Genomic DNA, 128,425 nt, shown 5'->3' with positions numbered 1-128,425 from the left:
AGATGATTCTTTGGAACTTTGTTTATAGTCTTAAACTGCCCTAACTTTAGGCATTTGGTGTGTCTAAAAGCTGTTAAACTGCTTGCAGGTACACACATGTAGATAATGTAGCTACACCTTCCAAAAAGGACATTGGTGTGGATTGCAGTATGTATTGTGTAAAACCCCCTCCTCGTTCCACGTTTTGCGTGTGCAAACAAATGGGAAGTTAATGCTTTAGGAAGCGGATCATCCGGTGAATCATTGTTACGACCGAAGAGAGCAGCGTTACCTTGAGGGTACAGTTTGTAAAAAGCAGACATGTGCTGTGCTTTTACTGGTGCTCTTATATCTGCACACACTCAGCTAGAGACAGGGTATTTACCACTGAAACAAGATTCATTCTGTCAAGCAGATTGTTATTTAGCTCAAAGGACAGCACACCACCCTGTGGGCGTCCCAGAGGACCCCATTGCAGTGCAGGCACTGATGGGGATGACACTCCTGCCCTGAAGAAGGAAGAACAGCCCCAGCCTCAGGTCAGGACTCAGGGTTGAAGTCTCAGCACACCATCTCCAATCTGCAGCTCCTCTCCTCAGAGGCAGGGGTGAAGAGACAGAATCAAGAACTGAACAACGGACAGGAAAGCAGTGTGGCCAGCAAACAGGCAATGGAAAACCACTGCTGGTTTTAACTTCAAAATGTAGCTTCCTAAAGCACATGGTTAGGCATGGGAACATGAGCATCACAGCATAGTAACAACTCAGTACACTGCAGTCATCTTCTATTTCTTGTCTAGGCTTCTTACACAATCACCAGATGCTGACTGGTCAGGCTTTGCTTAATTTCCACATCTGCAAAATCAACTCAAAACAAGAAGGAGAATTTGAGGTTTAATACAGAAATGAAACTGTCTTGCAAGGAGAGGCTGATGAAGGTGACGTATGGTGGAAGAGCCCTAGGTGGCTGTATCATGCATCAGCATGTCTGCAATAGGAAGGAGCATTCAATGGGTGGGGAACATTGTTAATTCCCTGCTCCATGCAGCCCTCTTAAGTGTCAGCCAGCACTGTTATCACCAACATGAGTAAAGCCAGCCTCTGCACTGAAGAGCAGAGCTCTGTAATGCGCTTCCAAGTTGGTCAGAGCCTCAGAGGCCTGGGATGTGCGCCCTGGCTTTTTGAGTGAAAAACTTGTCGCCAGAAAGGCTTGAGGTTTCCTGCTGAGCTACTGGCAGGCATGAAGCAGGCTAATTGCAAAGCAATGAGCAGCTGTTACTGCATGAAAAGAACTGTCACTGAAACTATCAATGCATTTAGAATAAGGTTTATCCATCCAATACGTACTCTGAAACCAGAGAAAGCTAATCTTATTCACTGGCCAGGAATCTTCAACTCATAGTTCCTGCCTCAAACTATTCATTTTGGCAGGGTGTCTCTTTGAAGAGATGCTAAATCCTATTTAGGGCTTTCAAGTGACAGGGAGTTCATAGCATCGGCAGAGAAAGGCAAAATGCTTTGGCCTTACTTTATATAAGGAATTTTATGAACATACTTTGACAAGGATTTAATGAGACAGGCAGAATAGGGGCAAGAAGTGGACCCACAGAAAGTAAATCAGCCGACAGACCAAGTTAAAAGTCTGGTCTCTGTTCAGGTGCCAGGGAGCGAGGAATGAAGAATAGAACTCAGAAGCTGTAACCACATAGCACTTGTCAGAAATCCCCCTGGGTAAGAAGCCAGTTTGCCCTAGGAGCAAGCTGCTTTGTCATTCAGCATATGCACAAGCAGAGCACAGTGGCAGAACCTGAAGCCTCAGAAGCACTTCCCTTCAATTCATTTACCTTTGGGCAGCCTACAAAACTCTGCCTGCAAGGTATCCTACCAGTTTCATACATACCAGTGATCATGGCACATCAGCTTTGCTCAGGTCACCAGGAAAATTACTATCCTTGGATCCCAACTGCAGTAACACGTGCAGACACTACACCTCTACGTGCACCCACTTTACTCATTTCCTACTCATTTCTGCATGGATGACTGTAATAGAAGAAGAGGTTCTTAAGGTCCTCCTCCACTGTGAGAAGAATGCAATGTTACTACCTGTATAGAGAACTTAAAAGTTGTTAGTGGTGAAGCAGAAAGCTTTTTTGGCATAGCACAGGGAAATTGTAATTTGCCAGGAATGCTAGAGGACTTTCTGCTTCTTCAGTACTTGCATACTATGTATGTACATAGTATGTACATACAGTATGTATATGTATGTATATGTATATGTACAGTATGTACATACAGTATGTATAAAATACAGCTCAGTGTATTTTAGGGTAAGAATATTAGGAATTATACCATTTTGTTCATGCCTTACAAAATTAAGCTGCAACTTGGAATGATGTTTTCAATGTTCTGTAGTTTCAAGATTTTTCAGTAATTAAAGGATTTTGGTGTGTGCCAACTAGCAAAAGGAAGAGCACAAAGAGAGTGCATCCAATGAGAAGGAGAAATCTGCCACTTTGCTGTTTTTCAGGTGTAATGAGATACAGAAAATATTCCAAGCATAAATGCATTCAGAAAGGAAACAAAACCAGATTGTTACACATTGTGGTGGCCACTTACATAAAATTAGTTCAGTTTTATAGTGTAAATTTAGACTTTATATGCTTGTTAAAATACAAAAGATGTGAAATGGCTTTTTAGGTAAAGGTCTATTTTGCTTGAGCCTAATAATTAGACATTAGTCAAAAACGAGGTTCTGGGAGGGAGGGGAAATGTCTGTGCAAGTGCATGCACACATTCTGAAAACTGCAGCTCAGATCCCAACTGGACCTCTTTTACAGCTAATGATTTGACTGCTGCAATGTTTGCTGGAATGCTTTCCTGTGAAAAAGGTATTCTGGTAAAGGGCAGCACCATGCAAAGGCATGATCAGACCATCCTTGCCTCGCAGTCTGGGTGGCTGCAGGCCATGATAAACGCATGACTTTCTCTTATTTTGTAAGTATACACCAGCACCCGGATTATGGACCACTTCTCCCCAGATCCTCCTAGGTAGCTAAAGGCTTTCAGAAGCTATGGCCTTTGGACATCTTCCAAAAGCCGGTGTATCCAGGAATCATGCCAGGACCAGCTGCCACAGCACAGTGTAGCCCAGCTGTAGACTGACAAAAAGCAACGGGGAATCCCTTATGGCATATATCAAACATAGCAGTATTCATTACTGCTATAGTTGGAGGATCACCTTCAAGTTTGTGAAGGTGTGGGAAGGCACTCAGAGCAACTGTAATAGCAAAGAGCAAAGAGAGCACTGAATGATCTGCCAGTGCATGGCAAGAACAACCTGCAACTACAGACCTCCTAGATGGGGCTGATAAGAGACTGTTGGTGCATGTGAGGACAGACAAGCATGTGTCATTGGCTTTTCTAGAATATCACATTAGTCATAATGCTAAATGCTGGTATCTTGTACTATATCTCTTTATTAGTGGTCTGTAATTCACAGACACACACACACACACAAAAAAAAAGAAAAAAGCTATGCAGTTGAGTAGTCAAATTTGGCTGATTTTTATCAAATTAAATGTTTACTTGACTTGAAAGAAAGCATTTCACAGCATTTGAATATTTTAGTATTAAAGAAATCCCCAAGGCTGGTATTTCTAGGTAAAACAGCTCAAAACCCCAAACACTTCACCTTTATTTTGAGAATGATAGTTTAACTGGTTGCTTAGTAGTTTTTTCACTCCAGTGTTGAAGTGGATTAAAATCTGCACTGTCTATTAAGGAAACACACCAACTAGACCTTTCTCAGTGGGCTAATTTTTGCTACCAAAGTACAGAAGAGTAGCATTACACGGCTTTGCTCTGAACTCTCCAAGTGATGCATTTGCATGCTCATTGCTGATCATTTTTAGCACCATACCATGTAATGCCAATTATAAGTGTAATTCTTTCTGACCTTGCAGCAACTGTGTGCAGTATCGCTTTTCACTCCTAAATCCGGATTTTATTCTAGAGTGTTTTGGGTTTCTTGATCCCAGCTAAGACCCTTACCTTGCAAACAACTGACACAGACGTTTGACCCTGGTGACACTAAGGAAACATGGTGCTAGCAGAAGAGACAGCAGCTTCTCTCAGCATGTTTACACATTTCTGACACTCAGGTAACCAGCCAGCAGCAAGGAGTCTGCTGCTGCCTTGAGACAGGAAGTCTTACTGGAGTTAATGAGTAAGTGACGGAAGGCAGGAAAACTGCATGTCCCAGAGTTACAAGATAAGGACAATTAAAGAAGTTCTACAAGAATGTGAAGGCTAGCAGGATTAAGCTGCATCCTGAGAGGGAGCCCGGTTCTCCATCCTTACAAGAAGCCTCAAGCTGGCCGCGATGATTCTCGGAGACGGTTGTTATCGCATACCTGTCTTATTCCTCTGTCAGATGCTGCCCCTAGTGGCATGGAAAACTGAAGCGGTTCAGCATTTCAACTCCCGCAGTTAAATCTGGTAGATTAAAACCGGTTTCTACCGTAATGCATAAAGATAAAAAACATGGTGGCATTGTCTTTCTGCACTGCTGACTTTCTCAGGATGCTGATGTTAGAAAATCAGAGTAGCTTCTGACACATGGGTAAGTTTCAAGTAATAAGAAACAGACAGTTTGAGATTTGTCAACCCAGTAGTAGGCTTCTTCAGAATTGCCGGATTGCCATATTTTATTTTTTGTCAGTGAACTTCTTCTGGAGAGAGAGATATTCATTCATAGATGGCAAATCTGTGCAGGGTAACATAAGTATGCTTTGAGGATACCTGCTTACTAGCCTGGCCCAAACTCGATGTTTCCCAAAACCAAAGCACATAGCTCACAACATGTATTAAAGTCAGCTTAATATAACTGTCAATGTCCCTAATGAAGTGGCACAAATCTCTTGTGGTTGGCAATACACCACATCTTACTAACACTTTATAATTATGAGTAGGGTGATATGCCCCCTCTACTCCTCTCTTCTCTGCTTATCCTTCTGTTCCTATCCCAGTAATGAATGCTGTTGGTATGAAGGTTTCTGGGCACAATTTGAGCTGATAGCAGTAGAGGAAATGGTCACAACAGTGATGCCCTCTGAGCTGACCACAGAAAGCCTCTTAGAAAAAAAACTTGTGCAGGACTTGTCTGCCTGTGGATTCTGTGGAAGACAGAAACACACACACAACCCCCTGACCTTTTGCTTGAAAGTTAAGAGCTTCTAAAAGTAAATAAATAGAAGATTTTCTGAATAAATTGCTTGCAAATAGAAAAAACAAAACAAAACAAAACCTTAAAATTGAACACACACTGGATGAGGCTAGTTCAGTGGCATCAAAACTAAGATTTTATTCCAGCTGTGCTTGGGGAAGCTTGAGAATGAGAAATTGGCATTACACAATGAACACAGTTTTGCCAAGTGGAGCTCTCAAGCTAGCAAGAACAGGGCTGCTTCTGCACCTTTCCTGGTAGTGGTGGTGGAACCAGGGGGAACACAGGAGGAGCAAATCTAATTCTCAGCAGGTCTTTGGGAAGATTAGTATTGACAGAAGGTTCTCTTAGGCAGTGTCGTATTTCGGAACCAAAAAGAGACTGCAGCCGAGCATATCTTTTCCCCAGCCTCTCACAGTACCAAGTTATCAGCAAGGTGTATGTCAAAACACAGCCTGCCAAGTATATTTAAAGCACTCAGTTTAGTTCTCTGAGAAGTTTCTCTATCTTAACCTGACAAGCTACCTCCTAACCTATTCCTGTTTTATCCTGTGATTTTATTACAGCCTTGTAGAGAGAATACCTTACCTCAGAGACACAGTTGACATAGTTGAGTATGAAATGCAAGGTGGAGCGGAGGAATTCAAAGAAAAGAAGGCCTAGCTACAGCCTCTTTTGTAACCATCTCTCCCTTCTCCCAGCGAAGCAAATGAGTATTGAAAGGGCATAGGTGAAACCTGCTCTGTAAAGGAATCATTGCATAGCAGCAGATGTAGCATTAACAGTCATGCACCAGAAGAAACAGCTCAGTAGGAGTTAAGCAAGCAGTGTATACACAGTACATCAGTAAACCAACTGCAAAGCAACAGCTGTATGCTACAACTCAATCTGGCTCTGAGCCTTCTGAAACTGCAGAGATGACGCAGTGTTGGCAGCAGTCAAGAAGCAGGGGACAAGATGAGGCTGTGACAGTTAGCTGGCCTTGTTCTCCATGCCACCACAAGTAATCCTAGTGTCTGTGAGAAAATGAAATGTTTTAGACAGAGTGCCTTCCCTTCTTGCACTGTTGCCACAATAAATGTAGCAAAACTCACTGTGTACTTCTCCTTCTGTATTTTTTATACACTGTGGCAACAAGGTAGAAGAAGAAAACAAATGTTTATTTGTATAAACACTCTCAGTACAATGCATAGAAGTTGCTCAAATTCCATTAAGTCTCCAGGTAAGAGACATGGAGTTTGCAAAGACGAGTACTAACATTACAGAAAGAAAGAGCAGTGACTCATGATAAAAAGTTGGTAAGGGCAGAACTACTGTCTTAACTGAAGAGAGAAGGTGTTCAGATTATGTTCCAGTCTGTGCAACAGTACAACTTAGACTTTTGCACAAGCACATGCAAGAAGGCTCAACACAAACCAGCCTTGACTGCTGGGATTCTGAACAGAAGCTGAGTAGATTGCAGCAGCTGTACATTCAGTAAATTGATGTGATAAAAGAGAGATTGTCAGTGCTGAAGCATAATTAGCATGATAAAGCTTACAAGGTAACCAAGTCACAAATTAAACAGTATTTAGATGATCCAAATACTCCTTCCAGAGTTCTGACCTGCCTTCACTTATAAATGATAGATTTTTTCCACATTATGAAAAATATATGGGCTGGCAGACAGTCATAGGTACATCAAAGATCCAGCTGAAAAGTGTGTTACTTGTAGTTTTCCTCCATAGGGTATGCATCTGTACGTGACAGCATGTAATTCAGCATAAAGGTTCTGCAGAAATTAGGCTGTGTAAATCTGTAGCCATCAAGCAGTTTTGACAGCACAAGTCAAAGCAACAAGACATCAAAACCAGAGAAAGGAATCATCTTGCTTTGTTTGAAACCACTTTTATTAAAAATGCAGGGTTAATTAAATCACTGTTTCATCAAGGAAATATTAAATTCACATTTTACATATTGAAATATTACAAAATAACCATCCAATGGCTACTATAGCTTGCTTTCAATGACTGGGACTTGGCCCATTTTCACTTATTTTCATCCACCATCCACAGCAATCAAAAAATCAGCTTTTTTGGTAATCCTGAAAAATATAAATCACATTGTTACCAAAGTAAAGGAGTACAGCCCCCTCCTCAAGATTCTGGTATTCATTTGATACCATTCCTGAGATGCACCTACTCTGAGCTCCTTAATACTGTTTGCCGCAGCAGTAGTACATGACAACTTTTCCCAATGAATCTATGATAGGATGCTAGAATCCAAGCTCACTTGAATCAGTATGTATACTTCAAATGAGTCCCAAATTCTGTAATTGTGTTAACTGCATTTGAGATACGTGTAAGTATTTCTCTTTGTTGGTTTAAAAAGCTAGCCAGTTAGTTGTACTTTAAAAACTAAAAAAGGCAAGCTATTCTAAGGCTTAACCCTGCCCCACCACACATACATTCAATGATTTTTCTTAGGTGCTGTCATTACCCAGCAATAAGCTGTTGGCAGGAAGTAATAACCCTCTTAGTGTCTGCCTCATCGTTTAATCACATCTTTGTTTAGTATCATCTGTAAGGATGATGAGGGCAGTACTTTTTTGATTCTATTCCACATCTTGTCCCGTCACTTCTTCATATGCTACTTCTTTGTAATGTAGGTAAAATAAAGCATAGCTGCCTTCTGGGATGGATATCAACCTTATTATGAAAGAACCCAATAGTTCTTACCTGCCCTATAGGTGGAGGTCTCCTCTAAAATACACTAACACTGGATCACACCCATGAACTTCAAACGAATGCCCAGACAACACAAATTCTTAACTTTAGATACAATGTTGGGTTTTTTTCCACAAACCAATATAGAATGGCTCTGAAATTAGACAGGTTCCTTATATCACATTAACTAAGGAAAAAGTTTAGTGCTGTATTTTTGTATCTGTTTTGTGAACCTACAAATCTGTAAAAATGCAGATTAATAGGACTACAAACTGGTGTCCTGGGGAAGCAGTGCTGCTTTTGATTACATGTTTGCCAGAGTGGAGAAGATGGACAATGATGTCATCGTAGTATCAGAGTCTCCACATACTTCACTGATAAGAAATAAGTGGTAGCAATACCTAAAAATACTGCATCTGTAATACTTTTTCCAGGCAGTCATCCATCTAATGATAGTTTCATCCTGACAATAAACACACTTTCTTGAGAAGTACAGCTGCCACACATTTCAGTTGAGTGAACACACCCCACAAGCTACAGAGGCTTGTTCTTGTGGAAAAGCAGCTCTTACACTAATGGCATATATCTCTTTCTCTCATGGCAGCCAGCCCCTGCTATCAACGTTTTATAAGAGGGTATCCATCAATAATCAGTTCACTGTGCTAAGTTCCAGAGTGCTACCTCAAGAGGGCTAAGGGAAAGAGAATGCACTGGGCAGGACGCAAGCACAGGCCAGCCTAAGAATTTTAGGGAATGCAACTTATTTCTTTGAAATGACCTTTGTACATTTCCACTCTTAATAAGAATAAAAATGTGCTGTACTTTGAATTGTATTTAAACAAAGACTGTAGGATATTCTTCCAAAGCAATATTCAGATTTTAGCTTTAGATGATAACACCATGTAAGGATGTCGTATGAAATCCAGGGTAGATTTGCTAGCTCTAACACTGGCTTTCTCCTTTAACATTTGTTGGCAGCAGATGATTTACCTTTGAGATCCTCTGATTCTTAGCTAAGGCAGTTACAGAATATAATGGAAAATTCACAAAACAAACCCCATTAGGTTTCCATTTCCATTATATCCCTTTTTATACTGATACTCAAATGTCTCAAAAAGTAATGCTGACTTCCTAAATGCCTTTGTTACAGCCAATCTCAAAACTCCTGGCATTTAACACACAAGTTTGATTTCCTCTTGCTAAAGATGAGACTTTTGGAAAGACATTAAAGCCATTAGTGTTCGAGCTTGATACAGCTCTAGAAACTGCCCACTATCAAATGCAAGACTTCAAATGGTGAAGTCACAGAATTCAAGGCAGCATTTCTTCCTCGTTCCTGTCCTTTAGGTAACAAGCATATTTTAGGGCTTGTACTCCAAAACACTGATCACAGACCTCCACATGGTCCTCGCAAAAGGACCTAAAAAGCTTAATTTAAATACTGATGCTATGGTAACTTGACGAATTCCAACATGTTGGTTGAACCATGGTACTAGGGTCAACCAGAGTCAACTGGTTAAATTTTTCTTTGAGATTAGAATCTTAAGATAGTGAAGTAATGCATTTTCTCTTTAATTTGACACAGACTGTGAAACAATAAGCGCCTGAAAAGTAAGTTAGACTCTAATAATGTAGCTGTCTCTCTGAATTTGAGAGGAAATACACTTTCATGGAAGCATCTCCACTCTAAAAATGTATCACTCTGGTATTAAAACAATCTCATACCAGCAATAGCAAGAAGCTAATGCTAACCTGACAGCTGCTATCTATCATAATCTAGCTGTTAAGATGACCAGCTCCCAGTTTAAGAACTAATATTTGTCATTCTGCTAAGAATTCTAGGCAATTCTAGGTAATTTCCCAGCAAATACAGGTCTTAAGTGCTCAGAGCTTTTCTTGCCGTGAATATATGAAGCACATCCTACTGTTAGGGGAAGACTGGAGGCTCCATATAGATGTTAGGGAATAGCCTTGCCTTTCAAAAGAGTCACTGAAATGTGCTTAATTTCCTTACCCAGAGCAGTCTTAACAGTTTACTTGCTTCTCCACTTCTAAGAAAGTGCAGAAATGTCTTCTGAATCCAATTTACATTCTGCCATTTGCTAGAATAACATGCTTTGTTTCTCTCTCACACTCTCTTTTTTTTTTTTTTTTTTTCCCTCTTTGTTTTAAGTGATGTAAAGTTATTTCCACCTCAGTAAGATGTCTCAGGAAAAAAAAAAAAAAAAAAAAAATCACTGGGGTGGCAAACCATAATAGCCTGTGTTTTAATGGGCAGTACCAAACCCCATGACAGAAATTAACAGGATTGGGTATTTCTCCTAACAAATAGATTCCTAAGCATCATAAGAGAGACTTGTTTTTCATACTAGCTCTGTTAGAACACAGAACTAAGTCATTCTCACCCTAAAGCATTTATCCTAAATCATAAATCATTAAAGGGCTTCAGCCGGTGTTGGTGCCCATGGGTGTACTGCATTCAGAATTTTTGTTCTGAAACACCACAGGTATCGCATTTTCCCTGAGCATGTAGCAAGGTTACCTTGATCTACTCCATCTGTTCTTTTTCTTTTTAAATTTGAAAGTGCATTCTGTTGCTCCTTCGCAACTTCTCCAGGACAGTTGGGTCTTGGCAACTGACCTCCGGGCGTTGGTCCTGGTCGGTTACTGAAATACTTTTGTTTCAATGCCTTAATGATAATGGAAGAAAAATAACAAAGTAGTTAAAGTGTCAACACACCATCTACAAAGAGGTTACAATGAAGTAAAGCACTTGCAATTGGGATTTCAAAACTACTTGGATACTTTTATAGTAGAAGGTCACCTTGGGGCAAAACAAGATTTCGTGATCTCAATGACTACCCACCACACTTTGATTTGTAAGTCAAAAATAATTACTTTTGACTAGTGCTCAGACATCTTAACAGAACTTGAGACAGCACTGCAGGTGGTTTTCTACAAACAGAAAGTTTCTAGCTCTGAAGAGCTTACATTCTGAATAGACAGATGAGACAAGAGAATAAAAAAGTAGTAATAAAGAAAGATTAGAATATATCCAAAGTCTTGATCTGACCCAGGACCTGGACACCAGTTGTTCTGCTAGCTTTTAAGATAGGTCTTTCCCCAAACTTGAACTGTGCTATTTCTCATTGTAAATTCTGAGAAAAATTAATTTGAATTAGATCATAAGATAAACACAAGTGAGCAGGGTTAATTTTATGTACTGGAATTACAAACCCTATTTTAGAATTTTGAAATTCCAGAGCTTCCATAAATGGTGGTTAAGGAAAAGAGGCTAAACTCTCTCTTAGTTCATCATTACTTTTGCTAATGTCCACTACATGGCATTCAATGCCAGCTATAAATTAAGCTAATACAGTAAGTGCAGGTTGTTTCCTGCCTTAAACTGTGGTGGTCAATAAAAATACTAGACTAGAAAAATAATGTATATTTAATATTCAAGTTACTATCCTACTATACGACCTGTAAAATTACTTCATATGTACGAACTAGTACAGAGATGTCCCAAAACTAACTAGTTGGAAATTTATAGTGAAAGTTCCTAAAGATGGTGACCAAAAAAACCTGAATGTGTTCTGAAAAAGTCTTCTCGTAAAAAGATACATGCACTAAATTCCTGGATTTGGATCTGCCTTGCTTAAAAAGCAATGAGGGAATCCTGCCCTTCAGGGGCCAACTCTTTCTCGCATGCTTCCCTAACAGTACAAAGTGATGGAATATGGTTTTGGAACTGCCAACTACTGTATCTTCCTCATAGCAGAATGTAATATTCTGAACTAGAACATTCTGCAAGGTTTTCATTCAAAATCCTTCATTTCTTCCCATCAAGGAGTAGTGAAATTAAGATCAGTTTCAGATTATAGTTCTGGTTTAAATCACCACAAAATTTCATGTTAAAAAAGAATCCAAAAAAAGTTTAAATGAAATTGACAAAGAGACTGGATGAAGTAAGGATGAAAACCTTTCAAACCCAGGGAACAAGACATGCTATGTTAACACTAAAGTTTCAAGCTTTAGGTGGCTGAATTTTGAATGTCAGATATTAAGAATGTCTGAATGCCATGATTCATACAAATTTTAGTTGTCTACCTTTGCTATATATTGGGACAGGGATGGTCAGTCAGCATTATTCAGGTCTGTCAGTTGTTTCTATGGAAATATGTTTCCAGTATTTCATAGACAAAGCTATATGACATTACATTTCAAAACTGGCTTACTAGCTTCAAAGTACATTTATATCCAATATTAATGGTAAATTAACAAACATTAGGATATAATGCAAATGTACTATACCTGAGTAGCTGTAAGCCTTGTGCAAGGATTAAATGTAAATAAGCCTTGCAGAAGATCAAGCAAATCATCACCAGCTGCACTGAAGATATGGTGAAGGGGCATTCCAGGAAAAGACTTAAATGTGACATAATCTGGAAGACTTGTCATCCCCTAGAAAGGTGTATAAAATAGAACCTATGTTGAAATTTCAAGCACAGAGAACTCCTGTCTTTCATCAGAAACAAACTATCTTTCAAAACACCTTGCTAATTCTTGGTCAATGAAATAAAATTAAGAACAGTAGCTCCTGTAGACTTCTGTTAAAAAAAAAAAAAAAAAAAGGTAACTGTTACAATTGTTTCACACATTCCCTTTCTAAGTGCTTTCCTTTCCCTGCTTTAGTGGTGACCAGTTCAAAAGGAAAGCTGCAGACAAATTATGTAAAACTTTTTTTTTTTTTTTTTTTGTGAACTGACATGGTAGAAAAGACAAGATTCACAAAAGAGCAGTCGCATTTTCTTCAAGTTAATAATACACTGTCCTCCTCCTCCAAGTTAGCTGATCATCAAAAGCATTTTGAAAAGCACAATCCAAACTTTTTATCTGGGGAGTGTGGAGAGAGAAAGAAAATAGGCCAAGCAGGTAGCAGCAGATGAATTGCATGCTTTTTTATCCTGTAGGTATGAAATAAATCCCACTGTATTCAAATTCTATCATAAAAAATTCTTGTAGCAGACAATTATCCAAACATAACATTTTAATATTTTAAATATTTTAAATCTCTAGTCACCACACTTCATTAAGCTTCCCCAAGCAAAATACAATATGAACACTGAATTGCAAAATGTGCTCAATTACAATCCTCGCAATAAAGCTTTCAGTTCTTGAGAGGCATGGGTTTGCAAATTAATTTGGGAATGCATCATCTCTGTCATGCTAGTATCTCCTGTTCTCTCCTTTTCCCACCTATATCTTAACTCTTCCTGTTCAACGCAAGCAGAACTGTCACTGCAAAAATCTTCATGCCTTTCATTTAGAATCCCAATGCAATAACAGAATTGTGTTGGGCTACAAATGCCTTACACAGTATTTCTCCATACGGCTATAGCTCCATCTGGTTATTGCTTACTACAGCATTCAAGCACCATTTATGCAAAGGAAAAGTGGCATAGAGAAGGAGCAGAGCTGGGATAGGATGACTTTTTGAAGTCCAGAGGGTGCTTCCACAACTCAATTACAAAAAAAAGATGGTCTGATCAGGGAGCTCTGGAGCTTCTGTGCCCATTGGCTGGTCCAAGCTGCCCATCTGAAGAAGCCATGCCCTGCTTCCTTTCAGTCTGCCTAATAACCATGATTAGGTTAGGTCATTGTGTGCCCTGACACTATGTTTGACCAGGTATTACTGAATTTATTGTCATCTCAGAGATAGCTGTACTACTAATTTGTGTTTGTTACAGTACCATTACTCTAAGATAAACTGTTTTCCCTAAAGCTGTTCGTCTGGTGTTTCTTACTATACCCCAAATCTCTAACTTATCTAGGCCAAACTAAGACTCTAAAAATTGTTCCTACTTCTGAAAGCAATTAAAGGCTTTCAGGTTAAAGCAGACTAATTAACCTAGCATCTCAAAAACATAAAGCAGCAACAATAATTTCACACCAATATCCATGGGAAACTGTGGATAAATACAGAAAGGTAACCAAGAAGTTCCATTACTGTTGCTTAATGCTAAAAGCACTGCTATACTGACCAAATATTTATCAAGAGAGATAATAAATCTCAGCTGCTTATCCTCCTCTGTGAAATCAGGCAGCTGCGTTCCAAAAATCTACTTGAGTATTCTCGTACACTCCTTAATTTTGAAACCTAAACCAGAGAGTTATCAAGTGAAACTAATGTCAGCCTGATAAACAAAAGAACTTACAGGCCACAGGTCTTCTGTTGGAGTGCCTAGTGTTTCAAATATCTTTGTTAGCTGGTCAAGATCAGAGTCTCCAGGTAAAAAGGGAACCTAGAAGAAGGCAACAACATTTGATCGAATTAACTTCTGAATTTCGGTTCTAGAGAAAAAATGTGAGCTACGCCTCATAATTGCAGGGCAAAACATCTTTGCGTATCAGCTGCCCACAAAGATACACAGTATTTGAGGGTTTCTAATGATGTCCAAATAGATTCTGAAGGTTTCTTGCAAGCCAGGTTTGATAGCACTGACTTGATAGCAGAAAGCTAACTGTAAATTAAACCACCAGCATGTTTATGTAAAATAACAAAATAAACAGGAAAGGTTTTACATTTCATTTGCCAGTTTAAAGTTGATTGGTCACAGCGATCTTTCCATAATCTGCTCCCTGAAGTAAGGTTTCATATATAACCAATACATTTAAAGTGAATTGTAGCTAGATTACACAAGCAGCAGTAAGGCTGATGGAATGAAGAAGAGGAGTGACCCGCTAGGACAGAAGCTGCCTAATCAGTGTCATACCTCATTTAAACTAAGCAGAAGACAGACAAGAAGTTACTTGCCCAGTTCAACTTGAAGCTTGCATATCAGGTACCCAATGCCAAGGAAAAAGCGACTTCATAGCCGAAGCAAAATTATGAGCAATTATAGGCAGCAATGAACAGAGACTTCCAATGACTGTGATGCTTATGGAACCTTAGTCTATTCTAAACCTTCACTTTTCTTACTGCTACCAAGTTTTTGGAAGCTTTTTTCTCCCTCCTTTTCTTTGTTTCCAAAATCGCCTAACTGCCTTTGCCTGCTGCTGCTAGCAGGAGAGAGGAAGCCCCCACACAAAGTTGTAATGCACTGAAGAGCAAATCCATAATGCTTACATTTTAAGACTTACCCTAAGAAGCAGTTCAGCTAAAATACAACCAACAGCCCACATATCAACACCAACACCATACATTCTAGCACCAAACAATAGTTCTGGGGCTCGGTACCACCTGAAAATAAAACACATTTTGGAGAAAACTCACAAAAGGGTTTTTGTATATTTTGCAGACCTGCTTTTTAAAGCATATCTTAAATAAGCATGCCATAAACATTAATAAATATTTTAATCGTGTCAAGCTTTTGCCTTGTACAAGGTAATGCGAATAGCTACAAAAAGAAGATTCTGAGTGTCAAGAGTAACAAAAAGTAACAGCTGTCTTGCTCTGAAAGCCAGGCTGACAGGCAGATACATTATTTCCACATGTTTCAAAAGAGTATCACACACACCAGAACAACCCCACGATGCATGCTCCAGCAGCTCTTACAGAGACTTTGCCAAACAATGCTTTCTTATGCTTCTTTGGGAGGCTCTTGCCACTACAGCCACATCACATGAGCTGGATGTCAAACTTTCAAGATGTTGATTTGGCATGGCACATTTCAAGAGACACTACAAGACAGCTACACAGTCACTATGTAATTAAAAAATAGTGTCTTACCTTGTTACTACCTGGTGTGTATAAACTCTGTTCGGGCTTCCAAAAGATTTTGCCAAGCCAAAATCAGCCAATTTTAAAACCCCATTTTCATCTAATAACAAATTATTTGGTTTAAGATCCTGTCAGTACAGAAAGCAAAGAATGACTTTTATCAGTGTTGATAAAAACCTGGCATATAATGAACCTCCTGGGAGGTGTGCTATCACAGTATTCTAATATACAGGCTTCTGATTCTATTGTAAGTCTACATTATAAAGAAAAAAACCCCTAAAAACCCACCCACCAACCCTGGAAATCAAGTGTTTTATCATACACAAAAAACATAGTGAAACACACTGTCCTGGGTTCAGCAGTAGCAGTGATATTTTTCCTTCTTAGTAGCTGGTGCAGTGCTGTGTTTCTGACTTTCAGCCTGGGAACAACACTGGTAACACCAATGTTTTTAGTTGTTGCTAAGTAATGTTTACTCTAAGGACTTCCTGGGTCTCACGCTCTGCCACGGAGGAGGGGAAGTCAGGAGGAAGCAGAGACAGGACACCTGACCCAAACTAGCTGAAGAGGTATTCCATACCACAGCACATCATACCCAGTATATAAAGTGGGGGCGGTTACCCAGAAGGGCTAGATCACGGCAAGCAGCTGTGTGGTTCTGAGTTACCAGCTGGGCTTAAACCAGGACACACACCCATTTGAATATTATCATATCTAAGCTGCAGAATTGTCAGAATTTTTTTGAAAAAACAAGACAAACCACAACAGAACAATGCCTCCTAATAGGTTTCAGCTTTGCTGAAGTAACAGCAGTTCTATCTTAACTGCGTAGTTGCCAAATGTATAATAGAAAGACCTTGCAAGTATTTCAATTAACTGTAGAAATCATGGAAGTGATCCAATTTAATACAGTAATAGTGTCCTGCGGGTTGACCTCTGGCCAGCAAAAATGCACCCACACAGCCATTTGATCATCCCATTCTGATTTCTTCCCTCGCCTCCTCCCCAGCAGGACAGGCGAGAGAACATGAGCAGCAAAAGTGAGAAAACTCTGGGAGCAATATTGTGGCAGTTTAACAGGTAAAGGAGAGGGGAAAAAAACCAACAAGGCAAGCAAGCAGCGCAACAGAAATTATTCACCACCTTCCACAGAAGACAGTACCCAGGCAGTCTATAAACAACAGTCACCATGGAAGACTCAGCACCCCCTTCTTCCTCTAGCTCAGTCTTTATTGCTGAGCACAGTGTTGCATGGCATGCAGTATCCCTCTGCCCAGCTTGAGTCAGCCATCCCAGCTCTGTTCCCTCCCCAGTTTTTGCCGAACCCCAGCCTCCTTGCTGAAAAGCAATGAAGCCCTGACAGCATCAAGCACTGTTCAGCTATAAACAGTGTGTTACCAGAACTGTTCCAAGCACAAATGAAAAAAAAAAAACACCGAACACCACACACTGCACATCTTACAGGCTGTTTTGATAGTTAAGTCCATCCCAGCCAGATCCAATTCAGTGCTCACCCAAGTCACATTTAACTTGAGGCACTTCTATATAAATATCTAAATAACCATATCAATCAGTCTTACACTTCTGGTACTGTTACCATCTCTCCAGCTAGCATGCAAACCTAGGGACTAACAGCATCCAAACTTCAAAACTATCTTACTTAGACTTCAGACTCAAATTCCATCAAATGTGACTTCTGTTACAACATCCAGGCTATCAATTTATTACATGCTTACCCTGTGTAGAATCCAGTGCTGATGTAAATATTCTAATCCTTGAAGGGTCATCAGCATATATGCCTTGATATGAGACTGTGTCAACACAATACTAGTATCCTTTATAATAACCTGTAAAGTGTTAGATTGACAGTAAGGCTTACCATGCAAGATTAACTTACTTCCATTCTTCCAGATCAAAAGTTATTTCATCCTTTAAGACCAAATTTAAATTGGCAATCACATACTTTCTACCATTCTCACCTTTTTTTTTTTCCAGGAAAATGTCTATTCTGGAGATCAGAAATTGAAATGGGGAGTCCAGACATCCCACATGAACTTTGCATAACAGGCAAATGAGAAAATGGGGGGGAAACACAAGTATATTATTTTATCTCAGTTCCAGTTTGATACCCAGGCTTTACAAGACAAAGATGTATACACAAAAATTATAAATGTGTTAGTGAAGTTGAAATGATGTTCCCACTTCCTTGTTTCTTTATGCAACCTATGTATCTGGTCTTTGCGAATGCAATGGTTTTCTATTTTCAAGAAGATAGGAAGAATGACCACTTTACTGTATTTTAACAAATTGCTTAAGTTTTCTACATTCCTCGCTTTTTTAACATGAAAATTCTATGTAAACATCCTGTTTGCAAGTATTTTCTATATTACACCCCAATGTGCTTCTTAATATCACAGTCCAGTTCAGTAAAGGCATTTCCTAAGTTTTAAGTTGTTTGAGACTTATAAAAATAGCTAAGACTACACAAATTTTCATGTATGCAGCACATGTCCAATCACAACAGGCTACAGTCCAAAATGGTGGCCTGGGTGATACTACAATACAGTTAAATGCTCCACATACCATTATGTAGTACAGAAGTATTTTATTCCTCTTTGTTCACTATTACCTTCTTCAGCTCTAAATGCTGCATAGCTACTAAGTCAACAGAATGAATCCTCTAAAAAGTCTACTCATTAACTTCTATTAGCAAAAACCTGATCTAACCTTTTCAGTCTTGCATTCGTCTGGCTTTCAGCTAGCCTGTCAATGTTTTCTTTTAACATTTTAAATGCAATCTCTAGTTCTTAACAGCATGTGTAATAATCCTGCTTAACAACTACAATAATTTCAGTCCAGAGTACGTATAATGTGTGCATATACAGATCTGACATGAACTGCTAACTAGGACAGTTTTCCAAAACAAAAAATCTTGCCCCATACTATCTCATATAAAGACTTCCACAAAACCAAACTGACTTAAGGCCTTGGAGAATGAAGATACTGACTTGAAAGTACTTAGCATCATTACATTTTTAAGAATGGATCAGGTGCATGTGACTTTAGCACCAGCTCATCACTTGGTACACTTTAGTATCACACTTCTTTGACCATGTTTGATGATATTATGCTTAGCACTTGCACTCTGAGAGCATGATCTATGGATTGAGGTATGAGAAAACTAACATAGTAAACAATCTGTTTCCTGAAGATCATGCTGACAAACATTTAAAAGTAAACACATTATCAGCTGAGAACTCACAAAAATTGTGAAATTGTTCAAACTACTTTTAAGACACAATATTAACCAACTGGCAATGTAAGCCACCTTTCTCATATGGGCAAATGTAATCTTGTTAAAACAGTATTAAAAAAGAAAAAAAAAAAACATTTGAAGATATGGAAATAAAAGTCATTAAAAATCTTACCTCTAGATCCGTTTCCATGAAATCAAATACCAAACTAATATTGGACTTGTGTCCAAATGCATCTTGAAGCTGTAAAACCAAATACATTATGATGAAGCTACTCTTGTACTTCCAGTTTTCTAAATTTCTGCACCATTGTAGTCTGCATGTGGATTTTCAGCTTGCTGAACTGGTTTACATTTTTCAACTTGCAATACAAAAATTCCTACTCAGTTTAGCTTCTTAATTCAGTCTCACATTATTAAAAAAAAAAAAAAAAAATTTTTCACTGTGTCAGCTACAACAGGTAATCTAACCTTGTCCTCTCCCCAAACGTTGCTGTTCTACAAAACTCCCATCCTTTCGAGAGACCAGACTCAGTTTTCCTATGGATTCAGCTCTGTGTATCTGCTTCCCATAAGCATGCAGTACTTAGAAATTTTAAAGTATCTTTAGCTCCAGCTATCTGTAGCTGGAAGTCAACTGAAATGCAACTGAAAAGGTACAGATTTTCCTCTTCCAACAGAGGTTTTAGATACCAGCACAAAAACCTAATAAGCCACATGAATCCCACTTTACCACTGCTTACGAAAGCCTGCTTTAGTCTGTCACCAGTTCCATATGAAGCAAACAATCAGCTAAATTCAGCACTGTACTCACCTGCAAGTCTATCAAGACAGATGCAACATCAGGTAATCTAAATTTCCACAATTCACCATTAATATTCACACAGCCTCAGGCTAAAAAGTAATAGGATTTCAAAGCAAACTACTTTGTCCTTGTTACTGAAACAGTTGGGTCTTGGTTTTGGTGTGTTTGTGGTTTTTTTGTTTGTTTTTTTTTTTTTTTTTGGTGTGTGTGGTTTTTTTTTTTGTTTTGTTTTGGTTTGGTTTGTTTTTTTTGTCATAACACTTGGTTTATTGCCCATTTTGGCCTAGAAAAAAATAGCTCAAATAAAATTAAGTATCACATCCATGACCCAACTAATTCTAAATTTCAGTCTGAGTCTGTATTAAAAGTATTTGAGGACTGATTCTAGAAGTAGCATTCATTTTACTTACACCAATAATATTTGGATGACTTAGCTCCTGTAACAATTTTATCTCCCTGAGGGCTGTTCTGTTGATTCCTACATCGAAGAAAAAAAAAAAAGGAATTAAAACCCCCGAAGATGACAGACAGAACAGAATTTAAAACTTTGGATTAGCTCCAAAGAAATTTCCCATTCTGTTAATCATGGACAATTTAGTACTGCAACATAACTTTCACACCACTCAACAATTTGTTAAACAACAAATATTGCCAAAGGTGAGATTTCTGCAGAATACAAGTGAATGTACACTTTCTTCAACAGCAAATAAATTCTACACCACAGTAACCTGATTTAGATTGTGAAGCAACATGTCCCCCCTTTGGCAAAGAGGGAAGTTCTAGCAAAAGCCTGGGTGTTGGGGGGGAGGGAACTGAAAATCAAAACTCTCTGGCAGCCTGCTCAGCTGTGATGACTCTCGGATCAGTGCTCAGTTTCCGTTAAAAATTCTCCCTTTAGAACAGAATTGGAGAATTCAGTACAAAGATTCTTCACTGGGAAGCTGGTAACCTGATGCAGGATACATAAAGAATGACAGCCTACACACATACAAGATTCTACTGCGCCACACAGGCTGTAAAAGAAGACCAGGATTAGTGGGTTTTCACTTGCTATATCTATGTCTAAAGGCATGTGGCTAGTTAGAGCACACGATCAAAGGAACACTACTCTATAGACCCAATATCTCAACAGAAAACAAACCCACATAGAGACAAAGAGTTATAAGATTGTTGTTTTTATCAACTTTTGTCTCACCAAAATCACAAAAATAGAGCAAAGGAAACACCTGAAAACAGAGATAAATACTCTTACCCATCTTGAAATATTTAAGAGACATGCATCAGTACAAAAAGGTATTCTAAACTCAGTGCTGTAAAGATTACTATTCTATGCTATATATTCCTGTTTGTGTTCGTCTTAAACTGAGAAAGCAAAGTGGTTATATACTCATATTTAGACATCTACCATGCATGCAGACAGCTCTGCTGCTTTTTCTGTCCCAGCAGTTTGGGAATCAAACCCCTACTAAGCCTTACATAACAGCTGAGCTCATTTTCCTCAGCCAAGTTGAGGTGTAACAAATTAAAAGGTACCAATTTACAACAACAAAGCGAATAAAGTAGCAAGAATTTGGTTTATTACTCACCATCTTTAGCTTCTGATCTATGTCCCAGTTTAATCTGAAAAGAAAGGTTTTAAATTATATAAGGTTCAGCCATCTGTCCCAAAGTTAGGGGGCACATTCTTCTGCACTGCTCTTCTAAGACACAATGAGTTTCAGTACCATGAAGCACTTTACCAGCTAGGGTTGGTTTTGGTTTGGTTTTTTTCCCTTTAAAAATAAATGTCTCTACAGTATTACTTTTTAAAAAAGCTTAAGAATAGACATGATGATGCTGAAAGCAGACATAATGCAAACTGGCTGTACAAAATGCCTTGTAGCCACAAAGCTTTATTATACTACTAACATGCTTCTTGTTGGGGAAAAATGAGAGTGAAGTAACTGACAGTTGTCTTACAATGATTGTAGTAAAATCAGCATACTCTGTAAACAGGAGCTGGCTTAAAGTCCTATCTCAGTCATCTACTATCCTGAAATTTTCAAGTCCAGAACCCTACCATTGATATTTCCAGATTATAAAAGTTAAGAAAACATTCTGATAGAAACAAGAATGCTTTACGTAACATGCTGCCATACAGGTAAAGTATTATAATGCTAAAAGGGATTAGTGTATCAAACAAAATTACCTACTATTGATACTGTTTGGCTTCCTCAGTAAAGCAGGCTCTTTAACTAACCAAAGCACTGTAATGTGCATTTTTTCATCCCTTACAAAGCACTAGAGCTAATCACCTGGTTTTAATACAAAAAATTCTTGCAATCTCTGAGAATCATAGAATAGTTAGGGTTGGAAAGGACCTTAAGATCATGAAGCTCCAACCCCCTTGACATCTTCAGATGGTATGGACAGAAATTGAAACAAGATGTTAATATTTTCCATTGAAACTGTTAAATCGTGTAAATGTCAAACTGCTTATTTCAACTGGTTGTTCGCATGTCTAATCTACTGTAAGCAAGGCCCACAAAATGTAACCACATTGCTAGAATAGGATGTAACCATACTGTAAAATGAACTCTTTGTCCATAGGAAACAACTGCAACAAACGCTGAAACTAGTCCAAGGAGCTTATGTAATCAGAACAGAAACCGTGCATGCTTAAGCTAAAAGGTAACTAAAGGATAAGTGATGAAGAAGGAAAGACCGCCCGAGGAAGTAAACGACCACCACGAAGGACTAAAGTTCCAGTAATAAGTCAATAGATGGCAGCAGAGACCGCGAAATAACGAACTTCATGCACACGTAACTAGTGCTTGGAAGGGGGGGGGGGGGACACGCTAACTAATTCTCGAAAAGTTTATGAATATGTATTAAATAAGAAAATATAAACTATGTAGTGACAGCTATTACTCGGGAGCAGTTATGGAGGAGAATCTCCAGTGCTACCGCAGCGCCACTAATATAGAACACCTGCTTAACAGTATCTTGTGCTGTTGAGTCACTTTGTTTCAAAACACTTTATGACAACATACATTTTCAACATTTATATTCAAGCAGCTATATTAAATGATCACTTTTGTCAAGAAAAAAAAAACAAACAAAAAACCAAAAACACAACAACCCAAAAACCTACCATAAACTTAATCAGGGGTAACATTTCTGCACTGAGACAGGAGGCGGCACGATTGTGGAGGTGTGGAGCAAACTCACACACTGGTAGGGACTAACAAAGCCTGAAGTTTGGAAATGTGTGTGGTTTGTTGTTTTGGGAATTTTTTTGTTGTTGGTTTGGTTAGTTATTGTTGGTTTTATTTTTAGAAATCCAATAAATAACCGAAATTTCAAGTTGCAAACCAGGTTACCTTTCAGAAACACAAGACACAGATGTTGAAGACAGGTTAACTACATCATTTGAACAAAACCTCTAGGAACAAGAATACATATTCTCCCGTTATCAATCAAATCAGTAAAAAAATTTAAAATGGATCATTAGGCAAACCAAAAGCAACTGGACGCTTGATCACCGTCATGGTTTAAGCCCAGCCGGTAACCTATAACCATGCAGCTGCTCGCTCACTCCCTCCTTTTCTTTCTCCTCCCACTCGTGGAGGGATGGGGAGAAGAATAGAATGAATGTAAATCCAATGGGCTGAGATAAGAACAGTTCGGTAACTAAGGTATAACACAAAACCACTACTGCTACCACCAATAATAATAATGATAAGGGAAATAACAAGGGGAGAGAATATAAAACTGAAAGGAGAAAGAAAAAAAGAAAGCAATAAACACAAGTCATGCACAACACAACTGCTCACCAGCCGCTGCCGGATACCCATCCCAACCCCAGCAGCAATCTGGGCCTTCCAGGTGACTCCTCCCAGTTTATATACTGGGCATAACCTGCTGTCGTATGGAATACCACTTTGGCTAATTTGGGTCAGGTCTTCTGTCTCTGCTTCCTGCCGGTTTCTTGTGCCCCTCCTCACTGGCAGAGCATGAGCCTGAAAAGTACCTATCAGAATAAGCATTACCTGGCAACAACTAAAACATTGGTGCGTTACCAGCGTTGTTCTCAGACTGAAGTCGAAAATACATCAGCTACTAAGGATAAAAATAACTGTTATAACTGAGCCCAGCACAATCGCACAAGGGCAGAATACTCCGACACTCACCTTTTTAATAGCCACGATTCGGTCGGTGTTCTTGTCCTTCGCCTTATAGACGGTAGCAAACTGAGAGGAGAGAGACACCAGCGTCACAGCCGGGTACGCGAGCCGGCAGCCGTGCGGCCTCCGCTGCAGAGCTGCTGGCGTCTTCCCTCAGGAGGCGATCACGGAACTCTGCTGCGGCTAGCTGTTAGGAGACAACCTGCCTCTCCAGCCGCCTTGTCTTCCCTCCATCCCCACCTCCGTCCTACACCCGCGGCACCCTCAGCCTCACAGCGGGGCCGCCCCGTGAGGAAGGCGAGCCGCGGCTAGGCCTGCCTGCAGCTGACGAAGCCCGCTCGGCCGCGCCGCACCGCCCCGCACAGGCCGCCCACCTGCCCTTCTCCTAGGAAGTTCAACTTCTCGTAGCGCTTGGCGCGCGCACGCACATCCATGACGACGGCGGCTGCACCGTACGGGCCTTTAACTCTGGCCGTTTCCGGCCCGCCAGACCCGCCCGTCCCGGTGACGGCCTCCTTAAGCCCCGCCCCCGCGAGGCGCGCAGGCAGCGGCTGCGCACAGCGCTGCCGGAAGTGGCCTCCAGCTGCTGCCGGCCCCGCTTCCCCCACGGGAGCGGTGGAGGCCCGTATGGCACGCGAAGACAAACGAGTAACTAGCGGTGTGCTGCGCATCCGTTAACAGCGACCGAGCACAGACAGCGTCCTCTGGAGGGGCCAGCAGCCCCCGCTGTGCCGGAGCACCCCGGTTTCACTGTGCTCCCAACCCCGGGCCTGATGCTGGGTCACTGCCGAGACTCAGAACACTGCAGTGTTCCCTCCCTGCCCTCAGAATCGTTCCTGATGAGACGTCACAATCTTTTGATGTAGCAAAATAGAATGCCCTAGTTATACGGTCAAGTGTGAAAATGGCTAACTAGGAAACATTTTAATGGTGTGGACATCAAGTATACTCAATACTAGTTAGCCATCAACAGAAAAACCTCAAGCACAGATTAGTATCATGTATTGTGTCAATCTTCTCACCTGCCATATGAGAGTTTATTAAAGCTATTGGTATACAATCACTTTTAATCTTAAAGGAAATGTCTTTATTGTGAATACAACACTTCACTCTCCAACAATGGCTGGTGAACTATCTTCCATACTTATTCTGGACCTCCGCGCTGTAAAAGAAAAGCAAGAGTTAAATATATTTCACTAAAAGAATGGGAAATGGAGGTAAAATCTTTTACACTGTTACAGCCTAACACACAGTGTTCTAGTTTTAACTTCTGATGTACACATTGATTTTTAATCTATATAAGAACATGTGCAGAGTGTCAAATACCTGCATCTACTGCTAACAGCTCATTTTTTCTCAGGGGAGGATACAAAAAGATCAGCACATGCAACCTACAATTACAGCTGCTTCCACTTCTCTGAAGAAACCTGTCTTTGACTCGCTTTAGAAAGGTCTGGTGATCACAGCAGTAATAAATGTAACTTTTAAAATTCTTTTCCAAAGTAAAATCATTCCAAAGTAAGACCAAAGCCAAAGTCAGCCATTACAATCTTTATCAGAAATCAGAAAGGTATTCCATTCATATTTTCAAAAAAAAAATTATTTTATGATCTATCTCACTGTTAGAAAATTTATGCTAGAGGTCAAGGAGTGTACTACTATGGGAAGCAACTAATTTCTAATTATCATACTCTACCCACAAACACATGGGAAAATTGATTTAATCTACTAACATGGTTACACTGAGGGTGCCTTTATCATTTAACAAAGCTATGGCAACCTGCTTCTCACATCAAACTCACAACCATCTCACAATTTTTTCATATTTTGTGCATTCTCCCTTTTTAAGCATCAGTGTTTGCAGCAGGAAACTGTTACACAGAGGGTTTTCTTGCCTTTCATGTACGATACCTTATTTGCAAATATTGCAGAAAACATCCATATCAAGTTTAATGAAATGCTTCCACTACTAGAAATATAAGAGTTAACTTACTAACAAATAACTTATAAAACATAGTTTGAGAAGTATTCTGGACTTAAAGCCTTCACTGGCTTAAGCATGGACTCCGGTCCTCCCATTCAGCACATTCAAATTACACACAAAACAGCTGCCACAAAAAAGCTGCAGTGAGGGTGATTAATGCAGGCTGTGACTATCACCAGGTATTGGCATGTCTGGTTTATGTCTGTATTCCTCTACTCAGCAATACACAAGCTACTAATTGGTGAAAGTTGGGTACCTTCAGCACTAAGAATTTGCAGGTTGGGTATTGTGCATCAAAGCCATAAAAGCTCAGAGCACACACATAGAAAGAATTACGAGGTAGTAAAATACCTGAAACTTTGAGAAAGGTGTAGAAGGAACCTAAATGCTACATACGTACAGACAACACACACTAATAAATGAAACTTACTTGAATATAGCCAATCTCTTCATCTGTCATAAGTTTCCTTCTGTATTTCTGAGGTAAGGTTCTTACTAATTCATAAGTGTCTGGTGTACCTTGTACTCTACTAACAGACGGCGGCGCTCTGCCTCCTAGGTACTCCTGTGCTTTTGCAGCATGAACAGACGGCACGCTTGCTGGTGAGGATTCCTGTACTGAAACCCAGATTGCAAAATCATTTACAGAAATGTAACAATGCTGTAAAATTAATTAATGGGCAGCAAATAAAAATTACCAGTTATTAACAGTTACCTTCATTATAAAAAATACTTAAAAGATTTAGACATTCTACTTCTCATAGAATGTTTTTATTTTTGTTATATGTATCAAGAGCATAGTGAAAAAATTCTGACAGTAGGACAAAGCATATTCAAGTGGCAGAAATACTGATTCAGGAATAGAAGATAAATCAGCATATATCCTAACAGGCTTTTTCACTGGGAAGCTGTACTTAGAAAAAAAACCATAAAGTGTGTGGAGGCAATTAGGTAGAAAGATAACCAAGACAAATAACTAAGATCCACTGAGATGATGCCTTTTGTCTACTGCGACTGTAAAGTCAGATGACTGAAAAAAAGGTAGAGTTGTGAGCTTTATCTTTCTGTAAAAATGATGAAGCTCACAACTACAACATACCACAACATGCAATGCAGTGTTGTACCCATTTCTACCATTATAAAATGGCATCCTATCAAATTTTGTTACTGATGTGAAGAATGACCACCAAATACTAGGAATCAACAATCAGTGTTAATGAATGCAGAGACCAAGGAGTACATAAAGCACTGCACAGGTGAGGGCAAGGAGCTAGGCTTAGGGAATTCACATTAAAGAAGTTGTCTTGATTTTGAGGATAGGGGAAGAGATGATAAAAGGGCAGCACTGTCTAAGTTAGCACCAGAAACCTTAGGTCTCTCCCACCATGGTTGATTGTAACACAGAAATACGCAATTACCCCACCTGGCAGGATGGAGTCTCACAGCAGTATGCTTACTTCATAAACACCCAGAGCACTATACGTAAGGTTAAAACACCTGATAAAGTAGAAAGCTTCCATGGGAAGTCCCTTTCAGTACTCCTGAAAAATGAGCCAGACAAATGCAACATCTAAACAGCTGGGAGGGTGGGACTATATAACTATATGCAGCATCAAGACTAGGTGAGACAGAGAATGCAAGGAGTTAAAATACCACAGTGCTGCCTGCCTCAATCCCTCTTGTCTCTAACAAGGCCAGTGAGGACACAAAAAAGGAGACAGTTTTAGCCATAGTGGGCTTGAGTCAATGGCAGGATTGGGGCATCAAACACCTGCGGCTACGTGATTGAACCATTACTGGTTTAAAATAAAGCTAAAAAAATAGTCACTCCTGAGAGGCATATTCAGAAGTTCTCTGTCAGAGGACTGTATCTAAAAGTCCCAAGTTGATCAAGCTGGTTGAGGAACAATGGAAGGTCCCAAAAAGCATGGCGGATGAGAGCCCATCAGAAGGAGCATACTTTGAACAGGGGCAAAGTATTTCTGTTTCAAGAAATAACACACCTTATATAAGAAAAAATAACAAGAAACAGTTTCTCCAAATTTGTTCCACACACCACAAAAATGTCTAGAGATTTGCCAAGGATTTTCCTCTATTGTATGTTTCAGTCTGAAGTGCAGTTGGAGTACATGCATTAGCCAACTAAAAACATCAGAGGACAAGTCTCAAAAGTACCAGACTTAACACTGCTGTTGCTTTATCTCAGACACAGTCACTGCTACATCTTCCCCTTCTCTGTTTGAGGCCACCATGTTGCAGGAGTAACACAGTAACAATTTGGTTAGCCTTTCAAGCACCCAGGCCCTAAAAGTTCAATCTCTATCTGCAAAGCTTTGTTTGGCTAAGTAGAAGCAACAACCTGGTACACTGAAATGCAGTTACTGCTACAGCATTCAAGCAAAATGAGGTAGGCTGCAATTTACCAATGAGATGACAGAATCTGGTTAAGGTAGAAAAGTCTAACAAAAGATATAGCCACAAAAATCTTCTCATGCAGACATAAACAGGAGGTAAGCAACACATTTTCAAGCCTCTTGAGACAGCAGTTCATTGGCATGAGAGGTGGTGTATTTGTCTGAACTGTGCACAACATACAGAATTCTGACAAACTTATTGCAGAAAACAGTTCCTGGAGAGTTTTGATGTGCACTGTAAGTATTTTGGAATGTTAATGAATAAACTAAAGCTAAGTCACAAATGTGATAATGCTGTGGCAAGTATTGTGGTGTGGTACCATTTATACAGAAGGGAGAATATTGAAACAGAGCTCCTTCAGATGTCTCCTACTTTAGTTTCAAATGCTTTGCTGACTCAAAAGGAGTATTAAACCAAATTATCGCTCATGTAACTTTGATGTTTAAATGTAACAGTATCTGGAATCCTGTAAGTATCAACATAGATGTAGGTATAAAAAATAATGTCAAAGATTGCAATTAATTTTTTTTTCTCAGCATTAATTAGTAGCACAAGGAAATACTTTTTAAAATGTACAGCTATAATCACAGTTTTAAATACTGCAGACAGCACACACTCCAACTAGAAAAGATGAGGAAAATGCAACATAATTTCTGCAAATACAAACTGACTTGGCATAATAATTTCAGGCAAATATTAGTATTTGGAAAAATGGGATTCTTCCTGAATCTGCCTTGACCAAGAAATAAAGTCATGCATGTATTATGTGTATTCCCACATATAGTCTGAAGAGTCAAAGAGCTACCTTCAACTAAAACAACCATGTTTCAGAAACTGCTTAAAATCAGTTGACTTGCATTGCTGAAACAGAAAAATTGTGTGCCAATTCTCAAATAAAACAGTTAATTGGAAAAAAAAAATGTGGTGCAGATTGGATCTACAGTTGAAATACTTACTTTTAGGTCTGGGACCACTCAATCTGTCAGGGAACTTAATTAACGGAGTATGTGGCTTTACTACCTAGAACAAGGCAAGGTAGGGGAGAAACAACAAGAGTAAAATATATTTCTAGACACTCATTACCTTCACAGTAGTAAAATGGAACATACAATGTATTAAACAACCACTTCTACCCTGCTGCTTTCTGCACCACCACTGATACACTTACTACCTATTTAAATTCTGTATTTACAGTGTCAATTTTAAAGAGAAGTGTCAATTTTAAAGATATTCTTCCACCCTAATATTCAGAGCAGGAACAAGCATTCTCTTTTCTCACTGCAGTCTTTATGTGTGTGTGCGAAAACTGCTACCGCAGCTGCACAAATTCGAACTTTTAGCACATGGACTTACTAGCTGTGATCTGCCTGTATGTTTGTTCAGCTGGCTGGACGAAACGGACTACCTCCATTAAAAAAAAAAAAACCCTACAAATTATAAAGCTTGTAGCCGAAGCCACACTGCTTATTCTTAAAATATGTCTTCTCAAGAACACTCCACGTCTCACCTTCACCTTGAAGAAGGATGGCTTAGAAAGGAGCTGCCGGCTAGTCCCCTCCCCTCCCACACACCGCACCAGACGGTGCTGGCTGCTCCACAGCACCCTTCGGTAACACAACCCAGCACCAACAACCAGCGGACCCTGCCGTGCGTCTCTCCCCCCGCCCCAAGGACACCAGCCTCCCTGAGACTCCTCAGGCGCCGGCAGCCCCAGGCCTCAGGGCAACACACGAAACGAGGCCCGCCTCAGAGCGGAGACGGGCTCCTGGCCCCAACCACTCCTTCCGCGGGCCCCGTTAGTGAGCGCTGTTACCTGAACGACCCTGGCAGCGGCCGCCATCTTACTGCCCATGACGACCCCGCCGCCACCGCGCCCCGTCGCCAGCGTCTGAGGAGCAGCGCCGGGCCCCGCCCACAGCCATCGAGGCTCCGCCCACAGCGGGCCTGCGCCCGGCCGTAGGCCTGCGCTGAAGCATGAAGCAAAAGTTATTTCACACCATTGCCAAAAGCAGCGTGTTATCCTTATTGGATGAGAACACGTTCCGCCCCTTCTCCGAAAACGTAAAAAAAAACCGTACAAAGTTACAAGCGACCGTCTTTTAACATTACATGCTATGGTGTGCTCAGTTTGTCAAGCATAAAACAAAGATGCAGTTTATTTAGTGAAAAAGTCAATTTAAAATAGCACTTAGCACGGACTCATCTCTTTGCCTAGTGTTGGCATATTTTGCTATGTGGAATGATAGGCAGGGATTGCCTCCAACGCTGGAAGCTGGGCTGTAAATAAGCAGCACATTGCAGAGTTAAAAGTGGTTGCTATGAGTAGAAAAAGTTCATTGTAGAATTGAGCATACATAAAGATTTGCACGCATACATTAACGCTTTAATAACAGAAAAAAAAAAAAGGAAAATAAACCCCAAACATCTGACTTCATCTTCCAGTTTGGACTTTACACAGGGCTTGAGTTAAGCTGAATTTTACATAAGACCTTGAAATGTATCAATTCTTCTTCTTTTTAACTTGGGAGAGTATAGCTATAAATGGTCTCTTCAGATAGCTTCATCAGCCATGGTTCCTGTTCAAACATTCACTCTATACCAGGAACTAAATTTCACTTCAAAGAGCTGTGTGACTACATTCTCAGTCTCTTCAGTGAACAGACATCTCCGGAAAGGTTAAATTGTGTTTTCATAATGCGTATTAATTTATCAAATTTAACAGATTATGTACAGTATATGAAAAAATAGGAGACCACCTCTCCCAACTCAGACTTCTTTTTCAAGCTGTAGAACAACTGCCCTTAAAGATGGATCTTCTGCCCAGTTAACTCTGCTTCCAATTATGATGCACTGTGAAGAAAGGAAGATCGGATTAAAAAAAAAAAAAGCCATGAAAAATTATTATTCCCAATAAATTCTCCCAAAATCTGTCTGGTTTTTAATTTTTAATTTGGAAGCCCTTTAAATTCACAACAGTATTTGAAGTGGGTGGGATGGGGCAAAGAGCAAAAGTAATTTAGATCCTATTGCGAATGCATAGGTAAAAAAACAAGTGGTGCTTTGAACTCCCCAGAGGTCCTTGCACACTATCCCTATTTTAAACATAGGAATTTAGAGGATTTGTTTTTTAACACATAAAGTTTGCCTCAAAAATAAGATACCACAGTTGACATTGTTGCCCTGCCATTCTGGACTGAAAAAGAGAATTATTAAAGTTAACAAATTTGCTCTACTTATGGCTCGGAAGATCTCAGGAATACAAAACCAGGAGATCTAATCTAAACCCCACTAAAGTGTTTAATTTCTTGTTCTCAATTTGAGATGCAACCTTGTTATCAACGCAAGCTAGTAGTAGACGGCATGCAACACAAAACTATGCGATTCACTTTTCTTTGAAATTCTTCTGATCATCCAAATTCACAGCTTGATTACATCCTGTCTTTACCTGAAGCCCCCCAGTATGTCCTCTCTCTTCCCCATTTTAAATTTTTTAAATAAACTTTGTGCATGCTTAACTGGGATTTCATAACCTGTTTGCAGATAAACTCAAGAGCACCGCAGTTACAATTTACTGTGTAAATTCAGTGTGCCTCCCATCTTTGTACCTAGGTCACTAATCCGTGTGGCTAGGCAAAGGAAGCCAGGACAAGTCACATGGTGAGAGGCAGAGTTCCTGACTGCAGCACAGCACATGTGACCTTTAGTGAAGTGCCTCTCTGAGCACAGGATGCTCCAGGAGGCCCCTCCATCTTATACCAAACCATGAGCTTTTCTTCCTCACTTTGTGTGTCTTCACACTCCAGATGACCTGCCAGCCAGCTACATGGATTCAGGCTAGTCTGCAGCATCTGATACCAAGAGGGTAACCAAAAGACACCACAGAAAGCCACTGGAGATGGGCCATGGGTGCAGGCCAAGGCTTTCACAGGGCTGCAGTGGGCAACAGAGAAAGCACATGTGGTCAGAACACAGAGTGCGGAGCAGCAGCCTGGCTCAGTCGTATCATGGGATTAAGACCTACTTATTTTTCCTAACCATGAGATAGGGGAACTGATTTGGGGGGGGTGTAGGGGTGACTTTTGACTTTCAGTATAACGAAACACAGCCACTGCTTTAACAGACATTCTTTGAGAAAATGCATTGTTTTCATACCTTTAAGGGAATAAAAGAGTAAGACTGACAGACTGTCTTGAAACTCCGTAAATAATTATTCAAAAAAAAAAAAAAATCTGTGACAATTTCATGCTTGCAACCTTTAAAGCAATAAAGTTTTCCTTTCATACACCAGTTTTTCCGTTACTATTGTTAAAGTCATTAGGGAACAGAATGTTCCCCAAAGTTACGTTTACTGGACACTATATTATTGTAATATAATGCAAAACTGCACCCTGGCTTCTAAAAGCTGAAACACCTTACCTGCAATATATTCTGAATTACTGAAGTTATCTTTCTTTCTTTCTGGTAGGCAGTATGCATCTCCTCGAGCATCTTCACCTCCCCAGTTGTTTGTTTCTCCTTTAGTTTTTTCATCATGTCATGGATTTCCGTTAGTTTCTGTCTTCCAACTTTTTTTAGTACTTTTTCCATTATGAGGAAAATGAAGTGTTAAAGAGTAGTAAGGTGATCAGAAACTAAAGATCTGCTTTTTATCTCACAAGACATCTAAGGCACTCCCACTGCAATACCCTTAACTTCACACTCCATCCCTTCCCCCCAGTATATATCAAGATATTCCTTTCACACAAGAGGCAACATGTTCTGTGGGTACCTGGCATCAAAGTACATCGATTGTTTCCCTGGCTGCTAGCAAAACAGAAAGTACTTTGTACACTGTCTCTTATTTTCATCAGATGCGGACCGTAATTCGAGTATCTGTTTTACGTCTCATTTCCAGCTGCCACAATTTTCATAGTCAGAGATGTTTAAGATCCTTCCCCCTTTTTCAGATTTGACTGAAACCAAATTCCAAAGTTGTACAAGAGGTATGTGTATCACATCAGTGAATATTACTAGTGTTCTATAGGAAGCCAGGCTAAAAAATAGACTGAATAAAGCTATTTAGAGGCAGTTCATACATTGAAAGAATGGAGACACAGCATTCCTCCCCTTATTTCTGAAGATATTAGGCGTGTTCACTTTTTCTAAAAAGACAGATACTTCCTTACATTAATTTCATTACTGTCAACATACACACCACTTTGTATGCATGAAGCACAGTAACTGTTAAAACTGCTGGCAAACCTGGTCATATGACAGTAGGTACACTCAAGAGAACATATTCTGAAGACTGACTGCATCTAAATTTGACCCACTTTAACAAGCCTACTGAATACCAACATATGTTCAAAGGTTCTTTGCAAGTAAATCCCATCTCCTATTCTGCAAACACTTCATAAAGGTGCAATCTGCCAAAAAAAGGTACTTTAGATGTTGATTTAAATTACTAAATGATGTGTAATTTTCTGGCGAGCTTACACTAATAATAAAACACCACCACATTCTTTGAGAATCTTTTTGTGTCTCCCATTCTAATGGTCAGTCTCATGCTCAAGTAGACAACACAGCAGCTCATTTTTACAGTACTTCCTGCTCTTTTCAGAAGTTTTATAACCGTGTTGAGAGTTTGGCAGTTACTTCAGATGTAAATTAGTATTTCTACAAGAACCTTAAAACATGAACTGTACATTCAAACATAAACCAAAGTCAGTATAGCTAACATGCTTACAAAGTCTTTGCTTTTGAATGTCAGCCACTTTCTGTTCCTTTTCACGTGCTTGCTGAAAAAAAAAAAAAAGAAAAAAAAAAAGTATTTCTTAGACTCCTGGCTCCAAAATATTTTGAAAAATGCTAACTCCAATCATAAAAGCAGTTAAGGGCAGCTCTAGAAACAGACTGTCTTACATACTCACTTTAAGTAGTAATTTCAGTAATTTTAACACCAGTAGGCACTGCACCTTTTGGGCCACACATTTAGCTTCAAAACACTTGTGAAATCTTAATACTTTCAAACTGCATTTGTGCCCATCATGTTGACCTGAACAACTGCAATAGAAGCTATGACTGCCACTTACCTGCTGATATGCAGCTATTGCCTGGCTGAGCCTTACTATGTCTTGTACAGTTTCCAGCATCAGTCTAAGGAAGGAACACAGTTGCATACATTAAGAGTACTTATGAGTCAACAGCATAAATGTTTTAATCAAGGTTATTTGGATTAAACAAAAAAATCCCCAATCCCCTCCCTTCTCCCTCCCCAAACTGCATTTTTTTTTGTTTTGTTTTTAACAGTCATTATACTAAGTATTTTTGTAGGAGCCAAATAGCCTCCTTATTTTCCCTCAGTTTCAGTTAAGTCTGTCTAACATTTCAAATCACAGAACCTGAAAGGCATCACAGAAGCCTAACCACTTGAGAATGGCTAATTGAAGCTCCTGAATTCTGGCATGGGGCAAGGACATCATGACAATGCAATGTTTGCAGCTGTATTTCTAACAGAAGTTAAATTTCTTATATTACGCTTCAGATGTGTGCACCTGTTAATATTGGGCAGGAAATTAAAAGCTGATTCTAAACTTGTTCAAAACTTTCTGTCCTTTTTCAAGGACACACAACAAATTAATGAAAGCAGGAAAGCAGCGCCAACGCCCTGTTATAAGCCTGTAATATGTGCTCAGCTATTATAAATGCAGGTAACTCATGTATTAAAGGCAAAAAACTCTTAACCACAAACAATTCTCACTAGTGAATAAAAAATCATGATCTCTGTAATCAAAGATTGGTTAGTTCAAATGTAAATCCACCCTGGGTATAAGAGTTCTGATCATGCAGATTCCAGCCAGAAGGTGGACAGTATATCATTCAGTCAGAACTAGAAGAAAGAAGCTTGCTTTTTAAAAGAGGTACAATGCAGTAATGTAGAAATGTGTCAGAGAAAACTGTGTAAAGACCATTCCTTTCCAGCCATCCTTTTCCTAAGAACACCTTACTGTGAGTCATTATCATTTTGCTTCATTTTGTCTCTCAGGGCAGCCATAACCTGTATCCTGCATAGCATGGGGAAAAAACAAAGCTGATGAGAACTTACATGAAACTGGGAGAAACAGATTGAGACAAGTAACAGAAAATATATTTCTTAGGTTTCATTTACAGCTATTTTAATATTGGAATTATACACATAAAATTCTCAGTGCCTTTTAAATATCATGCTTCTTAAATAAGGGGGCTTAATCCTCAAGACAAAAAAGGTTAATCAATGATTATTTGTGAGTGGCAACTCCCTTCTCTCTTGCAAACACACCAAAAACCCATTAATCCCAGAATCTGTGGAAGGTAAGCTGGGCAAAGGTGGGAATTCAAATGAACAGCCATGCAACACAGGAGATATGTAACATTTATCCTATCAACTACCTTTTCATAAGCATTTGTAAAATGCAGCCAAGAAATATGTTTACCAATTCATACAGTTAGAGACTTCCAGTTTTGCAGAAACCTTTGAGTTTACACATTTCAACTTGATTCCTACTTCCTCTCTTCTCCCCCCAGTATCTCCAATTGCATTCCTACTGGTTCAATGTTATTAAAATCACTCATGTTTGTACCACACCCTATATCACTTTGAAATCCTATTTTAATCAGAATTATGTATACGTGCATATGTACGCGCAAACAGAAAACCTCCAAATGAACAGGAAGAAAATTCTACCTTTGCAAGGCTAATGTCTTGCTCCAGAAAGAGGCTTTTTCATTCTCAATGTCTTTTTTATAATCTTCTATGACACTGAAGAAAAAAAAAAAAACAAACACAACAAACAAGCCAAAACTAAACACACACGCAAAAAAAAAAAAAAAACCAAGAAAACAGAACCCTAAACACTGTGAAGATATAAAAAAAAAAAAATTTAAAAGCAGTGTCACAACTTTAACTTGCTCTCTAAATGTCTAAAGATTTTTTCCTGTAAACCACAAATTATTAAGGCTAGGAGTATTTTAGCATGCTCAATTTATATTAGTGAACTCTAGCCATCTGCAAAGAGCACTGCAAATTTAGAAGCCACATCAGATACAAAACTACATCAGTAGACTGAGCAAAATATTTCTTCCCCATACTTTCCCATTATTTCCTTTATTTTCACCAGACTTCTGGAAAGTAATGATGGTTAATCCAGAGATTTACTATACAGCAGTAGCTAGGGAGAACCTCCAAACTCAGTTCTTAGCCCTTCTCTTCATTTAAGATACATCAAAAGTTTGAAGTTATCCAATGACATACATCTGCACAGAGTCTTCCTTGCCAGTGTGATGAGAGTCAGCTGCTTTACCTGCAAAGAAAGAATGTCATTACCAAAAAAAAAAGGCACAACAGAGACTTTTAAATGCAATCTACAGAGCATAAAACAGCCTGATAACTATATTAACAAAGTATTTCTTAATTTTCCCTCCTCACCTTATCATCTCTTCCACTATTAGTGAGCTGTATGGCATAAATTACTAGGCTTTACTATATTTCCATTTAGCACTTTTTAAACATGCCAAAGCTGGCTGGCAGCACTGCTCTGTTTGTGCAGCCTGGCTTGTTCGGTGGAAGAAGATATAGTGGAACAAGAAAAAACGCCTTGAATCAGTATTGCTGCCAAGCATTTAGGCACACTTAAATAATCATCGCCTGTCTGAGTGTCAGAGGAGCCGAAAGTGGAAAACGAAGGGGAGAAAGAGCAGTGGCCAATAACCGGACGGCAGCTTTATAAAGCATTCAAACATGTCTCCAACAGCTGTCTAGAAAATGAAGTCAGATATTCGGCCAAGAAAAAACATTTCATTGTTATAACGAACACTTTTGATAACTTCAAAACATTTATGTCTATTACAACGTTACGTTCAGGGAAGGCAGAGGGGGTTGCTGGAGGGAGCCAGCGCAGGGATAAGCTCACCGGCGTCAGCTACAGCGCTGCACTCCAAGAACTGCTGCTTTATCTGGTCCTTCAGGCTGCAGCAGAAGGACAACGGTCAGGCCCCGCGCCGCGGCCCCGAGCAGCAGGCGCCAAAGGGGCCCCGCAGCAGCACCCGGCCCCCAGCACTGACCGAAGCAAATAGAGCACGTCCACCGCGTCTATGGCCTGCTCCCTCTCCTCCAGCTGCTGGTGCTGCTGCTGCTTCTCCGCCACCGCCACCTCCCCCGCCGCCATGGCTGCCCTGCATAAACGGCCCGCGCTCTGTTCAAGACGCGCGGGACAGGAGCACCCAGCAACCCGCGCGCGGCGGCGGGGGGGGCGGGCCGCGGGAGACAGCGTGCTGCCCCACCCCCACCCCCGCGGCTGCTTCGGTGAAACTGGAGCGCGGTAGCGGAGCCTCACACAAATGGGACGGGAGGCAGGCGAAGGCCAGGTAATAGCCTCGGGCCCGTTTTCTCCTTCAGGAAGCTACACACAGTTAACGTAAGTATACTACAGTAAATAAATACTGCGATAACAGAGCTACGCTGCCACTCCACTATTGCAGACGCCACATCAGACATGCGCCTCTGCAGCCGCGGCAGGGCTCACGCACCCCAACGCTGTTCACAGCCTCCTCCACAATGCTTCAGCTGTAAGCGCCAATTACCTGTACAACTACAAAACACACTGAAGAAAATAAAACGCTTTATTAAACATCCCAAAGTATAAACAAAATACATAATAAACAAGGGTTTATAAAAACAATGTTGGCACTGACTTTGCACAGGAGTTAAAGCTTTTTATTTACAGACCAGGCTAGATCCCAGATGACAGGTGAGTTCAGCTGTTCAATGGTGCTTATCTTGGTGGTTTTAGAGCTAGCATATTTTCTCTTGATTGCCTGCAGAGGTAAGTTTGATTCAGTTTACCCTGTTCATAAACTTAACTATTCCAGCTTTCCCAAGCCTTTGATGGTCAAGCCAAACCCATCCTGGCACACACATGCAGTTCATGGCTGGCTCACACCACTTTGGCAAGAGCTTCAGCTGAAGTCTGATAGCAGTAGCACAGCTAAGCCAACCTCAAAGCACCACATATTCCCCACACATACTCCTCACCTGCACCACACATACTTCCCACCTGCACCATGAGATGCTTACCTTCTTCTTGGTGGTAATCTTATTCACAAGAACTACATTCTTTGCTACGTGCTGCATAACTGGGAGGAGGTCATTCTCAGTGTAAGATGTGCAGTGTTGTAGAGTTTGTGTCTGAAAGGAAGTGAAATCATTAGACAATCTTACCAGAACAACCCAAGTACTCTGGCTTATTCATCTTCTCTTGGGCAGTTGTGGTCTCCTGCCTGCCACAGGACAGTTAACAATTACTGCCCCTTTTTAATAGGCCACTGAGAGAGAAGCAAATGCTGAAATACCACAAGGAAGCAGAAGGTGGGTACTTGGCTTTTTAAGCTGGTGCAGAGGCACAGCAGATCCCAAACTAGGTGGTCTGACAAGCATAACTTACCCACTTGCATCCCTTGAGAAGTTTCAGAGACAAACAGGAAGCAGCCGCTGCAGTCTTTGATGGAGGGAAATGAACCATATCATAGTCCACAATGGACAACTCCATCAGGTATTTGGCCATAACACGCTGTCTTGTGTTTACCTACAGAAAGAGAGTTGAATATTGGCTATCTCCGAGGCAAGAGCATCCTGTCAAGCCTTTGTTTAATCAAGCAGGAAGAAATACTTCCTTAGCAAGCATTTTGAGAGCTAGAGGCTTGAGGCTCAACTGGCTTAATGGCAGAGCAGTTCTGAGCTGTATTAGGCTGCTCAGTCTAAGACCACTCCTTTCAATAGCACTTACCTGCAGTACCAGGCAGATTTTTTAACTCTGATTTTGTGTGGGTTAGGCTCATGTGACTGAAAGCACACAAGACCTGTTTCTACATGGGAGACAGGCCTTAACCAGCTTAGCTGCTAAACTTTTGTAGTACTCAAGTTCTGAACCTTTCAAACAACCTGCCACAGTTGAGAATGGCATTTTCCAGATGATGCTTATATCAACATGTGTTCTCAGCTCTACCTTTGCAACCTCTAAAGCCATATTTAGGAATTGTGAAGCTAGGGGATGACTCAGACGAAAGTCCAGGGCTTGCAGGATCTGAAACTCCATCTGGATCATTTGGCTGGTTGTATAATTGTCATCGGTTACATAAATAAGGTCTGCAGCGCACAAGGGATACAGCTCTTCGTATTTGCTGGCAATGAACATAGCTGTGACACCAACCAGCTGCAGCTTCTTCTTAGAAACAGCATTGTCCTGTAGGAAGAAGCAGTAGAGATTTATATGAATCATAGGCCTGAGCTCAGAACACAGCTTTTCAGTGTAGCCTGTGTAAGATTTGTTCAATGGCAGGATGTTCATACTTGCATATACAGAGTAACTGTACATCATCTCTTGCAGTCATCTGCAGGGGTATTGGAAGGCTTTGAGATCAAATCGGGTAGAAGAGTAAGCAGTTTTGATACATCAAATCCCTTTTCATAGCTGAAGGGGTTATGTGGTGCATACAATTCAACAAAGGCCCTTTATTGGTCAGTCGTATTTTGTTAAGGGTTACATGTCTGTGATGGTATTACAGATCAGTGCTGTCTGTGCTGTGCTTTTGCTTAGGGAAGAAGGAATTTCCTGACACATGGCAGAGACACTCACCTGCAGGAAGCAATCTATGATGGCAACTGACATGTACAAGGTGTCCTGCAGGAGTTTGAACTTCACCTGTACTTGCACAAGCCAGTCTATTAGTACAGAACACATTTTCCCATTGATTTCTTGCCCAGTCAGGTATTGGGGTCTGATAGGTTGATTTTCCTGTGTGGAAGGAACAGGGTTAATAAATCTCGTCACTTAGCTACAGCATTGCAATGTCTAGCCTCTGCAGCATCTTATGGCTTATCAGAGCCCAGTATAGGCACAACCTACAGGTATAGGCTACAGGGCACAAGGTTTCCTTGTTTACTAGAGATGGGCTAGAAAGAGCATGGTATTAGTACTACTAGATGATTCATCTAACAACCAGTATCTGTTTATGTAATCAGCTCAGTTTAATCTTACGTTTTAAATTGGGGGATCCCTTACTAGTGCCTCAGGAAAATTCATGGGTGAAAGTGAATACCAGCTCCAAACCACACCTATGACAGGTTCAGTGTGTCAGGAGATGCCCCCTGAGCTCTGACCTACTCCTACCTACCTCAAGATCTCTCAGATACTGACAGATGTCCTTTGCATAGTTGTGGGAATACTCTAGGTCGTTATCTTCAGCAACTACATTTTCCACATGAAGCAAGTCATGAGAACAAGCCTGACACATCACATCATCTGATGGTGCACATGCAGGTATTTCCATAGGGATTTGGGAATGAGACTCCAGCTGCAATGAAATTCGGTATCAGCCCGGGCAGGACCTCCCTCCTCAGCCTAGTGCAGGCCAAGAGAAGGAAGGCTCCTGTGGGGTGAGCTGCACCCAGCAAGACACTGAGCTGCTCACGACCTCTATCCGAGGGCACGACTGAGGGCCCCTGCTCAGCACGGCGGCACTGCACGCCCAGGCGGAGCAGAGGGCGCACGGCCCCGGGCCGTACCTGTTGCGGCTGGGGTTCTGGCTTTGGCTCCGGGGCTGGCGGCGGCACCCCCTCCGTGGGAGCGGTTCTCACTTTCCTCCTGGCAACTTTGTTCGCCTTGGAGGTAGAGCGCACGGGTCTGCCGCCCGGCTCCCGCCCGCAGCCTCCATCCATCGCCGGATTTCTGGTAGCACCCTGTGCCTTTGGCTTGGTGACGAGGTTGCCGATGTCCATCAGCGCCGTGCGGGAACTCAGCCTCATAGCGTAGCTGGCCACTGCGGATCTCCTGAGGACCGGCAGCCTGCTGACTCTGCCTGGCTGCTGGGTGTGCTGCGGGAAGAGAGGGTCCTGGGCGGTCAGCGGCACCGGGCAGCGACCCTCCAGCGGGAACGGGGGAGCTGTCCGCTTGCCTCTACCCCGAAACCGGTGTGTCCGGAGAGGAGCCGCGGGAGGGCTGCAGGGGTACACGAGCACACGCCCGCGAAGCAGGAGGGCTACAGACGCGATCCCGGGGAGCAGTGAGACTGCTCCTGAGACCTGAAGGGGAGTCCGGGGGGATCGGGGGAGTGCCCAAGGAGAAGCGTGCGCCCCACACCTCCACCCTCCCCGCTCAGAGGGAACTAGGGCGCGCAGAAGAGCTCAGGAGGGCTGCCTCGCTGCGCCGCACCTGTCCGCGAGCCCGCAGAGCTCCGGGGCGCTGGGAGGGGAAGGCGGCAGCAAGACAGGGAGGATCGCCACCCTCGCATGAGAGCGAGCAGGCAGCCAGGCACCCAACCGCGTGCCGCCGGGCCCGTCCTGGCCTTACCCGAGAAACGATCTGCGACATGGTAGGGCAGTGAGGGGGGAGCGGAGCACGGGCACACCGCTGGCCGCAACGTAAACCGAAGTTTAGGGCTCCCCACAACCGCTGCCTATTTATAGAACCCGTCCGCCGTCGCTCATGGGCCGGCCTCTGCCTCCTATTGGCTGCCGGCGGTCCCGCCTCAGCGCGTTCTTGTGGTGACCGCCGCCGGCCACTGGCGTCCAGCGTGTTACGGCCTGGGCAAACGGGGGCGTCCTTGTGCCGAGGTTGGGCCCTCGACGTTCAGGGGTGCAGCGGTGAGGGCCTGCAGGCGACTCGGAACTGTGTGTCGGTGTCCTGCCGCGGGCCGGCTCCGGCACTGGCCGGGGGCGAGCCAGAGCGTGGCATTCATACCGGCGGGTTCTTGCCGTGCTGTGTATGTCCCGCCTCGTGTTTTAACCAGAAAAGCCAAAGTGCACTGCATAAACCGGTATTGAAAACTACATTTATTCTTCCCTCATTACATCTACATAGATCACTTACTGCCAGTTTGTTGTAAATCTTTGTTTCGTCTTTGAAAGTGTTCTGGTGCCACTGTCTGCACACAAACAAGTGACTACCTGGAACGCTCCCCCACCACAGCATTTATTAACATGTACATCAGTTGGCCCATACCTGTGATTTGAAAACCTGCCCTTACAGCACAGCTCCAATACATCTCATGGGGTGAAAGCCTAAACCCTTTTTTGGAGGTTTACTGCCAGATACAGGCTCTTTTAAACCAAATTTAAGATAGACAACGTTTGTTGCTGTTGTCCTTCCGTCAGGATAGCAGGAAAACCGCTGTGCATGTGTGGGACTCACACAGGAAGGCCTATCAAATGCAAGTGAAGATGCAGGTTTTTGCTTGCGTGTGAAGTATCCAGGCATGAGCTGATCTTCACTGCTGTGATCATCCAACGAGGTCCCAGCCACCTTCGTTTGTGGTCCTGTTGCTAGCAGCTGAAGTGCGCAATCAGCATTTTCTCAGAGAAGTTGTGTCAAGCATTAAGGCTTTTCAGTGATGTTACACTAACTTGATTTGAAAAAGGAAGAATATGAAAAAGGTAGGAAGAACCCACCTACCTGTCCCCACAGAGCTACTGCTGGGTTTGTCGAAATGCTGCCAGCTCCAGCCCAGCCATGGCAAACACCAGTGGCACATGTAATAGTAACTGAAGCTTTTTGCTCGAGAATGGTTTTCAAAGCAAAGGGATCACCCTGCTTACAGGCTGAGTGTAATTGCAGCACTGTTATTCAAGTGACCTGGGCCTTCTGGAGGAGGTGATGTGAGAAAACCACTGCCAAAGGCAAGAACTGGAAGAAAACAGGATTGACTTTTTGGCACTCTGCTGGTTCTGCAGCACAACCCTGAGAAATGAGGGACTGTGATCTGTGCAGTCAACGTTCATCACTCCATGCAAAAGCAATGCAACTTCCAGAAAAATTCTGAGCACAGTTTTTCAAGTCAGTCCTGTACTGTGTTTAACACAGCAGACAGTGTTTAACACAGCACCGGAGGAAGAGAATGGAATGTAACTTGTTTGTGTAAGAGTCACAGGAGAAACTACACTGTCTGTGTAAACAAGAGCAGCCGAATTGCTCAAGGACATTCTGAACTGTGCTGCTGGTGGGTCTGATCATGTAATTCCTACATCAGTCTACCCTTCAATTCCACTAACATGAAGTCTGGCCTTTATAATGATACTCAGGTGCTGATCAGTATATCAGTAATATAAATTAATACCAGAACAAGAAAGCAGTATGACAAAGTAAGGCTGCTGTGACACACGGGTGAAAGATGTACTCATTCTCACTAACCACTGAACTGACTTGCTGAATTCCATAGAAAATATTTAAGGGCTTCAGACAAGAAGGAGACACAGGAAGGCTGTAAACAGATGTAAGGGGAACTACCTCTGAAGACACGTTATTACCCTGTTGACAGGTTTTCACTAAAGACATAGTTTTGTTTTCTTCACAGTATGAAGACCCCAACACACATTATTTTTTCTTAAACACACTCTTTCTCTTTTGAGGCAAGAAGTCTGAATTTACAGTTTGTTTCTGCAACCTGTCAAGCCCCAGACTACTGTTACAGTTCACCATTCCAAACCTGGACTGCTTCCTTTGGTAATACTTGAAGGTACACCTGGCTACAAGACACCTGCCGCTCTGCTATGGTATTATAAAAAAATCAAGTCAACAACACAGTAATGTATGTTGAAGAGGTGAAGTTCAGGTGAGTGCTAGGATGGTCACTGATTAATTACTTTAAGCTTTGAACTGTTGCATTTGCAGTTTTTCAGAGAAAAAGTACAAAAAAATTGTTTTACAGTGGTTTTTTTTTTTTTTTGATTCTGAATCTTCTCAGGAAACACAAAAGTGTCTGCAACTTTCTCTCCTCCCAATTTCTCACTGTTAACCTGTGGATTTCTCTCCTTAAAACACATAATTTGATATAAATTTTCAATTGTAACATCTATTTGCTCACTAAAATTAAAGTTTAGAAATCAGATCTGTTTGCCAAAATGTAACGTAAAAACTGTGTATTTATATTATCTAACAAAGACGGCAAAACACATGACTTTACTCCCCATAAAAAAACATGCTGTTTTTCACCCAGAGTCTTCAAGCTATGTCTGCATTCTAATATAAATTATTTCTGTTTTCCACTACTAATATGAAATGATATTTTTGATGTTCCATACTTAAGACAACGTATGGAATATATCCCTGCTCATCCACAAGTTGCAAGACTTCTCTTTAATAAACACTAAGTACAGTATTTAAGATCTGCATAATTTTCACATATACAGCAAATATTCAAGTCCATCTAGTTTCCTTTATAAAAGCATCTTGATGTAATTTTAATAAAGACAGTATCCTTAAAAATCTCAAATATATAGTACATTTGTTCCTGTACATGTATGTGCAAGATTTCCTGGCAGAAATACGAATATGGAATCCTATGCCTTCCCCATTTACACCTCCTTTGGCAAACACAACTTTGTATCACATGATGTAAGTACCATCTTTGAAGTATTTCATGGATTCTAGTTGCTGAGTCATTGCAAGGACATCCTGAAACCCCGTACTGAGTCCAGACATGTGCTGAAAATAAGCTTCCTTCTCCACTTGGACAGTTAGGTTGTTTACACCAGCATCTTTCAGAATTGCTGTAACCTGAACAGAACAGTACGGTTAACATTAGTATTACACTTTATATGCATCTCCCAGTAACTTGCAGCACTGTGGCTCTGAAGTACTGTAGATTAAAAAAATATCATCATAAAGAATTCAGTTTTCTGGGAAGAGAAGACTAGCTCCAGAGGGTATGGCTCTTCAACTTCTGCATATCGGGTAGTTCTCAGGGTCTTGCATAGGAAGTAAGTATCCTTTTAAGCAAAAGAGAAACCCAAGGCAGACAGATACTAGTAAGCTAGTTACAAACACATGACTAGCACCCAGCTATCCCTACTGCTCACTGCCTGTTTTGCAGCATGAAATTCACCTCACCTACTTTTCTCAGAGCAGATATAGTATCACTTTCAACAGTGAGGAAAAGAAAAAAAATCAAACCACCTTTTCAAATAGCTCTTCATGCAATTCCAAGCTAGCAGGCAAAGGGACTACAGCACTAGAGACCAGCTCTGAGACATTAATAGCTGCAAAAATAATCACAAGCAGCAGCTTCAAACTTCAGTTTACAACTGAAATTAAAACGTCAGTGTCTAAAAGCCTTGCACTCACCTGCTGTACAATTCTCTGTTCCATCACATCCGATATTACTTGCACATGTATTGTACCTGCCACAACACTTGCAGAGTGACACCAAAAATGAGGATCTCTGTATGATATGACTCCCTCTATTTTTTGAATCTGCAAAGAAATTACATTAGCAGCATTTAATTTAAGAACACATTTTAAACTTGTGTATGTACATGGATATTGGTGACAAATACTTCACAGGGAAACAAAGCTGTACAGCAAAGCAGCTTTCCAGCTAAGATATATTCAGAAATATGCAGCACTGAAAAGTCACCTTGCTACTACTGTCAAAGACTAGAAGCTAAAAGAAAAACTAAATGAAAACCCCAGAAAAGTGCAATATTAAACAGGATGAGAAAAAAAAAAAACAACCCCAAATAAACCTACAATTTAGTGTACAGATCCCAGCCGCATCAATGGACAGACTAAAGAGAAAACTGGCTGGGTATTTACCTATTTCTAGGGCATTTGTTACCTCACTATCCGGGATAAGCAGCTATTTAGTTATCATAGCTGGACCTAAGTCAAAGATACAATATTTTCCCACAACTTGTCACTTTTTAAAAATTGATTTTTGTACTTGGTCTGTCTGGGATGAACTTTTTTTCACAACAGCCAGTAAGATGCCATGCTTTGCGTTCTGGTAGCAGATCAGTGTTTGTCTATAGCTGAACAGTGCTTGGGTGCTATCAGAGCTTTCTTGCTTTTCAGCAAGGAGGCTGGCTGGGTGGGCAAGAACTGGGGAGGGGACAGAGCTTGGATGGCTGACACAAGGGGATACTGCAGAGGGATACTGCATGCCAGGCAACACTGCTCAGCAATAAAGACTGGGCTAGAGGAAGAAGGGGGTGTTAGGGCTTCCATGGCGGCTGTTGTTTATAGACTGCCTGGGTACTGTCTGCTGTGCAACCTGGTGCACTGCTTTACCCACACCCCCCCTTCACCTATTTCACACTGAGTTTAAATTGCTCCCCAATTTTTCTTGCTTTGACTCTTCTTGTTTTCTCCTGTTCCACTGGCAGTAGTGGTGGTAAAGAAAGAGCAAGCAAGCGACTGTGTGTATGGATGCCTGGCTACTGGCTGGGGTCAACCTACAGCAAGCATATTGTTTTCCTGTGATGTATTTTTTTAAATGCTTTTCCTATTATATTTTAATGAACTGCTCTTTGATTGTTTTCAGTAAGTATTTTACTTTTCCTCAGTCTCCCAGAATTGCTGTTTTCCCTCATCATAAAGTGAAAGCCCACTCTGCACCTCAGTTTTCTTTCACTACACAAGCCTCTCATAGACAATTTCCATTTATTCTTTCTTGCCCTGCAAGATCATGGAGCAGATGCTCCTGGAAGTGTTCTCATGCAGACAAGTACACATGTCCTCCTCTACTAATTAAGAGGCAATTGCAGGCTCAAGATACAATTCTGTAGCCTGAACTGTACGCATCAAATTTAAAAAGACTGCAGTTTTTTGGGAATTGCTATGTTACTTTCTCAGTACTAAGCACCTTTCCCGCACTGTTACCATACTTATCTGAAATCACAGTACTACACATAAAAGCAAAAAACTAGTTCAAGCTCTTTTAGTTGCAAAATAACTTTTATCAGTAGAGCTCCCAAACCTGTCATATCTCTGTAGAACAGACTTAAACCAACTTGAGATATGAAGTTGTCTAAGACAGCAAAGGCTGTCGTCCTGAACTGCTCAAGTTTACCGAGTATTAAAACCAGCTACAGCTTTTGCATCTGAAAACATTTAGAATTGTAGTTCTGACCTTTTCTAAAGCAGCATGCAGATCTTTCTCCTGATCTGGAGGTATCCTCAACAAAAGCACTTGACACGCATCTTTCAATAGAGGGATAACACTAAGAAAAATCAATGTAGCAATAAAAAGAGAGCAGAGTGGATCAGCTATGAGCCATCCAAATTGCTGAATAAATATCGTGGATACGATAACACCAATACTGCCAAGAGTATCTGCTAACACATGCAGAAACACACCTGAAAACAAAATAAACTGATTAAGTTGAACAGTTCTGTTTAAAAGGTACCTATATGCTCAATAAAGGAAACACAGTATGGCTTAATAAAGATAATAAACACCCCTCAGGCAACTATTAGAAGCAACTATCTTCCCAGCCTGGTGCAAAACCACCCCAAAGCATTTATCTTTTCTATATTTAATTAGAAATCAACAACAATATTTCTAATATTTAATTGGATATCCACGATATTCAGTTAGAAATCAATATTTCAATTAGAAAAAAAACCCCCAACACTCATTTTTACTCGCCAGTGCAATGATCTAAGCAGGCATTTGCAGATTCAACTGAATGTAAATAATCTTGAAATTGTTAGTGTGATTTACATACATAGCATAATCATTTAACTCTATATACAGAAGGACTCATTGATTCTCAGAAGAGGATAAAAATATCACTGTAAATACACTGGCCTGCTAATGTGGTCAGATATTAATGTATCATTTGGGTTTTGTATGCCAATTCTGCTCCAGTTTTGTAAGAAGATTGTCTATCTGTTACTGCTAGGAACTTTATACAGTACACTGCTTTAATGGTGGGTGACACTCAATGGGCATAGGAAAGTAATCTCTAACCATTTGTAAGGTCAGTGCTAGTTAAGCATCAGGATTTTAAAGAATAATGAAATAGCTAAGAGTATGGGCAGACTTCACAAAAAAGCCAGACAACAGAATAGCCAATTTGAATTTGGATGTAAAATAACCAATGGAATATGAGACTATTCACTAAAATGCTTATGCTCTGACAAGCTTACACAAAAAAAAGCATTCTTTTCTAGTTTTTTATAAGCCAGGCAGTTGGTAAATAACTACTTTCTAACTACCAGGGCAAAAATTCCAAGAAGCAGCTCTGCTGTAGTTTTATATATATATTACCCTTCTTGGTTAGCTTCTGATTTTAGAGTTGAAAAAGACAGTTTCATCTTTACCACTTTATCTTTCAAGTCACAGACAGAAACATATTATAGATTGCTGGTATGCATTTGTTCTTTCACTGCTTATCCCTTATCCAAGTGTTTTTACAACCAGAGGTCACATGCTACTTAGAAGAACGGTAATATCTTTATAGATAGAGACCTTGTACTTTATTTTTCAAACAGAACTTAGGAACAAGGACTTCAAGCTTATTCAATAATATTGACAATGACCGTTATTGATACTAGCAAACACTGCAGATTAATGCTTTCTATTGATCCCCAGGTATTACCCTCATCTCAGAAAGCCATGCAAAGAAACATTTCAAGTTATGCTCCTTCAGCTTGAACTCATTAATGAATCAACATTTTGAGAAATTCATGTATACCACACTAAATGGCTGTCAGATCATTTCTGGAGAGAGATTTTAGGAATGATGCATAGCAATGGGTCTCATTCTCAAAATAGTCAAAAGTCTGCTGGAAATCACATATACCATTTACGGTCCAACAATCTGTACTTGCCTCTCATGTTAGTGTTCATGCCTCCTCCAGAAGACCCGTGGGAATGTCCATGACTGTGCCCATGGTCACTGTGTGAATGGCCGTGCCCATGGCTGTGGCTGTGCCCATGGTGAGAATGGCTGTGATCGTGTGAGTGACAGCCTCCCCGAGAAGGCCCATGGGAGTGTGCGTGGCTAAAGGCACAGATACCAACAAGGTTTACGATCAGCCCTCCAACAGAGACTGGCTGTGAGAGGGAGAAAAGTTATTAACTTCACTGCCTCTTCCCAGGTATTCAAGTTTGCTTTCTAGAACATGGTAATCATGAGTCACTGTACACCTAATTAAGGAAAATTGTGAAAGCATTAACATAAGCAGAAGGATTATTCTAATATGGATTCCTCATCATATTCCCTCCAGTATACAAGCTGGTTTCAAAGGAGTTTTCTTCCCCTCTCAAGAAGATCCAGTTCTTCCTAACCCTCTCAAAAACCCCACTCAATAACCATCACCAGAAGGCAAAACCTAATATCCACAAATCAGGGCAAGATAGCAAATTTAGTTTTAAGAAGGGGTGATTGATTTTATTTACTTTCAAGAAGAGATAAAGTGGTTTAAATACAAGCTTTGCTTTGCTTTCACTGGCAAAAAAGAAAAAAAATTGTATATTATATCTAGGACACACACACCCATCTGAAATTGTACTTAGCTGACGAGTAAACCAATGATTGCTTTACTGGCTGAGTTGTACATTTTATCTCTCTATTTTTCTACTCATCCCTTGAAAAGCTAGCAAAAGAGTAACACCAGCTAGCAAAGGAGTTAAGCAAGTTCTGATTGGGAATCATTAGGCCTCTCCTCGGCTATGCACGCCTGTGCTTTTGTGGAGGGGGTAACCTCTCTCATTCCCAAGAAAAAAAATCAGTAGTTAAAATGGAGCAAGCATTAAATATTAAAAAGAAAGAAAAATCAAGCCTTGATTCCAGCATTGCACATTTCTTATTGTGTCTACATAAATACATAGTTACGAAAGACAGCAGGACAGCACAAATCCTTGTGTGTGTGGGTGGAGACAAAACAAGAGAAGCTGGAAATGTGATAAAGGAATGCTTGGATTTGCAGACTCAATTAAAAAAAAAATGAAGAAAATAAGCGATTACATTGGTAAGAAACACATGGAAGTTTGAGAATTTAAGTGGGGAGCCCCTGAAGAGGCTGTTGAAGGAGACACAGATGTAGTTAAATTAACTACACACAGCTTCATGATTGTTTATGCCACACTAACACACTCAGCATAACGTTATGAATCCTGTCTGATTTTTCAGCTTTCTCAGAGACTAACACAAAATCTTTTCCATAATAATTAGCATTGGTATATGTAACAGCAGAATCAAATTTAGTCTTGTACAGCTTATTTCTTTGGTATATTTCATTGTAGAAAGACTACCATCTAAAAGGATTAGCACTGTAACATCTTAGGAAAAAAATCAATTTAGCTGTCATAATTGAATTACATTCACCCCTCTGTAGTTTTGTATTTTAAAACTAGATGTAGTTTGGATTTTAAAATTAGAATATGCCAAAAAGCCAAGGCACACTTTAGATCTCGAGTATGTAATTTTAGTCTGCCTTTTTTTAATTTCTAAATTAAGATGAACACAAACAAACCACTAACTGCCAAAAAAACATTCACTGTGAATGATGAAACTTACAGTTAGCATATTTGTATCTATGTCTGGAGGATCTACCAGTCTGGCCACTGATTCCATGAAGACAAAGAAAGCAATTACCATCAGAAACAGTCCATTAATAAAACCAGAGAGAATTTCTACACGTCCATATCTGAAAACAAACACACGTACTTTTGAGAATGAAGAATGGTTACTCTTAACAAATTTAAAAATTATAATATGTAAAGTTAAATACATTTAATACAGCATTAAAATGGCTTTGATTTTTTTCCCTGAAAGACACAGGGTCAGGTGTCCTGTCTCTGCTCCCTCACAGCTTCTCATGCCCCTCCTCACTGGCGAAGCATGAGGCTGAAAAGTCCTTGATTGGACTAAGCGCTCCTGAGCAACAACTAAAACATTGGTGTGTTATCAGCATTGTTCTCAGGCTAAAGTTGAAAATACAGCACTGCAGTAGCTACTAGGAAGGAGAAAAATAACTGTTACAGCTGAACCCAGGACAGTATATAAAGTATATAAACCTGCCCATTCAAGACTTGAAACTGCTAAACTGCTATGCAATTTAACCATACAGATTTTGATTATGTCAGCAAAATTGAAATCCTCATATGAACGTTGACTTTCAACATGTATTTCTGTGTGGCACACATACATACATGGAGCAAGTCAACTTCTAAATAATATTAACAGTGATAAAGTTTTATTTGTAGAGACAAATGAAGATGATATTTCAGACACACTTTCACAGAGGTAAGGGATGAACAGCATGAACACAAATGGAAGAGAAGAAACACAGCAAAACACCGACAGACACATGCACCATTAAAACATTTGAAAGATTCTCTATAGCAGGGCGTTTTGAAAATGAGCAAGTAGTATAATTTTCAGATAGTCCTTAAAAACCTAATATACATACCCATAGGAAAATATGCGAGTTGCTTTCCATCTTGTCATCAGAGCTGCAAAAAGCCCCATCACTAATGCAGAACAATCAAAAAGCATGTGAAATCCATCAGAAATAAGACCAAGGCTATTGGTCCATACACCATAAAAAAGCTCCACAAAAGTGAAAGCCTGAAATGAAAAAAAAAAAAGGCAAAAAAACCCCCTTTATTTTTGCCTTGAATATTAACTTGTAGCTTGATGTCTTGGTAGCTAGCAGGAAACTCTTTTCATAGGACACTCCACAGTTTTGAAGGGTATTGTTCGAAGTATTTCTAGAACATTTTCTCCTCCTCCAACAAAATATAAGTGATACATTCCAAGTCTATGAAGAGACATTTCTGAACCTACCCTCTCAAAAGCCTTAGACTTAAGGAAACAACCCTCTGCAGGAGTAAATTAAGTTTTCATTTAGAATTTTAAACTAGCATTGTGCACACAAAATTTTAAGCATTTTGTCATTCAACAGTGTAACAACTCTGGTCTATACATCTGTTCTGTAACAATTTTCTTGACAATTAGTTGACTGCTTAATCTTATGAATTAGTTTTGAGAAGGGTACACAAGCAAACATTTTTAATACATAAATTTTCCCTATATGGTTTACTATTATTAACTGGTATGCCTATAAACTTTCCAATCTTTCATATTCCATAATAGAATTCCTTTAAGTTATCATGAGTACTTCCTCCTGTTTTCCTGGATAATTGCCAAGGGGAAAAGAGAGATCTTTGCAAATGAGGTCCTATCAATTTTGCTTACTGAATCATTTTTTCCTACTTGAGAGAGAACCTAGAAATGAAACCAGCCTCCTCCAAAATGACACTGATTAATCCCACACTTCTTACTTTATTGTCCCCATCCTTGAAGACCCTATCAGTTTCAGCTTATCTGCTGGTAACATTGAGATACTTCAATCTTAAATGTACCATTGTACAAGTATTTACTTACTGGTATAAGAGTTACACAGAGAACCAGACCCACAGTGTGACAACAAATCAAAATGACCTTCCACTTACTTTATCGTAAGAATTTGTTTTAACATTTCATCTGATAAAACAATGCTATCAAGGGTCACTTTAAAGACAATAATGGGAACCTTTTAAAGAGTAACTCTTCTTACTGTACTATGCATGTACTACTGTGATTCGGTTTGAAAATAAGAAAACAAAACCCCATGAACTTACCAGGTTTAGGCACAAGAAATAGAAGATCTGCCTAGAGTCATACTCCTCAAGGATTTGTTTCAGTGACTCCTTAATAAACCGAGGTAATGACTGCGAGCTCTGCTGTAATGCATCACCCATGAAGTTATAGAGAGGAGTGCCTTCAGGGGAATAGCCAATAAGGGTACCCTTTTGCCCTTTCCTGGAGGGGGAGGACAGGATATTGGCAGCTGCAAGGAAAGTATTGAAGTTTTTGTTGCTGTTTCTAAGCTTCACAGCTACTTTATAACGTGTTTTACCAGCAATCAAAGCTTACAGGAAATATGAAGGCAGCAAAGTGATTGTCAACTTCATCTTGAGGTTTATCATTAGATTTCATTGCTATGTAAGATTAGATCATTACTTCCTCAACAGAACAGGCCTATTACCTCTTCATCCAAAGGACTTTTGCACACATCCCTTTTCTGACTGGCTCCCCAGTCACACGAAAAACAGATTTATTAAAAGATAAATAAGAATACGTACATAAAATGAAGAAGACAGCACTCACTACCACCCCTCCAGAGAGAACATGCTCTGTGCTTTCATGGTGTGGTGGCTTGTTCATAGCTCGAAGCTGGTCTGTTATTGGATGTGTCCAAAAGTTGCCGAAAAGCAGTGCACTAATGAAAGTAAGAAAGGATCCATATCGAGCACATGTGGAAGCTTCCATCTTGACAGAGCATATGGATTCCACATAGAAATCCAGGATCACAACAAAAAAGATGACTGTTACGAAAGGCATGATGACAGAAGACCAAGACTCTACTTTACTCTGCAACAAAAAATACATTTCAAACAGGGTTGCTCGCCATTACATGTGGTTATATGTACATTAACTAGCATTAAATATAGTTCACTTTCATTACAAATGTTTTCAGCAATCCATCACAACATAAATACTTTTATACTTTCAATTTTATCATATAAACCCAGAATTCCAGATATAGAGAGACACATATAACTAATATGCACCACAGTACTTTATTTTAAATACTTTCATGTCCTCACAAGCAATGCTACATGCAACACCATGTTTGCAAGTATACTCTCCCCTAAGCATGCAGGCATAGCAAATATGTATTTAAATTACAACAATCTACTCCTCAGGAATAAGAAAGCCCTGTATTTATACAGTCATAAATACTTGTGCAATGATAGTATATGAATCCAGGATATAGTATCTGAGCTAGAAAGATGAAATAAAGTTATCACACAAAAAAGGAAATTAAGATATCACACAGATATACATCAAAATACAGAGGGAAAATTTCAAACAGAGCTTACTACAAAAATAAAGACGGCAACTTTGGTAATTTTAAAGCTATTTTAAAAGAAAGATGTAAACTGCACTTCACAAGAAGCATTATAAAAAATGATTGATTTTAGTACTTGCTATCTTACCTCTGTTGTCAGAGAGAGGACAATGACCCAAGGGGACAAAAGAAGGACGGAAACAAGATGAGACAAAGCTTGAAGACGCTTGGCTCCGCCTACATCTACAGACAGTTTTCTGGAAGCCATGTGAAAACCAGCCTTACAGCACAATGCCAGTACCAGAAGCAGTACTCCTCCCTGGAAACACAGAGGGATCCTGTCAGCATTTCTTAAGAGCCAAATACCTAACTCCAAAGTGACTGAAAAAAGATTAATATGCTCTCTTTTAATTTATCAATAGAATCCACAGGCAGGCTATTTACTGTAATTGTTACTCTAGTTAAAAACAGTAGCACAGCACATGGGGTTATACTTCAGCTGTACATAGGATATATACCATTATAGTATATAGGATATATACTATTCACAACAGCCTGGTATGACTTGAAGTTTAAAACTCTCAATAATGCTAACCCGTATACAACAGTGATTTGGTGTGAAGAGCACATGAGGAAAAAGAAAAATCACATGAAACGTGGCTTTCCATCTTCCATTATTAAAAAAGCGTTGGAAGCATACATAAACCCCAGAAGTGCCATGTCACCTTAGTCTCTAAGCTTCTCTTAACCTTTTTATCCACTTACCTTTAATTGCACCATACCACATTTCTTCACAATATTTCCTTTCAAAATTGTTCTATAAATGAATCACAAGATATACAGCATCTCATCTCCCTTAGGTCACAGTTACTTTACACACAGTTAACCAGTTTCTCGTAACATTTGATTTATTTTTACATAAATACTTTCTCAGCTGCTCCATATATATTTTTTTCCCCTGCTTTTGTCCTCAGTGCAGCCACTTTATCAACAAGACTAAGCTAGGGTTTGGCTTGTGGTACTGAAGCTGCTCAGAGTCAATCAGGATGTAAAAATTACAGTGCTAGTTCAGTTCCAACGTGGAGTGGGGATGATGAACATTTTGGTTTTGATTTAGGTTTGGATTAGCTCTGAGTTGGTGAAACTGTTACCTACAAAAATTAGATATTAGCCAATAAAATACAAGTTATTTACCTTGTGATCTGCAACACCCAGGAAAGCAATTATTGTATACAGAACATGGGTAAGAGCACTGTCATGATGCCCCTCAGCTAAACAAAAGAAAGTTAAGGCAGGATTTCATTTGATAATTTTTTTTTTCCTTTAATCCAAAGAACAGGTAAAGGCAGTAGAAGACCACAGAAAGCAGAAGTAAGCAAACTGAGCTTTAGGGTTTGTCAGATCCTTAAAATTTAGAAAATATTAAAATATTTCCACAGAAAATAACTAGTTAAAAATATGTGTTTGTGTGTGTGTACATTTTAAAACATAAGACCATAGTCGCTGCTGAATACTGCACAGCAGTATCATGGTACAGGATTTAAGTTAATTTTGGCAACCAGACTTCGAAAAATATACTCAACAGCATTAAAAATTAGATCAATTTTCATAAAAATCACTAAAACAGTGATGTATGTAAAGTTTCATCTTTCCAGTTTCTAAATATTTAAACTTTAAAAAAAAAAAAAAAGAGTAATTGACAAGTACAATGCATCAAATATTAAAATCATAGTAACTTTTGGGAAAACTAGAGGGCACTTTAACAATTAATTTACTTACTGAAAACTCAATTGATTAATCGATATTATCCCTGAATATACTATTTGCATGTTTAATTCCATGTTTTCATCCTTTCTTGACTAAGTTTACTGTCACTTTGTTTTTACTGCCCATTGTTAGATGTACCACTTTTTGCCAGTATGCTTTACCATGTTGAGATGACCTGTTGAAAACCTACTTCAGAAGTACTTCCAATTTACTCAGTGGCTTTGAAAGCATGTTAGCCAGCTTCCATTTTTCAGCTTAATGTCCATTATTGTTGGAGCTACTGCAGGCTACTTCACATCACTTTTCAGCCCAGCAGAAGAACTGAGATTACCACATTTGCAAAAGCACAGCCAATCTTTCAGATACTCTCTGTGATACCTGAGAACTCCTGGCAGACAGGAAAAGTCTGGAGACTGGAAAAAGGGAAACACTGCATTCATTTATAAGAAGGGTAGAAAGAAAGACCATGGGAACTACCAACCTGTCAGCCTCACCTCTGTGTCTGGGAAGACCACAAAACAGATCCTCCTAGAAGCTGTGCTAATGCACATGGAGGACAGGAAGGCGATTCAAGACAGCCAGCATGGCTTCATCAAGGGCAAGTCCTGCCTGACCAACTCAGTCGCCTTCTGTGACAGAGTGACTACAAAAGTGGAGAAGGGAAGAGCTAGAGATCTCATCTATGTGGACTTCTGTGAGGCCTTTGACCAGGTCCCCCCACAACATCCTTCTCCCTAAATCTGAGAGATGGATTTGATGGATTGACTTCAGTGGATAATGAACTGGCTGGATGGCTGCATCCAGAGAGTAGTGGCCAATATCTCAAAGGTCTGGATGGAGATCAGCGGAAAGTGGCGTCCCCCAGGGGTCTGTATTGGGACCAGTACTGTTTAATCTCTTCATCAATGACACAGACAGCAGGATTAAGTGCACTTTCAGCAAATCTGCAAATAACATTGAGCTGAATGGTGCAGTCCACATGCCTGAGGGACAGGATGCCATCCAGAAGGACCAAGACAGGCTTGAGAAGAGAACCCATGTGAACCTCAGGAGGTTTAACAAGGCTAAGTGCAAGGTCCTGCACCTTGGCCAGGGCAACCCCTGGTATCAGTATAGGCTGAGGGATGAAGGGATTGACAGCAGTCCTACGGAGAGGGACTTGAGGGTACTGAAGGATGAAAAGCTGAACATGAGCTGGCAGTGTGCAATTCCAGCCCAGAAAGCCAACAATGACATGGGCTGCATTAAAAGAAGTGTGACCAGCAGGTTGAGGGAGGTGATCCTGCCCCACTCCTCTGCTCTCATGAGACTCCAGTTGGAGTATTGTGTCCAGCTCTGGAGTCCTCAGTAGAGGAAGGACATGGATCTGCTGGAGTAAGTCCAGAGGAGGGACACAAAAATGATGAGAGGGATGGAGTACCTCTCCATGGGAAGGCTTGAGAGGGTTCAGTATTTTTAGCCTGGAGAAGAGAAGGCTCTGGAGAGGCTTTTCCATAATGAAAGAGGGCTTCTAGGAAAGATGGGGACAGACTTTTTAGCAGGGCCTTTTGCAGTAAAACAAGGAGTAATGGCTTTAAGCTAGAAAAGGGGAGATTCAGACTATATAGAAGGTGGTAAATGACCCATCCCTGGAAACATTCAAGGTCAGGTTGGACGGGACTTTGATCAACCTGATCTAGTTGAAGATGTTCTGTTGTACTGCAGGGGGGAGTTGTATTAGATGACCTTTAAAGCTCCCTTCCAATTCAAACCATTCTGTGATTCTATGTATCTTTCTGCATATACAAAAAAGACTGCCAGCCAGCCTGTCAACCATTTACTGCACACACTTAGGCTACAGTCATTATGTCTAGAATTTCTAATGAAAAAAGATAAAACTGGTTAAAGCTCTAGAGGGCAGGGGGCCCAAGAATGCAGGCTGATATTCAAGGATTACGTGCTGCAAGCTCAGGAGTGTTGCATCCCGACTAGAATGAAATGGGGCAAGAAGACGAGGGGCCTCCATGGATGGATAAGGAGCTGCTGAGAAAACTCTGAGGGAAAAAAGCTTACAGAAGGTGACATGGGGACAGGCGGCCTGGATGGAATACAGGACCTTGTCCAGGAAGCTAGAGATCAGGCTGGGAAAGCTAAGGCCTAGTTAAGAGTCGAGTCTGGCCCGGATGCCAGGGGTAACAGGAAAGGCTTCTGTACGTACGTCGCAAACAGAAGACAGATAGGAATAATGTGGGCTCTCTCTGGAAGGAAATAGGAGAACTGGCTACCCAGGATTTGGAGAAGGCTGAGGATCCCAATGACTTCTTTGCCTCAGTCTTCACTGGCAAGTGCTCTGACCATACTGTCAAGTCTTGGAAGGCAGATGCAAGGGCTGGGAGAATGAAGATCCCACTGCAGGAGAGGATCAGGTTCAAGATCATCTTAGGAACCTGAATGTGGACAAGTCCATGGGACCTGATGAAATCCATGAGTGGGTCCTGAAGGAGCTGGTGAATGAAGTTGCTCAGCCGCTGTCCATCATATTTGAAAAATCACGGCAGTCAGGTAAAGGCAGTCAAGTAGAAAAAGGGAAATATAACCCCCATTTTCAAGAAGGGAAAAATGGATGACCCAGGGAACTACAGACCAGTCAGTCTCACCTCTGTGCCTGGCAGGATCACGGAGCAGATCTTCCAGAAACCATGCTAAGGCACATGAAAAACAAGGAGGTGGTTGGTGACAGCCAGCATGGCTTCACTAAGGGGTAAATCCTGCCTGACCAATTTGGTGGCCTTCTATGATGGGGCTATGGAACTGGTGGAAAGGGGCAAAGCAGTTGATGTCATCTACCTGGACTTGTGCAAAGCCTTCGACACTGTCCCACATGACATCCTTGTCTCTGAATTGGAGAGACATCAATTTGATGGGTGGACCACTCAGTGGATAAAGAACTGGCTGGATGGCCGCATGCCAAGAGTTGTGGTCAGCGGCTCAGTGTCCAACTGGAGACCAGTAACGAGTGGTGTCTCTCAGGGATCGCAGTTGGGACCGGTCTTGTTCAACATCTTTGTCAGTGACATGGACAGTGGGATTGAGTGCGCCCTCAGCAAGTTTGCCAATGACACCAAGCTGTGTGATTCGGTTGATACGCTGGAGGGAAGGGATGCCATCCAGAGGGACCCTGACATGCTTGAGAGGTGGCCAGTGCCAACCTTATGAAGTTCAACAATGCCAAGTGCAAGGTCCTACACCTGTGTTGGGGCAATCCCAGGCACAGCTACAGGTTGGGCAGAGAAGTGATTCAAAGCAGCCCTGCGGAGAAGGACTTGGGGGTGCTGGTGGATGAAAACCTGAAAATGACCTGGCAGTGTGCAGCTGCAGACCAGAAAGCCAACAGTGACATGGGCTGCATCAAAAGGAGCGTGACCAGCAGGTCGAAGGAGGTGATCCTGCCCCTATTCTTTGCTCTCGTGAGACCCTGCTTGGAGTATTGTGTGCAGTTCTGGTGTCCTCAACAGAAGAAGGACATGGAGCTGTTGGAACAAGTCCAGAGGAGGGCCACGAGGATGATCAGGGGACTGGAGCACCTCCGTATGAAGACAGGCTGAGAAAGTTGGGGCTGTCAGCCTGGAAAAGAGAAGGCTGCATGGACACCTCATAGCAGCCTTCCAGTATCTGAAGGGGGCCTAAAAGGGTGCTGGAGAAGGAGACTTCATCAGGGACTGTAGCGACAGGACAAGAGGTAATGGGTTAAAACCTAAACAGGGAAAGTTCAGGTTAGATATAATGAAGAAGCTCTTTACTGTGAGGCTGGCGAAGGCATTGGAATGGGTTGCCCAGAGAAGTGGTAAATGCTGCATCCCTGCTGTGTTCGAGGCCAGGTTGGAGAGAGCCTTGGCTGACATGGTCTAGTGTGAGCAGTCCCTGCCCATGGCAGGGGGCTGGAACTAGATGATCTTAAGGTCCTTTCCATCCCAAACCATTCTATGATTCTGTGATTAACAGATCTGATGAAAAAAGTTTTCTAGCAATCCTAAATGGGTTGATATGTGCAAATGGGCAGGGAGATTTTACAATTTAAAATCTATAGCTGTGTTCAAAGTTATCAAATTAAGCAATGCCATTTATTTGGCTGTAAATACTAATATTTAGGTGTAAAAGTAAGATGTTATGCTAGAACATTATTAGTAGAGAAGATTCCTATCAAGAAAAATGTAAGCATATTTAACTCAGTGCATTCAACTTTACGTTCTCCCTGCTCCAGTAATAACAGGCACTTGCTTTTACACATAACAAGAAAGGATACGATGTTCTGCTATTTTAGCCATGAGGTCATCATTATCAAAAAGCAGTAAGCAGATTACAGCTATGATGAAAAATGCAGCACCTCTTGTCTGTTAAAAAAAAAAAAAAAATAAACCAAACACAAAAAGCAAACAAAGACCACTCAGAATACTTTTATAATGTGCTGTAACAGTTTAACATAAAAAAATCCAGGAAATCAGTTCCTTCCTTCCTCCCCTCTCCCGATCAAGATAAACGTATTTTAGTTCTGTGAGAAAACATGAGAAAAAAACCCTGCTACTTAAGCCTGATGATTTAATATTTTGTAGCATCAAGGAACTGTGAAGAAGATCTAGTGGACAAACTGTAGAATTTTGTCTTAGGGGAATAAAGGCTAGAGCACTGTACAAAGGCTATGAGTAAGCAGAGCTCTGAAGCAACTGCTTTTATGAGGAATGGTCAGAAGCAAGTATGAAATCTCAGCTTGCAGAGCTTTCACCACCCTGACTTAAAACACTGCAATTTCGGTAGTCATCATCTTGGCAAGACACTGAGGTCTACACCTAAAAAATAATATTACAATTAATTTTCTGAAGCCAAATATAGCTATTACATTCTTGTTTCAGAAAGTCAGCTGTCTTCTTCTCTTTGCCACAGTTCACTTCATAAATCTGAAATATTCAGAGGACAGGGTTATCACTCCCTTGTTTCTGCTGCCTCGCACATGCAGCTTAACTGCCAAGTGTGGTCCACTAAGGTACAGATTGACAAAAAACCTCTCTACACCTTTGGGTGACTGGCTGAAGATAAGATTTGTCTTCTAGATAAAGAAATTCATGCTGATTGCTATAGCATCTCAGATTGAGGGGGGGCAGGGGTGTCGGAGCAGATGACTGTGCTATTCACTCTAAGAGCACCCTAAAAGTCATTAAGGGACTCCAGCAGCAGTTATGAGACAGAGATTTCAAAACTCCCAGCCTAAGGCAGCACCAAAGCCAGCCTTCCTCTTACACAAGAAGTACTCTAGCCTCAGGTATATGATATTGTAAGGCGTCCTTCTCCAACTACCACTATTTTTGAGTGAAAGTGGCCAAGATTCCTAGGTGCTGGGATAAGGTTATTCTATTTAGGGCTGATTTGGCACAGTTAGAGAACACCTTGTGAAATTGTATGTAATGGGACTCAGACAAAGGATGTCAGAAGTACAGATTTCTAATTACATGAAGGACTGTGCCCAAGTATTCAGCACACACAGGCTCATGCAGACATTAAAGTGCTTAAGAGAACCTTCTGGCAGAAAACAAAGTATGCGAAAAGCTACTGACACTGAAAAGGCTAGGCAAGGATATGGAGACTGTACGGTGGGACTGCACTGCCTAAAGCGCAGGACCACTACACGCACATATGTCCTCTCATGAGTTTGAACCCCAAACCATGTTACAAAGATTGCTGAAGTGCAAAAATAATTCTCAATATTCTTTTCCCCATATAAACACAAAAACTTCTCAGGCATGTGCTACAGATCGCCAACAGCTTCACCCACTGTTTCTCTCTTAATGTTGTGCTTATTATTTCACTAATTAAACTACACAAAGCACAGTTTCTATGAAAATAGATCCCCAACACCATTCCAGGTAAAGAAGTACCTGAACTTACAGCATTCAGTATTTCTTAAATTTGATAAAGTACATTTTTAAATACCTTTGCTGGTCCTCCACCTGAGCTTGTGAACAAGACACTAAGAAGTGACAGCACAACCACATCACTGTGCTCAAACAGCAACAATGTCCTATAAAAAAGTGAAATAAACACTTATGTCCAGTCACAAGGAGTTTACATCACAAGCTTGATATTTACTATTTCAGCTAAAATTCAATGACAGAGCAGTCAAAGACTTAGCCTGTGATTTCAACACCAAGTTTAAACAATTCAAAAGGATAAATGCAAATCTATTTGCCTTCAGCAGCAATAGACCTGGCTGTGGACAGCTAGACATATCACAAATCAAGAACTTCCTAACTCAAGGAACAGACTAAAATTATTCATTTACAGACTGCTTTAAACTGTACTTTCTTCTAATAACACAAGATACTAACTTGATCAAGATGGAGTTGTTATTCCTATTACAACACCTCCTCTAAACCAAAGTTTCTGGTTCCCTGAGAAAAAAGAGGTCTGGTTCTGTTGTATTACATGCTGTTTATTGAGATGTTGATGATCTAGCAGTTTATGTAACCTAAGAACCTCTTAATTGCTGAAAATAAGAAATTCTAACTTTCACACCATCTTCTTCAGATTGCAAAGGCTGACTAACAAGCTATACTGACAACTTTCCAGAGCAGAACATGGAAGTAATAATCGCTGTCAAGTTAATCAAGTGTTTCTGTCATTCTCTGCATACAAATACAGCCTGCTAGGGCCCACGTTACTGGCTCTGTTTGGGAAGACTGCCAGCACCCAGAAACGCACTACAGTATTAAGAAATCCTGTTATTCTCTGGTATGCCTTTTCCTTTGTTGAGGCTAAAACCTCAACTTCCTACAATATACAATTTAAGACTTTACCTGCCTCTCGCTAATGAAAGATGCTTTCTAATACATTAACCTTCATTTTTGGAATTCTCATGTTATTCTTTAATAGTCACTCAACACTGCTAACAAACAGCACAAGTGATTTTACCAGGGGTATATGTATGCACTAATGCTACCCAATTCCACCACAGCATTGGCACATGACCAGACAAAGAAGTGCCCCGTAACAAATGCAGAAACTGATTCTAGTCAGCTGGTACGGGAATACAAGCTGCTACCACTAGCTGTCAAGCCATGGACTTCAAACAGCTAATTAAATAATTTGGGTTAAATTAACGAGACTATGGAAATTACAAAAACTACATTCAGTGTAACAGCCAGTTCTCTTGTTATATCATTCACATCCGTAGTTCAAGCACTATAAAGAATTCCACCAGCATCCTCTCAAGAATGAATAAAGAAAATTACAAGTTCTACAGAGAATTATACATAGTTTTTCCCAAGCACAACAGAGTTCACAGGAAAAAGCATAAAGATTTACTTAAAACTTCAAACACTAAAGCAAGAGGCTGGCATTATGGGCTGATGGACAGAAAATAATAAACAACGCAACAAGACATGGGGAGATCACAAAAAATAGCTTAAAAAGAGAAAACATTCTTCACTGGAAATATATAATTACCTCAGTGGTCCACAAAGAGTAAGGCCAAAAAACCACAAAAGTGAAATGATACATCCCACAATAGCATGCTTAAGAATTTTGATCCACTGCAAGAGAAAGGTATTTCATTATAAATTTCTCTACAGTTTCAAAATAAACACCCCATTATTAGCATTTTTTCAGCAGGGTAGCTGTGGAAATAGAGTGTAAAACAAATGCTGTGCAAATTCTGCAGAATTTAGAGTATGATTATCTTCTTTCCTACTTTGCCAGGCAACTAAAGTTTGTTTGGACATATTAAAAACCAGAATTACTTATTTCTTTTTTTACCACAGTAGTAGATTTTCTGGTATAGCCTCAAGTCTCTTTAACAAAAAGCCTGGAAAAAAGGCTGAAAAAAAATCAAGTTCATTTATCTGTCAAAGATGCTGGCTATTTTGTAATTTATTGTCTATATATCTGATAAACACTTACTGAACTAGATCAAACATCCAAGACAAAGAGACTAAGACCTTAAGTTGACAAATATTTATGCATATATTAAATTATTTCTTCATGAAGCATGTTGTAATTCAGCTATTCAATACACTATTAACTTTAAATGTAAGTTTTTGAATAAAAATAATTCCTTTTGGAAATACACAGAAGAAGACAAAGTGCCTATGGCAAACATCATCTTCAAATCCAGGAATAAAAAATGTCAGCAACAGTGAAACTATAAAGGGACAGATTTTTCTGAATACAAATCAAAGATGCAGTTTATACCTGTCTAATCATGAAAGCACCTGACATACGGCAGTCCTTCAGATTCCTTCTACTTAGCATGTACCCCGATAACACTGTGCACGGATCAGGTTTTGTGCATGCATAAACTGAAGAGGAGTATGAAGCAGACGAAGAAAAATTGTTTCTTATAAAACAGCAGGTTCCAACCTCCCCTGCTCTAGCTTCTCAGGATACTAGGAACTGAACACAGATCTGAAGAGCAGTTAGATTAGCCCCTCATCACAAAGCACCATGCAGAAAGCACTCTTTTGGCATAGGGAACATGACTGGAGCACTCTGACATTCTGGCAGTCCCAAAACTGTCCTACTAAACTGTCAGAATTAGCAAAGCAGAATAAGCTCTTTTTGAAAATCCAGTCCTCAAAACAGATGCTTGTATGAAGCCAAGGACCAATCTTTTTACAATACTCTCAAAAGGAGCTGACAAAATCTAAAATACTGACTTGCAAAATTTTATTGTGCACTACGCACAAAGTTATTTATACCCCTTCTGGAAATTGCAACCGTATCTCCCAAGTGGAGTAACCTTTGTTCAGCTTTCACTTTTGGCAAGAGCCAAGTTGTCAAGAATATCTATAAAGATGTGAATCACTATTACATAGACCAACTCACCTGGCGCTTGGTTACCACTTTTCCAGAGGAGAATGGTTTTTGAAACAAAACCATAAAGAATGCAGACCTGTTAAAAGGAGAAAATTTTCTCTATTAGTGTATTAGCACTCAGTTTTTTATTCAAAGCAGTTCCAAATAACCAGGTCTCTCACATTAGGCTCAGTTTACAAAACATCTTCCTCTATATTTTTCATGAGCGGGCCACACTGACTACACTCACTGCTTTTATTTTCCCTGCTGCATTATATGTGTCAGATACCAGTATAAATGTGATGACAAGTGAGCTTCAGTTCTGGTAAACTTTAAAGGTGAGTTCTTTAGAGAATGGCTAATGAAAAGTCTACCTATGCTTTACAGATTTGCTGATCTCAGAAGTTTTGAGGAGAAATAATACTATGTTTTCATTAGCAAGATACATACACCCACGTATATGGAACGTGAATACACAGTCTTGTTGAAAATGGTAAGAAACAGCACGTGTTCCTCAAACAGGATCACGAGCGAAGAGGAAAAAGACTATGATGCTTGTGAATATGCAGGCAAGGGGAGCACGTAAGCAAGAAGGCCAGAAACGTAAACAAATTTGAAATAAAAGATAAAACTGAAGTTCCAAACGTTTCAACCCTCGTAAGTTTATTAGAGAAATGCTCTTCCATATCTTATCAGTTAATCATGAAGCAGGATTGCATCTGCAAAGGTTGTTTCTGTATATTGGCTATCAGTTTCTATACTGTAGCTTTTTATCAGGGGAAAAAGAGCAGCTGAAGCTCAAAAAAACTACAGGAATACAAATTACAAGGAAGAAAGCTCGTCTTCTACAACCTTGAGAAAATTTGGACATGCCCAAGCCTCCTATAATCAGCACTATCATAATGTGATCAATTTTGTAGTAGCAAAACCACTTAAGTTTCTTGAGGGTACGGAGGAGTTAGATTTCTGGATAAACCAGGAGATGGGCAATCACCAAATCTATGAAAATTCACAAAACCAAGTACCAGATTCTGCACCTGGGGGGGGTAATCCTGGTTAATACTGTATTAATTGCAGGGCGAGAGGCTGGAGAGCAGCCTCATTGAAGAAGATCACAGAAACACAGAATTGTTGGGAATGGAAAGTACCTCTGGGATCATGCAGCCCAACCCCCTGTGAAGGCAGGGCCACCTAAAGCAGGTTACACAGGAACACATCCAGGTGGGTTTTGAATGTCTCCAGAGAGGGAGACTCCACAAACTCCCTGGGCAGCCTGTTCCAGTGCTCAGCCACCCTCAATGTAAAGATCTTCCTTGTGTCGAGGTGAAACTTCTTCTGGTTTACTTTATGGCCATTGCTCCTCATCCTGTCACTGGGCACCACTGAAAAGAGCCTGGCACCATCCTCCTGGCACCCACCTTTGAGATATCTATATGCATTAATGAGATCCTCCCTCAGTCTCAACTAAACAGGCCTAGCTCCTGCAGTTTCTTCTCATAACAGAGATGCTCCAGAGCTCTGATCATCCCTGTGGCCCTGCGATGGACAATCTCCGGGACACAGGACTCCAGATGTGGCCTCACCAGGGCCGAGTAGAGGGGGAGGGTCACCTCTCTAAACCTGCTGGCCACACTCCTCCCCATGCACCCCACGTTGCAACTCGCCCTCCTGGCTGCAAGGGCACACTGATGGCTCATAGTCAACTTGTCATCCACCATCACTCCCAGGTCCATCTCAGCTGAACTGCTCTACAGCAGGTCAGCACCCATCTGTCCTGGTCCTTGGGGTTCTTCCTCCCCAGGTGCAGTGCCCTACACTTGCCCTTGTTGAACCTCATTAGGTTTCTCTCTGCTCAATTCTCCAGCCCATCAAGGTCCTGCTGAATGGCAGCACAGCCTCCAGGCTTATCAGCCACTGCTCCCAGCTTCGTATCGTCAAAAAACCTAATCTGGAGGTCTGTGTTGATGTCAAGTTGAGTATGAGTCAACAGTGTGCCCTGGCAGCCAAAAGGACCAACCATGCCCTGGGGTGCATCAAGAACATCATGGCAAGCAGGTCAAGGGTAGTGACTGTCCCACTTTACACTGCACTGGTGTGGCCCCACACTGAGTACTGTGTATGGTTGTGGGTGCCTCGATATAAGAAGGCCATCATGCTATTACAGAGTGTCTGGAGGAGGACAACTAAGATGTTGAAAGACCCTGAGGGAAAGACTTACAAAGAAGTAAGTCACTTGGTTTGTTCAGTTTAGCTAAGACAAGGCTCAGGAGGTGCCCTTAACACAGGCTACAACTGCCTCAAGTGGGGCAGCAGAGGAGGAGGTGCTGGCCTTCTCTCTATGGTGACCAGTGACGGAACATGAGGAGATGGAAAAGAAACTGTTTCAGGGGAAGTTGAGGTTAGACATTAGGAAAAGGTTCTTCACTGAGTGGGTGGTTGGTCACTGGAACAGACTCCCAGGGAAGTGGTCACAGCACCAAGCCTGTCAGAGTTCAGGGAGCATCTGGACAATGCTATTAGTCATATGGATTAGTTTTAGGTAGTCCTGTGAGGAGCAGGTGGTTTTACTGATGCTCTTTATGGGCTGCTTTAAGCTTGAGAGATGATTATTAAATTATAGCAAGCAGACATACAAAAGAAAACCATTGCTATGAACAGAGTATTTCCTGGATCCACTGCTATGCCTTCTCCTCGATTACTCTGTAACAACATAATGCAGGGTATAAGCTTGATGGTGACAAATAACACCGTGGACAAGGCATGCTGTTAGGGCGATGGACAAGGCTTCCCCCCCCCCACACTCACCCCAGCTGCACTATAAAGATAAACTGCACGAGATGCACCGCTTTCAGGAGATCGTAAGATTCAAACAGACCCACGGCTTTCAAACACTTGGTGAAGCACAGCAGCGCGATGTACCGGGTCAGCCTGCAAGAGGAGAGAGAGCAGTTAAGACCCACCGCCGCGCACTCGCCGCCGCTCCGGGCCCGAGCCCCGCCGCCAGCCCTGCCCGTCCCCGGGGCCGGGCAACAGCAGCCCGCCGGCTACGCGAGGCGACGCCCGCTGCTGCCCAGAGGAACGTTCGGCGACTGGCAGCCCCCTCGCCGCTCCCCCCCGCCGCCGTTACCGGGCGCTGGGTGCATCCACGGGCCCCAACACGCCGCCGCCGGCCAAGGCCTGCCCGCTGTACTTGTCCTCCATGGCGGGGCGGGCGGCGGGCGCGGCCCGGAGGTCCTGACCGGGAAGGGTGCGAGCGCTCAGGCTCCGCTAACCCTCCGCGGCCGCCGCTTCCGCACGGAACCGTGGTAGGCCAGCGGACAGCGTAAGCCACGGCCAAAGGGCAGGGAGCGGAGACGGGAAATCGTTTCCGGGGCACGGGAAGTTGGGGATAGCTTTTCCCTTCCCCCGTTGCCCTTTTCCCTCCGTTCCCCCCTTCTTCACGTTCCCCCCTTTCCTTCTGCCTCTTCCCCCCTTTTCCCCGTTCTCCTGTACCCTGAGAAGGGGGCTGTATGGTATCATCTGGTATCAGAAGTATAGTGCAGCCGTTCTAACTAATAAAACGATATTTACCAGTAACTCATTTTCACAGAACACTTTTCTGTCAGGGAATAGCAGGAATTGGCTGCAGTGAATTATGTCACCCCTTCCTTTCCATCTGAAGAAGTTGGTCTATATGTACATTTGTGCCATTTGTTTCATTAAAAGGGAAAGTGAATTGCAGAATTGCGTTTTCTTTTTATGCAAGCCTGTCTATTTTGTGTTCTGTAGAAAGCCTTACTGTCCTGACCACTATCAGGATCAAGCAGCAGGAGAGGATCTTCCTGCTCATGGCTCTGAGCTAGTAAGTGCTTCCACCAAAAATACATTCAGTCTTTCACTTTTTTTTTCAGGACCATTGCTGCATATCATTCACTGAATATCTCTTCTTTTCTTCTTCTCTCCCTTGAACTTTACCAGTCTGGTGTGGTCCTAGTTTCCTAGATGAATTTCTATTTACGCAGCTTGCTGTGATCATATTTATTGTTTAACACCTATCAACTGAAATGGAGTCCACCCCCAGCAGCCTGGTGATTCTGTCAGTGAGCCAGGAACCCTGGCACGTGTGCCTTGTGAGTTGCAGAAGCACTTTCATTGCTTTGAATAACCAATTATTGGTTCTCGCACCTGTGGCAGTGCTTATAGTCATCCTCCTTCCCTTGATGCCACCCTTGTCCACTTTTTGGACAAGGCATCAACATCATCATGCTTCTACCCACATCTGATCCTGCTTGCAAAGCCACTGTATGGCTGTTTCTTCATGCATGCACTAGGTTGCTCAGGGTTTGCTGACAACAGTCACAAAGCTGGGAAGTCCTCCACAATGGTGAGTTTTGGTGTTTATTTATTTACCAACACCCAGTTGGTGTCACCTCACCTCCAGTGCGCCAGTAGGGTCTCTGCACAGGGATTACTTCATTCACAGATGAAGTGGAGCAATGTGTTGGGTGACACACCGACTGTGTAACAGTTTGCACAGATGCTACAGAGGAGCACAGGGGACTAATATGTGCAGTTCAGACTTATGGGAAAATTGAGGCAGGATGTTGAAGATGTCCGTATGGTGAGCTAGCAGCTTTCTTCCTGGTTTCAGAACATCCCAACACATAGTTTTGGTCCTTACATCAGCACTGAGGCAGAACAAAGAAATCAGAAATCAACGTGAAGGAAGGTGGAGTAGAGGAGGAATGGCACAGGGAAAGGGGTACAGATAAGTGTCTCAGAGGGGAGAGACTGGAGAGGTGAGAAGGAGGAGGATATAAATACTGCTTTGTCCATTTCAAGTCCACTTCTGTGTTAAGTGAATCTGAGCAATTGCCAGCTGCATTCTTTTTGATTTCTTTGGAGTAATGAACCTGGGTAACTTTAACTTTAGGGATGGGAACCCAAAGGAGGATGGCTGCTGGCAAATAAAATTTCAGAATCTCACAGGTCAGAAATAAAAGTGGGATTTTTTTGTGTGGTTTTTGTGTGTGTGTGTGTGTGTTTTTAATTTTTATTTTATTTGCAAACTTGCAAATCGTTCCCATTGCAGGTGGAGTCCTCTTGCATGGCAAACATAAGCCATAAGACATGCTGGCTTTGTTCTTTCAGCCACCTTGTGAAAACCCCATGAACGTTTAATCCACAGGTCCAAAAGCCTTCATTTCACACCTTGAAGTTCCCTGAAGCCCACAGATCAACCAGAGGGTGACAATAACATTAGAAGTCAGAGCAATAACTAACTAACTAAATAAATAAATTTAGTTGCATGCCATATGAGGTGTGTCCGGGAGATGGAGATGTTGGCAAACAGCAGAAGCGAGAGCACTGGAGACTAGACGCAGGGATGAGTGGACGGCCGAAGAGCCGAGTAGGAAGACCGAGTGTAGTGGGAGTGGGCTAAGTGTAAGAGTCAACCCACTGTGTCAGAGCCGTGCGCAGAGGCAAAGAGGGGAAGGCTAGAGAGGAACAGAGGAGGGCTTTCTGGGGCCAAAATTGGGAGAAACACAACAAAATAGAGGTATGAGTTAAATTACAATGTTGCAAAGACCAGGGGATGCAGGCATGGATCCTGAACACTTGTTAAGCCACAGCGGCTATCCTGTCTCACCTATTCATACAGGAGCATACCTAGGATATGAGCTTATGCATGTGTAGATCTGCCTGTGGTCATACTGGAAATCCACCCCCGGCTTGTTAGCCTTGTGCAGTGAGTGGTGGTTTGGTTTGGCCAAGGGGTATCTTGGTGTCAGCGTGTGAGCTCTGTGTGAAAACATATGGTGTCTCCACTAGTTGTGAAAATACACATTACTGGACCCTGCCAGGGGTCAGTGTGAGAGTGATTAGAAGTGGATATTCATGTATTAAAGTGGAGGACCACTGCACACATAGATGGCTACTGCCCTTCTGTAAATCTGGGGGCAGATAACTGAAAAACAGAATTGGAGAAGAAAAAACACCTTGTGAAACTGGTTAGTATTGTTCAAAGGAATGGTGAAAACAAATGACTCTTAACGATAGCAAAGTTGGAGTCTGCAAGGACACCTGAAGGAGAGAGAAACTAAAGCCTCAGAAAGAAAAGACCCAGACCCATAGACTTTATGATTAAAGAAAAGCCATACATAAAGAGGATATGGGGTTCGTGGATAAGGTTTGAAAAGCCTTTTATTTAAAGCCTACAAAATACACAGAAATGGTGAGAAAATAAAGACATAAAATCAGGTATAAACATTTATTGTGGAATAATAAACCTGATTGTTGTTGCAATCTAGTGAGACTCGGGGAAACTTGGAAGAGAAAGGCTGAGAGAAATTTGGAAGGATAATTGTTTTCATTTTTACCACTAAATGAGATCTTGGGGGAGTTGAAGGAAAAAAAAAAGCAAAGAAAAAAAAAAAGACCTAAGCCACTTTCTAAGTGACGTGTTTCTTTTTGCTGTTTCAAGATTACACTTAACTATGGTAGATTTTCAAAAAAAGCAACCAAAAATCAATCCCCCAAAATACCCTTTCCCTCAAAGCAAAAGAATTTGTGCTTAAATTTTTGCTCAGTGGAGAGCTGCAGTAATTTCAAGATTGGACTTTTGGTCTGTCAAAAGAGATTAAGTATTTTCCTTCTGGGTGGAGGGAAATTATATGTGTGGGTGCCATCACACTGGACTGAGTGGTTATCTGGAGACCACTCTGGACTCGGGTCTGAGGGGAAGCGCACTTAGAACAGTGCTAGATGTCCTGGTGGGGGAGCTCTGGCAGAGCTGTGCTGCCGATGGGCATTTATTCCTCGTTGTTCTTTTATTAGGAGTTTTGTTTAGAAAATATCTTAATAGCTTTGTATTCATTGAGTAACGGCAACACAAATACTGTTCCAGGAAAAGCTCACTGGGATTAACTAAATAATTGGAGTGGCAGAACATGTCTTCTTTTTCTGATTTGGCGTGAGAGGACAATGACTTTGCTGGGACTTGGCTTCTGCATTTCTTCCTTCTGATTCTAGTGCTAGCTTTGCTCCTTCAGTTTTCAGCTAGCAGAGAACAACCGAGCAGAGAGCATCACGGGGAAGTGCGCGGACATCAGTGGTTCATGGATTTCAGTTCAGTCATGACTGACCCACAGTAATTTGCAGAAATTTTTCAGGATTGGTGTCTGAGGATGTGTGGAAAGGAGAGCAGCTGTCTCTGAAATAACAGCATGACTTAGATTGCTGTGAATCTCCATTTCTTCTTGTGCTGCTGTTGTATATTCATGCACATCACTATGTAAATGAGTGGAACTACAGTGAAAAAAAAGAAAGCTTCTGTTGTAGTGGTTTTTATAAGATAAATGACATAGCAAGAAAGCTTTATTTTGACTTAAAAGTGACATTTCGCTGTTACAAAGCTGCAGTATTCACTATGGAGCAGGCGTGAGAAGGGAGAAAAGAACTGATAGAAAATCAGAAAAGTGCTTGAAAATCAGGGTCACTTTAGAGGCTTTACTGATTTCCTGTAATGTGACATAAGCCATCTATTGTGTTTTGCTGGGAAATTTGTAGCTGAGGTCAATGTAGCAGAAAATAAAAGTTTGGAAAACATATACAGGGTTGCTATGCTGGAATGAGTGTTGTGTTTCTTATCGAACCAGTCACAGAGGATGGTGCCTGTTCAAATTTACATAAAACAAATGGTAGAGTGTCTGCTAGACTATATTCTAACATGTGTGTTGCTTCCTGTCAGCTTAATTTTGCATTATCAGAAAGCTTTTGTTTAGCTATAAGCAGCTTTTGTTACTCAGACTCGTTAACGCAGGCCTCTGGCAATTGTTTTCCCTTCTCTCCCCACTGCAGGCTGGTGGCAACGAGCAGTGGTGCTCGCTGCAGCCCCTTTGCCATCTTTCTATTGAGGTTTTAGCTCTGCCATGCTCGGCACAGATGGGGCTACTGGTGGGGATGTGGCCAGCTCTGGCACTTCTGGTCTAGGGGACAGTCAACCTCTTCTATCTAGCTCTGCACTCAGGTGCATGTCTCTGCTGAGAATTAGTCTGCGGTCTGACCTGGGTTTTCCCCAAGAAAAGCAAGAGACCCCAGAGATTGGTTGTCCATGCCATGTCCCCGCCTCTGTGTTTGGCCCTTTGCTGGTGGTGATGCATGCAGAGAGCAAACCATCTCCCAGGGTCATGCGTGTGATCTGCTAAAGACTTTAGTGGAGGAAGCACATAAAGCAAGGGCCAGCAAAGTTAGGTGGCTTCCCAGAGAGCCAGTTGAGCACTGAACCTCGTTCCTAGACCAGTGATTTAGCTACAAGGTCAATACTTCGTTCATTATGACTTACCTAATAATAAAGCTGAAATAAATACTAGAAATTGTCTCAGAGAATTTTTCGCAACTTTCCTGTCAGGATTAATTAGGTGCTATGAGCAGAGCACCTGAAACATTAGAAATGATTCACTGCTTTCCTTCCTGAGCATGTAAATTAACACATGTTCTGTTTTGCTTACAGTGAATTTTGCTTGAGGAAACTCAGAAAGCATGGCTAAGTGTGAGTAGACAGGTGCATGATGCTAACTTTCCATCTGAAAACAGCAACTTCAGTTAGCTCTTACTTTGTATTGTCTTCCCTCCCCTGTGACAGTCCTGACTAACAAGGAACACACGCCGCTCAGAAGCTGAACCGTGCAAACCTCTTTCAACAGCATTTTGCCTCAAATTTCCCCCTTCCCCAACATGGCTGAAGGCAGCAATTACGAAATCACAGTCACATGCACATTAGCAATAAAAACATTGTTCTCTTCAACCACCTGGATAATATGGAGATAAAAGCATTAATGCTTGGTTTACACCAACCCACCTACATTTTCTGGCACTTGTAAAAATTAAAGGGAGCTGGTAATGCAGCAGGAGAGATGATGGAGACATGGTGAATTCAAGGCAATAGATGGTATAAATGCTGTTAACTGCTTCACTGCCCTCCCGCCTCCCCCCAGATAATGGCGAGGGGCTTAAAAAAATAGCACCATGGCATGTGTTAAAAAAGTATGATGAAATACGCTTTAAAACCCCTACATCTGGGCTATGTTCTGGTAGACTGTGCCTCACTGTATATGGCTTTGTGCTGTTGTAAGCTATGTACAGCTCATAAGTAGGTGCTTGGACCTCCTGGCTGTGGAGGCCTGCAGATGTATGGCACGGATGGAGGGCAAGCCCAGCCTTGGGAACAAACCTGGCCCTATTAATAACTCATAGTACTCATAGGCATATTCAGAAAGCTCTCAGTGCTGTCAGAGATAAATGGAAGCTGTAGGAAAGTGATAGAAAGCAGAGTTCAGACTACTCTCTGTGGGTGATATTCCTCTTCATGTTTTATTTCCAGTTATTTTAAAATTAAGCCATAAATTGAAGGCAGAATTCACATTACACATTCATCTTCTCTTCTGCAGGCCCCTGAGGGACAGCTGGTCTACTTTATCAGGATGCAGAGCAGAGGGTTTCTGACCATTTTTGAGGTCTTGTGTCTGTGTATATGTATTGCTTGGACAGGCAGGTGTTTTCTTTTATGTTGTCCTGGGATACATCATGCTTTTTTTCACATATTGTTACTTGTTAACATCCATACTGGTATCCCTTAGGTCTTGTTTTGGTAAGATGTAATATAGGGCCTGGTCCCTGGAGAACCAGGACTTATCCTGGGGATACTTTTTGCACCTATTGGAATGTAGGGTTAAATACAAGTGTTATTTGGATTTAAAAAATATCATTATGAAAGCAGGTAAGGTGAGGAGAAGCAGGAAGACAAATGAAAAAAAGGCATTATGAACAAAGGAACATTTTTATTGCCAAAACCATAGCTATTAATGACACTTAGATTGTCTAGAATGGCTTTCTAACCACTGAATAATTCACTAAACCTGAATGAAACATCTGGTGCTATTGAGGCATTTAGGATGGTCTTAATCCATGTGGATTCTCTGTTGTCTGGTAGGTGGGTCAAACTCATACTGAAGACTCTTCCCTAGTGGGACACCAATGTAGATCTCTCTTCTCTGCCTGGCTGCATATTTTCACAAACCTCTGGGAACTGAATGTTTCTAGGGCCTCTACTGCTCCATCAGTAGCTAAGACTGGCCAACAAGTGAAAGTATCTTAGGAGGACATGAAAGCAAAGCCAGTGAAATTACCTGTAGGCAATGCCTAGGAAAGCAGGCTGTTAGAAAAGCACACATCCAGCAGCAGTGAACCTAGCTAGGAAATTAAGTGGTGAACACGCCTGGGCACTGGACTGAAGTTGTGAAATGGTTTGTTTGGCTTCTGGCACATATGGCCGGGCTGTCTGGTGGTGTGGGCTTGGTTCTTGCCCCAGGGAAACTCATCGTCATGACTACTCACAGATAGTATACCCTCTGAGAGCTTGTGGGCTGGAGGCAGGGTGCAATGATGGGTGGCTGGCTCGCCTCCCAAGGAGGGAGGTTTGTGGAGGTGCTGGGAGCCAAATGAGATAGCTTGTCCTGGTGTTGTGGAAGGAAAGGAACCTGAGGGATAAGTCCTTGTTGGAGAAGCAATGGAAATGGAAACCAAAGGAAAAAATGCAGTAGGGGGGATTGCAAAGAAAGGATCATTTGGATTAAGATGGAGGTGGTCTGATGAACTACTTGTTTCTTTTTCTTTCGTAATCTGGTCCTGCCTACAGCTCTGAGCTCATGTTTTTGTACTCCTCAGCTTGCTCCATCTGCTTCCACTTGCTCTTTGGCAAGGCTGAGTGCTTTTGTGGCTGGGCTACAGAGTACCAGGCTCTTTGGCATAGCTGGTGGCTGGGATCAAGGCTTGTGCTGCATTGCGTGGCTTGGCAGGCCCTGCTTCCTTTCACTACAAACCCTTTTGGCTTTTGCCACCCAGGCTTGTTCTTTCCTGACTGAATGTAGCCTCCCTCCACCAATCTAATGGTGCAGCATTACCCTCCCAGCAGCAAGCATTAGCCCTTCTAAGCAGTACTAGCTTCCCTCTCAGACGGAGCAAGAAGAGCCTGTGGTGTAGAGGCTGCAAACATGTTCCTTCTTACCTGACAAGTGAAAACCGTCTTCTAACACAGCTTCCTTGCTTTTTGGGGGGGGTCTAAGTCACTTCAACCGTATTTTACACAGATCTCTAAGGTTCTCTGTTTCAGGCAGTAAAAAATAGCAAGAAATGACATGGTCAGCAAGACAATTCCCCAGATAACTGTGGAAACATGTTTAATCTTATGTTGCTGTGAGCCCATTGTTTGTTTCTGGATGCCAGTAGTCAGAACATTCATCATAGCTGCTCTGAATTATCTCAGCATGTCATGGTGTCATGCAGGGCGAGAGTCTCCCTTTGAGGTGGCCTTTCTTTCAGTAGGTGGAGTTAGCAAAGGAGAAGGGATTTAGTCAAGGTCATTGGAACAGCCTGAGATTGCTGAGGTCACTCGTAGCGGATGCTCCTGCATGAATGGTTGTTTTGTTTGCACTGGGAGAGCAGCAGAAGATGGGTAGCCCTGTAGGATCATGGGTGATGAAGGGCAAGATCTGGCACTGGCATCCACAAGCGCACATCCACTGAAACCAGTGGAGTGGCCTATTGTGACAAGTCTAAGTGTATAGGCAGATGGGGTGTGGAAGAAGGAGATTACCAGAATTCAGGAGAAAGCGCTTGTTTAACTAGTTACTCCATACTGGAGATGATCAAGCTGCTTTCTGTCTCCTGATAAACAATTACTGGGATTATGAGCTGAGGGAGATGTCATGTCTGAGTCCTTATAGTGCAGCCTATTACCAAGGCTCATTTTTGTCCTGTCCGGAGCAGCTGGAAGCACTTGAAATGTGCCATGACATGGAGAACTTGAGACTTACAGCTGTGGGGCAGGCTGGAGGGACAGTGCTAGCTCTGCTGCACTCAAAGGTGGTTGAACACCAAGAAGCTCAGCCTGGGCCTGCTATGCTGAGAGGCTTAGCCAGAGCGAGTGCATGCTACATGCATGTAGTATTACTAGTCAGCTCAGCATCAGGCTAATGTGGCCACACAATCCCAAGATGGGCAAAGCAAGCTGGTTCCTTGCTTTGATCTGCCCCATAGACGTGTCTAATGTGTCTGGGATGGTGCTGGTGCAAAAGTGTCTTCAACCTGGCAGCTGCTGCGGTTCCCTCATGCAGGGTGGGATGTCAGAGGAGCGCTGCACCCTCACTGAGGCAGTATATTGACCCTATAACCTCTGGAGATGCAGCTCTGGAGAACCTTGAAGCTGCAGAGGGGATGGAGCAAGGAGAGATGGCAGGGCTTACATCTGAGCTGCCAGGAGAGAGAGATTTCAGCTCTGCTGGAAGCCACGTTGCGCAAGAGGATCTGAGAAGAAGCCTAGGGGTTTAATGGGGACAACTAATGCATCTTACAGCTTGATATCTTCTGCAGCAGCAACAGAGCAACACCTGTATGTGTTCCTGTTAGCAAGTTTGGTGTCAGTACCAATAATAGCCAAGACCCATCCTTTTTGCCCCTTTTCCCCACAAAAAAGGGCTGGTTTAGCCACATGGAGTGCACCTCTGCATGCTTGCATCTATCACATGGACCTATGGGCTGATTTCAGCTAGAGATGCAGAAGCATTCATTTCAAAAAATTTTCATGAAAAGGACAGCCTGGATAAAGAGCAGAGATGCCACAGAGGGCTCCTTTGAGGGGCTGGCACCAGTCTTGTTCACCCTTTATTGAACCCCGTGGAAAATCTACACGGGAAAGGGATATTTAGATGTTCCTCATAAAAGAAGGCTTCACCCAAAGTTTGTACTTGATTAGAAAGCCTAAACCTGAGAGGCAAAGTGTCAGGAAACTAGGCTCCAGCAGCTCAGTGGCTCCTGGTGCTACTTCTTGCCTCATTCTCTTTAATGGATGTGCACACCTGAGGGCAGGTTTGGCTGGGAGCACACAGGCATCTTGGCTGTCAAGGAGCTGAACTACATGGAGAAGCTCACCTCATTTACAGCATGCTGCTGTGCTGGGGGCGTGCTGGGGCATGCTGTGAGCTGAGCTTTGTGGGAGAGGAGGACTGGGAGTAAACCAGGGAATGAAGCAGGTTTTGATGCTGAAGTCATGGAAGAGGCAACTCCATCCTACACTCTTGTTTTCTTCTCCAGGAGCACTCCTATGAAGTGTAGTTCACTGAAGGGCACTGTCCCATTTGCCTAAATCTTTTGACACTGTTAGTTATTATCTGGTTTTATTGGTACTCTTTGGGGTTTTGTTGGTTCACAGAGACCAAGCCCTCAGAGCATATGACAAGTGATATGAGCTAGAAAGACAAGCAGCCTCATACTGCAAGGAGTCACATTTCTTTACTGTAAACATGTAGAAATTCTTGGCTAACAACACAAGATGGGAAAAGCAAACTTTGATGAAAACTAGATCAAAGAATGACTGAGCCAATACAGTTCATATGATAATAAGAAACAATACCCGAACTAACAAAAAGCCAGGAGCTTTCTTGGCTGTCTTGCAAGAAGTTGAAACATTTTAATTGTGAATGCCATTACAGCTTGTGTTTTTCTTGAGGTTTGCAAAATTACAGCTAGCCCTTTTGTTCTCCTTTCTGCATCTCTACACTTCTTACTTTTAGACATTACCACAGAAGAACCCATGTGTTATGAGAAACGTTGGTGTTACTATTTTTCTGGCCAGATTGAAATGAGGAATCTTCAGAATCTTTCCTGGAAGAAAAGTCATGTGATGTTGTCATTTTTCTAAATCAGGTAGTTTTGGACTCTGGAAAGCTGTGCCTCAGGCTACTGGTTGCTCTGCAAATGAAAACATACAACTCCGCATACTGGAATATTGAGTTACCTGTTTTGCTGAACCCTACATTGTACATGTAACTATTTAACAGGGACAAAATTCACAGAGCCAGCTTCCCATTTATGTTACAGTTTCATTGCCACCTTGGCAGTGCTGTTGAATACTGATGCTGACATATGTGCATATACACATCTGTACGGACAACTACACACAAACGTAGGCGTGTGCTTATCCTAAAATGCATACACGTTACGTCTGTATCTAGACACATTTTAAACAAGTGAATCCAGACAGCACATATGAAACTTCTGTTTTATGTGTGATGAGGCCCTCACTGGCATGGTTTAGTGGTGGATTTGGCAGTCCTGGGGTAAAGGCTGGACTTGATGATCTTAAACGTCTTTTTCAACCGAGTTGATTCTATGATTCTATGATTGTAGTGTTCTCCTCTTGACACCAGTGGAAGATTGGTCATGTGAGGAGTCAAGGCTCATCCCCTTTTGGCGTATCTGTACTGCTAATACAAACACCCCATCTAAATCCTGATCATACGGAGATCGATGTCAGTTCTGTCATTGATTCCAGAGCAATGAGGAGTTGGCCCAAAATTTCAATTGACACTACCTTCTTAATAGATTTTTCTATTAAATTTAAATTGCCAGAGAGTATAAGATAAACACTGGGAGTAAAAAAAATGTAATAAAATGGTTTAATTTATTTCTGGGTCTATCAAACATTTGTGCTGATCGTAGTTTTATGTCCTTAGTTTTCATTTTGAAATAAACAATAACACTGTGATGGGAGATCTCCTAATTTCCTGTTAATAGAGTTTAAATTGAAAAGCATTTTTCAATGGGAGAGCTGCCCATTTAAATTATGGATGGAAATTTTGTTCCATTTTTAAGCTCTTTTCTTCTGGCTGGAGATCCTTGAGTCATAAGGCTTTTATAGGTTCTTTAACAATACATAACAACAGCAGAATTGACACTTCCATCTATAAAGATGTTAAAAACGTATTATGGTTATAATAGAGAAGGGCAAAATCAACGAATTACGAGAGTCCTGTTCACCTGCACCCCCTCCCCAGCCCTGAAACCTGCGTCTTTCTTCTCCCGTGGTGGTGACTTGCCTGTGTCACCCCAAGACCAGACAAACAGAGGACTACTTGCAGTGAGAACCCCAGGAGAGTCGTGACCCTCAGTGAAAGAAGAATAGGAACATCCCCATGGCCCTGACCTCATATCAGACCTGCAGGAGCCACGGTCCCACCTAATTTAGAGCAGAGGGAAGGCAAAATTTGGGGACCAGGATATAACTCCTTTCCAGTGTCCTGATGCTCTCAGGTGGCCTGGGCTGTGCAGCTGTATCCCTGGGCAGGATAACTGCGTGAGCTCACCCAGCAGTGAGACCTGCAAATGTTCAGAATCTCTAATTTAGGTGTATATACTTTATCTTTCCCTTCTTGGAATTGTATGCATAAACGTATCTGTATCTGTATCTGTATCGATACACATAGATATATATGCCCCATGTTCTCAGTAAGAAGTAGGAATTTCTTGCTTCTGGTGAAGCTGTGGGAATACCTGGTGGACAAAGGGTGGGAAGGGCAGGTAGTGGGCAGAGGTGCAGGCCAGAAGGGGCATCTCAAGGTTATACCAAGCCACAGGCACAATGAAATCTGAGTGTGAGTTCCTGGTCCTGCTGAAGTAAATGGAAAATCTCACACTGCCTCTAGAGGCAATATTTCATCCAGTATGAGCAAGATATTAGAAAGGAACTGATTAGAAAGGAGAAACCCTGGTAACCAGTGACCATGGAAAGGAAAACAGGAAGAATACATGACATCTTAATGAGGCTTTAGTTTAGCAACACGCTTTATTCTCTTAGGGACTGATGCAGTGTAAGAGTGATTTCTTGACTCCAGATTTATCTGCCTTATTAGTTTTGTGTCACTGCCATAATTTTATCCACTTCTTTTTTCCTTTAAACGTGATACTGTAAGAGGCCTCTAAAGCTAAAACATACAGTGAGTAGTCTCTTCTACATTCATTTTACTTTGCAGGTCAGGGTCCTATGTTTAAATTTGGTGTCTCAAGGTGCACTTTGAGGCTTGTTGTAGCTTTATAAATGGCCACTATGTTGGAATAGGAAAAGGAGAATTCTGTCCTCGAGGCTCATTTCTGATGTCCCTCTGATTTGAGATTATTACCACAGCGTGTCTCATCAGTCGTGTTGGATATGCAGTAAATGACATCGACTGGAGCCATTAATCAACAAATCATCAACAAGATAAAAACTTATTGTCTTTTCTTGGGCTTTTGGATATAAAGGGCAGTGTCTGACTGTTCCCAAGCCACTGTAATCACAAGAAAAATGCTGCTGGCTTCCTTGTGAGTTAGTGTGGTTTTGTTTTTCCTGGTACCAGGTTTTTCTGGTGAGGACGTGAAGTCCTGTTGGCTGATACCAGGGGATGTTTTGCTGGCTGCTCACCTGTTGCCAAGGAAGTTCAGAGGCTGGAATTCCTTGATTTTAAGGATGTGAACAAGCTGTTTGGGAGAGCTTCCCTGGGCACTCAAACTGAAGGCAAGTGCACAGGCAGCTTTGCTTGGAATAGCGATTTTTTTAAGACCAAATGAGCATAAAAAAAAAAATCTGTATAACATGTGCTTCTGCTAAGCATTTGAAGGTTGTTGTATCTCTCATTCTGAAGAGGTGCAGGGAGACAAGGGAAGAATGTTTTATCATCTTGGAGTGAGAGAAGATTAATATTTACAATCCAATGGTTTTTTTGTGTTGCTTGTCCAGAACACTGGCTGCTTCTGTGATTCCCAATGTTTTTTGGTGTTGCTTTTCCAGAACACCGGCTGCTTCTGTGATTCCCTTCATTATGGCTCCAAACTCAGTTCAATTTTCTTGACATATGTATTCGTATTTTACCCTTAGCAGAGTTAGATCTTAAAATAAGTATGGGATTTTGCAATGTTTCTGCTGCTTACAGGAATACCTTAGTTAACCTCGCAGATATGTCTGATAGAAGAGGAAGAATACCAATAAAACTTGATTTGAACAGCCTTGAAATGTGGTACCCATGTGTAACATGACTCAGTGACATGCACTTACACCTGATCGATAGATTTTTGAAACATTCCAGAGTCAACTCTGAGCTGATGCAGCTTTGTGCAGCTCTTTCTTACATTTCCAGTTCACATCTGTAAATATCTGCTCATCCATGCCAAACTCTGAAGAGGGCCCCTCTGTCCCTCCTGATAGCTTTGGATTACATTCAGTACTGTACAATGTTGAAGTGAGCCTCAAACCCTGGCTTGCCTCTGCTCACAGCACAACTCTTGGAGAAGCCAGATTCTCTGGGTAACTGATAATCTCTACAGCAGAAGAAATGCAGGGAAAGTGTCCTTTGTTTTCAGCAGGAATATACCAAGAAACACGCCACATGCTGTTTCCTAAGTACTTGTATCTCACTTAGTTTGTGTAGTTAAATGATTTGCGGTGAATGATATGTATAATCCACTTTGCTATTGTGTGATGCATTGCAAATGTGTTAGCAATTTTTTTAGGGCAGGGACTGTTGAATGGTCATGTGTGTGCATACACTGTGTACGTAACAGGATGGGGCATGGTTTTGAAGGGTTACCCCAGTAGGTATACGTTCTCTATGCCTGGTAAAGCTCGGTCTTAAGTCTTAAATTTTGCCAAAGAAAGAGATGCGATTATACATTCATACTTCTGTGCAGGAGACTTCTGAAACAAAACCCACAGCACCACTAGAACAAACACCCAACTTAAGGGCACTAATAAACGTACTCTTTTGCATTACACACATTAAAACTATGACATATAGTACTCCTACCCACCCATATTTATTTTTGGTGATGATGATGAGAGGAACAATTAAGATTTCTTGTGGGAATCACAGAGATCAGCTGGTAATTCAGCTAAATTAGAGTTTTGCTAATGTGCTCAGAGCCTGGCGAAATTCTGCTAGAAGTGAATTGCGTATATCTGTGAGTGCATGCATTAAAACAATAAAGGCTTGAGACAATATTATTGTGTTGCCATATGGGATGGTGAACCTACTTATTCCACTGGGTGACATGGGAGCTCAAGGAGATCAGTTGTAGGCAGGAAAACTAATCTTGGTCTTGCAAACACTTCTGCATGTGCTCAATTTTAAAGCTGCTTCTAGCTCTACTGATAGAGCTATCTATTGTCAAGGGCTTAGAGATGAGTTGGTTTTTAAGAGCTAGCAGGCCTGTAGGCTAATAGGATCCCAGTATTGGACCATAGGAGAATAAGGAAGAAAATGTATCACAAGATGTGTCTATTAATTCAACAAATGTATTTAAGTTTTAATTATTTATAGCCTTTCAGAGTATATTAGTAAATGTTCTGTAATGTATTGATAATAGTAATGAAGTCTGAGTAATTCAAGATATAATTACATCATCTTGCTATTACATCATGCTTAGAAGTAGAAGAGAAAGCACCAGCATGACTTCAAACACCAAAATATGATTCAGCAAAAAAAAAAAAAGTAGTTTTGGTTGCACAATATTTCTAAAATTTTCAGGAATATTGAGTAGTATCTCTACTTATCTTAATAGATGGGATTATTTAGGTTAGTTGGATAACTTGTGTATTGGTTTACTCACAGTATGTGTGGTAAGAGAAGCAGACTGTCCTATAATTTATCTTTAAAAGGTATCCAGAAACCACAAAAAAACCTCCCAAACATGCTCCCCATCACTTTATTCATGGAAGAGGCACTGCTACCTTGCATATAATAGGCTGGCAGAGCAGGCATGAGACCTGACATATATATGGTGTTGTGGGATTGACCAGCGCAGATGTAAAAGCTACTGCTTATCCCTGCTGCTGGTGAGTCCAGAGGGCTTGTCCTTGCTGGCCTGGATGACGAATGCCATGAGGAAAATGTCTGCCCACAGCAAGCTAAGGCTGGATCCCTGAGAAGGCATCCCAGCTTTCAACCAAGATACTGGGCTGTGAAAAGGGCTGTCATGGCTGGCCGGCAGCTGTGTCTGAGATCCCTGCTCATCTTGTGTCATCCGCTTTGTGTTGCTCTCCTTTACCTCCTCTGTAGGGCTCTAATGGAGAGATCACCAACACGTACCCCTTATAAACAGATCAATAGACTGTAAAGGATGATCATTAGGAAGATAAGACCTCCCTAACTCATTGGCAGTTATTTCATGATATTTCTGATTAATGGTTCCATTTTAGTCATTTCAGTGCTCAGCAGTCTTCATTTGTTAGTGTTGATTATGGAAGTCTGTGCCTTGCCTGAATCTGAGTTATTTTGACCAACAAATGTGAATTAAAATCAATAGAAATGTCATTAGCATCCCAGTGCTGTGAAAGATAATACAACCATTTCTCATGCATTCAGTTTATTAAAATTTGCTAAAGTGTGAAATATGTATGACAAGTAATGATGTTTTAATTTTCACCAAGGTAACAATTGAAAGCTGATTGATTCCATTCAGTAATTATAAAATCAAAATGATGGAAGATTGTAATCAAGAAGGATTCTGTCTCATACTTTGTCACGCCTCCATGCAAGATAAAATTCTCATTTATAACATCTTTTTTATCTGAAAAGAAATCAAACTCCTATTTGCCCCGGTTTAAATCTCATGGCTAGTTGGATAATAAACTTTTTTTTTCTCTGATGAGAAGATAAAAGCAGCCTTCACCCACCGAGGGGTCATATCCTCCTGTGTGCTACAGTACCTTAAAAGCTCTCAGTTTCCAGGTATCCTTACACAGAACAAGACTGAAAGGATGACTGTGTTGCACTACTGGAGTGCTGGCAGTTATTGTGGTCTTTGTGAGACAGCTGAACACCCAGTCCTTCCTCCTTCCCCTCCAAAAAAAGGCAATGTCTGTTTCTTAACCAAACCATGGAAATGTCCTCAGAGCCTGACAGGGTCTGTGAACGATGCATGGAGCCAGGCTGGGTGTGCTGCTCACTTGCTGCTGAGGCACCCCTGAGACCCTGGATGAACCAGCCAAAAGGTTGATCCTCCAAAACTGCTTGTGAATGTTTTGCTTGAAGTTACCCAAAAGAGGGGCCACTCTGCTCTTGGTTGGCATTTCACTGTAATAGCGAGATCCTGTGATAGGACAGACCTGGCTTTGTTTCCGACTGTGCAGTTCATCTTCTGCATGGCCTTGGGCAAGTCCTTCCCTTCTCCCCACCTCCCCTTGCCCACTCAACCCTCTTCTGAATTGCGTAATGTCAGCAGACATGACTTACTGCAGTGCCGTGGCTGGTTGGGTCTACATAACTAAATAAACAAGCAAGGTAGAACGGTGTAATTTTTTAAAGGATTCAGCTTGGCAAGGTCTTGTATTAACTAGAAATGAAAAACATCATGGCGTGTTGAGGTTTATCCACTTCTGCTCTTTGCTTACCCTTGGAAGAAAGGGGAAGCTCACAGCTGGGGAACACAAACAATCGTAGGTGGCAAGTTCCAACCTACCAATGCAACTAGAGGATTAATTACAAATGATCTGAAACCTAAGCAGGGAGTCAAAAGAAACCCAGCTTATCTCTTCACTCGCTTTAGAGTGAAGTAAGAGTAGTCTGCGGACCAGACATCTGCTCAGAGATGTCCTGGATCAGAAAGCAGTTTCCTTTCTGGACTGGTTGTTTTTGATTTCCAAATTGGGGAAGCATTCAGCTATTTTTAAGTATAGAAGCATGTCTCTCTGAAACACTGACATTTTAGGGTAGGCTGAGTGCTCTGCAGTGAAACTCCAGATGCAGTGTAGTTGGTGGGTGGCCTCAGACAAATTTTAATGGGTTTTGGAACGGGGCCCAAGCATATCCCAAAGAACAGGAGAAGGAAGCTTTGGTTTAGCCAAATCTCTAAGCATGTGCTTAACCATTGAAATTTATGAGAATTAAGCATATACTTTAGTCTTCTACTGACTTGTACCTTAACAGCTGACTTAACAAATACTGACCTGCTGAGACACTGCATAAAGCAGGGGTATGCACAATGGGGACACACCATTTAAAATAGCAAATTTCTTTGGTTTTCTAGTGACATAGCTAACGCAGAATTTGGCCCTGTGCTCTGTAGAAGAAGAAGATTTTAAATCATTATTAACTGCAGCTTCTCACTCCAACGTTCTACATGATGCAGCTCAATGGCTGTCTGCTAGAAAAGAGAACTTCTCTGTTTCAGTCTTCTAACAGGAATTTTGGCATCCTGCTCATTAGAAGGGTTATTTTCTTTAACCATATTGCTGTAGGAATGCATCTTTTAAGTATCCTGCTGCATTATTTTGACATAACCATCATTGCTTTTCAGCTGACAGTTCCTGGAATTCTTTTTTTCTCCCAATAAGAAGTGATGTTGCTGTGTGTGGTTTTTCTGAAGAACCTTGATGGATGATCAGGAAAAAACCCTAATACATGCTTTGGCTTGATAATTCGAGGGTCAAACTGATTTTAAGAGTTGGTCTTCTTGCACTTGCTGATGAATCGGACCAAGCAGCTAGTGTATGAGATCTAGCCAGCAGCACACAGAACACATTAGGAAAACAAAGAGAATATGAGATTAAATTGAGGCAAGAACAACATTTTCTCACCATTCTGCATGAAGGCAGAAGATGCTCTGAATGGATACAAACTCAATTTTCTTATTGGACCAATGGCCTCTTCCCCCATCGATTATTCAAAGGTAAATTTGCTTTTCGCTTTCTCACACAGACCATTTTCCCCTCACTTGTTTATTAATAACATTATTTGTAAAATGCTAACTTCATTGTCTGCACTGTTATGATGTTATCTCTATGTGCTTCTGTGAGAATATAACAATGTCATGAAAAAAAAATTATGTAAAAATGAGGTGGGTACATAAAATGGAATTGACAAAATGTAATAAATCACTGCTGGGCTGAAGAACAGAGCTGCATGTGTAATGAAATATTTTAGCATTACATCATCGTTTATGTAACATCTGGCAGAGCCTTGTATTTCAGTGCTGCTTTGAATCAGGATCATTTTTTCTCTCTGGGAAAAGAGAAAAACAAGCCATTAGGATTTGCACACAGAAAAAATTAAAAAAAAAAAAAAAAAGAAATCCTTGAAACATCCATGTGAGATTACCCTGAGAAGTTCTGCCATCCCCATCTTGGTGCAGATAATATAATACCTGAGATGCCTGACATCCAAGGAGGATTTTTTCAGCTTTATAAGAGAAACACATCTTTAATGTGAAGGGATTTTTTGAGGTTGCACAGTTAATTTCCTCAAATAAGAGTTTTTCTAATTTGCATCATTATACTAAACCTGGGGCCAGACTTCTAGCAAGAACCCCAGGTGTGAATTACATGTACTTGAGTGTTTTCCAAAAGGACCTTTTTTTTTCCCAAAGGAGAATTTAATTATCTTACTGCCATTGTGCACTCCTGGTCCTGTCTCACACAGACATTAGTGTTCTTTCAGTATGGACTCCTCCACCACAGGCTGCCAGCACAGCCTTTCTTGTTCCTGGGGTTAATCACTGTGCCCAGGCTCACCTGGGGTGCCAGGCAGAACAACATGATGTGCTACTAGCGTGAATGTTAGTTGAAATTAGCTGTTTCAATAAATGAAGTCGGAAATAGAAGTGTCTGCTACAGAGTCTCTGGACCTGACCTGGCCAAATTCAGCAGAAGTTTTGCTACTAATTTTGAGGGGACTTGGCTTTTCCCTTGTGTCTTTTGCCCCAGAAGCCCCCTGGGAGGTCCTGGTGTGGTGGCCACAGCGCTGTGCATTGTGAAGCAGGGACGCAGGCTACTGTCCCTCCCAGCAGTGGTGACACTGTCCTTCTCCACGCTCTCAGTGAGTGGCAGCTGCCCGGGATGCAGGTATGGGGCATTGGCAAGGACCCCCTGTATCTAAAAATGGACTTTTTGCTTTCTTTTGTCAATACTTTACAGTTTGAGGAGGAAATAGGACAGATTGCTAGAGAGAAACCACTCTTTGATTAACTCCTTTTCAGTTAATCAAATATCATGCAGATAAGCCACTGTTACCATAAGCACTCCAGGGATTTTAATACAGTGCATTTATCCAGCAGCATAGGTCTGGCTATACGTAGATACATACATAGAATTAGTTGTTATAGCTATTAAACTCCCCCTTCAAGTTTTCCCAAGGTTGGTACAGAATGGTAGATCTTGATATACTCTTGAGTAAATTGCAGTATATGAGTCTGGTTTTTCATGGTAGAAATGGTGAGGTGATGTTTGGAGCAGTCTGGATACAGCAGTTAGTTTCAGTAGAAACAGAATTAGTTTCTGTAGAAACCCAGTGTGGTGCAGGCATCTGTAGTGCTTTTGTTCTTTCTGAGCAACTATTGGAGCTACTGAGAAATTTGTTTGCTTAATTTTTTAAACCAGCAGTGGCTTCTTTTGATGTTCGTTTGGAGGAGAAGTGCTGTACAGCATGAATGTTGCAAGCAGGACAGAATAAAATCGACAAAGGCAAAAGAAGTAGGCAATGGGCATATGACTGAAGTAGAAGATTTGGAGTCAGGATGTCTTATTCTTATTTCTGATTCTCCTGCAGGTAACCTGGGGAAAAGAAATCACTACCAAGGGTGAAAGCTGGCCAGGCACAGGGCCACAATGACTCTTAGTAGCAGCAAAGGCAGCAGTGGGATGTTTTAGGATGAAACCCCCTCTTTCCAGCACCTGAGGCTTTTGGATGAACGTATTTTCCCTTTCTTCCAGGAGTGTCAATGTACAGCTGACCTAGGGATTTCCAAGGAGAAGGAACAACATTTTCACAATGCAGAGGCATGTCCATTATATTTTTGACTGTGGGTATTGCAGAAGTAGAAGCAGACTGCTGCATCAGGGTGGTACTGGTCAGGAGCAGGATAAGCTTTGCAAACAAGTGCTGGCAGAGACTAAGCTCACCTTGGGGTGAAAATGGAGTTATGATGATGCCATCTCAACCAACTCCTTCTCCCATGACGAAAATGAATTGCCGTGGCTTGAGTGGTGGGCCTTTGCAGTAAGGCGGCAGTAGATGATGCCTCTCCACTGGGATTTCTGCAAGACACCAAGTGAGACCTTGTCCTGGGTTCAGCAGCAGCAGTCACTTTTTCTCCTTCTTAGTAGCTGGTGCAGTGCTGTGGTTTTGACTTTTGGCCTGGGAATAATACTGATAAAGCCGATGTTTTCAGTTGCTGGTCAGAATGTTTACCCTGACCAAGGACTTTGTGAGTCTTATGCTCTGCCAGGGAGGAGGAGAAGCCGGGAGGAAGCAGGGACAGGACACCTGACCCAAACTAGCCAAAGAGGTATTCCATAGCACAGCACGTCATGCCGGGGGATGTAACTGGGAGTTTCCCAGAAGGGCACGCTCTCTGCTCGGTCGGGCTCGTTTTCAGCGGGTGGTATGGTATTCTCTTCCCTTGTTATTTCTCTTATCATTATCATTATTGTTGGTAGCAGTAGTGATTTGTGTTACACCTTAGTTACTGGACTGTTCTTATCTCAACCCGTGGGAGTTACATTCTTTTGATTCTCCTCCCCATCCCTCTGGAGCGGGGGGTGGGGTAGTAGAAACTGCGTGGCTGTCTTGCTGACTGGCTTAAACCACGACAGACCTCCAGTGATCTTAGCTCTTCCTTTGCATTTACAGTTTGTATCTGTGCCCCTCATACTGTCATGGCCACAATTTAAACAGAGTAATAGAAGACTAAATTATCTAATGCTAATAAGGTTCTTTCAGTCCCCTGGGAAGGATCACAAAAATATAAGCTGACAATGCAAGAGCATCAGTGAGGACTCAAGGAGAAAAGAAGAGCTCTTATTTGATAAAATACTGGCTGAATGGTGGGTGAGATATTTTTTGGTCTCTGGTTTCTTCGCTTTCCACAGCCTGTCTGTGAGGAAATCTGGGTCCTCTCCTGGGCTGAGATGCTGTTATCATACAGCAGTTCAGGATCTCCTGGTTTTGACCAGTGAAGTCCAAGGAAAGACATACAGCTTGCTTCCTTTCCCATGTATAAACCCCTTCCTCCAGTGGTTCAGTAACCAGGAGCTCTGGCCCTTAGCTTCATGGATCACAGCTGTGCTATTAGGGTGCGCCTCCCTGTTGAAGACTGAGCTGTATTTCAGTAAAAGAGAATGAAAAGATCCTCTCTCTTGATGTTCTTTATTTTGCCCATGTCAAGGTTGTGAGTTGGTGAGGAGCTGTTGTTGTTTTCTGCTTTTTCAGAATAATTGCTCCTGCCTTCATCAAAACCCATTTGGCATCTTGGTGAAAGAGGTGATGCTGGTTGACTTCACTGATCTTACTTAAACGCTTGAACAATATGTATAGACTAGTCTACATGGTCACAGGCCACATATGATTATGTTAAGGCTCTCAGGCAGTCCACTACTGTGCCAAGCAGGAAAGAGCATTTTACTCCTTAAGAGAACAGTAATGTACTGAAGATTTATTCATGTGCTAGGTCAGGTGCTAATATGTACCATTGGGACAAGAAATGAGTATGCCCAGTCTGCCAGGAAGACTAGAGCATGTCTGGGGAAGTGAGAGGGGTCACCTGCCGAGGGAGAGGTCCCAAATGGTCCAAGGAGCAGTGGTGCATGGGAGGGCAGAGGTGCTGGAGCGGGCTTGCTCCTGCAGCTGGCTCCGGGACTAGTTCCTGTTTGCACAGTCACCAAGGTCCTGTGGCTTTGCAGCAAGGGCACTTGTGATTTCAGTCTGTACAGGAGGAGGTAAAGCATGGGATTTTCTATTTCTGTCAGCCTCTGTCTGTAATAAGCTTTGCAGCCATGCTGCCTGTTGGGATTTATGGATATGTTACTCACATTTGTTTGCCCGACGACTTGGCTCAAATTAAGGGCAAGTTGAGGTGAGGATCCAGGCACCTCCATGCTGGCAACTGTTAAAATGGTTCTCTTTCCCTGAAGCTTGTGCCCAGTGCTTGTGCCCAGTGCTTGATATCCCCCTCAGTGCACCAACACTTACACTGAGCATGAGCAGTCCTCACCATCACTGCCACCACTGTCCACCTGGACTAAGGGCTGTGAGTAACCAGCACGGCACACCAGCCTGCTGGCAGAAGGACAGTAACCAACCAGCCTCTGGACATCACTCAGCAATTAAAGTGTTGAATAGTCTGAATGAGTTAATTCACTACCTAGCAACTGTTTCCCTTCTGGCATAACAGATAAAGGAGCAGTAATGGTCACAGGGAAAGAATTTTGTATGGGGATTCATAACAGTGTTATTTCAGATTTGTTTCTTTTTACTTTTTGACAGCTGTTTAGTATTGCACAGATGTATGTATCAATAATTTTTCCCATCATTTCTACAGCATGAAGCTGCACTTATTTCCCAGATCTTCTATTTAATTCAGCCAAGCAATATTCAATTACGTATTTAAGCAGGAGGTTGGGGACAAGAAAGGCTGGGCTAGAATAAGAATCGACTGGTAAAATTACAGTCTTTGGAGAGGTGCTTCCAGCAGGCTCTGCTCCCTGCATCTGTTTCTCTTGATTCTGGGGAGCTGCAGGGACAGGGGAAAGCAGAAGGGAGGCAAATCCTTCGTCACCCACCAAGGCTCCCTTTTCCCACTAGGCTAATACTCTCTGGCAGGACTCTTCTGGCAGGAGAAGTGCTAAAGTGAATAGCTATCAGTGTCAGTTGGTAGGCTGAAGACTGCCATCAGGACACAACATTTCAGACCCATCCAAAATATTCAAAGAATTATGGCTCCTTGAGGTTGTTCCTGCCTAGTTTCTTCCCCATGATGATTATTTATGGTGACTGTTACTAAAAATATTGGCCTATTCGTGATTGCTCTTCCCTTGTGTTTGTTTGCTTTGAGCTGGTGATGTTTGGCTGACACATGACAAGTTGGTCCTGATTTATTCCTGATAAGGTCAGAATCAAAATCGTTATTTGAATACAGTAAGTTTGGGATATAGAGTTTGTTTTATTTTTGTTTTTGTTGTTGGGTTTTTTTCCCGCTATTGTTCTCTGCTATTTGATGGTTTGCTTCCAATGTTCCTTCCCACTGACTTCCAGTAGAGGCTTCTTGCTTTATAAACAAATAGATTGATTTCCAATATGGACTTTTACTTCCTCGAAAAAAGATCTCTTCAGGGGAAACTGGCAGTTCTCTCTGTATGTATTTTCTTATTTGCATTAACTTGGAGGGGTTTGGAACCCAGAGACAAGATTTAAGTCAACAAATCCCTCTCCCTCTTATCCAATTTAGTTGTTTTAACATAATACAACCATTTTCTAAATCAAACTGATGGAGCGCTTCCTAAAGGCATTACACCAACTGTATATCTGGAATTATATTTGCCTTCTTTTATTGCATTAGCACCAGGCTTGAACTTTTCAAATTTGCATTGTGCTTTGCAGAAGTTCTCAGGATATTTGAAGCAGTTTATAGCTGGAATCTGGTGTGTTTTAAACAGAGACTGGAGAGTGAATTATAGAGCAAAGCTTGTGTAGAGATGAGATTTTAATTTCATGGAACAAGTAGAAACTGGAAGGTGAAAGCAAGAGGAATACTGCATTTGTTGGGTGATTTTTGAGGCACCACAAAGTGGGTGCTGTGGTACAACAGTGATTCTGAGTCTCACCAGACTCTTTAAAAGGTTTTATTTCTTCCCTTTGAAAAAGGTGCTGCATAAAGGTCTGACATATGGCAAAGGTATATAAGCAGAGAGTGCCAAGGGGATTGCACTGAACACCTGGGATGTAATCCGACGATGCTTCTGCCCTGGCTTTGGCAAGTATGTCTTTTGGTATTTGAATCATATGTTGTTCTGCCATATGGGCTGCCATATTGGGCATCCTTCTTAAGATACGTTTGTAATACTAAAGAGGAGAATTTTCAGAGTCACAAATGAGACTCTTATGCTTATCTGTGCTTTTGAATATCTCCTCCCTTGCTCTTGAGTGGTTATTTCAGTGATATTTCTTTGCCACCCGGAGCAGTGGATAGTTAGGAATGAGCTGACTAAAGCAAGCTGTACCGAAAATAAGCCCAAGAATATACACTGGAGGTGTGAGAGGAAAAAGGAAGCTCAGATGGCAGCAGTTCAGGCAAAGAACTGAGGTCCCCAGGCTATGGGGTGGAGAGGTACGTTGATGCCCTCCGTATGAATAGGACCTCAGTGCCTCTGGCCCCAGGGGAGTTTGCTTGAAACCCTTCCAGTTTCTCAGTGTTAGGGGCACAATTGAATCACAGCCCAGATGACTCCTCACATGTTTGTGAGATCTGACTGGTGCTTAGATGACAAAAATCCCAGTGTGCTCACAACTGGATGCCTCAGGGCACTATTAAAGGGTTATGGAAGTACCTGATTGCAGCCTGCTGTCATTTAGTGCCTCTTTCCACCTTCCACAGAAGAAACCAACTAATTCTTTTGCTAAGTTGTGGCTCCTTCACACATGCTGGCAGACAAATAGGTGCAAGGGAGGATGTTGGTGTGCAGTGCTGGGTCCAAGAAATCACCTTTCAGAAGAAGAGTAAATTAGCAGTGGAACGCTGACGGGTACTTGCAATTGCAATTCCTGTATGATGAATCTGGCCCAGTTTAGCAGCATTCATTTCCACTCTCTACCCTCCTCCAAAGTGTCACAACCAGCTATTGGACAATAGCTTAACATCTAAAAAAATAGTATCAGGATTATGAATCATGAATTGGCATAAGATAGATGCCATCTGGAGAGTATTATTTGTTTTAAGTGCAAACCTTACATTTTAATAAACAAATAATAACAGTAAAATCCATTTTGAGGTCTGTACCGCAATTCTTTGACCAAGGTTAGTTAAAAAAACCCAGCAAAGCCCACTATTTGCAAATGGCATTTAAATGAATGCCTGGGCTCTCACTATAGACATGTAAAAAGATTCTCTTTGTATTTTTCCTGTGGGGCATATCCTGCCCGGTGTGGCAGGCATCTCCGGGGGATAGAAAATAGCCTCATGCCCACTTGAAGTATCAAAGAAACCTGTGTGATGACCCATGGCCAGGATTTTTGGTGGTCAGGGGATAATTTCTGATGGTTTGGTGACCTCTTCACAAATCCACGGAACGAGAAGGTGTGCTCAGTGAACCGTGATATAAGGAAGATACAAAGAAGAAGTTCTTTATTGTGAGGGTGGTGAGGCACTGGAATGGGGTAGAGAAGTGGTAAATGCTCCATTCCTGGCAGTGTTCAAGGCCAGATTGGACAGAGCCTTGGGTGACATGGTTTAGTGTGAGGTGTCCCTGCCTATGGCGGGGGGTTGGAACTAGATGATCTTAAGGTCCTTTCCAACCCTGACTATTCTGTGATTCTATGATTCTATGATCAGGAAAGGTATTTAGCCTGGGTCCCTTTGGCAACAGGTGTTCATGACATGAGTCATTTGGGGTCTACTGATACTTCTGCCCCTTTTACCCTGCCCTCCCTACAGCAGGGATTAGCTTCTCTCTCTGTAGTAAGGATAGGGCATTCTGTACTCCCCTTGCAAAAAGAAGTTAACCATTGCTAAATTTGTACCCAGTGCACTTTTTCCACAAAAAGAAAAAAAAAAAAAAGAGGAGTTTGTGGTATGGGAGAGGTGTGTGGTCCGACGGAAGCAGCTCCTGCTGACAGTGCACTAACCCCACCCTCACTGGTGGCTGCAGCACCCTCTCCGAGATGTTAAATAGAGTGTTTAAAGCATCTCAGTGCTTACCATTGACTGGCCACATGAGCAATTCTCCTTACAGCCCAATTTTTCCTTTACTATTGATTATATTAGGAAAGAGTTGAAAAATACAGAAGCAGCATTGCAGAGAATAGGTCAGTTTATTAAGGCTCTCTCTTCAAATTGGCTGTTTTAAAATCCAATAGATGAACATAAAAAGCTGATCTTTGTGAGAAAAAAACCCCACGCAGTTCAGCACCTCTGCTTTTTATTGCTGGGCTTTGCAGAAGAACCACAAATCTGAAGTATGCTTGACCTCTTGCCAAATGATTAGTAGCATGTTTTTACCTCAGATAATCACATTTTGTCACCATTTCAAACTGTACCAAGTTGTCATTATCTACCAGATGTATTTTCACTTGCCATATGTCATTAATGCAGTTTTTCTCTATGTGTTATCAAGCAGCTTTTAGATCAATACCCCAACACGTGGTGCTCAGGGTTTATGCAACTCATAAATATTGAAGGGGCTCATGATGTTGCGGTTTTGAGGGATCTCCCTCTTCAGTCTAGTCCTGTACAGACATGCTTCTCTCTCCTGTATGTGGCTAATGACCAAAACCAAGGGGACACCACCATGGTGCTCATGGCTACTGACAATGGTGGGAAAAGACTGCTGGGGACATTTCTTAGTATGAATATCTTGGTGGGGAAAGATAATAGAAACACCCAAAGCATAGTATCCCTCTCTTATGCTTTTCCTTTTCTGTGTTGTACATCATGGATAGCTAAATTGTCAAAACTGATGGGGAAATCCCAGGGAGGGTTACGATAAAGCTGTGTAAAAAAAGGAAGAATTGCCTTCCTGCCCTGGACTATGATCCTCCTTGTTCACAGACAGACACCACACTGATTGACTTCCAGCCACTCACCACTGCCAGCCTACACCTAATGGGTTGTCTGCTCTCCTCTGGGTTTATTTCAATCCTGTATGTTTAAAGATGAGAGTGTTGCCCTGGCAGAATTGGTACACCAGGACATTTGCTGTAGTAGGACCGAAATGCAGAGACTAGGGAGAGCCGTGCTCATACCCAGCACTTGGATGACAGCCCATGTGGCACAAATGGCAGGCCAGGTTTGCGCCTTGGTCGAGACTTTGCTATTCATTGAATATGCAATGGGCGGGAATATTCAGTGTGTAGGCAGGGGATGGGGAGTGCATCCTCTCCTTCTCAGCTCCCTAGCCCAACTCTCACAGGATCATCCTTTGGCTTCATTGTAATTTCACCTCTAGTATCAGTGGTTTTTAACTCAACCATTAAACCAGCCTAGGAAATCGGCACCAAACTGTCCTAACTTGATTTTCCTAAACTAGGATCTTGTTCACCACTGTTTTCCCAGCACAAAGATTTTCCCATGTCCCTGTTTCTTTAATGTAGTTATGAAAAGATGCTGTTCTGTATAACCTTATGGATTTACTTACAGGGTAGAGAAGAAGCACAACACAAGCCAAAATTTTGCTTCTCCTTAATCCAGAAATTAATTTACCAGCAGAGGGCTCTTTCATCGTTATGTTTTTATATTTGCTGGTTTTTTTTTTCCTTTACCAAGGTTATAATGAGGTTTAAAGATAAAGATAGAGAATGTACGAAGCTGTTCATGTCCACCGAGTTTAGGGCAGATGTGGGTTCTGGCTCTCTGGGTGTGACGGGGATATTGTTTCTCCATGTGGGGCAGCTTAGGGAGGCGTGGGGCAGTTTAGGGAGGCGTGGGGCAGTTTAGGGAGGCGTGGGGCAGTTTAGGGAGGCATGGGGCAGGTCTTGGCCATGGGACCTGTGCTCTGCTGGCACATTACACTTGAGGGATGAGGCGCTCGTGAGATTTTGCTGGGATAAAGGGCAGGGTTTTGGAAAGCGCATTTTAGGAGGAAATCTTTCAAACCTGACCTGGGCTCCAGCCAGCATCCTGAGAGAGGGGACTGCAAACCACAATCCCATGGATGGTCAAGGGAGGGTAATAGAGAGGGGTGGCTGCTGCCAATGGCTCATCCACCAGAGCCAAGTGACCCAGTGAGCAGCAAGGGGCATTCTGGGGGGTGCAGTAGGAGCAGGGATGTCCCCTGCTGCCCCTGGGAAGATGCCCTGGCCTCAGCATCCCTGGGGTGGCTGCCCTTCATAGTAGGCAGGGCACCGAGGCTGGCATGGCGTCTCCTCTCTCTTCCTTACCCCCAGCCCTTTGAATGAAACCCCAACATTCAGTGCTTGTGGCCCTTTGCTAAATACTAAAACACTCACAGTAGATGCTACTGATAACACACAGCAAATACTACATATTGTCACATATGAATCTGTTTGAAAATAAGCTGTATGAACTCTCTAGATTAACATCTGTTTTATGTCTTATGCAATGCAGTGATTTTTCCAGTCATAGAAGGTGGAATATTTATTATTTCAACTGAGTTCTTAAAAATACAGGGCAGGAATAAAATCAAGAAGAAAAGCGGGGTTTTCAGAGGGTTTGCATAGATAGCAATGTTTATTCTTTTTACCTTCATAGTGTAGGCAGAGGACTTCTGTCCTCTTAATCCTTTTGGTGCTTGCAGAGCTATATCTTGAGTGGAGCCAAACAGCAGAACCTTAATTTATCAATTAAGTTGATGTTTCAGGAAAAAAAAAATCTCAGTTTATTATTTTGATTTATGAAATGTGAAAAGTGGTGAGATTCACTGTATTTTTTGTGACTTTAGAACTCACCTTGTGATCTCAGAGTCTTATAACCTTGGCTATATAAGCACATGTAAAATCTGTGTCAGGATATTACTAGGCCTAAATGTGTTGAACTTTAGGAGGTGATGGTCAGTCCTGGACCAGTTGTTTGGTTCACAGAGGGAGTGGGAGCTCTGGGGGCTTTCCTGGTCTTCAGAACCGGTGTAGATGAGAGCACTGTAATCTCTGGGTTACGTTGTTCTCTGGACATGCCTGTGAGATAGTGTCTCTGCTTGCAGAGGTGGAAGATGATTCACAGAATGGGCTGAGCAGTTTATCTCCAGGAGCTGAACTCATGTCTCTAATGCCCCAAAACTTCAAGCCACTAGGCTGTTCTGAACATAATACCTGGTGCCAAAAGATGATTATTAGAAGCCTACAGGCTATATAATCACCACTGTTGATTGAAAGCCCTGGATTTTCATGGACAATATGATCAAAATCAAGTCCCTTTATGGTTGCTTGGCACGTCCTGTCATTTTGGATGCACACCACACCAGAAGTGTTGAGTTCCTGTGACGGAAAGATGCTTCCCTCCTGCAAGGGAAGGGAGCCCTGGGGAGACAGCTCTGGGCAAGCAAACACCCATCACCTTTGCTACAGTGCAGGGGTATCCGCTTCATCAGGAAGATTGCATCTTATTTGGGGTGAAATTTGCTGCCTTTGATGCCTTAAAAAAGTGCTGCACCGGAGCAGTGTCTCAGAGGAAAATTCCAGCGATTTTTCAAAATTCTAGCCTGTTATTGAAAGCAGTGGGATTACCTTTGGAAAAAAACCCAAATCTTGTATTTATATGAGACTCATCATCAGTCAAAGAAAGAAGAAAACCCAACAACCAAGAAAAGCAAATGGTGATAAAGAGCCCAGATAAAGTCACTCTTCTCAGTGTGCAGCAAGTCTTATGAACTGAAATAGAAAGTCCTTCCCATTTATTTCACCTGAAAAAGTAATTGACTTTGAACTCTTTGAGTAAGTTGTGATCTGTATTTAATTTCTTGTCCAAGGAAAAGAGTGTAATTTTGTTCTCCTTGTGGGTCCTATTAGCTTTAATGTCAGATGCACAGCTGAATACCTTGCATCAGGTTCCAAATTTACCCCCAATATCAGTGTGCTTAGGACTCAAACAAAAATCAGCCTTTCATCTCCCAGTTGCTAAAAGGATCATGCCATAATACCACATTTATTAATTCAAAATCTCTCTTGTCTGTAGATGAACAAATGGAGCTGAGTATTCAGAGGAAGGCAGAGAAAGTGTGAAGACTGTAATTTAACTTTCAGACATTAGTGCAGCCTATTAACCCGAAATATTCTTACACTTCTACCAAATGTATGCATTTTTTGCCCTTTGACTGCCTGAACAGATATATTCAACACCTCAGGCTGCCAAGGTCACAGATTCAAACTTCTGACTTTCTTGCAGGACCTCATTACCTTTTGAATAACATATGTACTTTGTTAGATTTATCATCAGTTCCAACATGGATAGGGCATCCGTATGCAGCTGACCCCTAAGGATGCCCCGAGGAATCACTGTGGAGTTCCCTCATGAGTCTGAGTTTGGGTGAGTTCCTGTTAGTGCTGTATTAGAACAATCATCTGAAGACAAAGGAGTGGTGCTTGGATTCTTGCATCATGTTTCGTCTGTTGCAGTATGAAGGATGTGATCTGATCCCACAGAGATTCCCGAAATAGAAACATTACATGTGCACTTGTTGTCTACTTTACCTGGATACGTACAACCTCTCTGTAAAAACTCCTGTCTTCTTGTCACATTGACTTGTTTAGCCAGAGATTACTTAGAGGAGAAAACAGTTTCGATAATTAAACTCCAATGGTTTATACTGGCAGTATAAATCACAAACACAAACAAGAAGATTGGAAAGCTCATCCAGAAAGACATCTTTATGGAGAAAAAATGACTCCGTAAAGTCACGGCTCCATAAGGCAGTTTGTGCTGGAAAGGCAGCAAACGTTAGACATGAGCCTCCTTGAAACACCCTTTAAAATTCTTGAAAAATGTAAACATTTTTGTGACCATTGTGTGTGAGGATTAGAGTCCATCTGCTTGCATTTATCAGCCTGTGTTCTGAAAATTAAGGCAACTCTGTGTTTTTGAGTGCTCTGGTAGGGAGAAGCCATGAACTTGAGGCATGGACAGGAGATGTGGCTGTGCCTGGGTCCCCCCAAGGAGCCTTCTTTACTTAGGACAGAGCATCACTCCCATTCTCATAGTTGAACAATTATAAAAGCCTAAAGGAAACTGGAACACTGGGTCATAAATCTGTTTTAAAATGATGCTATACTATTTTTAAGTGCCTCTCCTTTTTAAAAGAATGAAAAAGAAGTTACGTGATCCAATACATCTTCCCAAGAGAATATCACTGTCTTTTTGTGTGCAGAGAATCAGAAGAAAAAATTTTTTCCAGAGGTGGAGTCATTTTGCTGATACTTTCTTGTATTTTTCTGATAAAAACAGAAGACAGCTGAAAGTATTCCTGCACACCAGTGTATAACAGTGTATCCAGAGGAACCCAGCCCATGCTCTGATGAAGCTGCAGGAACAGCCTGGACGTAGATGTTGGTGTCTGACTTTGTTCAGCCCAGTATTCTGTGCTATTCTTCATTGTGTTTGTCTCCTCTTGTTTTTCATGACGACGGACATACTGATCTGCTCCACTTGGATCAATTCTGACAGCTTGATGTTGTTTCTAGGACATTCTTGTACCCGTGGAGTATCAGTTCTGTTCTTGCTTTTTACCTTTTTCTTCCTGGTTCATACACTCTTCTTTTAGCACTGGTTGTATATTCAATCCATCCGATTATGTCATCATGTTTATCCCAAAACTGTTTCTGTCTGTTTTCCTGGGCTTATCCCAGGAACTTTCAGGAGCATCTTTTCCATAGCTCAATTGAAAGTTTTGCAAACCACTTTGTACCAAGCCCTGCTACAGGTTTGCGGAATTTTTATTTTCCCTAATTACAGATTTTTGTTTGTCTTTTGGTACTATAAGCTGTCACAGACCATTTTATTTGAGATCATGACTCTTATTCCCAACCATAACAGCAATTTTGCTGTCAATATTACAATCCTGTGAAGGTCATAGCAGAAAGGGCAATCTGAGAAGTTGTAGAATAGCTCCACTGTAAAGGTCAAGCCTATATGTACTGCACTGGATGGACTATGTACAGCACTCTAGAGGCTCAGAATAACACGTCTGAGTAAATGAGTAATGAAACTAAAGCCGGAGGTTATTTTTGGACACAAAGGTCCAATGTGGTGTACCTGAGGTTGCTTTTGACCAGCATTACCAATTTTATACGAGGATCGTTCAGGCTGCCTAGAATACCGTGTCCTTACAGCATCTCTTGTCTTTCAAAACAAGCCCTACCTTCCTCCAGAGCTAAGGTATGTGGACCCAGCTGTTATGGTAAGCAGATACAACTTACCAGAAAGACTTACCTCCATGACAAGCAAGTAATCATCTCCTCTGCAACAAAGGCACCTTTCCAAATTTGAGATTTCATCAGAGGTTATGATATAAAGTTGGTTCTGTTGCAAACAGCTCCTGTACACAGTTGCTTCTGTGTAACAGGCTACAGGCACCAAGAAGGATTTACTATTGATTGTTAGTGTACTGTTAAGATCTTGTCTGAAGATTTTGATGCTGTTGACTAAGTACTATTGCTTTGATGGCAAGCAGATGATGCTTAGAGGGCCGTGGTTTTAGTTCTTCACAGCAGACAGGCAGAAAGCTGCAGAAGTGTCTGACTGTACATTGCTAGACTGACATACTCTGTTCCTTGAAGTCTTACCTGTTTTCTGTCTTCTTCAATGTATTCATGAGACATTTCCTTTTCATGGCACGTATGTTACCACAGCATCTCAGCACTTCAGCATCTAAGCTGTGTTTATCCTTGCAACCTGCCACGAATAGGGAAGCATTTTTATCCTTGCATTTTTTGTAGAGTGAGAAATTGACAGGAAAGTACTAAGTGACTTGTTGAAGATCACAAAGCTATTACAGGCCAGGAAATCCTAAATCTGAAACTCATACAGTAATGATGCTACCACCCTTCCTCCAAGACTGTGAGAAGAGGCACTTTCTAGCATTAAGGGTCAGCCTTACCAACAGGCTGATAACACATCTGCCTTGTGGGCCTGGTGTGACTTGGCAGAGCCCTTGCGCAGTGCTTTCAGTTGGAAGCTTGTGAGTGCTTTTGTCTTTGGAAACTTAGCTCTCGGAGCCATTTGATGGAAAGAACCATGTATTTTCTCTGTGTTTGTGCTTCTGAGGAAACCTGGTTAGAGGCAACAAGCAGCAACAAGAGCTTTGATGTGTTTTTGCTAGACTATTTTTAGACATAGGTGTGAGACATAGGCATTTTCTGTGCATTGCATCATATTTGCTGGCTGCACTTTTATCTCCTGATGACCCTGAAGCAGCAAAGTTGCGCTTGCTCAACCCTCACTTGTTGGGAAGCAGCAGAAATGGTCACCAATTTGAATGGTCTCAACCATCTGATTTCCAGAGCTGGCTTCAGAAAACAAGTTCTAGAAAACAAGTTCAGAAAACAAGTTCTAGACAAGGCTTTCTGAGGCACTTGCTGGATGAGAGGATAGATTTTCTTGCATGGCCTGGCTGCAAAGTTGTAGCACATGTAAGTGGTTGACTTCACACTCTATGAAAGTCTCCTAATCCACCTGCCTTTTCTTTCTTCAGGTCTGGAAGTGTGGCTGGCCATGGGGGAAGTGTTTCGGAGTTGGGGTGACTGTAATGCTGAGATCTGTTCTAAACCTCATGTTATTCAACATTGTTATCAGTGATCCTTGTTCCAAAGGTAAAATAGCTTCTGTTTAACATTTTGGGCCACCACAAGGATTAGTGGAGGTTGCCATAAGGACTAGTAATTACTGCTGAGAACAACACACTCAGAAGAAATGCACCCATTTAAACCAAGTAAGTTTCAGTGTATTTAAACTAAGTCATACACCAAAGTCCCTTTTTACCACACGGGACACCTTGGGCACCAGCATTGACCTGGACAAAGTTAAGACAGCGATTGCTCTGTGAGGGGCTTCATCCTCTCGAAAGAGGGTTGTGGAGAAGCTGGTCCCGCCAAGCTCACCTCAATTTAGTGCATGCAGAATCTTGGAGCAAAGCATTGCTATCTGTGTTATCTATTAGAGAGGTAATTTACTTGTGGTGAGTAACACTTTGGTGGGGAGGGAGTAGTGGCTATTAAAAAAGGATTTAATGTAGCAGAGAAAGGCCTAGCTGGTTGGAGCTTTAGTGGATGGTATTTCTGGAATAAAACATGGAGGCAGGAGATGGAGTTTCTTTTTCCTGATGTTTTCATACCAAGACTGGATGTTCAGACAGACCAAAATGTCTCCATCAGACCAAAATCAGCTGCTCTTTGGCCAGGCGAGATGAATCCTGCCCAGCATCCTCTGTAGAGATGGTCCATGTTAAATTGGGTAATGTTTTACAAACCAAGTTGTCCCGGGGCCTCGTTGGAGATGATCTCTAAAGGACGATCTCACCAGGCGCCCAAACATCCCCTCTGCCAGATGTGGCAGCCACAGGGAGCTGTGCTGTCACCTTATGGGTGTCCTGCAGAGATCCACTGCCCTGGATCTGCAGGTGGCAGCTCAACGTACTGATCTGCGGGGGCTGCTGCACTGCTTCCACCTTTGAAGGGAGCCTTCTCTAGAAATAATCCAGTATCTTTATTAATTACATTTGTTATGTTTGTGATTTAGAGAAACCTGTTTTGAGGCTGGCATATATGGGGTCACTTTCTTGAATGGCTTTTATTTCTAAGAAACATATCCATAAGTATATACCAAATAAGAAATTGCTTTTACACCTGTCCTTATACACAAATGGGTAGAAAACAATAGAGTTTAGAAATAAACATCCCCATATGGACAATGAAAACAAAATATACCCTGCAGGCAACAATCCAGTCACAAAAGAAGCTGTTTTAAATATTCCACCAATTCTTCTCCAGCCGTTAGAGAAGGAGATTAAAAACCATGCAGCAGGGGCCAGACCATCAGTCGCTGATCAGTGAAACTGTTCAGAAACTTCTTCCTGAAGGGAAGAGTTGGAAACACGAGTGGAGCCTCCGGTTAGGAGTAAGCACAGGCTGATGACCCATGAGACCCATGGCTGTGCCACATGTGTGCGGGTGTGAGACAGATCAGTGTGCAGGTCCAACAGGCTCGCCACCCTTGGTGAGGAGGTGACACTGGCTGCTGAGGCTAGCACAAGGGAAATGTCACTGCATTTATCAGAAGCTAGAGATAAGACAGACACATAATCCAACACAATTTCAGTCTGGTGTTCACCTGAGTAATTTACTTTTTGCAATTATGCCCAAATGCTGTTCTGTCACATGGGGCCATGTCCAAGGCTGGCGATGCTCCAGTCCTCAAGGTGCTGTGTTTTCATGTTCTGACTGCTGACTGGAGTGCCAGCAAGTAAAAGCAGAGCTGTCCAGGAGAGTGGACAGGAGGTGCTAGGCTCACAGCTGTGATGGCTGTGGGAGGCACATGGGCTTCCTCAATGGTGGTTGCAAGCCAAGTGCCAGGAGGAGGCTGCTGAAGCATCTTTCTCCTTGAGGTAATTTTTCTTTGGTGAGGAGTTTAATATAGGTGTCCCTTTCCCAGAATTCTTAATGATGTCTAGCACAGGCAGTTGTTCTGGACCACAAGTTGGTATATAAGTTTGTGTTGGTGTGGCACCTTCACCCTCTTTTTTGCCTTTCTGTACAAATCCTGCCCTGTCCTCTTCCTGATGTGCATTTGGCTTTGTCAGTGACTGACTGCTGTCTGCCAAGTATTTCCCTCACTCCTACCAGCAGGTATTGCAGACGGGTACTGAAGAGGTCTCCAGGCATTTGAATTTACTGTAGATGATTTATTTGCTCCTGCACACACACTGGATTCATAAGATCACAGGCAAGAATTTTTTCCCTCCTAGAGAAAGCATCCAAGGAGTGACACACACAGAGATAGGGCAGATACTGGCCCATCCTTTCTATTGCCACGGCTAGCTTGGAGCATCTCTGTTTCCTTTTCTGAAGTGAAATGGTCTAGGTGTGGCAAGTGATATATGCACCACTCTTGGTGCACATGTGAGGGCTCATGCCCAGGCCTCCAGACAAAACATCAGAGCAGGCTGGCTGCCCCTGCCCAGGGCACCAAGAGGCTGGCAGGGAGCTTCAAACCACCTTTACAGATGTGGCCTGTGGGTACTGCACCGCATCCGTCAACAAAGCAGCACAGAGAGTACCCTGAAGGCTGCCTTTCGAGTAAGGCTTATCAATCATTTCAGGATTGATATTCCCATCTGCATAAAGTGAGAAGTGATATTTATTCTCTTTTTACTGGTGCCTTAAACTTTTAAATGGAACGGAAAAGAATTTGGTTTTATATGGCTCCTCTCGCTCTTCCCTATTCCAAAGCACTTTTATGGAGCAGTTAAGTTGGGATATAGTGCTGGTAATGCAGTGACTTTGGGAAAATGGGGCAATCTGAACTGCACCATATATCACTGCACCCACTTCTGCTGGATGTGATGCACAAGCCATTTGATCTTTTTAAATAGCTATTTTGTACTTGCCCTTGATTTTGACCGGTTAAATCCAAGCTATTAAATATGTGCCTTGGTACTTTTTTTTTAACACCTTTTTAAAAGGGAATTTAGCTCTTGTAAAAGTTGCCAGATTAAGGTAGGTTTATGGAATAGGCAGTCTTATCCCTTACTAAGGATGACAAGGCATTCAGAGCTTCAGAGGGATTGTAAGAAGCATCAAATCAGCAGCCAAACCTCTCCAGAGCTTCATCTCTCTGTAGGGCTTCTCTAGCAAGACTGGCCTGATTTGGTGTCCACTTTTTGTAAATAACACTGTTCCCAGGGATAAAGAAGTGGGCCTTTTCCTTGCAGGAGGTAACTTTTCAAAACAAATGACAACTCCCTTTCCTTGCAGGCAGCTTTATTTACCTGTAAAATACAGTGACTCCTGTGCGTTGGGGAGGCGTGCAGGTGGCTGCTGTGCCCTGCGGTTCCTCTGCAGGGATGTTGACACTGATAGCAGGGCAGCACAGGGCAGCTTCCCTGAACTAGCCAGCCTCTGGAGAAGCAAACATAATTTTATCCAGCTTTTTAACCCGCTCAGTGCTTCAGAGCAGCAGGTGGTGCCTTCTCATTAAATGTGAGCCGAGGCTGCAGCAGCTGCATAAAGCTTTGAGATATTAATCCAGAAATACCGGCATATGAGTTTATTAATAGCCATATACTCCTAAACACACTGCTCCATACCGGGTTGTAGCTCTTGTGATCATTCATTCCTTGTGCTCCCATTCTTGCCTTTAAAGTGAAGTGGTAAATAGTTATTTCTGTACCCCATACTCTTCCCATTAGTCTTCATTAATGATTATTTCTGTCACTTTCAAGCTGGTTCAGTAAAAATTATACATGTATAATTGACGAAACCCCTCTCTCGTTTCCTCTCAGGCAACATTGTTTGATGTCAAGTGAGAACATAATCCCACTGAAGTGTACGTAAGAGTTGAATCTGGCTCAAAGGCTGCACTGTACTAAAAGCCTTCCTGCCCTGTTGTGGGTTGTAACCAATATTTTTACTGTAAGAAATCATGAGCTCATTAAATGCAGTATCATACTTCTGAAAAACCATCAGGAGAACATGTAACAACTCCAGCTCAAAGAAAAAATAATTAGGTTTAAAAAGAACACCAAAACCCCCCAGAATATTTAGAGCTGCTATAAAAAGAGAAGCACACTGTATTCCAGTTGTAATCAGTAATGGTTAAATTCTTCTTTCAGACTCTCATGAATCAGAGTAGCCCCACTGTCTTTAATAGAGTTATGCTGAAATTACACTGGTGTAGACAGATCATTTTGGCCCTACAAACTCGGCATTTTTCATTGTAGATCTGACCCAAGCCCCATGGAAGCCCTTGGGAATATTTGTATTCAGATAATGGGATTTGGATTGGATGGTGTAAGTTTAACATGAATCATAATTAGCTCAATTTGATAGTTGTATGGCTCATAACATGTAAGACAGCCATGTGAGCACTGGTCTTGTTGCTTAGGAATGGAAGTGAAACGATCAAGTCTTTCACTTAGTCCACCTAATTGCAATCAGATTTGGTAATTTAAGTAATTACCAAACCAGAACAAGCTTGGGGTGCTGACCTCATATAATGGGTTCTGTCTCCTGATGCCAGGTTTCCAGAGAAGTGATTCTCCTCTTTTACTTCTTGTAAATCTTAGCCATTCATAACACTCATCTCATAATGTTGGTGTTGTTAATTGCTTTTAATATTTTTTATGCTATAGGAGTAGCATTACCTTGCCTACTGTGTTTGCTTAGTTCGTTATGTTCTATGCATGTAGTGGGCAAGAAGACACAGAGGCCATAAAGCCTATTTCTGACCTCATTTACATTGGAGGAATTTGATGAACTTTAATGAAATTATTCCCAATTTATAGCAGTGCAGCGTAAGTACAAGGCTGAGATCTACGGTAATTCTCTCCATCTGCTAGAGTGATACTGCCCATAGGAAGGATGAGAGTGAACTGCGGTTGACGTACATATGTATATTTACATAATGATTTTTTAAGACAGCTGGCCGTGTTCAAAAGGAAAAAAGTACTTTGTGTTCACCAGAGATTTTCTGGAGATGTTATGCTGGTGCTGACAACAGCAAAATTTATCCCAGTGTCTTGCATGCTTGGAAGCGAAATAACAACCAACACACACATCCCTTTTCTGAAATCCTCTTGCTGTAGAAATTCTCTGTCATCTTCTATATTGATGAAAGGAAACCAGCAACTACCAATTAGTATAAAGAGAAGAAGCTTTTCTTCCAGCCCATATCTAAGAGACAAGCAGATGAAGGAAAAGGATGCTTTTGTATCAATATCACATAAAGGGTAATGAAATTGGAAATAGATTCATGATTTGCTGTTCCTCCAGCAGCACACTTAAGTATATGGGAAAATTGTCTTTCAGTATATACAGTAGCTGCTTACATAGCATGACTAAAGAAAGACTCTGCAAATATGAAAGGTCCCAGATGAATGAGGCCTGAAATGGAAAACCTCTGTTGCTATAGCAGATAGGATTGTGTGGCTTTTGTGTGTCTTGCATGTAATCTGCCTTTGATCTTTGGCTAGCAGAAACATTGATTTAGTGGGCTGTAAAGCCCCCTTTCTCCACCTGCCATCTAAATGGTTAAAAATCATGTTACAACCATCCTTTTTTCTAGGTCAACCAGGGAAGCCGTCACCTGGGGAATGGCGAAAATGGTGGTGTAAATCCTGTTCAAGGTTCCATATCACTTACTATGCCAGAGAAAATTCAAGATGTGTCTCTCAGCTGCAGAACGGTTTCACTATGGCAAGGAGGAGGGTGCTCTAAATCAGTTGGGAATGGAAGAGTATTTGTGAGCAGAGGTGAGCAGGACCTCCTCTGAGGATCATTCAGAGAAGAGCACAGCCCATTAGGGGGGAACAGCCCCATCTGTGACATATCGGCTGTCCTTTTCCAACGGAGCTGCTATGCCTGAGGAGGCCAATCCCCTCTCCTTCGAGAGAATGACCCCAGACTACTGCCTTGCTTTCCCAAACTTCTCTTTTTGTTAGGGTGGGTGGCAAGCAGCTTCCTAAAGCCTTGGTGCTTGTGACTGTGAGTGGGAAACCAGCTGAAATGTCAAAATGCTGTGTGGTACTGGAGAGCCTTGTTTCTAAATCTGATTTGAGACAGTACTAGCCTGCTTGCGATGCGATCTCTCTGTGCCAGCGTGCATGATGGAGGAACAGGCTTGGGTGTGGGAAGCACACAGGCTCTTTGTGTAACCCAGCTTGTAACCAGGTGTGTGGTGCAATTTCTTTTCCATATTAATATTCCTTGGGCAGGCCCTGGAACTGTATCTGTTTCTTAGATCTCTCCAGTTAATGAAACGACCAAATACAATCATCTAGCAATAGAATTGCACTTCAGCAATACAAACAAAAAGATCCTAATTTACATTTGTGCCAATACCATTAATGTAAATTGGTTATTAGCTATTTATGCTAAAAAGCTGTAATAAAAAGCATAAGGGTAGTTTTATTAACTACATTTTGCCCTGCAAAATCCATGCTAGAAGGCACATTTTGCAATCAGTGATTTTCTTTTCTCAGAGAATATGGCATTTGCTCCACCTAACTAACATATTTATAAACAAATTACTACCCCCTTTTCTGCACTTTGCGTTTTATAACACATCACTGCTATGAAGTTAATAGGACAGCTGTGTGCAATGCCTTTGTAATTCAATTGCAATGTTTGATTGTTCTTTACCCTATCATCCTCATGTATATGTAGGAAGGGGTAATTAAAGAAAAAATGGCATTTACAAACAATTATAATGCAGGAATAACAAGAAGGGAAATGGGTTTCAATCATTGCTTTTTAATAGGGATGTGGGGAGGGATGGGGATAGCAGGAAAACAGAGCAACACCTGATTGTCCCTTCTGGTTTTAGTCTCCTCATACATCTGGGGGAAGGTTTTCTAAGGTTCATGTGCCAGATTTTCTCTTATGTGGTGCTGCAATACCCATGCTGATGGAAGGGAAAGCCTATGACCACCTTGATTTCTAGCACAGCCATTCCAGTGTCATCCTGCATCACCTGGGTCCCTTCCTGAGCCTTTTTACAGCACTTGCTTGAGCACTAGATCCCCTGCCTCACTAGTCAGGCACACAGGCAGTGATGGCCAGAGGATGGCTGCTGAAAAGCAGAGAAAGGAGGTGGGAAATGGCATGCTATTTGGAAAGAAGTCCAGAGGTACAGTGTACACGTGCAAAGAGGACCCCTACCCTAGTGCTGCTGTGTAAAGTGGCAGTGCAGATTAACACGTATGAGGCGTGCAGTCCCAGACATACCAACTGATGTTATCACTGAGGTAGGCTTGGATCAGGCTTTCTTTTGGCAGCAGAGCCAACTAAGCAATGCTGACCTCCGGCTCTCCTTGTCCTGCCTCCATTGGTCAGCAGCGGGTCTCAAAACCAGCCTTCAAAATGCAGTCCAGCAGAACAAACCAGCTTCACTTGGCTGGTCCCACAACACAGGTGTACCCACAACACAGGTGTATCCACACCAGCCAGCTGACCTGGTGCAGCTGAGGGGCTGTGTGAGGGCTGGGACCCCCAGTAGGAGGAGTAAGAGGGAGGAAGGAGAAAGGAGTGACACTGGGAAATACAGCCTACATGTTGTGCAGAATGACTTTTACTGTCCACTGCGAGCGATGGACAGGGGGAGGTCACAGACTGGCTCTGTGGGGACTTGAACATCCATGGGCATTGCAAAATTTGGCATCAATGTGAGGGGGCACGTGGTGAGGTCTGAGACTTGGGCTGTGTGAGAACTGCTCCTAGGTGGTGAGAGGCTGTGCGCTCGGGTCTCCATGCTCCCAGGCACAGCCCCTTCCCAATGGCAGGCAGTGTGCCTGGGTGAGCACGTTGGGCCTCCAAACCACACCTTCTGGTCTTGCTTTGCCACCTCACAGGTGATGGTTTCAGACAGGTCCTTGAGTTGATTGCTCACGGTAACCCCCTTTGACTGAAGCTCCTTTGGGGAAGCCAGGAATGAGAGACATGCAAGATGCATGCTCTTCCTTCTCCAGAAATTAAAATAGTTTTTAATTCAAACAAAACTGCAATATCCCTAATAGAAACCGTGAATTTGGAGGTCATTTATACTATTTTGTATTTCCTTAAAGAATATATTTCATTCTGAAGAATGATAATAACTTCAGTTTAATGAATTCACATATTCCGGTGGAATTTCAATCTTTCACATTGGTATTAAAGGTTAGCATTAAATTATATTCTTAAATTATAGTGTCATCTAACCCAGCAATGTTTGATCTCTAACAGGCTGATGTTAGTTATCTTAAGGCAAATAAGCTAGTTTGGGTAAGAGGGAGGTAAATCTATTTTCTGTGCAAAGAGATTTATAAAGTTGTGGCTAAATAATAGCTAGCAACTAGCTTCTGTGCACAGAAATATTTTTAACCCTATGAGCATTGGCATTTGCCATGTGAGGATGTATGGGAGAGTCTGAGCATATATATTCCATGACACAAAGTAGTCTGGTGCTCCAGTTATTCTTGTGAGGAAGAGCACTAGGCTATTTTTTGTTGTAACTCATTATCGGAGGCTCTTCGGTTGTTTGCATTTGGTGACCCTGATGTATGTTGTTCTTAGAGGATTGTTTTTGGTAGCCAGGAAGGGAGTGCCACGCTTTCCTCTGGCCACCTGGTTGGGAGTCATAACATTGGTGGCTCTAGCTGCAGGGTGAAGCGTGAAAAACAAGTTAATAATTGACTTATGCTCCTTGTTTTTCATTCTTGGGACTACAGACATAGAAACGATAGCATCTGTTTTTGAAAACCCTTTTTATAATCAATAGAATGTTTTTTACATCTCATGTTAAAAACAACAACAGAAATGGTAGGCCATGGGATGGGTGATTTGCTGTCTATTTTTATCAAGTGTCCTTTAAAGAAGGAGAGATCAGACACCACTAGGGAATATCGTGCAGCATTCAAGAAACTTTGTGAATCACCCACGATAGGCTGAGACTGCCATTCTTTGTATGACTTTCCAAGTTCACATAAAGGTTATATGGCTACCCAGATGAAAAGCAGTCTCATCTGTTTTTTTTTTCTACCACAGCCTTTTTCCATTACTAAAAATGAGGATTGTGATGAATCATGTCTTAAGCTGAACATCAAACACAAGTCTGTAGTCTTCAGTGAGCATTAAATATAGATGTTAATATAAATAGAGAAGAGGAGGTTATTATGTAGGAAGGAGGAGGATAATAGCAAGGCACAAGTCAGCTATTTAACATGTGCTTTCTGTCCCTTTGGTATCCTATGTTCTTTTATCTGGGAAGAAGAGGGCAATGGGTTAGCAAGATCCTGGCGTAGGCTATAGGCTCTCATCAAAAAATTAGGGATGAATCACTATAATCTATGAAGCAATTGTGATTCTGCTCTATCTTTGTAAATATCTGAACGCATATTTCACCCCACTTTGTACTTGTACGGCTTTCTCCAGCAGCCTTTTGTGTTACTGCTAGCACACATGGCAAGAAGGAACCCCTGAACTTAAACTTTTCTCTTTCACAAAAGGACCTGGTCGTAGAGAGCCTGCAGTTGAACCTGGCCTTCCCACCATCTCTGCTCAGGACCTCAAGGCTCTGATTTCCCTCCATGCCCTCTGCAAGCAACTACAAGCAGTGCTCTGCTCTTCCTCGTTTGACCCAGAGTGTGAACAGTTTTTGTTTTCTGATGAAGATTTGTTTAAGTGGATTTGTTTATAACATGCTGCCTCTATAGCCTTCAACACTACAGTGTTCTGCTTGCTGGGGGAACTCCTGGCTGTGTCTTGTCTGGAGCCTGTGTCTCCAAAGGCCTCAGTGCTCAGTTCATGTGATGGATTTCAAGCTTATCACTCCAGTTAAATCAACAAAATTCAGCAATTTCTCTCTCCAAACTGCCTTGGATGCCCCCTCCAGCTGCCTGGCTTGTTGCAAATCCTGGTGAAGGGAATGGACTGTAATGACCTTTTTAGAGTTTGGATCAGCTCCACCATTGCTCTCAGTGTCACTTGTGTTGTTTCACAGCAAGGGATGCAACACCCTCACATTGCACAGACCTCTCTTCTCCTTGCTCCCATGAAGCCTTTCCTTCAGAGAATTACTGGCAGGCAGGGCATCCACCACATCGAGGGAATACTATTACAGACTGAAAGGGGGATGGGCTGTTGGACCTCCGTGTGTAGCTTGAAGGCAGAACCTGAGAGGTGTGTTAGAGAAAATAAACTTGATGGTGCAGGCAACCATTTTGACCAGGCTGAGGTCAGACCTGTCACCAAGCTAGCTTCCTTTTGGTAGAGAGGTGCTTGTCATCCATCCACTCTTAGAGACTGATGGGTCTTCCTGTATTTCAATCTATATTAAATCACAATTATCCATTTGATTTGACATTTCAATCGTCCTGTTCTTCTACTGAGAAAATGCAAAATGCCCTTGTTCATTAAAACATCGAAGCTAGTCAACTTACTTTACAGATTACCCAAACTATGTTGTGCTGAAATAACAACACATTTGTACTTTTTGGATGTGGAGTTTGTCTGATATGGAGTTTGTCTGATATAGAGTTTTGAAGATCTGATCCATCTGGTTGTTCAAAATTAGAAAATTAACAGTGAGATATAATGGATCAGTCTTCAACGACTACAAGTACTTTGTAAGTCTAGGTTAAGACATGAAAATTTTCTAAACCCATTTAACACTTAGGAAAGAGAATCAAAAGTCATAATTCAAATACAGCCCCTCTAATTAATTCATCTAAAGATACAAAAGGGTCCTCTAGAAAGTCTATGAGGGTATTGCTAGCAGAAAAAGAGTCATATCTACTTTTCATATACATGTCTTCAGTGGATCCCTTCAGTGAGCAGAAGAGCCCTTTATGATTGGGCTTAATTGTTACTCATCAACACCACTGCACCAACTGTCCTCAAGTGGTAGTTTAGGTATCAGTGCTCTTCAAATATCAGGATATTGAATCAATCATGAAGCGGTTTTCATTAGCACCGGAAAAAAACTGTCTCAATTTAAAAGATTTTCTTTAAAAATTGCTGATCAAGGATCATTTCAACCTTTAAAAGAAACTGAAATGCATGTGATAAACTCAGCAAAGCTGCTGTGCCCTGTTCTGGTCCTTACCTTTCTGGGAACTTCTATTAGCACTGTCTCTGGTCTTTCCCTGGAAGTTCTTCTTGCTTTAAATGTCTCATTTTGTCTCATATTTATTAAATCTTGTGGTAGGACACAGCATTCCCTCCAGACTCTTTGCTTGCCTTTAGCTGCTTATAAAGTCTCAAGTATGTTATGCCACAAAATAATTTTTGTTTCGTACTTGCCAGAAACTTGCTACTTGATTTACTTTAATAATGACCACCAATACTTGTCATCAAAAGATGAAAGTTTCTTATAAAAAAGAGATGCTAGGGGGGTTTTGAAGTGTCTCTGTTAAACTGTAGGGAAGTAGAGTCCAGGCAAAACACTCTGCCAGATACCTTTGATACCTGCCACAGGTTTGAAGTTGCTTGCCCTGGGGATGTAAGCTAGCTGAAGCCTCCATGGGCACAGAAGAGCACAGAAGGTGAGACCAAGTGACTTCACAGAGGCTAGGGAAAATGAGTTTTTCAGCATAATGCTAGGAGGTAGAGGTACAGCACAATCCTTCCAAGTAAGCAGCCATTTGAGATATGCTGAATCTAATTATGGGAAACTTCTCTGAAATGAACTTTCTGTACATGATCTGACTTAAAGATGTGTGTAACTATTAATATGGTGTGACTCTAATATCTGTATAGTTTTACCACCTGTGAAACATGAAAACTTGCAAGTCTGGAAAAGACCCTCAAGAGCTCGCCAAGTTAGTCTTCTTCCAGTGTGTTAAGATGGGTTGTTTTTGTCACCATCCCTCTATGCAAGGCTTTGCAGGCAGTCTTTGCAGGTGAGTTGTTCCAGGGCTTTGCTATCCTTGCTCCTGGAGAGCTTCTCACGATGTCTGGCTTGCATCCAGCCAGCTTGCTGCAGTACGCCTACTCTGTCTGGTCTGCTCCTCCACAGACATGGGGACAGCCAGTTTGTTTCCTCTTTGCCGTAACCTTTTATGCATTTGAAGTTGAATTCCCTGCAGCCACTGTCTTGATCAGTGTTTTGGAGATAACATTCTCCAGGAGTTTGGTGCTCCAGAGTTTTCGGAAAGGCAATGGAAAGCAACAGCTGTCTAAACTCTCCCAGCCACTGCTAATAATCTTCCCACTCTCTGTCCTGAGCCATCTGACGGCACATGCTGTGAAATGTCCGAGATGGAAAGCCCCTTAGGCACAGAGCCCGTCTTTTCTTCGGAGGATGAGAGCGACCGACTGTGAATCTATCTGAGCTGCTGTAATGATGCTAAGTGCGGCTCTGCTTAGTACTGCTGCTCATCCAGCAGCCCATGCAAGCCTGCGATTTTCCTCGTACTCAGTACCTGAACTAGCGGCCTCTAATCGTGTCCAAAATGGGTATTTATGGTCCAATTATCACTGTTAGACTTAACTGATACTCTTGAGAGTCAGCTATCAGCTTTTTGAATTCCAGTTTGCCCAGAAATTGCAGCACAGACTTCTTTTCTTGTCTTTTCTTTCCTGTATATGGTGAGATGTAACAGTGTGATCCACACCCAGGAGAATTCAGCGCCAATACAAGGAGTGTGCTGAAAGCGCAGTCAGAACGCCCTGTGTACAAGCACCAAAACAAAGTCTGAATATCTTGAGCACACAAAATGACTTGATTACAGTGATTCCTCATTTGAAGTATCAATTTTTAAATGATTCTTTGTTCCACAGTTGAAATTATTTACACTAATAGTAAGAGCTCATTGCTTCAGCCCCACTGATAAGACCAAGAGATGAACCCAGGAATAACTCCACGGGTGGTGGGACCACCTGCTGATAGATTCCATAACAATTTTTGTGTTATATAGGGCAAAAATCTGTGCATTAAAGGTATGTCTGGTTGTATTACTACCTGATTCTTGAAGTCACTAAGAATGCAGAGTGACTTCATACTTAAGCTGTAGGTTTTCAGCTTGACTATCTATTGTCTTCCCAAGAAATGTGAAAAGTCAGTAAGTATCCTGGCGTTTGAAGGTGGGATCAAGGCACCACGAGATGACAAATTGATGTGATTTCAGCAGGCTGAGGACTTTACCTGGAAGGGTTTTCTAAGACTTATCTGAACCTGCTTTGGAATACCAGAGGCTGTGTGTTTCAATGTTCTCCACCAACACAGCAGGGGAATCAGTGTGCCATCCCTAACACAGGCATTGCACTTTCTCATATTTTTTCACTTGGGTTTATTTACTAGTAATTTTCTCTCATCATGTATCTTTTCCTTTTCTCTTAAATGTCTCCCAGGAGAGATTTCTGTAGGAGCAAAGAAGGAAAGCTTATGCACCTAGGTTCTTGTATGTGACCTTGGTTGATGTTAATGAGCCAATTAATTGTATACAAGGTACTGGCTCTAGGACTGTTTCACTTTGCTGTGTAAACAGTGTAACTTGTAACACTCAGTTGCTCTCTGCACCCTTAAATTAGGCCTAAAAATTATTAATCAGGATTCCATGAAAGCCTGAAGTATGTTTTCAAGCAACAAAGTCTCTCAATAGCAAAAGACAAGAACTATCTGTTAAATATAAATTCATCCCTTCCCTCTCTCTCCTCTCACCACTTCTGTTATTACATGAGATTTAAATCCATGTAATGAGATTTAAATCCACACAAAGTCAGGACCTACAGAATTATTATTTCAGTGACATTTGAAAACAGGGGGATTTAATGTACAGTTTTATTTATTTATACATGTAATGCTTAGCCTGTTGAGAGTTCCCTGTAAGATGCTCAGTTTGCTGTTGCTGAGGAAGCTATAACACAGTAGTGGTTGAGACCAGTGTACAGTTCAAAATCTTTGAGGCATGAGCATGCTACCTATCGTGGCTTGCAAGAGGGTTGTTGCCAACACCTTGATGAAAATACTTAACCAAGTGCTGTGATGGATATATGCATTCCATGTTGAAGTTCTGTTCCTGCTGTGCAGGGGAGTCATGGGGTGAGGGCACAACTCAGCCACTTCTGATCTGGGCTATACAGGGTTTCTTCCTGTCTCAGGAGCATCAAACAGGGAGTTCCATCCCCCTGATCTTCTTGCTCAGAGCAGGGCTGTTGGGGTGCATGGGGGCCTGTGTCACATCCCCTGGATAAAGCTTGTATTCTGTCTGTGAAGCCAGATGGAAGATACTAGGAAAAGTCAGTTTATTTCATGTTTTAGTGGTCCATGAATCTCCATGTAGACTTACAGTATAGCATATAGAAGGAATAGTAAGGAATCTGCTTGCTTTTTAGTAAAACTTTCCTGCTGCTGCCTCATCTCATTGGGAAATGTCTCTGAGGATGGGGTTTGGGGAAACAAGCAACTTGTTCCTTGCTTTGAGAAGTTGTGACAAGGCAAGAAAATAGAGAAAACATTATTCTTTCCAGTGTTTCTACCTATGTGCCTGCTATCAGTCAGTGAGAGCTGATGTTGATTCATTACCAGTGGAGGTCATGAAAAAAGGACGAGAATCATGAAAAGAGGCTAAGAACGGAAAAACACAAATGGTAAGAAAAATTCTTGGACGGCACCCTATTGCTGTCTTCTCTTATTTTCCAACCTGATACACACTCCCTGACATTGGAACTGTTGCTCTCTAGAATAGACATGGATCAGTTCAACCTCTTTGCTAGTGTTTCTCATCCTACAGGAGAGCACAAGATGTTGGGTGGGGCAGGGAAGCATAGGAGAAGGTATGCTGGCCGGGTGGCCTTGTTAGTGGAGAGTAAAGCAGTAGGAAGACAGAGGACCAAGGACAGTGTGGAGGAAGCTGGCATGAGCCTGAGACAAGCCCAGGTCTAAAGTGTGGCTACAGCTGGAGTGAACCACTTGACGGAGTCTTAGTCTGAATGCATGCATGGCTACCAATGACCACACAGATGTTGCTACTGCTGCCCCTTGTTGTTTTGGGATATTTTTTCAAATGTGCTCGCTTTTCTTTTCCTTTCTTATCCTTCTTTGGCGTATGCAAAAGATACTTCATGCCAGGTATCACTGATGGGATATATTCTGAACATGTAAAGAACCATCCTGTGCAGCAGGGATCAGATTATTCTTTATTGTGAATGCTGCTCTGCTCTTGATCTCTTAATATTTATCCTTCATGAGTGTCAATGAAGAATGGGCCTTGTGCCCAGCTAATTATTATCTGACTCTACGTTGCCAGTCTGGCACATAATATGCACATAATAAGTGAAGGTGTCACTTTCATCTTTTGAAGTCTACTTCATTTTTCTAGAGACGTAATAGCAAAACCATCCCCAAATGATGTAACTTCTAAAGCTTACACTTAAAAGTTCTACATTACTAAGGCTCTTGCAATATTTTTTTTCTGCATTCCAGCTCACTTTGTCAGTCTTAAAGTTTGAGTTTTAAGAAGCCCAAAGTTAAAGAACGTTGTAACGGTTTGATGTGATTTTTGATTAGTTTGAGATAGAGCCTCCAGTGCGGACTCCTCTATCTGACCTCAGACTCACTTACGAACCACATCAACTTGGAAAGATTGTAAAGCCCTTGTTAATTTGTCAGGGAGCTGGGATAAGATTTGTGTTTGTAATCATACTTGAGGAGCCATGGTAATATATCCTGCAAATGCTCAGGTGTGAGCTTAAATTCAGCTGTTGTTTTCAGTGAAGTGCTTGTGTATTTGAAGTTCAGCAGGAGCTGATGTGTTTTCCAGAACTAGATCCTAATTAGGTTCTGAAATTGGTACAGGTCAAATAATATCAGGAATAATATGTGAAAAGCAGCTGTGTACCATGTTCTAAATGAGAATGTACCTTTAAGTTTTCCTCTGTCTAGTGGGACCCTGTTATACAAAACAGTCACATTTGTCTGTTTACTAGCATTCTTCGTGACATCTTAATGAAAATTAAGAGATGTATATTTTGTATGCCATCATCACCCTGGCGTTTATTAACTGTCCAAGCTAAAAACTAACCTTATATAGAAATAATGAAAACATGAATCCAATGTGACTTGATCTCTATAGTTAATGGTCTCATTAGTAATGCCACTGTTTTAAATGATAGTAGAATTGCTCAATATGCACATTAATGTAACACAGTGATAGATTATTAATTATCCAAATGCTGAAATAAATTCATTCCTCATATAATTCCAGGGAAGTCGCATAATTCCAGAAATAAAATTGATCCATGTTATTCTAGGTATGATTTTTATGACTCAATTAATACTGATTCACTATCTAAACATCTGATAAAAGTCCAGACAGGCTTTCTAAACAATCAGAAGACCATGAAACGAGTACTGGGGGCTTTTTTAGGGTTGTAGAGCTGGAAGGCCTCAAGAGGCTGGAACACAGGAGCAATGATGCCCAGGTTATTTGTGGCAGATGTTTGTCTAATCTGCTCTGAAGAAATCTTGAATGATGTATATTCCACACAGCAACCTATTCCCCTGCTTGACATCTGTAGTATACATAAATCACAAGGCATTCAGGGATGCTGAAATCAGACATGCTATATGCCTGCCTCTTCTAACAATCAAAAAATATTAGGGACTCAAATAATCTTGATGATTTCGGTATTTGTGACCTTGATTTTTATTTGTTACATTTGCAGGTCTATATGCTAATCAGACACATTGAGGTAGATCAAAAATCACATTGTGCAGCATTACCCACTAGATAATGATGTTATGATGTTAATATAAAACAAGCCCATTCAGAGAGCTGGTCTATATCCTAACTTGTTGTTAGGTAAGTATGTGCTGAGTCTTGTGTGAATGCCTCTAACTTGACACCGATGATATCACTGAAGTACTCTCACCTAAAAACCCCCACCTTAATCCAGCTAAAAAGAAGGTTTAGAGATCTGATTTTATCAGAATTCCATAACTGAAACAAATTAATTTTCTCAGTAGCCGTTAGGGAACTAGTTTGTGGTGCTTTAATGATATCTCTGCATGAATCAATGTTTTACACAGAATTGCCTTGACTTTCACAAATATCTAGAGGATGGCTAACTGATTGCCAGCCTCCTTAAGCAGCATTGATTTCACTGCTGCAATATTCAGGTGATGAGGTAATTGCATCTTATCTGCTTATTGAAGAAGTCTAGTTAAAGCAGTCAATGGCCATGGACTTATTCAACTTCCTCATTTCTCTTTGGTTGCTGTTCTCATTTTTCTCTTTTGTGTTTTTGATCCATTGGGTCTGAGCTCTGCAAGGTGGGGTGGAGGTCATGGTATTGTTCAATATCCACGGATATCACAGATTACCACTACTTCTCCCCATTCTTGGCAAAGATAGCAGCCTGTAGAAAGGTGCTGATGAACTCAGACCTTCAGTGGTGCTCACCGTGTTGGGCATAGGAAGGTAACTGGAGTTTGGCTCAGGAGAGAGTTTGTGTAAGAAATAAGTGTTAGGTTGACCATGTGAGGGTGGTATAGTACCTGCATGAGGTATTCATGCCAATGGGCTTTGCAATATAAGGGGAGATCTGGGAGTCACCACAAGTGTGATAACACAGTTTGCTTATGCTGTGAAACTTCACTGCCTTCTGGTGCTCGCATGGACAAGAATGCTATTAAATGCCCAATTGCCTATACTGGTTCAGAGAGCTTACGGGCATCTGATGGCATCCACAACTCTTCATGCAGTCTGCAAGACCCTTGCCCCAATCTGAGCTGTGTGACATCTTCACAAGAACCTTCTATATTTTTAGATTACTCTGGCAATTGCCAATTGATCACCAGCTGCCAGAAACTTTAATCTGATTACAGGCAATAAAAATGGTTTCTATCTCTGGCGCCTGACTCAGATTTCAGAGCAAGTATGACATCACCCCTGCTTGCATCTGTGTTGGGAAGCTAATGAAATTACACAAAGGGTTTGAAGACCATTAAAGTCAATGTTGATCCTTATTATTATTAAGAGCACTTTCAAATTTACTGCACCACAGGGCAGGCTTGAAAGGATCATTTTTCAAAGGTGTGTGCATTGCATTGGATTGCAGTGAAGAGCCCTGCTGGCTGTAGAAGATGCCAGCAGAAAAGAGAATAAATTCTGAAATCAATTGGCTAAAAGTCCACATAGCTCCTTTTCTGCACAGATCCACACACCCATTATTTGGTGATAGACGGCAAAATAGTGACCCTGGGATAAGAAAGCGCCTGATGGGCTCCTGTGTGTAAGGAGTCAGTGATTTGCAGATGTTCTCTCCTGTAGCCTGCTGTGTCTGTGGGGTTGCTTGGGGTCTCCTCTTCACTGCGAGCACTGCTGAGCTCCAGGCAGGGACACAAATCCCTGTCACTAATCCCAGCATAAGTCTTGGAGTCCTCCGTTTACCTGATCCTGCAGAATGGTTGTTTTTTTTTTTCTTTCAAAAGTTGGTATTGACATTTTGAGGCTTTCAAAGAAACCTGGATTCTTGATGACCACTTACATGAAATGCCTCGCGTACTCTGCTTTTACTTCTGCAGGTGCCTCAGCTTCTCCGTTTTATATGAAGGTGAATCCAAATGCAATAGATAAATAGTGGTACTGCCAAAATGCAGAGCTATTTTGTGCCAAAGTCTTTGTTCTGTTAAATGGTTTAAAGCACATTGTGACAACTTACACAAGTCATTCTCTTGGATATTTTGTTATCTGACTATTCATTGCAACTCGTGACACTGTTTATTTAGTCCACCTCCAGGATAAAGGAGAATTTTACTCCAAGCGGTGTAGATTTTTTTGTTAGAGTTTCCAGCAGGTAAAATTGCTGACTGTATTTTAGAGACCCAAGAAAGTGGATGTGGAAGGAAGAACTTTTTGCTCTAGTTTTGGGATGAGAGGCTGAGCCTCTGGGGATCCCTGGATTTTGCTTAGGAGAAAGCGTTCCTGATCGGGCTTAAGTTAAATATCAGGTTTTTACAGACAGCGACAAAAATGCAAATTACTTATGTCACATGTGAGCTTTAAAGTCCAGGTCAGGAAAATGGCATAAAAACTAAGCTGAGCAAGCACACAAAGGTTTCCTGAGCGTGAGAACCTGCAGGCTGACACAGGATGGGAAGCATGCAGATGTCTTCTCTGCAAAAGCGTTTGGTATGGGTCTCCACAGCAGTTTGACAGCATTTCAGGGTCCAGACTGTCTGCTGTGTTAAGCAGTGCTGGCAGTTGGACTACTGTCATCTTTGCTCCTCTAGTAAGTTTACCACACGGAAAAGGCTGTCCGCAGCACAGGAGCAGGCTGGAGACACCTCTGCCATAATTCTGAGTTGTTGCTTAATCTCCTCAGTGGACAGGAATCAGCCCTGGCCTTGGGATACATGCTCATAAACAGCTGGTACACAGCAGTAGGTCCAAGGTAAGCAGACAGGAGCACTGGGGCCTGGAGCAGAACATTGTATTTTGCAGATCCAACAGTTTGCAGGTGGAGCTGGAATGCTCATTCATGTATTTCCTACCTGACTTCTGGTGCATTTGTGAGAGGAGGAGAGACATATCCACAGGGACCCTAAAAAACAGTTGTTTCTGCCTTTCAATTTTGCACTGCCTCGTCCCAGCAGGCTGACAAAGCTTTTATAATGGTCTGTCTTGTCTAAGAGGTGGCTGTGGGAATGGTGTGCTGGTGGATAATGGTGTCTGATTTTCCAAAGTGAGGCCATTTACAGCAATGGAAAAGGTATAATCAGAATGAGTATGTCATTTGAATCCTTTCTAAGCATCCCTCTGTTGAATTTTATTTTTATTTGAAATTGAATTTTTATTTTATTTTTATTTAGATATATTTATATATATGAAGAGCCTATCACCATATTGATAAACGTTCCTTGGAACCACTCGGAGGTACAGCACCAGCCTCATCACAACAGAGCAGCCTCAATTAATACTGGCGAGATAAGGAACTGCATAAAGAGACAGCATAGGCAGAGATGGCCCTAAGTAAAAAGAATGAATTTCAATCAACAGGCTAGTCTGAGGAGCTGCCAAGAGGTCTGCATCTCACAAAAAGAAGTCTCCCTCCTGCGGACACCACAGTTTCACTGTTGCTAAATACAAAAAGAGGAAGGGATAGAGGCAAATTTTTAAGATAATTACGTGCTGTCCTTCACGAGTGTTTTTGTTCTCTGTAGCAGCATTTCCAGATGTTGATTTGAATGGAATGGCTCTTCCTTATGATAGATATTTTACCAGGTACTTGCCATGTCAGAGCCTGGAGGCTCTGTCACTGGCACGGCTAGGTATATCTCCTAAAACAATCAGCCTGGCCAACAGCAGTAAGGTACTCTTTCCTGGCTAGTGGCCGTACATTTTCCTTTTTTAATGTTGGAATTCCACTACCGGTACATTAAACACTATGACTGCAGTAATATTAGAACCAATGTCCTGAAAATCGGAAATTCCAGTGGAATTATGTACCATACAAGGTATTTTCCAGCCCTCTGCACCATTGCTGAAGTCTTGCATTTATTTTGCTCCTTCATTTTCATATATATTATACTGCCCACCAGTGTGCTGCAACATTTTGCAAACCAGTGAGAGCTAGTGGCACAGTGGTTGGAGGTAGAGATCAGACTACAAGCATTTGATCTGCACTTGGAGCTTGTGGCTTTGAAATACGGAAGTTCTTTTTGGAAGTTGCAAAAAATAATATTCCCATTTCAGGTAAATGTCTGCTGGGGTACTGCTCAGGCTGCTCAAGTACTAGGGTTTCAGTGGTGCTTGGAAATCTGATGGAAAACCAGTCACTCAAGTGAGAAATTAAAATTGGGTTATTCAGTAAACGCCAAACCTGCAAGGTCCTCAGGTTAGAAAAGGCACGTACCACTGCAATGAAATCAAGACTGTGGCTCCAAAGCCATAGCATATAACAGTTGTCTGGACACTACAGGTAAATTTCTGACAAGCCCGATTAAACCCCCTAGAAGCAAGAGCACTAAAAGTAGGTAATTACAAGAACAGTAGGTGCTAGCTGAAAGTCCAACTGAGCATAGACTGACAGCTAAGCCCTTTTAGGCTTTGAGGTGCAGGGAGCCCTTGGATGCCTCAGTGATGTGAGGGGGGGCTCTTGCCTATCCTTTCAGTTGAAAAGACTTTTCTGAGCAATACAAGAAGGTGAGGGGGACAAGCATGCCATTTTGGTGATTTCACAGCTCACCTTCCCTAATTAGGGAAGAATGAAAAATCTTAGCCCTTGTTGGGCAGCCTCCTCTATTGAACAGCCAAGACATTTTGCCTTGCCCTCACCAAGGCACTGAATTTGGCAAGGGCAAAAATCTTGATCAAAGATCAGCTACCAGCTCTATTAGGGTAAAGCAGCTCAAAGATCTTGGTTTATGGCTTTCTTCATCAGTCCGAGGTCTTGGGTCAAGTGAAGATAGACGATTCAGATGTCCCAACACAGCCTTAGGAAGAGCAGCTACTCTGACATCAGCCTTCATTGTGAATATAATGAAGATAGGATGATTAAAACTTATAGCATAGTGTTTATTTCAAAACACATCTTCTCAAACAGGGTTTTTTGGGGCACATGATCTGGTACAGACACAGCCTATAGTGGTTAGTGTTTACCCTAGCTACCGCTATCTGTAGCTGCCACTGTTGACTGTGGTACCCAGCAGAAAACACTTAGGAAATTGTTTTAAAATGACATCCATAGCAGGAGAGAACAGCCATCTAAAAGCAAGTTTGGAGTCACTAAGGGAGCTCACACATATTATCTACAGTAGGCCTAGTTATCATCCTATTATGGAGGATAATTATTATTATCCATTATTATTATCCAATATGGAGTCTACAGACTTCACTCCCAGCAAACTGTGAGATATTAAGGTGAGTTTTCATGGGAATAGCCATGAAGATATCTGTTTGTTTAAGACTTATGCAGAAAGTACCTGTGATTCAACCACTTTTGCTATTTGGCAGTTTGGTGTTAGCCAAGCCAGAGAGCAACCTCCTATTTTCTTCTCTTCCTTCACCTTTTCCTCACATGTGTATTCACCTTCCTGTTCACCTGTCTGTCACTGATCATAAACTCAATACCAGCCCCACTGCTGGCTGGCAAGATTGCATTGGTCCAGGTTTGTTCTGAAGGGTTTATTCAATAAATCTATATCAAGCCCTGTTTTTTTTTATCACCAGCTCACCCTTTTTCAAAATGCTAGAAATTTTCCTTCCTATGTCAATTGTTACATTTTAGTAGAGTGAAAAAGAAAAGACAAACCAAAGACAAACACAAAAACCTAACTAGCATAGGGTAGAAGAGTAGCATAGGGTAGTATGCCCATTCATATAAATGCATGGGCATACTGGAAAACACAATTCCTTCCATACTGATGCTGTCTGCATTTCAAGATTTCAGAGCTGGGTTCCTCCTTCATGTTGATCAGCCAGTGGGCTGTAGAACCACACTTCAATCACAGCCCAACAGAGTACAAGTTTTGTCACAGGTTACATTAAAAAGCTTAGACTAATTTACAGGCTAAACCATGATATATTTCACTAGCCTTCCACATTTCAACATTTCAACACATTTCAACATTTGCTTCAGAATAATTTACTGCCTATGCATTGAGTGTTCTATCTGTACAAAACCATATTGCAGGCTGTTAACTTATAAAAGATAGGAGAGTGAGAAACCATTCTAATTTCTCATCAGTGAAAGAAAAGATAAGAAAAATATTAACACATTGGATAATAGGTTTCTGAATAGAGTGGGAAGGGTTTGCAAGAGAAGACACATAGGCACCGATCCTGGTCTTTGTTAGCTCTGGAATAAATTCACTGGAATCAGTGTAATACATTATTCCCAACTTCAGGAATAATAAGTTTTTAAAGAAGCAATTTATACAGGCCAGATTCTGCTTTTATCTTCACGGCTATGGATCTGTTAAAATTTCGTTAGTGTTAGTGGTGTCTAGTTTGTATGAATGTTGCTGAATCAGATTCATGGAGCAGGAATCAACTACAATCTGGTTTTACATTTCTTAGTCACATTCAAGTGATAGCTGAGGATCTAAGAATAAGTAACATATGATCAGTACAGAAAGCTTTGTAAAAATACAAAAAATGCATTTTGGCATTGTTGTTACACTGCTTGCAATAATACCTAAGCTGGCTTGGCTAAATGAGATGCCCCTAGGTGTGTTTATAGGATCTATCATGACAGTGCTGTCTGCTGCATAAGCTCATGCTTGGCACCTCAGTCTCCAGGCTCCTGCGCTGCCATTCCAGTTACACTGATTATCTCCCAGTGATAAGCGCCAGCCCAGCACCATGGCAGCTTGGCCAATGTGGGCTGAGTTTAGGAAACCCAACAGTATCCAAATGTTAGTAGTGGAGGTGATAATTGTGGTGGTGGGTGAAGTGAATGAGAGCTGCCTGAGAAAACCTAAGGAGAGGGGCTGAATTTCTGCAAGGGACAATATTTTTCTTAATTGTACAAAGTTTCAAGTGCATTGGAACATAATGTACTGTTTCACTGCTGTAATCTTTCCGTGGGAGAGAGACTATTATCCCTACTTCACATTTTTTGGAGAAAGGATTTACCAAGGCTATAATTTTCAAAGATCGGAAAATGTTTTTCTGCCTTAAATGCGGAAGGGGTGCTCCAGTCTTGAACTTCTTACTTCAGAGAGATGGCAGAGATCAGAAAGAAAGTTGGCTGGAATTACCCAGAGTTGCTTCTTTAGTTTAATCAACCATTTTGTCTTTTTAATGAGAAGGCTGTTTATCCTTTGTATTTTTTTTTGTCAATTAAGTTATATGAAGGGACCCTGCAGGAAAGCTTGTAGGCATCTACCTACCTTTGGGGAAGTTTGGGAACTTTTGAAGTCCAAACTAGAATTTCTTCAAAACACAACAGCCAAGGCAGGCACCACTGGAGCAGAAACAAGCTCTCATGAAAACTGCCAGTTTCTATCTTCTGCAGCACCTTTTGCGCAGTCACATCTTCATAACACTTGTCAGGTGTCTGCCAGCAAATGCTGGCTCAATCTTTGAATGACAGACAAGTATACATCAATTGATAATGGAAGCCTATGTGGAAAAGCATCATTTGTCCCTCAGGAACTACTTCCCTTCTTTAAAAAAAGGGTAGGATAGGATAGGATAGGATAGGATAGGATAGGATAGGATAGGAAAGGATAGGATAGGATAGGATAGGATAGGATAGGATAGGATAGGATAGGATAGGAAAGGATATGAAAGGAAAGGAGAAGAAAGAGGAAAGGAAAGGAGGAAAGCAAAGGAAGGGAAAGGAAAGCAAAGGGAAAAGGAAGGAAACGAAAATCATCTCACCCTCTACCCCATCTACTGTACTTTCTGATCAATGCTTTTCAACCAATTTGAGATCTCAGGCACTTTTCAACTTTGAATTCAGAGAACCTGTGTCTGAAGTAGTAAAATCACCAGCAAGCTAAGCCTGTTATCTAGTGGAAGAGGATTAGTTTTCTTTTGATTATGGGAATGACCTTATAGAGAGCATTTGAAAGAGGCACGTTTTTCCTGCCATCAGCCATGTTTTCCACCATTAACCTGCTTAACTAGAAGATGAGATTTTATTTACTTGTTTTCTCAGAAGATATATGAAAAGGGTTTTAGGACTTGGTTCTCCTAGGTTTTATGTTAAGACCTTCCATGGAAATTTAGAGGATTGGACTGAAACATCTTTTTGGTTTAGACTAGACAAGCAGGAAGGTAGTAAGGGACACTTCACCAATACGGAAAGGAAAACAGTGGTTTCTTACTACAGTGCAATGTGCCCTCAGAACTTGTTTCTGACCCTTACCACTCCAGATTAAATATGCCAGGTCTTCAGCAGAGTCCCTTCGAGTTCCTACCTGTGTGAAAGAATTTCTGGGCCCTATCTTAGGCAATGTGAATTATATTTTTAGCTCAGGCTGTCCTAAATAAAGCTGAGGGAGTTCAGGAATTCTCATCTGCCTATGGTTTCCCAAACTTTGACATCCCATCTCTGTCTGCATTGCTCAACCAGGGCTCATACATGACCAGGAAAGCCTTCTGGGAGAGTGATTCATCCCATCTTGAAGCACAACCATAGGTTAGCTCAGATGAATTGCAGCCTGCAATTGCTTTGACTACACTGTATGTGTGCTCTGGGTGTTTGGTCCAAACGTTGATGTCACAGTACATCCAGCCCTCTGAGCGTGCTCACACCTCTGATGTTCCTGGGGACCTGGCTCCAGAGCCTACTCCCACGTCGTCCACAGGCCAGGACCTTGTTTTAGCCCACTGGGGCTGAGGAAGGGAGCTGACTATTTCCTCTGGTGGAGAGCAGGAAATGGGGATGCAGAGGTTAGCAAGATTACCAGCACATGTTGCCTGTAAGGGGCTGGAACAGCATCAGTGGCGTGGCTCATCCTGTGTTCAGGCACTGCCATCCTGCCAGTACAGCTGGTGGCTGAGCTGCAGTGGTGGGAGCCCTTTCCTTGCAGGTAGGCAGTGCTGCCAGCCCTCCTCGGGGTGGTTGTGGGGGCCTAACCTTAAACCTGTGGCTGGCAGGACTGCCTGGAAGGAGACACCGTGCTGCTGTGCCTCCGAGGGACTGCACTGCTGTTTCTGGGGTGATATGACAATGTAGAATCTGCAAAAAAAGTGTAAATACCAGATCTGCAGAAAGAAACCTCAGTCTGCTTCTGTCGCTCTGTCTATTTTGACTGCTTCCCTGGTGCCCCTCATTCTTCATGGTTTAGTGTGAGGTGTCCCTGCCCATGGCAGGGGGGTTGGAACTAGGTGATCTTAAGGTCCTTTCCAACCCTAACTATTCTATGATTCTATGATTCTCGCTGAGCTGTGATATAACCTATTACTGCGTCCCTGGCATCACATTGTGCAGAGCACTTTCATGCCTTGAGCATAAAGGTGCTATAAAAATGTAATTATATTATATATCTGATATTACTATCATACTCTCACAACTAATGGGGGACTTTGCAGTGCCCATTTAATTTCTCTAATGTTAACTTTCTAGACAAATTTAGCTATGGTACAAAGGTTTTACGTTGAGCAGGTTTTTTCCTTTGAATTTCCTTCCTGTTCTTCGTTTTCAGCTAAAGGTCTGATTCGGTAATGCACACTGTTCTCCCTACTAGGTTGAATTCAGCACAAATGTCAAGAAGCTGAAAGAGTGATAGGGCTGCCTGTCTTCCACCTTGACCCTTGTTGTGGGTCTGCATTTTTATTAAACTGGAATATTCTCACTCTAAGGCATTGGTGGCTGAAGACAAAGAGACAACCATTTTCCTCATTCATATATATATATATAACAGCAAAACTTATTTACAGTGCATTACTTGTAATATATTTAGCCAGTTGTTAAGGTCTGCCTTAAAGTTTTATTTTAAAGATTAGGAAGTGTTTAGTTACTCCATCTTGACCGTCTGAGGGCAGTGTCACCTAATACTTGCTAGAAGCGATATTTCTGGTCACTGAATTGTGCTTGCACTGTACCTACCCTCTAATAATGCCATCTGAAACTCAGAGACGTCAAAAGGAGCATTTTCATACATCTTAACTGCATCTTGGACTTTGATACGTTGCACTCAGTCCCTGGGTTAGAGTGTGTATTGGTGTAAATCTTCAATGACACTGAATCCAGTTTGGAGGCATTTCACCTGACAGATTCATAGACCTGAAAGTAGATGGGATCATGACTGACCTTTAGGTCAGATCTCTCACAGACATACAAAGCAGTTTCTTACAAAGTGCTTCCGGCATGAAGCATTTAATGCTTGGCTAAAGTAAGACTTTGAGAAGACTCTCCAGTCTTGTCTGAAAGATCTCAAGTGATAAAGAATCTACAGCAGTATTTGATAAATTGTTCCATAGGCAATCAAGCTTTCTGTTAAAAACATCCATTTTATCTTAGATTAAAAAAG

The 128,425-nt window shown here is 41.7% G+C and overlaps 4 protein-coding genes across 7 annotated transcripts; all 4 read right to left on the bottom strand.

Annotated features, from left to right (window-relative positions):
- Positions 1-7,107: 7,107 nt before the first annotated feature.
- CDK7 (cyclin dependent kinase 7) lies at positions 7,108-31,003 on the bottom strand. 2 transcript variants are annotated; one of them, XM_080637804.1, is made up of 14 exons: positions 30,067-31,003; positions 29,210-29,273; positions 26,269-26,456; positions 23,861-23,920; positions 21,275-21,308; positions 20,099-20,166; positions 19,059-19,127; positions 17,367-17,477; positions 15,640-15,758; positions 15,051-15,150; positions 14,126-14,212; positions 12,222-12,371; positions 10,450-10,597; positions 7,108-7,285 (listed from the first exon to the last, which is right to left on the bottom strand). In XM_080637804.1, exons 1-14 carry the CDS (start codon positions 30,103-30,105, stop codon positions 7,260-7,262), a joined length of 1,263 nt encoding a protein of 420 aa, XP_080493930.1. In that variant the 5' UTR covers positions 30,106-31,003; the 3' UTR covers positions 7,108-7,259. The 2 variants fall into 2 exon arrangements, with proteins under 2 accessions (XP_080493930.1, XP_080493929.1); XM_080637803.1 differs by lacking the exons at positions 26,269-26,456; positions 29,210-29,273; positions 30,067-31,003 and adding an exon at positions 24,229-24,381.
- Positions 31,004-31,038: 35 nt separating this feature from the next.
- Positions 31,039-37,822, bottom strand: CENPH (centromere protein H). Of its 3 annotated transcripts, XR_013958778.1 has the most exons (10): positions 37,332-37,822; positions 37,181-37,236; positions 36,523-36,571; positions 35,956-36,030; positions 35,240-35,296; positions 34,325-34,388; positions 33,979-34,030; positions 32,670-32,830; positions 32,035-32,183; positions 31,039-31,103 (listed from the first exon to the last, which is right to left on the bottom strand). XR_013958778.1 is itself a non-coding variant. In XM_080637805.1 (9 exons), exons 1-9 carry the CDS (start codon positions 37,433-37,435, stop codon positions 32,088-32,090), a joined length of 714 nt encoding a protein of 237 aa, XP_080493931.1. In that variant the 5' UTR covers positions 37,436-37,822; the 3' UTR covers positions 31,148-32,087. The 3 variants fall into 3 exon arrangements, 2 of the variants coding, with proteins under 2 accessions (XP_080493931.1, XP_080493932.1); XM_080637805.1 differs by lacking the exon at positions 31,039-31,103 and having other exon boundaries at positions 31,148-32,183; XM_080637806.1 differs by lacking the exons at positions 31,039-31,103; positions 35,240-35,296 and having other exon boundaries at positions 31,148-32,183.
- On the bottom strand, positions 37,821-41,635 carry CCNB1 (cyclin B1; the record flags this gene model as incomplete). The annotated part of the gene is made up of 8 exons (XM_080638277.1): positions 37,821-38,084; positions 38,344-38,454; positions 38,711-38,851; positions 39,155-39,508; positions 39,902-40,060; positions 40,440-40,619; positions 40,831-41,346; positions 41,477-41,635. 8 exons carry the CDS (start codon positions 41,633-41,635, stop codon positions 37,974-37,976), a joined length of 1,731 nt encoding a protein of 576 aa, XP_080494403.1. The 3' UTR covers positions 37,821-37,973.
- Positions 41,636-44,644: 3,009 nt separating this feature from the next.
- SLC30A5 (solute carrier family 30 member 5) lies at positions 44,645-67,737 on the bottom strand (the record flags this gene model as incomplete). Its single annotated transcript, XM_080637772.1, has 16 exons — positions 67,662-67,737; positions 67,340-67,462; positions 64,565-64,631; positions 63,188-63,273; positions 61,676-61,763; positions 59,997-60,084; positions 55,142-55,218; positions 54,096-54,266; positions 53,178-53,466; positions 52,674-52,882; positions 51,461-51,618; positions 50,566-50,695; positions 48,875-49,100; positions 47,169-47,395; positions 45,383-45,511; positions 44,645-44,815 (listed from the first exon to the last, which is right to left on the bottom strand). Exons 1-16 carry the CDS (start codon positions 67,733-67,735, stop codon positions 44,645-44,647), a joined length of 2,313 nt encoding a protein of 770 aa, XP_080493898.1. The 5' UTR covers positions 67,736-67,737.
- Between the last annotated feature and the right edge of the window lie 60,688 nt (positions 67,738-128,425).

The sequence above is a fragment of the Psittacula echo genome (genome assembly GCF_963264785.1).
Source record: "Psittacula echo genome assembly, chromosome: Z".
Lineage (NCBI taxonomy): Eukaryota > Metazoa > Chordata > Aves > Psittaciformes > Psittacidae > Psittacula > Psittacula echo.
Note: the sequence above shows the minus strand (reverse complement) of the source record. Positions and strands in the feature narration are given on the sequence as shown.

Excerpts from the sequence above, each read along its gene's own strand:
- CDK7 (XM_080637804.1), bottom strand. The coding sequence starts at position 30,105 with ATGGGCAGTAAGATGGCGGCCGCTGCCAGGGTCGTTCAG. Across the intron at positions 17,478-19,058 it reads TCATGGAAACGGATCTAGAG|GTTATTATAAAGGATACTAG; the intron begins GTAAGATTTTTA and ends AACACTTTACAG. Across the intron at positions 7,286-10,449 it reads AACAGATGGAGTAGATCAAG|GATTACCAAAAAAGCTGATT; the intron begins GTAACCTTGCTA and ends TATATTTTTCAG.
- CENPH (XM_080637805.1), bottom strand. The coding sequence starts at position 37,435 with ATGGCGGCGGGGGAGGTGGCGGTGGCGGAGAAGCAGCAGCAGCACCAG. Across the intron at positions 37,237-37,331 it reads GACGTGCTCTATTTGCTTCG|CCTGAAGGACCAGATAAAGC; the intron begins GTCAGTGCTGGG and ends CTTCTGCTGCAG. Across the intron at positions 32,831-33,978 it reads CATTCAAAAGCAAAGACTTT|TACTAAAAAAAGTTGGAAGA; the intron begins GTAAGCATGTTA and ends TAATGGAAAAAG.